General features: G+C 38.5%; 11 protein-coding genes, 1 long non-coding RNA gene and 1 pseudogene across 16 annotated transcripts; 11 read left to right on the top strand and 2 right to left on the bottom strand.

Moving 5' to 3' along the window:
* The first annotated feature begins 2,557 nt into the window (after positions 1-2,557).
* Positions 2,558-16,650, top strand: qtgal (queuosine-tRNA galactosyltransferase). 3 transcript variants are annotated; one of them, XM_084930691.1, is made up of 12 exons: positions 2,558-2,982; positions 4,018-4,134; positions 4,229-4,328; positions 5,447-5,511; positions 6,322-6,387; positions 7,231-7,326; positions 10,670-10,765; positions 11,942-12,066; positions 14,313-14,448; positions 14,572-14,640; positions 14,743-14,817; positions 16,329-16,650. In XM_084930691.1, exons 1-12 carry the CDS (start codon positions 2,761-2,763, stop codon positions 16,407-16,409), a joined length of 1,248 nt encoding a protein of 415 aa, XP_084786817.1. In that variant the 5' UTR covers positions 2,558-2,760; the 3' UTR covers positions 16,410-16,650. The 3 variants fall into 3 exon arrangements, 2 of the variants coding, with proteins under 2 accessions (XP_084786817.1, XP_084786818.1); XM_084930692.1 differs by lacking the exon at positions 6,322-6,387; XR_014800449.1 differs by lacking the exons at positions 14,572-14,640; positions 14,743-14,817; positions 16,329-16,650 and having other exon boundaries at positions 11,942-13,115; positions 14,313-14,396.
* A 7,594-nt stretch (positions 16,651-24,244) lies between these two features.
* Positions 24,245-29,497, top strand: LOC146385115 (meteorin-like protein). The gene is made up of 5 exons (XM_084930690.1): positions 24,245-24,640; positions 25,934-26,117; positions 26,203-26,428; positions 27,723-27,782; positions 28,645-29,497. Exons 1-5 carry the CDS (start codon positions 24,546-24,548, stop codon positions 28,959-28,961), a joined length of 882 nt encoding a protein of 293 aa, XP_084786816.1. The 5' UTR covers positions 24,245-24,545; the 3' UTR covers positions 28,962-29,497.
* A 3,595-nt stretch (positions 29,498-33,092) lies between these two features.
* Positions 33,093-44,486, top strand: LOC146385114 (polymeric immunoglobulin receptor-like). 2 transcript variants are annotated; one of them, XM_084930681.1, is made up of 8 exons: positions 33,093-33,177; positions 33,382-33,708; positions 34,270-34,590; positions 34,717-35,016; positions 35,563-35,622; positions 35,871-35,972; positions 36,061-36,137; positions 37,784-38,467. In XM_084930681.1, exons 1-8 carry the CDS (start codon positions 33,141-33,143, stop codon positions 37,946-37,948), a joined length of 1,389 nt encoding a protein of 462 aa, XP_084786807.1. In that variant the 5' UTR covers positions 33,093-33,140; the 3' UTR covers positions 37,949-38,467. The 2 variants fall into 2 exon arrangements, with proteins under 2 accessions (XP_084786807.1, XP_084786808.1); XM_084930682.1 differs by lacking the exons at positions 33,093-33,177; positions 33,382-33,708; positions 34,270-34,590; ... (3 more) ...; positions 36,061-36,137; positions 37,784-38,467 and adding exons at positions 39,764-39,800; positions 39,922-40,248; positions 40,538-40,858; ... (1 more) ...; positions 43,152-43,219; positions 44,131-44,486.
* Positions 44,487-46,035: 1,549 nt separating this feature from the next.
* LOC146385113 (uncharacterized) lies at positions 46,036-46,803 on the bottom strand (annotated as a pseudogene).
* Positions 46,804-47,469: 666 nt separating this feature from the next.
* On the top strand, positions 47,470-57,681 carry LOC146385112 (uncharacterized). The gene is made up of 11 exons (XM_084929917.1): positions 47,470-47,885; positions 48,075-48,404; positions 48,593-48,913; positions 49,046-49,582; positions 51,282-51,383; positions 51,472-51,548; positions 51,771-51,898; positions 55,381-55,490; positions 55,697-56,023; positions 56,326-56,646; positions 56,751-57,681. The coding sequence occupies exons 1-11, from the start codon at positions 47,765-47,767 to the stop codon at positions 57,068-57,070; spliced, it is 2,694 nt and encodes an 897-aa protein (XP_084786043.1). The 5' UTR covers positions 47,470-47,764; the 3' UTR covers positions 57,071-57,681.
* A 5,590-nt stretch (positions 57,682-63,271) lies between these two features.
* Positions 63,272-68,338, top strand: LOC146385111 (polymeric immunoglobulin receptor-like). The gene is made up of 8 exons (XM_084930686.1): positions 63,272-63,335; positions 63,525-63,851; positions 64,145-64,465; positions 64,571-64,870; positions 65,542-65,640; positions 65,951-66,052; positions 66,129-66,205; positions 67,742-68,338. The coding sequence occupies exons 1-8, from the start codon at positions 63,299-63,301 to the stop codon at positions 67,883-67,885; spliced, it is 1,407 nt and encodes a 468-aa protein (XP_084786812.1). The 5' UTR covers positions 63,272-63,298; the 3' UTR covers positions 67,886-68,338.
* A 1,945-nt stretch (positions 68,339-70,283) lies between these two features.
* Positions 70,284-76,237, top strand: LOC146385110 (polymeric immunoglobulin receptor-like). Its single transcript, XM_084930687.1, has 7 exons — positions 70,284-70,356; positions 70,490-70,816; positions 72,024-72,344; positions 72,465-72,761; positions 75,139-75,234; positions 75,329-75,396; positions 75,926-76,237. Exons 1-7 carry the CDS (start codon positions 70,320-70,322, stop codon positions 76,076-76,078), a joined length of 1,299 nt encoding a protein of 432 aa, XP_084786813.1. The 5' UTR covers positions 70,284-70,319; the 3' UTR covers positions 76,079-76,237.
* A 12,288-nt stretch (positions 76,238-88,525) lies between these two features.
* On the top strand, positions 88,526-94,094 carry LOC146385109 (polymeric immunoglobulin receptor-like). 2 transcript variants are annotated; one of them, XM_084930684.1, is made up of 8 exons: positions 88,526-88,598; positions 88,792-89,121; positions 89,834-90,154; positions 90,277-90,576; positions 90,975-91,112; positions 91,426-91,527; positions 91,620-91,696; positions 93,606-94,094. In XM_084930684.1, the coding sequence occupies exons 1-8, from the start codon at positions 88,562-88,564 to the stop codon at positions 93,765-93,767; spliced, it is 1,467 nt and encodes a 488-aa protein (XP_084786810.1). In that variant the 5' UTR covers positions 88,526-88,561; the 3' UTR covers positions 93,768-94,094. The 2 variants fall into 2 exon arrangements, with proteins under 2 accessions (XP_084786810.1, XP_084786809.1); XM_084930683.1 differs by having other exon boundaries at positions 88,562-88,598; positions 90,975-91,028; positions 91,420-91,527.
* A 2,573-nt stretch (positions 94,095-96,667) lies between these two features.
* Positions 96,668-101,403, top strand: LOC146385108 (polymeric immunoglobulin receptor-like). Its single transcript, XM_084929916.1, has 9 exons — positions 96,668-96,680; positions 96,853-97,179; positions 97,587-97,907; positions 97,993-98,313; positions 98,436-98,735; positions 99,146-99,298; positions 99,563-99,664; positions 99,757-99,833; positions 101,242-101,403. The coding sequence occupies exons 1-9, from the start codon at positions 96,668-96,670 to the stop codon at positions 101,401-101,403; spliced, it is 1,776 nt and encodes a 591-aa protein (XP_084786042.1).
* A 2,034-nt stretch (positions 101,404-103,437) lies between these two features.
* On the top strand, positions 103,438-106,048 carry LOC146385107 (uncharacterized). Its single transcript, XM_084930680.1, has 2 exons — positions 103,438-104,590; positions 105,484-106,048. The coding sequence occupies exons 1-2, from the start codon at positions 104,345-104,347 to the stop codon at positions 105,736-105,738; spliced, it is 501 nt and encodes a 166-aa protein (XP_084786806.1). The 5' UTR covers positions 103,438-104,344; the 3' UTR covers positions 105,739-106,048.
* A 2,210-nt stretch (positions 106,049-108,258) lies between these two features.
* LOC146385106 (uncharacterized) lies at positions 108,259-109,028 on the bottom strand. Its single transcript, XR_014800373.1, has 2 exons — positions 108,465-109,028; positions 108,259-108,365 (listed from the first exon to the last, which is right to left on the bottom strand). It is a non-coding gene; the product is annotated as an uncharacterized LOC146385106 (long non-coding RNA).
* A 9,386-nt stretch (positions 109,029-118,414) lies between these two features.
* On the top strand, positions 118,415-124,397 carry LOC146385105 (polymeric immunoglobulin receptor-like). Its single transcript, XM_084930685.1, has 7 exons — positions 118,415-118,502; positions 118,707-119,033; positions 119,322-119,642; positions 119,729-120,022; positions 122,257-122,301; positions 122,673-122,762; positions 122,858-124,397. Exons 1-7 carry the CDS (start codon positions 118,466-118,468, stop codon positions 122,896-122,898), a joined length of 1,155 nt encoding a protein of 384 aa, XP_084786811.1. The 5' UTR covers positions 118,415-118,465; the 3' UTR covers positions 122,899-124,397.
* Positions 124,398-128,291: 3,894 nt separating this feature from the next.
* LOC146385104 (polymeric immunoglobulin receptor-like) lies at positions 128,292-129,941 on the top strand. The gene is made up of 4 exons (XM_084930688.1): positions 128,292-128,412; positions 128,635-128,964; positions 129,153-129,473; positions 129,560-129,941. The coding sequence occupies exons 1-4, from the start codon at positions 128,376-128,378 to the stop codon at positions 129,892-129,894; spliced, it is 1,023 nt and encodes a 340-aa protein (XP_084786814.1). The 5' UTR covers positions 128,292-128,375; the 3' UTR covers positions 129,895-129,941.
* Positions 129,942-130,364: the final 423 nt, after the last annotated feature.

The following is a 130,364-nucleotide window of genomic DNA, read 5'->3' as shown; positions in this document are numbered from 1 at the left end:
GGAAAGTTATATTTCCATATTAAGGTTCCGCTATCATTAGATATTTTCCATTTATTACCCATTCATAATGGTATTTGTCAGCTTCCTATCTGCATGGCTCCTGTACAAGATCAATTAAAACAACTAAAAAGGCTTTCTTGCAAACTCTCAATAGGTCAAATATCTGGGTTTCCAAAAGTGAAACTAAATGAATCGAGAAAATCCAATCATGCCTGTACACCCAGAAACACTTGCACACTTCCCTTTCTCTTTAATGTCTGGCATTTCTGTCCAAACAAAATCAAGTGCAGTCTGATCACAGATCTAAACAGCTGCAGTCTCAACCTTCTCATACAGTAAATCAACTGGTGTGCACATTTGATATACAACATTGCCATATGGTGTTGATTTGGCGAAGGCAGGGGTGGGGGTAAACAGGCAGCAGTGAGTGATTGTGGGAACAGTTGCAAGTGTGAGTGAAGACTGTGTTCTAATGCAAAAGTACCGATTAGGTTCTTAGAGACCTTGTGGGCCTGCATTGCAAGGAAATAGATAAACTTCACTTCCAGCCAGTACATAACCTCTGCTTGAACCTCTAAGACTGAAATGTCTAAGTATTATAATTGTGTTTTAGTTAATCTTGCATGGCTCACTACGACTAGCTATCTCTATCAGTCAGAAATTAATATCTGCCTTGCTTCAAAACCTCCAGCGCAACAGTCTAGTGAAGATAAATGGATAGTTTGTAATTGAAGGACTCATGTTTCAAAACAATAGATTAAATAAGACTGATTACACATACAGGCACGCATCCATAAGAGCAAATGGTCATTGTCGCAGGTGTGGGCCAATGAATCTGTGCATTGAGTCTAAATGTTATCTAAATTCCACTTATCATACATTAAAAAAATAATTCCTGGTTTGTACCTCATCTGATGACACTAGCTGTTGTTCCTGGCCTGCAGTGAGGCAGCTGTCCAATTTAAAGGATCATTCAGAGTTATAGATTAAGCTAAGCCTGACTGAGATGTTACAGTAACATAGGAACAATTAGTCTCAGCACGTGCACATAAACACAGTGTGTATTCACTTAAAGCAGTTTTTTAAACGACATCCTGTCCATGCAATGCCCTGATTAAGGAGGACCGTGTGTGTGCAATAAAATTCAGAACTTCATTAAAAATTATCTCAGGACATTAACCAGAAGAGGAAGGCAGTTTATGTCTTCATAAAGTGGATAATATACAAGTTAAGCAGCTTGGTTCCTCTAGGCTTTTCTCTTTTTATTGTTCATGAATGGTTTTATCAGTGCACAAAAAGAACAAATGAGGATTATTTTGAGAATAACAAGGGGGTTTAGCAATCTATACAGTGGAAGTGAAGCTAATGTGTAACAGAGTTTAGATATCATGACTTCAGCATCACTAATTCCTACACACACAGACAATCTTCCTTCGTGATTCTGTTACTTTTGAAAATAAAAACTATGATATAAAACAATGGCCCATCCTGTTTTTCTGTCTGCTCACCAAGACAAACATCCCATGCTATGGCTGCCAACATTAACATGAAAAACACACTGATCACCCTATTCAACATGAGAGCTAAGAGCTGCACAGTTGTATGCCATCAGTGCTGAGTCTGACCAAACAACATAAAGAAGCCAGAACGACACACCCAGCTGTTTACTTTAGTGAGTTTTGGGATAAATCTTCTTCCATTTACTTGAAAATAAAATTTTAAGATACTAAGATACTACAAACAACGCATCGGTGACATTAGCAGAGTGTATGACTTAGTCTTTTATTGTGCCAAGAACAAATCAAGCATGGGGCACGGTTGTGCTTATGGAAGAACGTATTAAAACGATGATGAAATTTGTTTTATAAACATTTAAAGTCATTTTAATTACCTGATAATGTATGTATTATTAGTCGATTTAAAGGATTGGGTCCAGATAGATAGATAGATAGATAGATAGATAGATAGATTTCTGAACACCTCTGAACTAAATTAAAAACTGAATTTTTTAAAAATTTATTACTTTACTACTTTTTTACATCACTGTAGATAGATAGGTCGATCGATTAAAATAAGTAAATAACACAATAACCATAGATAACTATAATAACTATAAATAAACTTATTGTACGAGTCACTTATTTATTTATCCATTGTGATTTATTTTACTGTAGAATTTTAAGTAAGAGATTAGGCTTCTGTTTTGTAATTTTGCGCAATGGATTAATAACAATAATAAATATTAATGAAAAGGGGATATATATATATATATATATATATATATATATATATATATATATATATATATATAACAAGCACAGCAAAATATATCCCAATAATATCCCAATAGCTTGAATTAGAGAGTTTATTTAATAATTAAGCCTCATCCTACACTTTACCGGTGCCATGTTTTCAGAAACGCGGTATCTTCAAACAAACAGCAGCACACACGCTTCGTCTACGTCACCGCTATAGATGATTGACAGTGAACCGCAGCGAATCCGGTGTCTGTCCGTGTTTTGCATGAGCCAATGAGCGTCCGGGAGTCATTATTTGCGGAAGTTATTAAACTGCTAGCAACACTGTGGGTTTGAGCTACATCTTTAGGATAAATTGTCACGATGTCCGCTGTTAAAATTCACAGGAGACCTTTTAGGTGATGTTTGTAGTAGAAATGGGTCCACTTCATGTTGAGAAGTGTCCTAAAATGGCTTTGCTTTAATCCACGTGGATTTCGCGTGTCTGCCTGCCTTTCTGTACATGTACACACATTTGCAACCATTTCTTATAGCTTATATTCGATACCCTCGAGTTAGCGGTCGCTTGGCTACTTTTTATATTGGCCCCATGAAAAGTAGCGAGGACACGGAGCAGCAGGTCAGGGAGTCAGAGGTCGACATGAACCCGCCGAAGCGGCTACGCACCACGGAAACACTGACAGGAGGCAAAGAGCGGGAGGTGGAGAAGAGCACTGTGGATGTGGTGGGTGATGATGACTCAATTTAATGTCGATACTGACATTAAGGAGAGTAAAAGTTATAAAAAGTGATATGGCCAGTATTACCACCCTAAATAGTTTGTTTACTGAGCATACAGGCTTATCCTCGTCTCTATTTCGGTGGTGTGGCATTTACTTGCGGTTTTAATTTGTTAAGAGCAAACTAATAGAGCAACAGGCTTGACTTCTAGAGATACAGAGCTTGAAACGTAAATATTCGCTATAGTTATTTTAGGGAAACCATTACAGATCCTAATAATGAAAGTGGCATCTGTTGGGCTACACCAGTCAGCCACAGTATTTAAACAGTGGATGGACAGATGAATAAAATAACCACATATTACAGTGTAATGCACTCGGAAACATTGAGTGCTGGTATTTATGTGACTCTCACTTTGACACCCACACAAATGTTGTTGCAAACCAAGCACTCCCCAACATCAACGGCCTCCAATTCAGCACAGGGCACCTAATGACAAGATGGAAAAAGCAAAACAAAACTGTTCCATTAAAAATGAAAAAGTCCCTAAATTATTTGCCCAGTTTCTTACCCCATGAAGGATTGACATGAAGTCTGTAAAACAAGCCAGATTGATGGAGATCCCACCCCAGAAATCCAGGACCCACTGCCAAATTATCAGCACCAAGTACCACTGGATACCCCCACATGTCCCAAGTCTATACCTTAGTTGTGTCAGTTATTTTGGCAGCTGTAACAGGTTCAGTATAATATTAGACAGCTGCTTGATTGGTCTGAACCAAGTTGTGCCGAATATACTGGAAACATTGTACATATAGACACTGGCAATTTCAACTTACTTACTATATAGGAGTTTGACTTTGTTATTTCCATGCCCTTTTGATTAAAGAAGTGCTACAGTTGCAATTTTACTCATTTTCAAGATCACTTCCCTCCTGCACTTCCAGTTTATACCATCCTGCTTGATTGTTGCTTTTGTGGTTGCCAAAGCAGCAGTTGAACTGAGTGTAAACTTTCTATTTGTGTCTTCTTTGCTCAGAGTATTGTCATGCCAGTGTATAATGCATCATGCTGGCTGGATGAATGTCTGCAGGCCATATTGGTCCAAGATTTCACTGGATCCATGGAGCTGTCGGTGTTTGATGACGCAAGCACCGTAGGTTTTGTAGGCATATTTACACAAGTGAAAGAATACATTGTCTCATAGTTTGAGACATCACTTAACTCTTATGCATGTGCGTGTCTTTTAGGATGACTCGAAAAAAGTGGTGGAAGGTTGGAGGGAGAGGCTAGAGGCAAAGGGCATCTCAGTGGTGATCTCTGGTCACAACTCTGAACAACCTAAAGGAGGTCAGTAACTTTTGGGATATGATCAGCAGTCAGTCCACGCTCCCAATCAAATTATGTGACCTTTATTTTGTAGTTGAATGTGAAGGCCTTAATGCTAGTGGATGCTCATAATTCCCGTAACATCTTCCCAGTTGTTCCTATCACCATTTGTAGCAGCTAATGATATCAAATGAAAGCCATTGCTACATTCCCCAGAATAAACTATGTCTCTGGGGTGAGTACTGACAAGTTTCTGGGGAGAAATGGAAAGTATGTGAAAGAAGGGGGATTTATTTACATGTAAAATCAGTTTATATGAACATGGTTGACATAAAGACCAGCCATGCAGCCGCCCTTATGCTGAAACAACCAAAAACAAAGGCAAAAGTTCAACCAAACACAATCTCCAAAGAACAGTGAAAGCTACTGAGCTCATTAACAAGAAGGCAGCTTGAATGCTGCCAAATTGGCCTACTGGCAGTAAATGAGCCATTTCTAACAGTCTTTATACTCTGGGCCCAGCTGATCAGTAGTGGAATCAGCTGCACTGAATCTGCACATTCAGCATTTCACGAGGGTTACTGGGTTGAACAAAATGTTTCATTGAAATTGTGTCCAACAGGCTTTCAAGTACTTTTACTTTGTTTGGTGACTGTCAGAAGCGTTACACAGTTAGTAGCGAGGTCTGTATACAGCCCACTGTATTAAAACAAGCAGTTCAGACAATAAGTCAGTTTCCATTGGTGCAACAGCTTATCAGGGGCTGTTTAAGATCTGGTCCTTAAAATCTTCCACTCTGTGATGAGTGTTGGAGTTACTCTTGTGAATGCTTAATTAAGGAGAAGTGCAGAAATACAGTGCAACCTTTAAGAGACATTTTTTCCGTGACTGAAACAGGAACTGGTACTCCGCAGCAATTTATACTGATTTCAGATGGATGTGTTAAGTTCATGTCTCTTACTTATTTGTAGAATGTGCATTGTAACGTAGTGCAACACATTTCAATGCGCTACAATTTGCAGTACATTTGAAAGCCCTCAAGCTAGCAGAAATGTAGCAAGCACACATTTAACTGTCTCACAAAGACATATTTAAAACCGTAAGAACAAATAAGCATGAAATGTTCTTTTGTCTTTCAGTGGGATATGCAAAGAATAAGGCCATATGTCAGAGTCGTGGGCAATACTTGTGCTTTCAGGATGCGGTGGGTGTGACCGAGTGTGCTTCATATCTTTCATAACACATACCATAGTGTGTCCAAAATAATGAAATCATATCGGGGTGTTCAGTTATCCAGAAAATACATGCAAACACAGATCTCAGCAGTCAAGTTACCGACTGATGGGCTAAATGAGCTCCAAACATGAAAGAGAAGTTTAAGTTGGATTAGAATAGCTCTGTTTTTGACACAGTGCTTTGTAGCTGCTTATCTGAAACACTCATCTGACACACTCATCTGACACAGCCAAAAATGAAAGCTCCAAACATCTGACAACCTTCCAACCTCTGATCGCCTCTGGCTATATTTGCTCTTATCCTTCGGAGTCTCATCATATCAACTTGGCTGTTTTCTGCTAACTTTTCACAGAAAACACCCAGTGCCTATAAGATTGGTTTATCTGAAAGCAGTCAACTAGTTCTATTTATTCTTGTGACTCTTTTTCTGGTAATGCTGATATACTGATATATTTTACCCTCTTAAACTTTAAATACAGCCTTTATCTTAAACACGCTATGAAGATAAACTCTTGTTGTGTGCACATCAAGTTTTTTTTGCCTATTTTCTATCTATCATTGCAGTTAGACAGTCCCCTCCAAGATTATTAAAAAATAGTTTTTTATGTTAAAATGCTAAAATTGTCAAAACTAACAATAGAAAAGCCAACCTAAACCATTTTGACCAAGCTCTAATATAGTTCATTAAGTGCAAATGAAAAAGAATTGTGTGTATTGTGCATTTGTTGTCACGTGTTATTGGCTTAGACATTTAAAATAATTATTTTCTTAACTTTAGGATGACATTATGTTGCCCCAAAGAATTCGTCTGCAGTATGACGCGTCCGTCTTGCACAGAAACTCTGTAAGTTCTCTCTTAAGCGTTTGCTTAATCACTTCCTTCCCTGTCTTTTCTTCTCACTTCTCTTCCTCCTCCTCTCTACCTTTCCCTCTGACTATCACACTGTTAAAATGAAAACAACAACAACAAAAGAGATATTGTTTGTGAGAGTGAGCATGTGCATGCGTGCGCGTGCTGCTGTACAGTTGGCATGTAGAACAGAGTGAGTATCCGGTGTTGATGCTTTCTTTGACCTGGCAGGTCAGGGGTTATAGGTCATGTGTGTGTGGAAAATAAGGGCGACAGCATGGAGACAGCAGGCTTGCTGTCCTCCATAAACAGCCTGCCTGGTTCTGTTCCAACTGTAATTTTTTTGTAGTTGTAGGTGAAAAAATGGGACCCGTATTTTGTTTTTCAGTTTTCTATAATCTCTCTCTTTATGTAAGACCTTCTCTGATTCTGATGTAATTCTTTCTTTCCTTTTTTGCTTGAATATGTCTCATAGGAAACACGATATGAAGCAGTAGTTTGCATTATTTGGGTGAAATGTATTAGAACTTTTAGATGAATTATTAGTTATTCTGCCAATAATATTTTAGTTTTTTTATTATCTGAAATAAAAAAAATATGTTAAACAATTCTATTAAACTTCAAAATCAAGTTAATATTTCAAACACAGCCTTCAGTCTGAAGGATAATTACTCAAATCGTTGGAAGTTTGTGCAGCTCGATTTACAAAAAACAAACAAACACAGAAGCTCTTTGATACAGAATTTTGTCTAAAATGACTGAAAATGTTTTGGGTGGTTCTTGGAGTCAAATTTTTTATTTTACTCACAAAGTTGTGTATGTGTGTTTCCATGATAGCTGATTGGCTGCAGAGTCCAGCGGGTACCAGAAGGATCTACAGAGCGTTACACTCGCTGGATCAACACACTCAGTCAGGACCAGCTCATCACACAGGTAAATGAATGCAGCTTAGCGGAGCATGTTTTGATTGCCGACTAATGTGTTTTTGCATGCATATGTGAATGCGTGAGGTCACGTGACAGGCAGCTACTAGGTCAGTTTGAAACAGGATACATACCTGCTGTACGCAGTTTCCACGGAAATGTGTTTGTGGAGTGGAGAGAGGATGCTGCATCACTCCTGACCTCTCTGTCTATCACAATCCCAGCAGAGGAAACAGACCCCAGTGCCAGCTGTCTGCTGAGGGCAGCCTGTAGTGGAAGCTGGTAAAAGTTTTGAGCTTTGTGTAGAAAGCCTTGTGCAGCTACCAAATCATCATACACAAGCACTTTAGTTTTATTATACTGTAAAGCTGTCTGAAAAATTGAGTACATCCTTTTAAAAAAATAAGAAAAAATAAGAAAACAGGTAGCTCACTACTCAATAAACCTACAAGCTTCAAACTGTTTCTATGCTCCTTGTTATATTTCATACATTGACGGCATCTGCAGTCATGCCAAAGGACTCGTTATATATATAAACCCTGTGATTCAGTAGCTTGCAGAGCCACCTTTTTAAGCAATATCTTGAAGTAATTGGTTTCTGTATGACTTCATCGTTTTCTCACATCATTGTGGAGGAGTTTTGGTCCACTTGTCATTACAGCGTTGCTTCAGTTCATTGAGGTTTGTGGGCATTTGCTTATGCACGGCTCTCTTGAGGTCTTGCCACAGCATTTCAATCAAGCTGAGGTTGGGACTTTGACTGCGCCATTGCACCACGTTGCTTCTTCTTGGCTGCTGTGTTTGGGATCATTGTCCTGTTGCATGACACAGTTTGGGCCAAGCTTTAGCTGCTGGATGGATAGTCTTACATTTAGCTCTAGAATACTTTGGTATACAAAGAGTTTATGGTCTACTCAAGGTGCCCGCGCCCTGTGGTTGCAAAACAAGCCCAGGTCATCATCCCTCCACCAGGGTGCATGTCAGTAGGTATGAGATGTTTGTGCAGATATACTATATTAGGTTTTCATCAAATCTGACACTGTGCATTATGGACAAAATCTCCATTATTCTATTAGTATTGTGGACTCTTCTACCGTGCTCTTTTTAGAGGGATATAAGCCAAATAAGCCATGTTTGTTCAGTCTTTTTCTAATTGTCCTATGATGACAGTAACATATAAGTTGCAAATTCATTGGTAAAGGGCTCCATAAAGACATAAAAGGTAATAGTGTTAAACATTCTTGACCTAAGTGCTGACTACATTAATGGAATTATGATTTCTGTCATAGATGGGAAGCCATAAGGTAACCAGTGAATACACCCTGATAGATGCATAACAGATGCACAAGCTGTTGGCCCTGGCAGGAGGAACTATGAACTAATCATGAACCTTGCTAATCACTCAAAGCCATGAAAGCATTTGGTCACTTGACCAGCTTGGCTACGTTTTTGCTGTAATTTATGACTTTATGCTTGTACTCATAATCAAATATAGTGGGCAAGATTTGAGAGTTGTGTCCACTTGTGTTTGCCATACAAGCGCTCTAAATAGGCAAATTCCAATACTTATTCACACTATAAGTATTGGAACATTTTTTTAGAATTTCTTTGACGATGTGATCAAGTGAAAATATTTACATAAAACTTTGCATTTGAATACTTTACCCAGTGTGTTTTTAAAAAGTTACATTATTCACGAAGTAATAAAAAAAACAGTGATATAAAAGTAAAACCCCTGGAAGTATGTCTGTTTTTGAAAAGATGGAAGTCTGCTGTTTCTGACTTAACAAAACACGCTGTCACTAAGGATACAAGACAACCTGGACTGGCTCACTCTCCCTAACACACACACACACACACACACACACACACACACACACAAGGTCTGCATAACTCCTTAGCAGACATTCCAGGATATTTATATGATATTAAGTTTCATGGAGCATGAGAATGAGATCATACATTGATTCTGCAGGCTTAAAAGCTGCTCCTTTTCCTTTTCCTTCCCCTTCTCTTTCTTGACTATCTGCCTTTGCTTTTACTTTCTTGACAAAGAAACTGGACTTAACCGAGTTAAACTTTAAAATTTACATTGAGCACTGCTTCTTTTACTCTAACATTCATCTGTAGGGCATTAGATATGGTTGTCTAAAATGTTCTCTACCCCTCTGATTACTCACGTTCACCCTAATACTCTCAGTCTTTCCCAGAACTTGGTCTCTTATTCATGCTTTTGGCCACAGCTTACATCTGCAAAATGTTGCAATATTACTACAGAAAGGCAAAGAGATGCACGTAGGCGGACACACACACATGCACACACACTCATACGCTCTAGATTCTGTCCAGCTGTTCAACTGCCTGAATCCAGATGTTTTGCACAATTATTTTCATCTGTGATGCATTTCTGTTACGCAGTAGTATTTCCACTTCAACCATGAACAATCACACAAATACAAATGCATATACACACAGTGTGTAAGACAGAGTGATGTAGTTGGAGAGGGAAGTAGGACCACCTGAAATGACCTTTAGATTCAATATGCAAAAATATTACTGTTACAAAATACACACAGAGATGAGGAACAAGCAGGGGTGGGGAACTGAGAGGGGGCTGGGTGCTGGTGTAACAAATGAGTTGGGGGCCTGCATCTGTAAAAAGAGAAAGAAATATAGAGGACATAATACGATCCTGATGTATTAAAAGAGTTTTGCGGTCAGAGAAACGAGGAGAAGCCAAAACAAACTCATTAGTCAAAGAATCATATGTGAGAGGATGGAAATGTGTATCCTTCCCCTGCACACTTCAGGAAGCACACACACTGCTTTAAGAAAGCACATGTGGCTGCACTCTAACCTATTTTGTTTTCAGGAATAGAACTAAACTTCTCCTGAGTGCAGCTTGTTGCTTAAATACTATTGCGAAATTTTTCAGAGCCAGTAGCTTCAAAATCCATCCAGTAAAGTTCGCACAATGGGAAATAACAGAAATAGTATAAGAAAATAAAAACATAGTAATTAATAACCTTTATTTACTGAAAGTGGCACAAGAAAAAACTTTTTTTTAAATGTGTTGACGTTGCCTGTGCTCCTCCTGGCACCCTGTGAGCTAAAGGTAAAAACGTGTAAAAACAGATGCATTAGATACATTAATTCTTGAATAAAAATGTGCATGAAACCTTTTTCAAATGAATCTCAAGCACAGCAACACAAACAATTAATTTAAGTTGGACATTGTGTAGCTAATATGACACTGTATATTATCTCTTTATTAGGTTATTGACCAGAATATACTCCTACAGATCTGCCACAAACTGAAAATTTATGAAATTTGAACAGTTTGTCGGTTTCAGGTGTACACCTCCCATGGGCCCAGTGTTGTCATGCCAACATGGTTCTGCTCACGGGAATGGTATCAGAAAGTTGGGCCGTTTGATGAGGGAGGCAAGGTAAGCATTCCTATTCCTCAAACTGACTCTCTGAGGTGTTCACAAACCCACTTTGTTGCTCTTGTCGACTCACCAAATGTCAGAAATAATAGTGATCGGTCACCTCTATACACCTGACCAGTCACTTCTTGAATGTATGAATTGGTTGTGAATGTCAGAACGAATTACCCAGATGGAAAGGTGTGGAAACGGAGGAGTTTTCAGACACTGTTCGAGCAGCTGATAAGAACATCCTTTAAAGCATTCGACTTCTCACCCCTACTCATATCAGCTGTTTTCACACATGAAAACTAGGAAATTCTGTGAAAATCCAACTGAAACCTTGCCTGACGTTTTCCTTTCTCACATCTAGCACACTGCTAAAAAAAAATTGTTAAATGTTCTCACTATCAAAAATACATTTGATATCTGATATATAAGCCCAAATCCAAGAAAGCTGGGACGCTGTGGAAAATGCTAATAAAAACAGAAGGGAATGATTTGCAAATCCCGTAAATCCATATTTTATTCATTATAAAACATTGAAAATATATCATGTCATTTTACTGTTCCATGAAAAAGTGAGCATAACAACACAAAAGGTTAGGACAGGGTTTACGAAAGGCTTGAAAAGTAAGTGTTGCTAAAAAATCATGAAACTACAAACAGGACAGACAACACCCAGGACTGTTAACCAGCTGGAGTCTTATATCAGATAAGAGTGCAACACGTTAATCTCCCAAACATCCAGCAACTGGTCTACTCCTTATTTGTGGACTGTTGTTAAAAGAAGAAAGGAACCCTTAATGTTAGCATTTAAATGTTGCTATATTGGATTTTTGGAATCAGAATTTACAAGATTTAGACTAGAAGGTAGTGTGGCAAGTTATCAGCTAGCACTTCCAACATGGACTAGCAAACTGCATCCATACGCTGTATGGTTGGGATGCACAGACATAGATGAACAGACTAATGCAACAATTTCACTCCCCAAAGCGCAAGCACAGAGTTCTCAGATGGTCTTTATTTAGCCGCATACCAAGTCATCTTATTTGTCAGACAATTCAGTTTAAAAAGCACCAAATATTCAGGAGGTTCAGTTCAGTGACTCGGATTAGTGGAGGTAAGGCCTAGCTGCAGCTCCGTGTGTTTGGGCATATGTCATATCATACCGTAATTCTTCTTCTCTGTCTCCAGGGAGTCCCAGAGGATCTTCTCTTTTTTTACCAGAGTCTTCGTCATGGTGGGGGTCTGTTCCGGGTTGACCAGTGCCTGCTGATATATCGTTATCATGAGAAAGCAGCCACTCACTCCATAACTGAGTCAGTCCAACCATCATTCCTCTTCAGCTGCATTCACACACACATACTTGGACATGGTGTTGATCCTCCACCTACTCACAGCTGCCCACTGGCATCCCAGATTTTCTCAGAGCTCACACACAGATATACTCACACACATACACAGACACATGTTTTAGTAAGCTTGAGTTTGTGGAATTTCAGTCACTTTCCCAGCGTATGAATCAGGAATTTCTATGCGTTTTCTTCTCTCTGTGGAATGCTCAGTATCTGTCCAGTGGTGCTGGGAGGGAATCGGATTGCGTTGTGAACAGAAATGTTTGACATATTGCGTAGCGTTGTGTGTGTGCGCGTGCACGCGTGTGTGTGAGCACGTGTGCATTCCTGCTGTTGCCTGTGCATCAGCATGCAGTCTCTGCAGGTGTGTGGGTCTGTCTCTAAATCTAAAACACACCAAAGAAAAAGGTCTTTCCTGCCTTCTTCTCTACTCACACTGCCTAACCTTTCATCCCTTCTTTCCTGTTATCCCACCTTCCTTCCCTCTTTCCTTCCTTTCTCCCTTGCGTCTAACCAGTGCTCGTATATCTGCCCGTGTTGACGCACTCCTTCACCAATCATCCTCCTCTGTCTTCATCTATCATCTATTTTTGGAGATCTATTTCAAGCTAGACTGCCTTCCACTCTCCCCTACTTCTTATAACCCCTTCCCATGTACTGCCTACTTACTTCCTCTCTTTAGTGAAATGAAACCATTATCTTATTTTTGTCTATTTACGTCGATCTTGCTCATGCATGTAATTGTAGATGTGCTAAATGTGAGGTGTGAAGTCTTTTAAAAGATACTGCCAAACAGTAACTGAGTTGGGAGGCTTACTTACACAGAAATGCAGTGTTTGTAAATGAGATGAAAAGGTTTGTGTGTAGTTAATCTCTACCATATTGCTGCCCTGCCTTAGAATCAAAGCCTGTATAGAGAAGGCATAATAACCAAGGAATCTGGAGACCACCCGAGCTCCACGATGATGGTGGAATCGGGTTTGCTTGCCATATGAGGCCCAGTGCTTAAAAAAGTAAGAAGTTCACATCAAGAGATGAGAGTGAAGTACTTTCTGAGACTGTCTACTTGATTTCTCATTATTAGTGCCTTTGTTTTAAAATGTGAGTAGAAGGGGGTTAAGCTTGTAAACATAGACAGATTTAATCTTGAGGTTGTGTGTGTGTGTGTGTGTGTGTGTGTGTGTGTGTGTGTGTGTGTGTGTGTGTGAGAGAGAGAGAACCCTGTACACAGTTGTGCAGAGGTTACAGGAAGTCAAACTAATTTACATACATAAAAGTTTCCATCTACTTAAAGCAACAGATCACAACTTAATAAATGTAGTACTTGCCGCTTTGTAGAGGTATGACACCGAAAGGATGGTTTAAATTTGTAGTTTTAGCTTTCATTTGTATTCACTGATAATTTACAATAGAGCACAACTAAGTTAGGCTGTCTCAATCAGACCGGTTGTAAACAAACTGACCAACATTTCATCAGCTGCTTTTTTTCAATCAGTCATTGGAAGCTCTGTTTTGTACCCTTACACTTGCTCCTCCTCTAATCCCAGAGCTTTTGCAGTCAGTGTAAATGACGACTGCTCAACTTAAATCTAATTTTTGGGGAAGTGGATGAAGGGATTCAGATCTGGCGAGAAGGGTAGGTGATAAGAGAAGAGGGAAAAAAGTGGTTTTGGTGTATTTTGACTACAGCACATGTTACAGTTCACCAATGGTAAATATTCTTCCTCAGCCACTTTAAGGAGTTATAGTAGAAGTCTTTGTTTTTTTTTGTGGGAGATTAATTGAATCTAGGAAATTCAAATACACAACAAACATACTCGTAGAATCTTTTACTGAAAGCTGTTGTTTAGTCCTTAGCTCATAGCCTAAGAGCCAGCTCATGTCACTAGTAGTGACTCATAACGTGAAAGTTTGCTCATTTTGACTCAGTAGGTGATACTTGCTCTTTGAGCCCCAGTGTGAAATCGCAAGTACAAGTGGTCAGAGTGGGACTTCCAGAGAGAAATCTCTAAAAAACAAACAAAATACACCCAGCAACTGTTAAACGGGTTCAGAGGGGAGCTTCTCCCAAGACCTTCAGCTTCCTTGAAAGTGTTCAACCTGCTGCTTAGATTCAAGTGCTTCTTTCCCCACACTAAATAAAAAGAATCTCGGAGTTGTACCAGTAACAGTCTGATTAATTTAGACTTCTCTGGCCACTCTGTTCACAGAGAGACTATTTGGAAGCTGCGAGTAGACTTCCTGCAGGAGAGAGTTCTCAGCCAATGGGAGAGCTTCACCATATGGAACGCTGGTAAACAAGGCCGAAAGCTGTACCGATCGCTTAGCCCAGCCAATCAGAAGAAAGTATGTTGCCTTCAGATGGAAATAACCAGCCCAATCAACCTGCTTCCTGTGTCTCAGTAGATACAGATAATGAAAAAAGTTGTGAAATGCGTGTTTGAAATTAGTGTCATTCTGTTATTTTAGGTCAAGGCTTTCTGTGATGTGGATGAGAACAAGATCCAGAAAGGCTTCTATACATACGAGGAGTCCGAGGTGAGATCATATTTGTTACATTAAACAGGTCTCCAAGATGGCTTTATTCCAGTGATTTATTTATTTTTTATAAACCTCTCTCGTGTTCCCGTATCTTTCTAGGAAAGGCCTAAGCCAAAGATTCAAGTTCTGCATTACAAAAACGCCTCCGCTCCTTTCATCATCTGTGTCAAACTGGTGAGCAAAAAGCATGTTTGTGTGTTGTATGTTTGCTGTTTCTGACCATCTGTTCCTCAGGTCTGTAATCTATGTTAACAACATAATGATGAAGGGCGTGTGCCCACTGCACGACATAACACACACAAACACAGGAGAGGCTGTCAGGAAATGGGTAGAGACAGCAGCCTGATCTTTGATCACATGATGCTTGTACAAACATTACATGTTTTTGCCACTATTGTGTTTGCATATAACACATATCATGGTTTGCATTTTATGCTCCAGATCGTGGCAGTATACATAGGCTGTACCTAGAACAATGGCAGTTTTTTTTATTCATTGGTTTTCAGTATGTAATGACACACACATCCATTGTAGCAGTTAAATCACGTTATATCTATTTATCACACAGCCAAATTCAGATTCAAATCTATGGTGACCCCCACCCCACCCCACCTCAGGGGTCTACTAATTGCTCAATTATGGGAATTGGGAGAAGTAATCAGAGTCGGAGGAGATGGAGACCTGGACCCAATCATTCTCTCTCTTGTTCTCTATGACATCCACATAAACAAACACCTGGACTCAATCACACTGGGTTTACACCCAGGTGTCAAATATTTATTATCAGCAAATATATTGATTTCAACTTTTCTCAAAGACTCTGGTTCAACCTAAATTCCTTTAGTTTAGTCAAACATTTATTGTTGTATTTCTTTTGGCTTAAAGCCGAGGGAGTCTATCGTGTTTTTCTATCATTGGTCAAATTCCATAAGGACCTTTTAGCATTTTGTAATTCAAGTAGCTTCAAAAACAAGACTTCTGCAACTCCTCTTGGATCTGTTCAGGATTTTGAAAATTTGGCCCTTGATAGGAGATTTTGGTATTCACAAGAGACGGGATGTCCCAAAAAACTGTTGTTCAAATCAGGCATTCCTTCATATAAAGGAATGCCTGATTGAGTGGCAGAAAATCCTGCAGGAAAATTTGATATTCCAACATTAGCAACAGCTGCCTGCACTGGAAAACAAAAGAGAAAAAAAAGGGGCAAATCTATCAAAACCAGAGTGTCAAAGATGGTCTGATAAGTGCAATAAATGTGCTAATATCAGCATTTCAGAAACATTTCTACTGTATCAGCTTCAAAATGCACATCGAGCATGTCATTCTTTTCTTGCATAGTTAGTCTAACCTTACTTTCACATGCAATCAAAGGTAACAGCTAGCTATGTAAAAAGCTCAATGACACAGTGACACCCCCCCCCCACCCCCCCACCCCCAGTTTAAAGACAAAGCTGCAGGAAAAGGTTGTTTTCTCACTATTTATTTCCTTTTCCTTCTTGCTTGTTGCTGCTTTAAGTAAGAAATACCAAGTCAAAAGAATTCTGAAGTCCACAAACCCTGATGGCTGATTTCAGCCTTGAAAGAAAATGATGATGTTTGTTACATAAGTTGTGTTGTAGAAACTGTGGCCTGCCATGATGTTTTCTGTTAATGTTCTTTCTCTCGTGGCATCTTTTCATTCGTAGGACATGACTGGAGGCAACCTGGAGGAAAATCTAAATTCTTTGCAGCTGAAGGAAGGAATAGATTATTACCACTTCAACTGACTGTTCAGGGAGATGGGGAAGACTGGAGGAGACTTGCAGGTTAACAGGCAGTGGAATGTAGTTTCACTTTGATATATCGGCTAATAAAGTCACAACAGGATATCCCAGCTCTGACTTTTTCTGACCCTCTCCTTAAGCATAGCACAAAGGTTTGTAAGGCTAATTCCACATTTCTTGCTGAGTGATGAGTAAAGGTTGATACCAGACTCGTATATTACATAAAAGAAAATATAAAACCAAACCTTTGAGTCTCCTCATCTTTAGTACATACAAAAATGTACATAACAGGTCAAATGGAAACAAAACAGTTTAGTGTCTTACAAAGGTGCACATTATGTCTCTTTTTGTACAGATTAAATTAACCCCTAACCCATGACAGAGTCAGACCAGCTCTTCCTCAAAGACTATATATAAAACATGGAAGTGAAGTCAGAGCTTAAGTTCCTTTAACCTGCATTTTTTCTAATAGTCAGCAAAGTGTGACAACTCTGCTTGAAAAAAATCAGTTCTGTTATATTGCAGAGTTAAAAAAAGATGCTTTCTCTCTAAGACCACAGGATGGTGATAGCTGTGGTTGCAAAAACAGTTGGAGAAAAAGGCTTGACCGTTAGGGTTAGGGTTAACACTTTCCTGCTGACTTTATTGGCTCAGCCACTTGTTTTCGATCATATTGAAATAAAATTTTATGTGTTTTGTAAATCTTGGTAATAGTGTTTTTCAGAATAGAGGGTTATCTGTTGTATGAATCCCATTCTATGCTCATTGATTAACAAGTTGTCAGACAGTCATTAGCCAATGAGCTTATGATTTCACAGTAAGACCCGCCTTTCACAGTGCAATTTAAACCATTTCCAACAACGACGGAAATGTGAGGCCTTCAGAAACTGACGGGGGACACCACGGTAGCAATGTTTATACTGTTTGTGGTTTTTGGGGACAGATTTACTAAACAGGCCAAGGTGTGGTTATTTTATTGGTGATTTACAAAAAAGACACTGTTTTCTAAACACTGGAGCACTAAGTTCATTTCAATATCAAGCGCAAAAAATAAGACCTGCGCAATTATCAGTTACTGACATGTCGTAAACATTACTAAAATAGTTTGGATGCTTGATTTAAATATTCTCCTCCCTATATTTTGCGCCTTGAGAAAGGAACTCCCTGAAATACGTATGCAACAGGTTTAGCTGTGATAATACACTAAGCTAAGCTGACTGACTGCTGACCAGAGATGGGCAGTAACGCGTTACTTGTAACGCGTTACTGTAATCCGATTACTTTTTTCAAGTAACGAGTAAAGTAAGGGATTACTATTGCAAAAACGGTAATTAGATTACCGTTACTTTCCTGTAGGAACGCTGCGTTACTGCGTTACTAAAACCGTGATTTTTTTGCGAGAATGTCTCATGACAGTGACGTAAGCGAGTGCGACGTTTGTGACAACAGCTGTGTGCAGATCAACAATGGATAATATATCGAGTGCGGGAGAGAGATGAGCATGCGGCGTTTAAAGCGTGGAAGTACTGACCTTACTTTGAGTTTGATTCCATAAAAAGTGACAAAAACATTAACGTCCGTTGTGCGTGGGAAGAAAACTTCTTTTTACAGCGAAAAAAACCCCTAAACTTCCAAGCAATCACCGAGTGCGCGGATTCTTCCACTGACCGCTGCGGCACACCTGCACCAGGGTAAACCTCCGCCTACCCTGCTCCTGCTTTACAGGTGAAAATAGAGCAAAAGGACTGCTAGACCAAAGGACTTTATTTATTTTCTGTTGTGTTTTACTTGCATCTATTTGAAAGACTGAGTGTAAACACACAAAAAAAATTATTTTATGTGCTGGAATGTGCAGAAAATAGGTTTAAATATTAAACAAATTTCTTCCAGTCAGAGAATGTTGCATATAATTAATTTTTGCTTGATGCATAAAGTTAAAAGATTAAAACTGATAAAACAAGTTTTAAAAAGAGACTTTTCCATTTGATTACATTTTGTATGATGGATTATGTAGAAAAAGTAGAATTGGGCTGAAAGATCTATCGCTTTATCACCTATTCAGGTTGTAAATCGTGTTTTTAAAAAGTAACTAAGTAACTAAGTAATTAATTACTTTTGAAAATAAGTAATCAGTAAAGTAATGGGATTACTTTTTTGGGGAAGTAATCAGTAATTAGTTACTGATTACTTTTTTCAAGTAACTTGACCAACACTGCTGCTGACATGTTTATTATTTTTTAAAATTAAAAAGCGTGTGTATTTCCCAAAATGTTAAACTGACACTTTTAAAAGCAAAAAGTAATGATGAACTGAACCACAGCTGAAAGAGGCAGCACAAGGGAAGATATGAAATGATAGAAACAAGTGTGAAGATCTGAAACCCTTGTACTTTACAGATGACTGTTGTATATCATGCAAGAGGACATTGCCAGTGTTCGTTACTGAAGGAATAAAATGTCACTGTGTTTTCTAAGTCTGTGTGAAGCCAGTTCGATAATTGCCAACCTGTATTCTTGAACTTGTAACTGAAGTTAAAGGGAAGTGCAGTCATGACAGAAAGTACAATTTATAAAGGATGGGATGTTTTATGACCACATTTCTTAACAATTGTTCCCTGATGCAACTGTGTAAAATCAGATGCACGCACACATCTGTAAAGAATGTGCAAACACAGATTCAACTCACATTTGTTTCTCTTTCCCTGGGTCTCTTATGAAATCTAAAGAACAATAACCTCTTTAAGAGGGCACAATTTTGATACGTAAACACATAAAAAAAACATTTATGTTACCTCACAGAGTGGGGAGTTTTTCTGCCCAAAGGTAAACAGACCTATCCACACAAAATATCCCCCAGTGTTTGCTGGTTTGGCGTCGTGGTTTGCATTACTGTAAGTTTGGCCACAACAGTTTAAAGGGCAGCGATGGTTAAAAAAACGGTCGTCATCCCTACCAAAGTTTTATTTTCGCTACCTTTGTTATCATATGCACAAAGTGACACATAATCACTGCACCACATTAGTAGGTAGGATTGGATTTAGTGTTGGATAAATAGCAGGAATGAGTCAGGTTTGAGGTGAAAGCCCCTTGCCTCTGCCACCCACACCACACAGTGCTTTGTTTGGGCAGAGAAAAAAAGAATCACATCCACTTAGCCACTAGCTTCTATCTACACCCCCTCTTCCCTCTCTCCTTTAAACTCAAAAACTTAAAGGAACAGTACAACCAAAATCAGATTTACCCATTTTCCACCTCCACCCTGGAGTGCGTTTTATCCATCCAGAGTGTTGTTTTGATGTGAGTTGCCCCGTTTTGAAAAAGCAGGCTGTAGAAATGTCTGTCTTTGATATAATTGAGCTAAATTAATGGAGCTAAATGGCACATTTTAGTGTGCTGGGCAGATTGTTGTGTCCACACCAATGACCTAGGTGATTAAAAAAATCCCGTAACATAGAATGATTTTTGTAGGAATTATTTTCTTTCTACTGTCCATGTCCACCGAAAAAGGAGAGTCCAGCTAGCTGATATTACATCTCAGCTGAGTGTGGGACACCATTAATGCTTATGTCCTGCCGAGCTGTCGCCTACTTTTTGTAACAGGTGGATGTATGCTTTGTTCTGCAGATCGATAAACACAGCTGGTATAGTTTTTACAGTTTTGATCTCCATAAAAAAAGTGCCATTTAGTTCTTTTATATTCAAGAGAGGGGTCAATGCGTCTGTAGCTGATTTCTCCAAAACAGAGTGACTCACACCAAAGTAATGTAAAAAAAAAAAAAAAAAACCCAAAACAACAACAACAATGATTTGGAGGTGAATTTTCTCTTTAATCAACAAGGCTTTTCCAGAGAGAGACTTTGCATGTGATTTGGGGTTTTTTACATAAATGATTTGCTGTTTTGTTTAAGGTGGGGCATATTCGAAACGTAACATTTATCTGCTTCCGACTGCAACCCGTCATTCAAAGTATGTGCAGTCATAAAACTGTAATATTCTTTGGATGAATGAACACAAAATATTTGAGAACAAGCTGTTTAAGTAAGACCGCATCCTGTCTAAATAACGCACTTTTTAGCCAGTCTGCCCTCATGATGAAGCACTTGGTGGATGATCAGAGTGAGCTCTAATGGAGGATCTATGAAAGAGAGTAAACAGAGCTTTACTCAGTGTATACACTCTGGTGCTCTGCAGACATCAGACCTCATAATGCACACACACAAGCGGACCGAATGACCCCGACCCCGGAGCCTGCTTGCCCTCACTGGTCAAATAAATCTACGCGTGTGTAGAAGAAATATACACACGCATTCTTACACAGCTGCATGAGCTCTGGCAGTGCAGCTGATAAGAAAAAGAGATAAGAGAGTGGAGTGTTTGAATGAAGGGGGGTCACGGGTCAGAGACTGAGGGCTTTTTCATTCACCTGGAATGATACAGCATTCCTTTGTTTCGACATCTCCCTCCAGAAGAGGTTTTTGTGTCTGAAAAGGAGATGCACATGCTTGCTGTGTAAAATGCTGCACTATAAAGAGAAAGCACACTGACTATTTGCAATAATTACCATCTGTTTTACCATTGGAAGTGTTATGCAATAGCAGCGTATAATCAAATTAAAAGCAACTAACTGGGCGGTTCGATTTTTAATCGAATCTCTACGGAGCCACAAAAGGTCTTTGAACCTTATGATGAAGGCAAAGCAGCCTGTTTAACTATAAATACTTTAGCTCTTCATTTTCATTATTACAATGTCATGTTTTGTGGCAATTATAGGCCTAAGATAACAAAAACTGATACCTTTGTTAATTTTATCACCAAATAGGTCCTTTTCTACGATTCTTGAGCACCCACAGCACTTTATACAACATGCTTCATTCACCAATGCACCTTTTTTTCTATGTCTAAATTCTCTCTAACTCGAATGAACACTTCGGAGAGCAGCGTGGGGTTCAGTATCTTGCCCACGGATAGTTTGGGATGCAGACTGGAGCAGTCACAGATAAAACCACCATCCATCTGATCACTAAAAAACTTGCTGTAACTCCTGAGCTACAACCACCAGCAAAACAGAACTACTGTGAAGTGGAAGAAAAAAATATCTATTTGCATGTACATTCCTACTTTGAAATAGTAACTACAAAGCTGGTTGGGCTGGTCTGATTGGCCACACAGAAGCCCTTCCTTATGAGGTTTGCATGTTCTCGCTGTAGGTGTGTGGGGTTACATCAGGTACTCCAGCTTTCTCCCAGAGTTAAAAGACATGTTAGGTTAACTGGTTATTCTAATTTGGCCACTGATGTGAGGTATATGAAATGTTTCAAGTGTACAGAGTAAACCCCTTAACAAATGTATGGTCAAATGATCACCAAGGCCAGAAAATTGCTAGACATTTACAAGTCCTTAAAGCTAATAGCTGAAATTTAATTTTTACTCTGACATGTACCATTAAGCTCTCAGCATCATTAGCAGTGAAAGAAATCAGGCCACAAAATGTCAAATACTGATTTCCTCCATGATGTCTTTGGGATATGAAATCTATAGTCATGCAGTCTTGGACATGACTATCCAGAAATGGATAATCCTGTGCAAGACTATGCATTTCTGTGTATACATCCACAGTAGCTACTGGCATTAAGACACTGCAAAATTAATTGGATCGGGCACCAGGTGATAGGTGTAAACCAAGACAATTATGAAACATTTAAAAAATTTCAGAGTACCTCAGGTTACTGGCTGGTAATTAAACATTTACACTGCATTGAATGACTCGAGAAAGAAGAAAATTGTGTTTGTAGAAATTGTGTTTATTTATTTTTGATCGGTTGTAGTGGTGACAATTCTGCTCAACATATAAACAGTATAAGAAAACAAATCATTACAGTCTACAGCGAAGTAAATGCTCAGCCCAAAAAACATATTCCTCACTTTCACTGTCTCACTGTCTTCCTTTGTAGGGAAGCATGAAGTGGCGTTTCATTGGCGTGGGCTCAGTGTTCCTTCCTTTTATTCAACAGCTACTGTCAAGCTGCCACGCTCAGCTAGCTCGTACGTAAATTAGGATTTCTTAATAACAAAAACAAACCAAAAAAGACTGAGAGAAAGGAAGTAAAGGCCACAAAGGTTGTAATGGGAGATAGAGCAATTGTGTGTTTGGCTCAGTGAGGAAGAAAAGTGTAGACAGACGTGGCGTTCCTCCTGTCAGTCTGCTTGAGAAGAGCCAGGTGACTGCAGGGGAGAAGGTCAGAGGTTCTGCTGCTCTGTAAATACTTCACATGGTGCAGGAGCATCTGAGGTCAAACAGCACATCAGAAAGAGTCCTCTGTGGTGGTGACAGGATTAAACTCGAGAGTCCCTGTGTAGGCAGTGTCTACCCCTATTTCAAACCTAAGGAGAGATGCATTTTAAGGATAAGCACTTGTTTACTGATTCATTAACAACGATAATTATATTGTAATACTTTGTATAAGCCCTTTCTGAGAGCGTTTATTCACACAGTTGTTCACAAATCAATTCAAATACGAGTGCAAACATAATATGTGAGAGAAATATTTGTAAAGGCTTATAAGGAAACATCATACATATATAAATCCGCAAATACATTACCATGGTTACCTAAATCATTAAAGATCCCAACATTACCCTGGGAATCCCAACATAGAAATAACCGTAAACACTGCATCTAGACAGTGGCGCATGGAAATGATATGAACCTATTGTATATATAAGATTATTCTAAATTTGTGGTTTAGAATTGTCCAAATAATTTTTTTCACAGCCTTGTATTCCAAAATATTCATATTACAAAGGAGGGGTATTCTTTACTGTATTTTTTTTTTATTTAATTTAATGTCAGAAATCCAAGGAAAAAGGCATTTTTATTTATCAGTTTCACAGGGAGGCATTATGGAATGTGTGTGTGTGAGGGGGGGGTAGAGGAGTTTGTTACAGCATTTCTCGAAATGCGTCAGATTGCTCTGGCTGTCCGGGGGAATGTGACGAGTCAGTAACATGCTTGTCTTCTGACTGTTTTCTCACGGGAAAAACACCAAAGAGACAAACAGACGCTTAGAGCACGTATGTGACTGTTTTTTTTTCATGTCATTTTTTTTCTACAGGTTTGTATTTAGACTGAGGAAACCAAGCAGCAGGACTGTAATAGCAGCGGCGCAGGGACATTAGCCGCAGCTACTGCAAAAAGGGTTACAAAGAATAAAGTCACTCACGTGCGTCCTTGAATCGGGTTAAACGTCCTAAAACATGACAATAGAGGAAAAGCGCTGAAAGGCAAAGCATTGACTATTTCATATGTTTTAAGGGGGACGTTTGAGGGAGCTGCAAAAATCAGGCTGCTACTCCAGACCTGCATGCTGATCTAATTTTCACGCTGATAATATGATCCATGTGTTTATAAAGCCGGCATGCACACAACCACTCACATAAGCAGTTTGAAGAAGAATAAGGGACCTGTTGGACTTCGAGGAAGCGCAAAGGTGCTTACCATGGTAGAAATTACACATTAAACTTGTGTTTGCATATATATGAAAACACATGCAAACACAGGTTTAATGTGCCTCATATTCAACTTTTAATTCTGCTGCTCCACTGTCAGTGTCTGCTGTATTTTATCTATCAATTCTTCCGTGTCATACAAACTAACACGAGCGTTTATTCCCAGTTAGTGGGTTCAGTTTTATCTGTGCATAGCTGGCCAGTACGTTCGGTGTTCGGCTTGGAGCCCTGTCTCATACACATATCTTTCCGGTGTATCTGTGGGAGTGGTTTGGAGTCAGCGCTCGCGTGTCACTCAAGCGGAGTCAGCTGCTGGCACGCGCCCCCGCTGCCGCGAAGCGGTGCTCACAGAGCGAAAGTTTTTTTTTTTTTTTTTTGATTAGGCTCTGTTGTCTTGCTGTGGGCGCACTACTCCTTTTACAGACTTCTTGTCCTGATGCTTTCCAACCTCAGTCGCAACTTTTACCTCGGTTGATCCAGCAATGTAGCCCGCAGGCGTGCAGAGGAGTATTTTTGTGTGATATTTTAACTGGATACTTTTGTTTCGGGGGGTACAGAGCGCGCAGCTAGTTGGGCTGGTCTGGTGTTGTGTGGTTGTGCGGGATCCGGTGACCGCTGGGGCAGACAGGCCACCATGCTCCGGCCGTGGGCTGCGCACTGGGTCGCAGCTGTGCTGCTGTGTCGGGCGGTGGCACAGTACTCCAGCGATCAGTGTAGCTGGCGAGGAAGGTGAGGATGGAGACGAACAAAGGATTTGTGGTCATATCAGTTCAGGAGCAGATATCTTTTAATTTGTGAATGTCAGGCTGATAATCTTGAAGCATTGCGCCGTTTTAAGTGATGGCACGGACAACACATGGTTCATTCATATAGGCGTAGATTATTAAGGTTTTGTTAAAACAATCTTGTGACTTAATGTGCTGTTTACTTACCCCGTGTTTTTCACAAGTGATGAAAGAAAGAAAATTCAACCGTGTGTTAAAAGGATAAGTGTTTCTTTGAGCCAGTTCTGTTGTTACGCATGGTAATGAGTAGCATGAGTAGTTTTAGTAAGATTTAACTTTATGTTCAAGAGGAGCCCTCATGGCTCAGAGTAAAATAAGTGGAAGAAATGTCAGTGAAAACAGGAGATGTTTTGGAAGTGCTTGTGGTTATTGCTGAGAAATGTAATGACGTCACATTTCATTATTAATCCTTAATTCATTTACTGGATTTTCTTTTTTCTTTTTCTTTTTTAGCTCAGTCAATACTCTTGAAAAGGAAAGTGTCAATCTCAATATGACAAACAGATCATAAGAGTGATTTTCATTGGTTTATTTTGACAGTGTTCCTCTCTATAGTTTCTCTAAAAATGCTTCCTTTAAGATTTTATGTATGCATGATCACAGGAATGTCTCTAATCTAGCTCCTATCTTAAGTAAATACAGCCACATGGCGCCTTTGATCACTCCTCCAAGTCCCCAAGTCATAAAAAATGAAAGCCTGTTCTTTACACTCTGTGTTGTAAAGTTCATCAGCCTTAAACTTCTAACAACTTAATTAGTCCCTGATGCTGAGGTGGCTTATCAGCACAAGAGACAAGTGAGAGATTTGCTGGCAGACAGCTGCAGGAGTTCTCCTCATCGGTGTCTTAATCCCTTCTATATGTTTCTTTAACTTTGTTTGTCCAGCACGTTCGCACTCCCTTTCAACATGTAAATGAATCAGAACGGTAGCAATATTGAAATGTATTGACTTTTGTATAGTATTTTTTCTCTCTCTTATTTTTTTTACTAAATGTACCTGTATATTGTTTACATGTTTGAAATAAATTAACAAACAAACTAACAACATGTTACAGAAATTTCTACATCCACAAAAATGTTGTCTGGATTCTGTAGCCTAGGAGTACAATCTCTGTAGTACTGGTTAAAGGTTGATTTGATGATAATAGTCCTTTTATAATAGTATAAAAGGACTATTATAGTCCTTTTATACAGCCATATGTGATAAAAAAAAAAATCATCGTCTTTTTCTCTACAGCGGTTTGAGCCATGAGTCCCATCGCAGAGATGTGGAGCAGGTCTACCTTCGCTGCTCTCAGGGATCTCTAGAGTGGCTTTACCCCACAGGGGCCATCATTGTCAACCTGAGACCAAACATAGAGCCTTTACCAGGTCATATGTCAGGTCTCCATGTGTGCATTAAACCTCAAGTTTACTCCCAGGTAGAGTATGAGACCAATGTTGAGAAACAAGCCTTAGTGTATAATCAGGAGTTCTGAATGTGTCTGCTTGGCCCACCTTGTTCAGGGTTCTCATGTGTACCTGGAGCATGCAGGGGATCTGAGGCTGCTGCTGGCAGAAAAGGACCAGGCTCAGGGAACAGTGCATTGTTTCAGCCTGGCAGAGGGGGTGCTATTTGTGGAGGCTATCCCACAGGCAGACATCAGTCGGAGGATCACAGCTTTCCAGTATGAGCTGGTGCCCAGTCAGGGGCCAGCGATGCACATGTTCCCATACCTGCAACCTGGTTTAGGTAACAGCCTGCATTTTTTTATTTTTCATTATTTTGTGTTTTGCTCTTGTGTGACTGGTGAAATTCATTTTCTGGTAACTTGATGTAATGCTGAGTCATTTCCTCTTGATGCATGCTACTTTTCTTAGCTCTCGGTATTCAGTACTCAGTCCCAGTATTCAGTGTTACTGAACCTATTTCTCTATTTGCTCAAATATCAAGCTATAAAATCCAGAATATTTTAGATTGATTTCACATAACATTAAAAATTAATTGACTTTGTTGTAAGCAGGGACTATATAGAGAACAGTTCATTAATGATGCAATAATAACCTGATATGTCATCATGGATTCTGGTAAGCTCAGAATCCATGTTGAGCATTCTTGTGAGAAATGATATCTAAAATTTAAATAATGAGCAGACAGCAGTGACAATTTCCTAATTTTAAATGATACTTAAACACTGAAAAAGGACAAATATTCATTGTATTATGTAAACTCAAATAAATTCCCAGTGATTGCAGCTCAATTTTCACATGGTTTTGCAAATTGTCCACAATCTTTTGGTAACTTTGTAAAATGTTACTCATAGCTGGCAGTTTAGTAACGTGAAATGAGGCTGACAGACCAGAGCTGGAAAAACAAAAAGGTTTGGTAAGCATGAGGCCTCATTACTGTTTCACCCTTGTTCCTTCATCCCACCTTGAAGTAGCCCCTTTTCTGACACCCCACCCCCCTCACACACTTCCTCACTCCCACTCTTCCCTGTATCAGCCAGACATATAAAAACAAGCAAGCCAATCGAAAGGTCTCTCTAGGGTCAAGCACAAGGGTCAGCCAATCGTCTCCCAGCTGTCAATCAAGAGCAGATCTTCGCCACCCCCATTAGAACAGGAAAATTTGAGTAGCCCACCCATATGAGGGAAGTGGTGTTGAGAGGAACTGTGGTGGGTGGAGAGTCGCACTGGACTATCTTTATGAGAGCGAAGAAAGCCTTCCCAGTGAAACTTCCTGTCTGAGTGTGTGTGTCAGTGTGCCTTGGTGTTTTATAGCTGTTTTTATAGCTGGCAGGGTCAAGGGGTAATTCTCCAGCTATATCTCTTCCCTCACCTGCTGTATTCATTCACATGCTCTCTATACCTCTTTTGATGTCTGATATCTAAGAAAAACCCACCAAGACTTTGAGAGTGAAATAGATTAATGGGAAACTAGATTAGATAAAAATACACAAACTAAGGAAAAATGTTTGTCTTTTTTATAGTAGCTCTTTATTAAAGTGTTTTGTTTTGTTTTTTTGTCATATTTTCAATTTCAGTCGCCTGCAAGCCTTGTTCAGATGAAGAGGTCCTAATGGCTGTGTGTACTAGTGACTTTGGTAAATAAATATCCACATGCATACAGATTAAATAATTGATTTCACATTTTGCAAAATATACTTTGCTTATTACCTTTGAAAGGTTTGGAATTTAAGCCTTGGATTAGATTATTGCCATTCAAGAAACTAGAAAGAAAATGTCACACCAAAACTAAATTGGAATTATGTAGTGCAGTGTTCTTATGTTAAATTTATAGTACTGTGTTAAAATGACTCCATAGCTATAGCATAAAACTACACACACACACACACTATATATATATATATATATATATATATATATATATAGAAAGAGAGAGAGAGAGAGAGAGAGAGAGAGAGAGAGAGAGATATGCATAAAACCAACACGGCAAGCTGATCCGTACTTTCCCAGAAATGTAGGCACATGCAGCCCAGACTGCGACAGCTTTGATCAGTTTCCTAATCACATTGATTTGCTGCATAAACAAATCATATCAATTAGCACAAATGTACTCAGACATTAAACAAAATGTAATGGGGATGCAATTGTATCTCGCTTGCTCACAGTGTTAATTAATGCATTAGCCTGTGTTCTGCTAAGTAGTCTTGAGGCATTTTCTTGCTTTTATGAATCTGACAATCATGTATAGATTTAGTCTAAATGTTCTCTTCATTCTTCATCTTTTCATTAGAACATTTATAGTTTACAAAGTCAACAGAAAGACTCAGACTTGCACAGTAATATAACTCTGATATTAGCAGTACACCAGGGTAGGGAGGTTATGACAGCAGTTTTTTTTAAAAAAAAATGTTGAAAAAAGCTTTCATTGCTTTCTGAAGTTTATTTAATTTTAACCTGTTGATTTAATTTTCTTTTATTAAAACTGTTCCTTCTCTGTAGCTGGCAGTGGTGTCTTCCAAGGCGTCGCACCAGGTACTAACAAGCACTCCCTGGCGACAGTGACTCTGAGACGACTGTTTCACCAAAAGAGCAGGGTGTTTGCTTGGGGTGGAGCCAGAGGACGGAGTTGGAGTGGTCGTATCAATGTTCCTGCACAGTGCAGTGTGCGTCCTGGAGGGGACGAGTATCTTTTGACTGGCTCTGTCCATTTTGGAGAAGCCTGGCTTGGCTGTGCACCACGCTACAAAGACTTTCTAAAGCTGTACATCCAAGTACAAAATGCAGGAACAAACCCATGTCAAGTAGACACAAACTGAGAGATCTGTTCTCGGCTCTGATTTTAAACAAGGAGTGCTTCAGTCAGCGAAGAAAACGCGCAAAGGTTACAATTTGGAAGATGGGTCAATAAGGGACTGGAAGGAATCTTACAGATTTATTGTTTTCGTTACAGGCTATGTCTTAGAATCTTATCAGTTTTATGACATTTTAATAGCCAATGTGCTACTTAAACCGAAATGTCCCTTTGGCTTTATTTTGCTACTGCATATGTAAATATGTTTGTAAATCTGTGCATGAGTGACTGTGAGTGAAAGAAGGAACGAGAGGCTTAAATTTAAACTCGTGCCTACCTGGTTAACATTTTTATTCTCTTGATGATACTGCTCATTCTTGAAATGAAAGTTTGCTTTGTAAAAAGCTTTCTGTAAAATTTAGGAGTCTTCTGACAGAAGTGTATAGTACGCAGCTCTGTGAGTCTTTGTGTGTGTGTGCTGCTAATGAGTTCAAAGGGACTGTACATATTTACAGAAAATAAAGATATGTGTCGTTATCTCACCAAAAAGGTACACACTTGGCGTGTTTTTCAGGTTGTGAATGTGTTAGTATGACCTCTATGTCCTGATAGAGGGCCCCTGTTTATAATTTATTAACAAATCTGCCACTATTTGTCAGATACTGCACGGCACAAAGGGGCTTAGTGTGGCTGGCATGCGGATAATTGAAAACAACTGACAAGTGAAGTTTGTAGTAGGAACAGAAAGTGAAGGACCAAAAGTTACCAGGCTTTCCGTCCACCCACATGGATGCAAACAAAGACTTATTATCCACCTAACTAACCAAAAGAAAAAACTATTATGAGTGCTCAGTGACCATTAGCTGGCAGGAGAGCAGCAGTGCGTCAGTGCTGGCGTTGCTGCCCCTGTGGAGCTTTGATGAGCCACTGTTCTGGTTGGCATCTGCTTTCCCTGCACATGTATATGTGTGTGTGTGTGTGTGTGTGTGTTCACTACTGAGTGAGAGAAGTGGAAGCAATTATATTTTCCACCATAATAATCCGGGTAGCTCAGATACTAATGTGCTAATGTTTTTCTCTCAAATTTTCAAGTTTATACTAAACAAAACCTCTACAGTGTACAGCCCTAAAGGTACAGGATATTCATTGTATACTTAATGTAGGAGTAGTTTTGAATTGTAGCCTAATGGCAGGAGAAGCATGTCTGCCAAAATAAAAAGGGACTGCCAGATGGATTGATGGCTGAAACTACTAAGGCTTGATGGGCGGAGAGCTGAAAGACGAGGCGGATGTGTGAATGACCTTAGAGGCGTGTATGTGCACCTTTCCTGCTGCCTGCTGTCAACAGTCTCTCTCTGTGTGTGTGTGTGTGTGTCAGTTTGTGCGTGTGATGTTTTTGCTCTTTCCTCAGGAAGACCAAGAATGGATGGAATGTTCCCCTTTCACACACACACGTTTGTTTAACTATTGTTGTGAGGACACTTGTTAAGATAATGATTCCCCAGGCCCTTACCTCAGCTCATCACAACAGAATGCCTAAACATATTTCTAACCTTTATTATTAAACTACGTCTGCACCTTCAAACATCTCTTTGAAGATGTGTCTTAAAGTGATTACAGTCCAAAATGTCCTCAGTCTGAAATTTTCACTCAGCTCATAAAAATGGTTAGCCAAGCAAACAAATACCTCAGTTAATCCAAACATAAGGTTGGATTATTCTACTTTTATTTTTTTTTAAATTGCGATGGTGCCTGGCTCGGGTTTCTTTTTCTTTATTGGTGTCTTGTAAGCCTACATGCTGGGCATATTGCTTAATGCATGACACAGTAATAGAAGTAATTCATCCTCATTATCTTGGCCATTATACTGAAATACTATATACTGAAATCAACAAAGCTTTTAAACCTGTTGCTGAGCACTTCCACAAACACTTCAGCAACTTTATACTGCAGTTTTAGAAAGTTGGATGATTCACAAGAGCTACATGAAACAAAGAATGTTCAACACTGAAGGCTGAGATAATCTGACCTTTGATGGTGTGTACAGATAGTAAATTTTAAAGACTGGATTATTCAGGTTTAATGGAAACAATTGTGGGTTAAAATTTGTACAGCGTGACCTTTAAATATTCCAGTCTTTATGCATCTGTTCAACAACTGCTGAGAAACTAGAAGAAAAACACGACCAGAACTGGACTTCTTAACTGATCAAAAACTAAGTACAAGGACACAGAGTTGAAGTTGTCATCGATGGCTAGCTTAACATGCAGCTAATATACGATGTGTGCTGTAAGTGCTATTTGTCATAAGTGAGGATGGATCTGAGTGAAAAACTATGAGGAACTGAATACTAATATAATTTTTAAAATAATGGGATACTTTCATAAGATGTACATTCCATCTGGAAAGTACTCACAGTGTTTCACTTGTTCCACATTCTGTCATGTTACAGCAAAATCATTTTACCTCAGAAATTGCAACAACAGTTAACTTAAGGCACTTTATATTGTAAGGTAAAGACAAGTTATTTCATTATTATTATTACTGGGCAAGGTTTCCGAACTTTTTCCTCTGTACGAATGCTAATTTTTTTTCATCTTTTTGTTTAATCTATAAAACAAGGTTAATTTCTGTTATTTACTTTCAGTTAACATGTAGAGCCATATAGAGAGGCATCAACACATACCATTAAAGCTAAAGATAGAGACCTGAGAGGGTCAGCTCTATATAACAGTGTAGAACATCTTAACATACTAAGGTTCTGTGTGTGTTGCATAGGTGTGCTTGTCTTGGGTTGTAGTTTGAGAAGACCACAACACGCGCCCTGCGCACTGCCAACATGCACACAGGCTACACTGCAGAAACCCAACCCACAATAGCAAACACCCAATACCCCCTGGCAACCCATCTTGGCAATGGTCCAGCTTGCCTTGGCATCCTCGCTAATTCGGGACACACTTATCCTTCTGCATGGGGGTCTTAATGCTAACCTTTAACTGTGAGAGTGTGTGAGATATGGAAACAGTTTGTGCTGCAGTATGCAAGGGGCACAGCTGAGCGGTCAGCTGGAGTCCAGGGAATGGCTGAGCTCAGGGAAAATACACATGCATGCTTCCACCCACATACTGTATACTACCAGTGGCATTTTATAATGCACTGGTCAGGGTGGGGTCAGTGCTTTTTACATGGTGGCACAATATTTTAGGTTGTAAGTATGTCTGGTTTCTGAAGGAGAAGGCGGTGTGTGTGTGTGTGTGTGTGTGTGTGTGTGTGTGTGTTTAGAGACTGATGCACTTAATCTTTAAATATAGTATGGGAAAAAAACATCTTTAGTAAACAGAAGTAGATGCAGCGTGACATTTACTGAAATTCTTTTTTTGTGTTTCTATGACTGTGTTCCGCAGTGATCTTGACAAAATTATTGAGAAAAGGATGATCTAATGATTAACTTCTAACTATTACTATTATTAACTATTAACATTTTGAATGATATTTGTTAAAAGAAAGACAAAAACAAAATGAAGAAGGAAAGAAGGAATACTTCTGGAAAAAGAAGTAAATGTTTTTGATGCATATCAGTTAAAAATGACCTTTTATCGTCAAATTATCAAGATGTTTGAGAATGATAATAAATAATAAATAAATATTCTAATACCATATGGTTAGAGTGTTCATGATGATGACCCAAATTGATTTGCACTGGAAATCACAAAAATGAAAAACTATTCAAAGCCTTGTAAACAAATCCTGCAAACAATATAAATCCAGAGCTATTTTAACACAATGTAAAATTATTAATCAGTATTAATCAGGGAATATTAATCAGTCATGGTCCTGTTGTACATGAACCTTCTTATTATGATATTAGGTTGTACTGCCCCTCAGTGGCAGGAAAATAAAATTCTATTCTAAGTGTTAAATTTGTCAGCTGAACCGTTTTAGTTCAAAGGCACAATGTTCCCGCAATTCATCACAGAAGTCATTTTTTAGTACCAGTCTAATCCCTTTGAATTACATTAAAGAATGTCGAAAAATTTCTACATTTAAAAAAAAATGCAAATGAGCACGAGTTGAAAAACATTTGGATCTCAATGCAGAAGTGAAAGCTTCAGTACTGCCAATGACATGTAGTAGCTCAACCTGTGGGTGTCACATTTTCAGTACGTTTCCTGTCAGCTTTCTGTTTCTACGAAACAAAGCAAAGATGTGGATCCTTCACAACCTGCTGTTCACCATCTGCAGTAAGTTGTCTAAATAGCTACAAAAGTAAACAGATGAAGAGTACAAATTTAAGATTTAGATTTAAATGATTAAATCTTTTTTCTTTTGTAGTTAAGGTCAGAAAAACAGCTTTCATTAGGCTCGGGAATGTTATAGATGACTCTTGCTCTGACAAAATAAATAATTATATGTATTTTTTAAAATATATTTTCATGATTTTACAGTTGCTCTGAGGTGTGTGATCAGTGCAGTAGGGGTGATCCATGTGCCTGGATATGTGGGGAGTATGGTTAACATTTCCTGTTCCTATGATGAGGGTTACGAGTCTTATGAGAAGTACCTGTGTAAGAACGACTGTGGTGACAGTGATGTTCTTGTTACAACATCGGAATCATGGAAAAATAAATACAGGATCCATGATGACAAAACAGCACGAATCTTCACAACAACCATCTCTGATCTTCATTCTGCCGATGCTGGGAAATACTGGTGTGGTGTAACCAGAACTGGAAAAGATATCTACACTGAAGTCAAGCTTAAATTAGTACGAGGTAAATAACCACTCAGCTAATTTTAATCTGTCTGTCCGTCCTTGTCTGTCTGATCTTGTCTAATCTAATGCATCTGGACCTAATCCTTTTAATCAACAAATAATACATTAACATGTATTAACACATGTTAAAACATATTAACATAATACATTAATGATACATTAACATTAAAATGATTTTAAATGTTATTAATTATATATGTATATCTATATATATATATATATATATATATATATATATATATATAGATATATATATACATATACATATTATATTATATTATATTATATTTATATTATATATTATTTATAATAATTTTATATGTCACCTAACCACATGATGGTGAAAAAAAAGAGCAGCCTTGATCATTTATTTCCGCTGAAAATTATTGTGGTAATCTCAAGCTTGTGGGCGGTGAACTCTCAATAGAGATCAATGCCTATCTGAAAGCACAAATGCATGTGAAGCAAGAAAAAACCCACAAGAACCTGAATATAAAAATGTCATGCTGCTCTTCTGCGACTCTAACATGTCATTTGACACTGTTTATATTTTTGACAGACAGCTGCTGTGACACTGTGACCAAAGTTCAAAGTTATGAGGGATACTCTGAGTCTGTCAGTTGTCCGTATGAGTCTCAGTACCAGAACAGCCTGAAGTACATCTGCAGAGGAAATCGGCCCTCCACATGTCTGCAGCAGGCACTGATCACCTCTGACACCAAACAAAATGCACGATTCAGACTTGATGATGACAAAATGTTAGGAACATTCACAGTGACCATTAACAGCTTGGTCAAAAGTGATTCAGGATCATACCTTTGTGGTGTCCAAAGAAACTTGGACCTGGATGTTTTCTCTGCTGTTGAGCTGAAAGTCAAAGGTGAGAGGTCATAGTAATATCACTTTACACCAACTGAAAGACAGCTTACAGTACAGTTTTTTGCAAACACTTTTTAGGAAAGCTGAATAGTTTGTGATTTCACAATTTTGTCTTTCAATCTGACAGAGTGGTGCTGTGTCAAATCAACTCAAATAAATGGTACTGTAGGACATCCACTAATTTTGCAGTGTCCCTATCCTCCACAACATCGGGATAACAGGAAGTTTCTCTGTAAGGGAGACCATCGCAACAAATGCACAGACATGGTGACGAATCAAAGTAGATTTGCAATAGAAGATAATGGTTCTTCCAGCTCTTTCTCAGTGACGATCACAAAGATACAAGCAGATGATACTGGGACATACTGGTGTGGGTCAGACTCTCAGTGGAGCCATGGAAACTATACCAGGATTCAGCTTTCAGTCGGTGAGACGAATACTTGTGTACATGAAAATAACATGGTTAGAGCTGTAAGTTACACCCTATTCTCAGACCATTGTGTCAGTGTGTCTAGTCATCGTGTCATTTGTAGCGTGATGACTGAGGACACTCGTGTAAAACTAGGACTACTGAAAACCTCATTTACCGCTGCTTACTTACACTTTTTTGGTAGCTTAAATATAGACACAGCCTCGCAGAAGTACTTCTGATTGTGTACTTAGTTCTCCAAGCTAAAAGCTAAAACATTATTATTATACATAAACATATTATTATTCTAACTAATTATTCTATTTTCTAATGAAATATTACCAAAAATGAAAATATATATATTATGATTCAATGATGATTCAATTCATTCAATTCTCGAATGAGAAAAACATGCACCTATAACAGGGTGTTTTACTGTTTAAATTAGTTAAAGTCTAACTTTAGCTCAGTGAATACTTTCAGAAAGACTTAACTGACTGCTAGAGTTCTACTCACTCCTTTGTTTTTAAAAAAAAGTTGCTAAGAGCCTTGTTTCTCCAACAGTCTTTCAGCAGCAAACCGGCAATGGAGCTTCCACAGTGGAAAGACCAGCACAAATTTCAGGTAAACTTATGAAGGGTACAGTATATACAGTATGCATCTTTTAGTCTATAGTGCTGTTGATCAATGTTGTGAGATCAAATATTTTACCTCTCCATAAGCTATGGATACTTTTTGGAACTAGTTATAGTTTCATGGCAAAACAGAGAGTGTGTGACCCGTGGCCAACAGTAAATATCAATAAAAAGAAACATTATCACAAAGGATAATGTTTGAGGATGGTTTTTTTTACTGTTTCTGTTTCTTTTCAGATGCAGGACAATATGTGGTTTACGCTGTGTCTGCTGTGCTGCTGGTACTTATATGTGTCCTTGTGCTTATAGTTTATAAGTGCAAACGTCAGAAAATAAAAGGTATATTTTGGATTCATAGACATGCACAAATTTCATGAAATGTACATGCGAAAAGAGCATAACGACGTTTTATGCTGTGTGTGTTCAGGTAATGAAGCTGTCATGAACAGAAATACATCAAAGACAGGAGGTTTAGAGGAAGTACTGGGTACAGCAGAAAATGGCGTAAGACAACAGCAGACAACAAGTCTCACTATACCACAACTAACTGATTTTATTCTTAGCTGTGTTCAATACAGTACTTTGCAAAATACTTTCATGTAATTTTTAAAAAGTTCTCCAGGCTTTCTGAAGGTCATTCAAAGTTTTTCTTTGGGCATTAGTTCACACTCTTGTTTTTGTTTGTTTTTTTCCAATAAAAATAAAAGTAATGTTCATATCTCCACTTCTCCAAAGCTGTACAGCCCTACTATATCCTCCTCCTCCTGCATATGAACTGAAATCAGCTGATTGTAGCATGAGTGAGCAGGAAGAGCAAAGCATGTTTGTTTTGATGTTTTTTCCCCCACTCTATCAAACTGGTGCACATGTAACTGAAGAGCCTTTGTAACGCAAGTAACAACATAATATAACATAACATAACTGTAACTGTAAGGGAATTACAAGGTGTCCCACATCATAAACATTTCATCGTTTATGAGTTTTTATAATTTAACAGAGCAGAATTATGTCAAACTGATGTTTGACACCAGATGAAAGCACTGCTACTGCTATGCACAGCTTCATGGAGCCTATAGCACAGCTTCAGTCTTGTCATGTGACAGTGTTGGCGTTTAGTAAAGGTCACAGATCACCAAAATTGCAATTCAAATTATTTTAAGCAATTTCACTTGGAGAGCAAGAGGTTTGCAGGCATTGATAACTATGCCTTATAACCCTTACTATTCTGAGCATGATATCACTGAGATCCCTGGAGAAAGATTCTACAAAACAGGAGTTTGAACTTAAGGATGAACATAAGCAATAATTTAGGATTTGATCAAAATATTAAACTTAAATGTCTGTGTGACCACAAAAAACACATTTACATTTAACTCAAGAATTCAAACACTAATAATGTTCAACACTAATATAGGATCAAATAATTAAGTAATCACATTTAAAATCACCATAATTGCAACTGGTGTGAAAGTGATTTGATGACAAAACTTGATGCTCATCTTGAAATTGTGGGGATTTTATAGGATTACAACTGATTTGAATTACCGGTAGTTATCACAACAGCAAGCACGGAAGAAATAATCAGTTAAGATTTGAAAACATAAGAGAAAAAAGAGAAGTAGTCCCTTTGCTGGTTTTGCAGTTCTACAGTGTGAAATTAACCGCTGACTAAAAAAATTTATAGTAGTGGATTGTCTCATTGAGGTATTTGGGGGTAGCACGAAATGTTTTTGATGACAGACACTGGTCCACAGGCTACACTTAAGAGAGCTGCAGCTTTATACTTTCTATGATGTTGAGCTGAAAACATGTGGGAAGCATCCAGTTTTAGACTTTTTAACTTCTTTTCACCCTAAAACTTAGGTAAACTATGGAATTTATCTGCAGCAATATTTGAAACATTATTTGCCTTTAGTGTTCTATCAGAATTTAATTGTTGGTCAAACGTAATGTATTTTATACATATCTCTTACTATAATTCTTCATATTGTGAGTCTGGATAGATGTGGTTTCACTCATTAGTGGTGAAATCAGATCATAAGACAATCTTAGTTTGAAAGTGGTGCCAGAAAAAAATGTTGTTGTTTTTTTTTTAATGTTTGCTTTATAAATATAACACCGTCATGTGTTTTCCATTGGTCTCTGAATAGATTTATGGAAACGATGAAGTTGTGAGGTATTCAGAGAAGCAGACCTCCAAGAGTGCCTGTAACGACTATCATGATGCAGGTGAAGATGAACCAGACTATGAAAACTGCACACAATCTGAAGAAATCTACTGTAATGAAGATTTCCATAAAGCCAATAGAAGATGAGATTAATTACATCTGTGCGTACATTCAAAAACAGATTCAAAGTGTTTTGTTCACCAGGGCTTGTACTTAATATATGTTCCTTTGTTTTTTATTCTTTTGCTGTTTTCACTGCCTTAGCACACTAAACCTGTTCAGGTTAAGGTATTGCTTGCTGTTGACAGCATGATGTGGACTGTGTTTCTGAAACTGTGAGAAACCAACCAAAAATTAAATGTAATCATTGCATTTTTCATTTTATGATACTTTTTTCCCCATTGGTTTCAATTGAAGATTTCTGACGCAAGCAGTTACTGGATTCAATTTTACAGACAAAAGTAAACATTATTCATCAACATGTGTCACGTAACCATCATTTTGTTGTAATTTTTTAAAAATAAATGCTATATTTAATATTATAACTTCATGTGGCACCAAATAATTGGTTATGGGCATAAAGGGAACAATTATGATGGTATTTGAAATGATTAGATTTCCTTTTCCAGGGGACCATTTTGGACTTTCCAGACAGACAGAAATAAAGACGACAGAAAAACATGACTGTTGTTCCTCTTTTGTGATGAATCTTTCTATGAAAATTAGAAGTGACTGTAGTGGTAAGCATATTGCAAAGGAAACTTTTAAATATAAAAATAACAACACACTTCTCACGCTGGATCTGGATATGTCACCCACTTGCTTAAAGAGAAAATCAGCTAAAAGTTTTCTATGAACAAATCTGTTTTCATTTGTGCTCATTGCGTCACAATGGAAGGCAAATACAATTCCAAAGCACAATATGACAAGAGAACAGGGAACATTTAAGAAAATGTTGGCATACATGGGTGTTATCAGCTGCGCTACCAAGCTTAAACCAAGAAGGATGATAGTTGCTCTATTAGCATTATCTGACAGAACTAGTTAGCTGCTTTACCAAATATATGTGGAGTTTTTAGAACTGTGACTGTAGAAATTCTTGGTTTACTGACCAAATTTAACTAAAAATTTTTTTTTGATAATTGTTCTAATAATTGACATTTCTTGTGAAATTAGACCAACTTTTCAAGGACCCAGCTTTTTAACCTCCTGAGACCCGAACTCTTTCATGCCATGCATTTTTAATTTTTCTTTGCTATTTGGGCTGATTGGGACCTGATGAAAGTAAAAACAAAGAATTACCTGATTTTTGGGGGGGATTTTTGTTTCTGAGAAAAATGAGATCCACATATGAGGACATTCGTTTTAAATTTCAATAGAACAGTGGTAGTATAATCTCCTCGTAAGTGGATATCATGCCCTTGTAGAGGTTAATTTGTATTTTGGTCTAGACAACCCAAAAGGTGATGTCCGCATATGTGGACACCAGGTCCCAGGAGGCCCTTGGGCAAATTCAGCAGTTTTAGTTTTCTGGTTTGGCTACTGGTTGGATAAAGCAGCATTGTGGTGGTGTTAGTTTAAGTTCTAAGACTGTTGCTTCTGAACCATTAACATAATTAACAGATAATAAAATGCATGTTTGCTGTGCTTATGTGAATGCAACATTGATAATAAGATATAAAACTCAAGGGGCCTGTTTATCGAGTGATTTTAGTTTCAGTTCTTTAAGCACAGTTTCCTAAATACACTTAAATACTTACAGTTAACAATTTCAGTGCAAAACCTAACTTTAACAGTGTTATATTTCTTTCAACACTAGGAGGCATACGTCAGTTACAAATCTTAAAATGCCTCTAGAAGATGTCCAGTCACCTCTGTACTGATAGTCTAGCTCCACCCTGGCTTCCCTGTTGTGTGCGAGTCATTAGTGTCAAGTTTCTGTTTTGATTAACCAAAGCAAAGATGTGGATCCTTCAAAACCTGCTGTTCACCCTTTGTAGTAAGTAGTTTAAATAGCTACAGAAGAATAACAAATCTGTTATTGGGAATGTTATTATACATGATTTTCGACATGACAAAACAAATAATTATTACATTTTTATACTGTCTTTACTTTACAGTTGCTCTGAGGTGTGTGATCAGTGCAGTAGGGGTGATCCATGTGACTGGATATATGGGGAGTGAGGTTAACGTTTCCTGCTCCTATGGCCAGGGTTATGAGTCTTATGAGAAGTATCTGTGTAAGAACGACTGTGGTAACGGTGATGTGCTTATTAAAACATCAGAATCAAGGAAAAATAAATATGTTATCCATGATGACAAAACAGCACGAATCTTCACAACGACCATCTTTGATCTTCGTTCTGTGGATGCTGGGAAATACTGGTGTGGGGTGAGCAAATTTGGAAAAGATATCTACACTGAAGTCGAGCTGAAATTAATGCCAGGTAAATACAGTCTTCTCAAAATGTATTTTATAATGAAGTAAAATAATTAAGATGATGTTAAAGATAATCAAGTTTGTGTTTCCAGTGATTACAAGGTGACATAAAATTAAAATATAATGTGTAAAGGATTATTTCCTTTATCTTTTTGACAGACAGCTGCTGTGACACTGATTAAATCACACAAAGTCTGGGTCTCAGGCAATTTTGTTGCAGCAAGCTAAATATAAAACATCCTCGCTCTATTCTGTGGCTGTACCACATTTTCTGATTCCGTTTATATTTTTGACAGACAGCTGCTGTGACAATATGACCAAGCTTGAAAGCTATGAGGGATATTCTGAGTCTATCCGTTGTCCGTACGAGTCTCAGTACCAGAACAACCTGAAGTACATCTGCAGAGGAAATCAGCGCTCCACATGTCGTCAGCAGGCACTAATCACCTCTCATAGCAGACAACATGGACGATTCAGACTCGATGATGACAAAATCTCAGGAAAATTTACAGTGACCATTAACAATTTGACCAAAAGTGATTCAGGGTCATACCTCTGTGGTGTCCAAAGAAGCTCGGACCTGGATGTTTTCTCTGCTGTTGAGCTGGAAGTCAAAGGTGAGAGGTCATAATTATATGTCATTAATTCAGCCAAAATAAAACACTGTTTTCTGTAAAAGTCTCTTTAATAAAGTTGAATGTGATTCTTAAATACTTGGAGGAAAGTACATGAAGATTCAGCTGTCAGTAGTTAAGTTGAACAGTTGTGTATATGACAGCAAAATTAATGTCTTTGTTTGCACCCAACTTGTTAACCATGGACCGCAGTTTTTAATTCAATTGTCTGACATGATGAAATAGTACAGAAGCCAACTGGTTTCACACTAAATGCAAGAAATCTGCCAAAAATGGAACTGCTGAGAACACTGCGTAATAAGGTAGACACATCACTTCCCACAGTATGCATCCATGTTGACAGGGCCTCTTCTAGACTCTCAGTGATTATATTTTTTTTCACAGATTATAAAGTAGTTTTTGACTTTCTTTCATATAAAACTGATGATGAAAGTACTATTGACCTACAAGTTCTTTAACAGCTTTTATATCTATCTATCCACCCACCCATCTATATCTCTATCTTTATATAAGCATAACTAAGCATATCTTGCTTTATCCACCACAGCCCCTAACACAATTTTTAATAGTGTATTTAGTGCTAAAAGCTAACCCCAGGTGTTTATATAGGGGGTTATCATTTATACAACAGAAGACAAAAAGATATGCACTACCTTTTTTATACTTTCTATGTTATATATGTCTTTTTTTTTCTCTTTATGCCAGTGAAATACTTTGAAATTCACATAGGCTATATGAGGCTTTATGAGTAACAGAAAGAGTGAGTGTCGGAGCCACAATCCACAATGAAACACAGAGCATCCGGGAAATCCTGAGACAAGCTGCTCCAAGAATGCATCAGGAAGCTGAATACAGATGATGATGAGCCACAGAAGGAGGAACTGTCATGGATGACCAAACCACATGGGATGCACCATCAACAGATAGAGGAAGTGGCTGATATCAGGACATCCTACCAAAAAGGCTGGCTTAAAGGAAAACACAAGAGACTCTGAACAAGGAGCAGAAGACCACAACTAAGATAAATCAGAATCCCACCAGAGCACGACATCAAGAAGAAGGAGGACAAGATAACTGTGAAGTACCAGGGGCTGAAGGAACAAGTAGACCAGTGAAAGCAGGTAAAATCCAAAGTGATCCAGTGGTAATTGTACAACAGCTTCAAGCACAGCTTAATAAACGTCGCAGCAAGTCTCAGTTTCATCTGTGAAAGGAAGACTTTGAGCTACAGGTTTGACAGGATGAGTTGCAGCAAGAAAGCCATTGCTAAGAGTAAGACAAAGAGGCTTGTCTGGGCCATGAAACACCGCCATTGGACTACTGAATACTGGAAGGAGGTATTATGGACTGAGGAATCTAAATTAGAAATCTTCAGTTCATCGCGCAGGATTTTTGTATGCTGTCAAGAAGGCGAAAGGATGGTTCCACAATGTGAGAGGCACCCTGAACCAAAACTGCTACCACAGCATTCTGCAGCACCATGCAATACCCTCTGGTATGCATCTATTTCAGAGTGCAATCAGACATTAAACTGCATAATTTTTTTATAAAAAACTGGAAAAATTGGGGTGTTCTAAAACTTCTAAAACTGAGCCGTAGTGTATATATAACATTTGTAAAAGAAATTTCTGATGTTTTGGATGGGTTTGGAGCAGAGATAAGTGTCTGGTTTGAACAAATATGTGAATGAATCCATCCCAACTTAAAATTTTCTGTGATCTCTTTTTCAGACCATTCTCTATAAACCCTAGAGGTAGTGTTTTCCGACTGACCCCTCAGGCTCCAACAGTCATAAAATGTTCAACTGAGCACTGAGTTTCTGACATGTGATTGGCTTATTAGACTTATATCTTCATGAGCAGTTGAACAAGTGTCCCTTACAGAGAGGCTGACAAGTGCATATTGGTCTGTTGATGTGGTTCATGGTTACAATGTGGGTAATTCCCCTGGGATTAAACACAAGTAAAGTCAATATGCTCGTAAGTGTCAAAACAGCTGTGTAAGTGTGCACCTGTGATCAACAGTTGTGCTGAAATTCCAATAACTGAAAAGGAACTTTCTATTCTGTTTTTAATTGGTTTCTATTTTTCAGAAGCGGTGCACTACACAGTTTACGCTGTTGTCCCTGTGGTTTTACTAATATGTGTCCTCGTTATTATTTATAAGTACAAATGTTACAACGTGAGAGGTATGCTACCGTTTATATTTACACACATATTCACACTCAAATGTGCATGCAGAAAGAGCTGAAAAATTTCTTAAACTGTATTTTCAGCAACTGAAGCTGTCATGAGCAGAAATACACCCAAAGCAGATGATGTGATAGATGCAGAAGAAGGTGGAGTAAGTCCAAAGCCTATATGTGTATAATACACACACACACACACACACACACACACACACACACACACACACACACACACACACACACACACGAATATTGATTAAACTGAGACATTGACCAGCTAACTGGTTATCAGTCTAGTTTGGTTTGGATTTAAACTTGTTATCTCAGGGATGCCTGTGGACAGAAGGAGTTTTTAAAACTAAAAATGATTTAGTGATGAAAAGAAACGTTATAGAGTGGTATCGACTGCTGTGATGTTTAAAACAGAAAAGTGAAAAATTTAAGAGAAGAGCTCACTCAGCCGGTTTTATGCTTCTTTAGCATAATGTGACATTAACTTCAAATTAATGGATTTTATAGTCGTGCTATGATGTGTGGAAGTCATCCAGTTTTAGAACTTGTAGCTACTTTAACCTCTTAAAACCCAAACTCTTCCACGACATGCATTTTTAATTTCTCCTTGATATTTGGGCATGTTGAGGCCCAATTAATGTAAAAACAAAGAATTACCAGATTTTTTTAACCTTTTTTTTTTTTTAAAGAAAAATAAGAGCCACATATGAGGATATTTGTTTAAAATTTTGATAGAACAGTAGCAGTATAATGTCCTCGTAAGTAGAAATCAGGCCCATGTTGAGCAAAATTGAGTATTTTGGTCTAAATAACCCAAAATGTGATGTCCACATATGTGGACGCCAGGTCCTAGGAGGTTAAATCAGCTTCTGTGGTTCGGTCAGTATCTGTCATATGTAAAACATCTGCATTTAAAACATTTTTATTATATTTCTTGTAATAAAAGTAGTCACTACATATATTATTTGAGCCTATGTATCCTCATATACTGCAACCAGGGTCTCTGCAGCATATGTGGTTCCCTAGCCTCTAACTATCTTTGTTGATTCTTTAGATTTATGGAAATCAAGAATTTGTGGTGACCTTCAAACAGCAAAGCGCCTTGAACCACTTTGATGATCCAGGCGGAGATGAACCAGATTACGAAAACGTTACAACTGAAGAACGCTACTGCAATGAAAATTACCATAAAGCTCACAGAAGATAAATATGTACATATGTGCTTAAACTGTGGGTCTCAATTGTATGCAGATCCTGTTTGAATCATCCTTAACACGAGGTGCTCACCAAAGTACCGCTGTTGTTCAACATTGTCACTGTCTTACGATCCCTACTTCATTATTATCATGAAAAACATCCTGTGAATATTTATAGATTAAATTACAGATAAAAGCAAACGGGCTGTGTCAGTCAGAGGGAACATGTTTTGCAGGTGGGTTTTACTGCTTATCCTTAAAGTATAATGTACTGATAAGACTTCTGTATTTTAACTAAAATAGTGAATGAATACTTTTTTTTCAACCAAGCAAGTGTGAATATTTTTTTCACTGATGGACATCATGTCATGGTCCATGGTCCGCCTTTTTTATTTTGGGTTTCCTCATGGTTTTTACACTGTAGTGTGTTTTTCTCACTGTGTCTAGCTCCCTAGCCCTTTTGTATTTTCTGAGTCCAGTTTTAGGTTTTGTAATGTGGCTTCCCTGTGTTTTTCCTGTTTTACTTTGATAGTCCCTGTTCTGTGTGTTGTGTGTCTGGTTTTGCTCCCCCTTGTCTTGTCAGCCCTGATTTGACCCAGCTGTGTTTCCCTCCTGTCTCTTATCCCCTGATTGCTCCCTCTGTGTATTTTAGGCCGGTGTTTCTCTGTGTCAGTGTTGCATCGTTAATGTCTGCTCACCCTCATTCCCCACTGTGTTTTCCGTCTGCCAATTTAGTTTGGTCACTTTACCAGTTTTGCTAGTTTTCAAAGTTTGTTGAAGAAAACCGTCCATTGAGCAGTTTAAGAGTTAAGAGTTTTCACTAAACCTATTTTCTGAAACTGGTCTCTGGGCAGGCATTTAAGCCGTCCAACCATTTATGACTTTTAGTAAACTGAAAGTGAAATTAAAAAAAGGAAAAAGCAAAACTCTTCCAGTATTGCTGCTTAGTGTGTCACACTGAGCCCTCTGCTGGCACTGTTTCAGTGTAACACTGAATACAGTAATTATGCTGCAGTATTCGAAATAAGCATCACTCATTCATATTGAATGTGTAAAAAATGTAAATGACTGTAGTGGTAAGCATTTCAGGGTATCCAGATATTAAAATTGAAATAAAATTATATCACAGTGTCTTTGCATAAATTCTGGATGGTTCAACATGCTGTTTAAAGGCTACAGGAACAGTTTCCTAAGAACAAACCTACTGTGGTCTGTCTTTGTGATTGTTATTTTGATAGACAGGGTCATGCAATCACTCATGAAATGATCTCATCCAAATTTTTTTCTTCTTTTTTAAAGTTTTTTTTTTTTTTAACATATGCAATATTTGATATCTAACTCCTCACAGCATCCTCCATAATAATCAGCTAGCTCACACCCTTCACAATGAATCCAACTCCTATTCTTCAGCTCCACACTCTGAGAGAAAAGCTCTCACTCCTTGCAGTTGCACAACTCCATGTTTTTCTTTAGCTGCTGAGTATCTTGTTCTTGTGTCTGAGTCATAACTGGCCTCCCCCATTTTCTGAGGCTGAGTCAATGCTGGTTCCTCAGACACAGGGTGGTTAAACACAGAATTTCATGTAATGTTTTGACAGCAAAGCCTAGCAATACTTCTTTCACCACTAGATGGCATATATCAACTATTTTATTAATTTTAAAATTCTTTTATGAGAAGGGCCACCCAAGAATGCTCCATCCCTGCTGTTCTGACAGTCTGTCTTTGCATTTGGCTTTAACATTTGCATGACATAAAAATACCTCTAATGTGAGTGGGCGTTAAGGTGTCTGGGAAGGGATCTCAAAACTGGATGGCAGACAGTTGGTGTCGTAAACCACCGCCTCTGTTCAAAGATGGTCGCTCACAGTGGACATAAATTGCTTCTTTTACTCCTCTTTCAAACCATCTGTCTTCTCTGTCCAAAATGTGAACACTGGCATCCTCGAAAGAGTGACCTTTGTCCTTTAGATGCAGATGGACCGCCAAGTCTTGTCCCATGGAGGTGGCTCTTCTATGTTGTGCCATATGTTTATGAAGTGGCTGTTTGGTCTCTTCAATGTAGAGGTCTGGGCATTCCTCGCTATATTATACAGCATACACCACATTATTAAGTTTGTGTTTAGGAGTTTTGTCTTTGGGCTGAACCAGTTTCTGTCTGAGTGTGTTGCTGGGTCTGAAGTAAACTGGGATGTCGTGCTTGGAGAAGACTCTCGTGAGTTTTTCTGATACACAGGCCACATAGGGGATGACAATGTTGTTGTGTTTGTCTTTCTTATCCTCCCTAGATGGTGTCTGATCTTCTTTCCTGTGCATCTTTGCTGACTTGATGAAAGCCCAATTAGCATAACCGCATGTTTTGAGAGCTTCCTTTACATGTGTGTGTTCCTTCTCTTTCTCTTCAGGCTTTCCAAGCTCCTTAGACTGTTGTTTATAATACAACAACAGTATAATCTTACATGTCAGTAGACGGAGCTGGCTGTCATCCCAGAAGTTAAAGTCTAAGTGTCGAAGCAAACTGTCGCACTGTCATGTTTTGGCAAAAAGCAGACCCAAAGAGCAGATTCAAATAATGTCTGGCAGGTTTAAAGTGTTTCTGTTTAAGGAATGACTTGTTTGTGGTTTGAAGGCAGTTTGTGGTAGAATTCACCATCATTACAAACTGGCATATGGGAACTCTGTTAGAGAGGAGACAAAGGATTAATTGGAGTTCATGATGAAGACAGTGATTAATAGTCTTACTTTTGTTAGGAGTGAGAGGAGCCTTGGAGGTAGGTATTGCACAGGTAAGTCCTTCCTATGAGAGATTACAGAAAGCTGGTGTTAGAGCTGGTAAGTAGAACTGAAGGTTTCCACAGGCAACAGGTTTCCAGATATTCAAGGGTTCTGTGATGGTGTGGAGCAGGTAACTAGGAGAAGTAAGACAAGACTGGGTTAGAACAAGCAGGTACTTGCAAGTAACAGGTAACAGAGATGGCCTAATAGTCACCACATACCAACAACAATCTAGAAGATAACTGTTGCAACTTCCAGCTTGATATACTCCACGACTAGGCAAGTATAGGAAGGATGGTTTCATTTGAGAAACTCCACCCAGGGGCGGAGCAGCAGAGAGAAGCCAGCCCAGAAACTCCACCTGAGTTTTAAAGGCAAGGAGAAGTTAACATAAGAACATATTTCCAGCCTGCCAGCTGCCCTACAACACTCTCAAATCAAATGGAAAAAATGGCACTGCAGCGCATCCACAAACTTTGGAGTGTCCTCAACCATACATAATGTATGTATGTGTGTGTGTGTCTCTTGTTTACTTAAGAGCTGTGAGAACTAGTATGCTTGTGCACTATGAAATTATTTTAATATTTGTCAATCATTTGACAATAAAACAAAAAGAAGCAAAAGGTTGCATATGTACTGTATGTGCAATATAAATGATCTAAATGTAAGAGTTTAAAAAATGTTGTCTAAATGCAGAAGTTAAAGGCTTCAACACTGCCATGACATGCAGGAACTCAAACTGCTGTGGTCATACTTTTAGTACATTTCCGTTTAGGTTTCTATTTTTACGAAGCAAAGCAGAGATGTGGAGCTTTCAAAATCTGCTGTTCACCATCTGTGGTAAGTTGTTTAGATGAGTAAATAAATAAACAGACCAAAAGTAGATTTAGATTAAATATAAAAATCTGTTTTTCCAGTAAGGGGCAGAGTACCACACCTTGTCCATCGTGTATACAGCACTAACATTGCTACTGTGAATGCTAACATAACAAATTAAACAATGAAATATGTGTTATACTTTCTTTGCAGTTGCTCTGAGATGTGTGATGAGTGCAGAAGGGGTAATCCATGTAACTGGATATGTGGGGAGTATGGTTAACGTTTCCTGCTCCTATAATCAGGGTTACGAGTCTTATGAGAAGTATCTATGTAAGAATGACTGTGGCAGCAATGATGACGTTCTTATTACAACATCAAATCCCGTGAAAAGCAAATACAGGATCAATGATGACAAAACAGCACGAATCTTCACAACGAGCATCTCTGATCTTAAATCTGAGGACGCTGGGAAATACTGGTGTGGAGTGACCAGAACAGGAAAAGATATCTACACTGAAGTCAAGCTGAAATTAGTACAAGGTAAATAAAGTCTTCTCCAAACGTGAACACACACAGTCACACACACACAAACATACACTTTATAATTGGTTCAACTGTATTCGTTGTTGTTGTTTTTTTTAAGATCTCAATCAGTAAGCTAAATATAAATCATCATATCTGTTCTGTGGCTGTAACACATTTACTAATGCCATCTGCATTTTCAACAGACAGCTGCTGTGACACTGTGACCAAAGTTCAAAGTTATGAGGGATACTCTGAGTCTGTCAGTTGTCCGTATGAGTCTCAGTACCAGAACAGCCTGAAGTACATCTGCAGAGGAAATCGGCCCTCCACATGTCTGCAGCAGGCACTGATCACCTCTGACACCAAACAAAATGCACGATTCAGACTTGATGATGACAAAGTGTCAGGAACATTCACAGTGAACATTAGCAGCTTGACCCAAAGTGATTCAGGATCATACCTCTGTGGTGTCCAAAGAAACTCTGACCTGGATGTTTTCTCTGCTGTTGAGCTGAAAGTCAAAGGTGAGAGGTCATAGAAATATCTTATTACATCAGCAGAAAGAAAACAGTTTCTTGTAAAGAAGAAAAGAAAAACGTCTTTAAGAAAGTTTAATATTTTTTGAATCGTAAATAGTTTTTCTTTCCATCTGACAGAGTGGTGCTGTGTTAAGTCAACTAAAATAAATGGTACTGTAGGACATCCACTAATTTTGCAGTGTCCCTATCCTCCACAACATCGGGATAACAGGAAGTTCCTCTGTAAGGGAGACCATCGCAACAAATGCACAGACATGGTGGCGAGTCAAAGTAGATTCGCACTACAAGATAATGGTTCTTCCAGCTCTTTCTCAGTGACGATCACAAAGATGAAAGGAGATGATGCTGGGACATACTGGTGTGGGTCAGACTCACAGTGGAAAGTTGGAAACTACACCAAGATTCATCTTTCAGTTGGTGAGATGAATGTGTCTTGTGTACATGAAAATAAAATGGTTAGAGCTGTAAGTTACACCCTTTTCTCAGCCTATCGTATCAATGTTTCATGTCATCATGTCATCTGCAGTATGATGACTGAGTACACAGGTGTAAAAATAGGACTGTTGAAAACCTCATTTACCACTGCTTACTTACATTTTTGGTGGCTTCAATATAGACACAGCCTCTTCCAGCCTCGCAGAGCTAATAGATGTTAAAGGAAATAATCATACGATGAACTAATTATTATTATTCTAACAAAATATTCTTTTTTCTCATGAAATATTACTATTTGCCTATGTACATATGTAAATATATATATATATATGAGAAAGACATGCACTGCAACAACTTTGACAACTTTGAATCACCTTGTTGTTGAATTGTGCTATACAAATAAACTTGCCTTGCCTTGCCTTGCCTTGCAACAGCTGACATGACCAGTCAAAGCAGATTCACACTACAAGATAATGTTTCTTCCTGCTCTTTCTCTGTGATGTTCTGTGATGTTCACAAATAGTCACTAATGAACATGTTTAGATGAAAATAAAAATAAATAGTTGTAAGTTACATCCTTTTTTCAGTCCACATAGACTGTGGATGGTGGTTTAGTTATTTGTGGTGAAGCAGTACAGAAAACTGCATACCCAATTTTTCACACGAAGCACTGAAGAAAGCAGAACTAAAGGGTTGAGCAGTGTTGCTGACTTATAGGTCTTCCAACCTCCCAGAAGTCATATTTAGCCATAATACTGAAATACCATTTGAAGTTTTTGATATTTATTTATTTATTTATTTCTTATCTAATCCTATCTGCTGAAACAAGACTTATGTACAGCCACTTTAGTGCAATTTCTGATTGTGTACTTTGTGCTGTGAGCTAAATGCTAATGCTGAATATTAAAAGAAATTTTTAGAGTGCATACAATGCAGAAGAAAAAGAAGAAATAAATATTTCTAATCTGTGTATATAATTAGCTATTTTTTCAATGAAAGTGAAACTTTTAAAAAAATTGTCTCATAAGACAAATATTAGATTTACATATGAACAAGTAAACATGTCAAAATGAGAAAAATCAAAGTAGAACCACTTTTTATATGTAAAACAGATTACGAGACATACACTGTAATTTTGATAAGACTTCAATTTAAATTTAAAATTTAAATCATTGTCAGTGTCACCATATGTTTCTTGAATAAGCCATAGATGGTGAATATTCCACATGACTCATGGCATTCAGTGGACACTGACACTGAGGGGCACCTCAATGACAACTACATATACATTTAATTTTGTGTAATATACTAGGATATTTCTAATTAGTGCTATTTAGAATAGAATAGAATAGAATAGAATAGCCCTTGTCATTGTACATGTGTAGCGATCTTTTTGCATTTATTAGAGCTATTTTGTTATATTTTGTAACTTTGTATTATTTTGTTTAATTTAGTTACAGTTAAAGTTCTTACTGTCTTGTGATAACTGTGACCACATAATTTCCTCTAAGATTAATGCAATATTGTGATTCTGCTTCTTGTATTAAAATAAAGTCGCTAATGGCAGTAAGAGTATTGTTCTCCAACAGTCTTTCTCCAGCACACCAGCACTGTACCTTCCACAGTCGAAATGCCTGGAAAAACTTCATCACAAATTACCGGTAAACCTGTTAAAGATGTCTTTCAGTATGAACTGCTGTTGTACCTACTCCAAAAGTAATGTTTAATTTTTGGAATGGAGTGAATGTAAGTCATTCAAAATGATCCTGAGAGTCAAAAACAGCTGTAGGTGAGCACACCAGAAATAAAATAATTATGATAAAATGTAAAAATATTGATAAAAAGAAAATATGAGCCCACAGTTCTGCATGTATGTACTTGAAAGTGTAATGTTTCTGTTTTGTTTCCTGCTTTTCAGATGTAGGACACTATGTGGGTTACACTGTTCCTCCCCTGCTGCTGCTACTGATATGCGTCTTTGCAGTTATAGTTTATAAGTGCAAACATCAGAAAGCAAAAGGTACATTTTGGATTCACTGGCATGCAAAAATGTACTCAAATGTGCATACGTAAAGAGCATAACCATGTTTTACGCTTTGTGTTTTCAGAAGATGAAACTGTCATGAACAGAAATGCACAGAACGAAGACGCTTTAGAGGAAGTGATGCGTGTGGCAGAAAATAACGTAAGAAAACTAAAGTTCAAAGACTTAATAGTGTGCTGTATCTATAACAAGCCTTATTATACCAAACTGGGCAACACAACTAACTGTACATATTATTTATTAATACAATTTGCACTTTTCTCTTACATTTTACTGTTTTTAATTTTTACTTTCTTTATTTTTATCACTGTTATTCCAAACAAGGTCCATAACATCATCATGTGTTGTTCATTGTTTGAATAGATTTATGAAAGTCAAGAATTTGTGATATACTCAAATAAGGAGACGTCCGAACTGCAGAGTGCCGGTAATGACTGTGAAGATTTAGGTGAAGATGAACCAGACTTAGAGAATGTCACAAGAAATCTACTGTAATGGAAATATCCATAATGCCAATTGAAGATAAACAGTGTGTGCATTTGAGGTCAGTCTTTGGCTCTCACCTGTATGGAGATCATCCTGTTTAATTTGTCTTTAACATTAACAGTTACACAGCTAATCTTTTCTGAAACTGTGGGAGACCTCAAATGCAAATGACTAACATCAATGTAACGTAAATTAATCTGCAAATTAAAATAACATTTTAGTCATTCTTGTCTGTTTTTGCCCCATTTAAACATAAACAGTCACAAGTCAAGTTATTTTTATGATACGTTTATATTTGTTGCAATTAAACATTTCTGACAAAGGCAGTTAATTGATATGATTTTACAGATAAAAGGAAATACAGTGTTTATTCTAATTCCATACATTGGATGGAACCATCCGATGTATGTAACAGTGTAGCAGTTTTCACCCATGACGTACTTACATCGATATAAATAAATAAGCATATCTATGAAAATATTTCAACAGTGGAACTTTAGTGTAATCACAGTACTGTCATGCAAATCTTGGATTTATAATTAGTTTTAGTCTTTTTTTATATTATTGGTTTAAATTTTTGCACTTTTATAGTGTAATGCTGTGCGCCTGTGGCTTTAACTTTGTTGTTAACTCTGTACTATTTATATTCTTTATCCTGCGACTGTAATATAATAATTTTCCTTGTTAAATCAATCAAGGGTATTAAACTTAAAAGCCCTGCTTATGTGAAGGCTGTGCAAACTTCTTTCACCACTAGGTGGCATATGTCAGCTACTTTTTGGGGAAAATGTATCTGAATATCAGGAACAGGACCACACCTCCACACATGCTCCATCCGGGTCTCTGTCTATAAATGACCCCCTCCCAGCACTACAAGCTGTTTATTCTTTTTTAATTCATTCACTTATCATTAGTACATGGGGATCTGCCCGGCCTGAGTCACCACTGCAGCCTCAACTCTGCTCAAGCCATCTGCTACTAAAAATGAGGGTCTGGTCCCTGCTAGTGAAACAAATGTTAAAATGCCTTTGAAGGAAGAGCCAGAGGTGGCATAAGTACAGACATTCTGCACTTAAGTAGAAATACAGGTACTAGTCTTTAGAATACTCCAGTAAAGGTTGCAGCACTGATTCAACTTCTTTACTCGAGTATAAGTGAAAAGTACAGGCTCTGAAATGTACTCAAAGTAAAAAAGTAAAACGTTGTTCTTTAGAGGATGTTTCTACCAGCTATGTTTGTACAAACCTTGATGAACTTTGTGCTGTATTAAAATAATAAAGACAGTAAAATGTTATTACATGAATAAAATTGGAAGTTTTAAGGGAATTTGGGGTAAAGGAAGTGAAACTGTAAATGTTCCATTGGTGACCCTTCCAGTAAATCCGCCCAGCATTAAGGCAATGAACCTTTTAACTAAGGCTGACAAACAAGAAATGGTGAAAGAGAAAACTGAGAAACAACAATAACAACAGTGAGAAGGAGCCACCCTACTTGTGACCAGCCAAAAATTGCACAGTCAGAACGATGGTTCCTCCATTCACTTCTTTAATTTTTTAGCAAAGATGTTTACCAGACTTAAGTTATTGACTTTGTTCTAACACCTGTTTTTGAGGCCGCAAAGCTACGTTCTGTAGAGTCAAGGTGGAAAACTGAGGAGCAGGGAAAGAGAAAACTGGCAAAGCAGCATGCCACCGGCAGTCTGTCCAGGTTCTGCCACAAGCCATTAAAACAAATGCCCCATGTTCATACAGGGTTAAGTGGTGTAACAGGGAACTCTAGTTCTTGTCCGGTCAAAGTTTTTTCCCTGCGTCAGGAAGATGGGATGGCTCGTCAGATGATTTGACTTTTCATAAAACTGAGAAGAAGAGTTTGGTAGCTGAAAAGTGATGGGTCTTTTGAATGTCACAATTGTTAGTATTTTTATTATCATGATCAATATTGTAGTTTTATTTATTGATTAGTGTTATGTATTCAGTTTGGTACATTTTGAAAGTGTTAAGGTTTATATGGCAGCATGGACAAAGCAACTCTGGGGGCCAGCTAGGACACAAGTGGCACGGGACCTGCTAGCACGGTCTCTCGCGGCTCGGACACGTAGGCTCAGGTGGTGTTGCATCCTCACGCCCAGGTGCTGACGCGGAACTGGAGGTGGTGGTGAAGACCCATGCAGGGATGTTAACTGTAGATAGTCACAGTTTAACATGGGCAGCTTCCTCCTGCTTCCTATAACAAAACATTGTCACATTATTTTGTGCAAAATAAGCAAACTTGTCATTGTAGAGCACGTGGCGCTGATCAGTGTCTTTACGGCTCTCTCTCTTTCTCTTTTACCAAACCCAACTTTCCATTGAGCCAGTGGTATCAGAAGGAAAATGTCAACTTGTGATTTATGTCACAGAAAAAACTGAGGTTCAAGCCAAACAGCTGTAAATATTTTGAATCTGCATGGTTCCAACCATCTGTTCTCTTCTGATGATCCAGTTCGGGGTTGTGTGTGTGTGTCTGTGTGTCTGTGGCAATTTAGAATCACCAGTTCACCTAACCCAACTAATTGCATGTCTCTGACCTGTGGGAGGAAGCCAGAGTACCCGAAGAATACTCATCAGGACACAGGGTTAACAGGCAAACTTCACACAGAAAGCCCCCTGTCAGATAACAAGGACCTTCTACCTGTGAGGTAACAGTGCTAACCACTGTGCCACGATGCTGCCCTGAGCTTCGTATGGCTTGCACGTTTATCTTAAGATTATATGGTCACTTATATTTTTTCATATCCTCTGCCTACATTGTGTCCACACAATAAACTCTTTGGCATTGTACAAGAAATTGTCATAGCAATGCTCGTGGCGTATGTGGTGAGATCCTGTTAACCACACTAATGCTTGTAAGTGGGCAAAGAAAGTCTCTTGTCATGCTCAAGAGAAATGCAGAAAAAGGAGTTTCACATTTGCAGTTTATGCAGATACATAGGTGTCAATAACATCTGATAGCAATGCGAAATATGCTGATACAAAAAAATTGTTAATAAAGTTTATTTTTAAAGAAGGCCTGTACCACAATGCAGGATTATGGCTCATACAGGTAACTTTGGTGTTACATGGGTTTTGTATACTACGGAGGTGTAAATTGCCATGGTAACTAATACTCAAAGCCTTTTGAGCAAATCCTGTATACTATTCAAATCTGGGCCAATTTTAATGCAATGAAAAATTTGTGAATATTGATCAATCATTGTCCTGGTTTATCATATTAGATTGTAGTGCCTCTATGTGACAGGATAACAAAACCCTGCGTTAAATTTAACAACTGAATTAAAAATACATTTTCAGATTAAACCACAAACATGATGCACACACTCAGTTAATCAGAGAAAAGCCTTTTCTTCCTTACCGGCTTAACAATTTTCACATAAAAAAAGAGTAAAGAGTATAAAAGAACGTGACCTAAATGCAGAAGTTAAAGGTTTTGGCATTGCCATGACATTCAGGAAATCAAACTGTGGGTGTGACATTTTCAGAATATTTCTTGTCAGGTTTCTATTTCTACAAAGCAAAGCAAAGATGGGGATCCTTCAAAACCTGCTATTCACCATCTGCAGTAAGTTGTTTAAATGAGTAGATAGTAAACACATGAAGACCAAATGTAGATGTAGATTAATCTGTAAATATGTTTCGGTAGTGCAGAGCAGAACACAATGCCTTCTGTTGATCTCAGCCCTTTGTTTATGCAGCAGTAACAATGCTATTATAAATGTTGATGTGACAAAATAAACAATATTTTTTTATACTGTCTTTTCTTTGCAGTTGCTCTGAGATGTGTGACCAGTGCAGAAGAGGTGATCCATGTGACTGGATATGTGGGGAGAGAGGTTAACGTTTCCTGCTCCTATGATGAGGGTTACGAGTCTTATGAGAAGTATCTGTGTAAGAACGACTGTGGTGACAGTGATGTTCTTATTACAACATCGGAATCATGGAAAAACAAATACAGGATCCATGATGACAAAACAGCACGAATCTTCACAACAACCATCTCTGATCTTCATTCTACGGATGCTGGGAAATACTGGTGTGGAGTGACCAGAAGTGGAAAAGATATTTACACTGAAGTCAAGGTGAAGTTAGTGCAAGGTGAATAAAATAATTCTTCTCAAAATGTAGTTATTTGAATTCAAGTCAAAATCATATATAAGAGACATTTGTGACTGTAAAGGGTAAAATGTGACAACAGATAAAAACGTAACTGGCAAAAGATTATTTATTTTTTCTGTTGTAAATATGACCTGATAATACTGATGCGATAGATGGTTCAGTTTGGTTGATTTTTTCTTAACATCCCATACAGAAAATCTTGTTGCAGCAACCTAAATATAATCATCATATCTGTTCTGTGGCTGTAACACATTTTCTGATGCCGTCTGCATTTTTGACAGACAGCTGCTGTGACACTGTGACCAAAGTTCAAAGTTATGAGGGATACTCTGAGTCCATTGTTTGTCCATATGAGTCTCAGTACCAGAACAACCCGAAGTACATCTGCAGAGGAAATCGGCCCTCCACATGTCTGCAGCAGGCACTAATCACCTCTGACAACAAACAAAATGGACGATTCAGACTTGACGATGACAAAGTGTCAGGAACATTCACAGTAAACATTAGCAGTTTGACTCATAATGATTCAGGGTCATACCTGTGTGGTGTCCAAAGAAACTCTGACCTGGATGTTTTCTCTGCTGTTGAGCTGAAGGTCAAAGGTGAGAGGTTAGAATAATATTTAATTAAATAAGCTGAAAGGAAACACTTTCCTCTAAAAGAGTCTTTAATAAATTTGAATATTTTTCTCTTTCACTCTCCACAGAGTGGTGCTGTGTCAAGTCAATTAAAATAAAAGGTACTGTAGGACAGCCTCTATCTTTGCAGTGCCCTTATCCTCCACAACATCGGGACAAAGGGAAGTTCCTCTGCAAGGGAGAGCAGCTCAACAGCTGCAAAGACATAACCAGTCAAAGCAGGTTCAAACTTGAAGGTAATGGTTCTTTCAGCTCTTTCTCTGTGGTGATCACAAAGCTAGAAGAAGCAGATGCTGGGACATACTGGTGTGGGTCAGACTCAGAGAGGAGGCCTGGAAACTACACCAAGATTCAGCTTTCAGTTGGTGAGATGAAAACATTTAAATGAAAATAAAATCAACAGAATTACATCTTTTTCTCAGTCCACATTAACTGTTTAAACATAGTCTGTGCATGCTGGTTCAATTGTTTGTGGTGTGAATTATTAGAAAACTGCCAACTAAACTGGAGGACTTCGATCGATTTTCTTTACTTTTTGTTCTTTTTTTGTTTTTTCTGTTTGTTTGTTTGTTTGTTTTGATCGCCCTTTTTGTTACTTTCCACTGTCTTGGTTGTGTGTTTTGTTTTATTTTTGTTGTTCTGGTTTGTTTTGGGGTTTTTTGTTTGCTTGTTTGCTTTCCCCCTTTCTTGATGACAAAACTGTAAAAAGGAAGCAACGTCAGCCTATGGTTCGATTTGTAATTGTTATTCGTGCTTCACAATAAAAATATTTGAAGAGAATTTAAAAAAAACAAAAAACAAAAAAAAACCCTGCCCCCCTGTTTCATGTGAAGCTGGCTTCTTGCTGGATTCAGTAGAGACACAGCCTCCCAGAAGTCCTATTTAGCCATATTATTGAAATACCAATGCCTAATGTGGCAGTAACAAGCAATGTGACAACCAACCCCGGTCTAATGTACATAAAAACAAGTAAACATTATGTAAAAATGATTAAAAATAAAAACAGGATCACTTTTATATGTAAAATACAGTATGAAACACAGGGGTAATTTGTGAAAAGTGTCAGAGTGACCCAAAATAACTGCAGCTCTACGGTTCTGATGGGGATGGCTGTCAGGACACTGAAACTATTCACACAACTGAAATAAGATTGATGTATTAAAATAAAGTTGCTAAGAGTATTTTTCTCCAACAGTCTTTCTCCAGCACACCAGCACTCTACCTTCTGCAGTGGAAACGCTTGGAAAAATGTCAACACAAATTCCCAGTAATCCTATTAAAAGTACAGTATATACAATAAGTATCTTTCAGTGTGTACTTCTGACGATCAGTGTTGTGAGTTATGGTTATTTTTTGGAAAGTAGTGAATGTAAGTCATACCAAAATGATCCCGAGTGTCACAACTGCTGTGGGTGTGCGCACTAGTAAACCACAAAAAGTATCCCCTAAGCTCACAGTTCTCTTGTGTGTCCCTGAAAGTGTGAATGTTTCAGGGTGTTTATATTTTTACTCCGTTCTGTTTTTTCTTTCTGCTTTTCAGATGCAAGACACTATGTGGTTTACACTGTTCCTCCCCTGCTGCTGCTACTGATGTGTGTTTTTGCAGTTATAGTTCATAAGTGCAAACATCAGAAAGTAAAAGGTATATTTTGCATTCACAGGCATGCAAAAATGTACTTAAATGTCCATGGAAAAAGAGGATAACCATGTTTTATGCTTTGTGTTTTCAGAAGATGAAGTTGTCATGAACAAAAATGCACAGAACGAAGACGCTTTAGAGGAAGTGACAGATGCAGCAAAAAATAACGTAAGAAAACTAAAGTTCAAAACCTTAAGAGTGTCCTCTATTTATAACAAGCCTTATTATAAACAAATGGAATAACGCAACAAATTTATTTTATTGTTAGCTGCGATCAGTGCAGTACTGTGCAAAAGTCTTGAGCCACCCCGCAACTTCTGTGTATTTTGCTTCCCAACCAGTGTTGGTCAAGTTACTTGAAAAAAGTAATCAGTAACTAATTACTGGTTACTTCCCCAAAAAAGTAATCCCGTTACTTTACTGATTACTTATTTTCAAAAGGAACTAATTAATTAATTACTTAGTTACTTTTTAAAAACACAATTTACAACCTGAATAGGTGATAAAGCGATAGATCTTTCAGCCCAATTCTACTTTTTCTACATAATCCATCATACAAAATGTAATCAAATGGAAAAGTCTCTTTTTAAAACTTGTTTTATTAGTTTTAATCTTTTAACTTTATGCATCAAGCAAAAATTTAATTATATGCAACATTCTCTGACTGGAAGTAATTTGTTTAACATTTAAACCTATTTTCTGCACATTCCAGCACATAAAATAAAATATTTTTTTGTGTTTACACTCACTCTTTCAAATAGATGCAAGTAAAACGCAGCAGAAAATAAATAAAATCAATAAAATCAAAGACTCAGCGGTCCTGTTGCTCTATTTTCACCTGTAAAGCAGGAGTGGGGCAGGCGAAGTTTTGCCCTGGTGCAGGTGTGCCGCAGCGGTCAGTGGAAGAATCCGCGTGTTTCTCTGTGAATTTCCCATTACGTCGTAGCGCACTCGGTGGTTGCTTTGAAGTTTAGGGGTTTTTTTTTCGCTGTTAAAAGAAGTTTTCTTCCCACTCACAAGGACACTAATGTTTTTGTCACTTTTTATGGAATCAAACTCAAAGTAAGGTCAGTACTTCCACGCTTTAAACGCTGCACGCTCATACTCTCTCCCGCACTCGTTATATTATCCATTGTTGATCTGCACACAGCTGTTGTCACGAACGTCGCACTCGCTTACGTCACTGTCATGAGACATTCTCGAAAAAAAATCACGGTTTTAGTAACGCAGTAACGCAGCGTGCTTCCGGGAAAGTAACGGTAATCTAATTACCATTTTTGCAATAGTAATCCCTTACTTTACTCGTTACTTGGAAAAAGTAATTGGATTACAGTAACATGTTACTGCCCATCTCTGTTCCCAAGTATCCAGAATTTTGTCATTTTTTAAAGTGCTCCAGAATTATTTTTGAACACTGGCTGCTTAGTTATTTTCAGTCCGGTTTTTGTGCCTGAGTATTTCAAGAAGAAGAACCTGTTTGTTGAGCCCCCTTGACCCATTTGCTGCTTAAAAGGCCTCACAAAACATTTTTTTATGTTTAAGCCAAGAACTCACAATGAATTTCAATGTTCAACACAAACGTAGTATAAAATGATGAAGTAATAAAATTTCAAATCGTCATCATTACTATCACATCATAGTATTACGTAATGTATTTGTAACCATTATTGAAAACAATGAATCAGAAGCAGGCAATAACTGTTAACATTTATCACGGATAGTGATTGGATTATAATAAACTTTGGTGCTCACCTTGAAATTGGAGGAACTGTATGAGCCAGAGGTGTTCAAAATGTTGGATTACTGTGTGTCAGTTAATGCACACACAGATACACCACATAGACTTTTATTATAATTCCGCTGAAGTCTTCATATTGAGTGTGCATAGATGTGGTTTTACTGTTGTATTCACTGCTGTAGATGACAAGACAATAATCTTAATTTGACAGTGGTGCTAACGTAGGAAAGATATAAACAACACATGATGATCTGTTGTTCATTGGTCTCTGAATAGATTTATGGAAATCAAGAAGTTGTGATGTGTAAGGAGGAGACGTCCAGACAACAGAGATGAACCAAACTATGAAAACAGAAGAAATCTACCTGAATAAAAATGTCCATGAAGCCAGTAACAGATAAACAGAACATCCATTTGGGGTCAAACAGTGGATCTCACCTGTATAGAGATTATCCTGTTTAATTTTTCTTTAATGCCAAGAAATCTTAGAGTAATCAGCTTTCTCACGGACTCTGTGTTACCATGTGAAATAACTGCTTTTTATGCATATATAGCTTCACTTCTTACTCCTTTGCTGTTGTCTCTATTCTCATGTTTATTGCTTAGCGTTAACAACATAATCTGCACTGATTTTCTCATACCGTGAAAAGCCTCAAATGTCAAATGTAAACATGAGTGTCAAGTGAATAAATCAGCAAAGAAAAATGAAACTTGGTTGTTTTGCCCTATTTTACCATAAACTGCCACATTTTCAGAGTCTGTGATTTCCAGGTAATTGACTTGAAACAGAGCAAGTAAAAATTACTTCCTTGTGACTGTCAGCAAAACAAAAGAGATGGTCGTTGACTTCAGGATGGAAAAAAACAGCGACTAAAGCCACTACAGGTACTTGCACGGTTACCTGAACAGTAATACTGTGTAAAACAAGGGGATAAGCCCAACTCTGCTTTCTAATGAAACTCTACTTCTCCGTCTTACAGTTATATTATCAACCTATTACCCGGGGCAACTGTGCTCACTAGCCGACTGTACAGGTTGTCAAGACCTGAAAGAGAAGTAATGGAAAAGTACATTAGTGATTCCCTTGCTGCTGAAATCATCTTTGTCCATCTTTGATTAAACTTGTCTCTGCCCAGTAAAAGTTACCCTAGAACATGAACATGCTGGAAGACATGGAAAACACTGTGAATGTTTTCCATGTCTCCCAGCTAAAACCTGTTCTGACCACTCCGTTGGCTCCTGACCTTTTATTACATGTATAAGAGGCCCTGACCTGCCTTTTCCTTATGCTCAGATTTTGGCTGGAAAATTCCCTCACACAGAATGGTGAGCTGGCCTTGTGTGGAATGAGCCAGAGGATTGGAAATTTTTTGGAGTGTGTGGAAAGCCTTTGGTGAGATTGTGCTGTTACTACTGTTTTGACCCTTTTGGAGTTCTGTCTATTTCCCTGTAAATAGATGCATTGCCTTTGACTTGGAGTCCTGTGTTTGAATCCTGCTTGCACCTTGGTCCCTTGACATTTGGATAATGTAACTTTTTCCACTTTCTCACGATAATATCCCCAATATGTGCCTGTAGTACATGAACTTTTTTTCTTTATTTTGGTGCTGTATCACAAAAATGTTTTATTTCCTTGTGGGATCAATAAAGTATCACAAGATATCACCACTTTAAAAGTACTGATTATGTGAAGTGTGTGAGTACTTCTTTCACCACTAAGTGGCACAAGTCTTCCATTTTAAAATTTTTAAACCGCTTTCATCGGAAGACCAACTAATAATGTCCACTGCCCTCTGTGATGATAGTCTAGGCTTTCCTACTGTGTGTGTAATATTCTAACAATAGTTCATTTTAAGTTTCTGTTTTGATGAACAGAAACCAAGATGTGGAGACTTCCTGCTGATCACACTCTGCAAGAAGTTGTTCAAATGGCTTAAGAAGTAGAGAAGAAGAGAGATGAAAATGAAAAATAAATGTAGATTACGTACATAAATCTATGTGTTTTAGAAGAAAAGAGCAGAAAAAAAGCTCCTTCGCCTATGATCACGGTTATGAGTCTTGCATAGAGAAGCATCTATGCAAATGATTGTGATGACAAGTATGCTTGTAATGCAGTATCGTAATCAAGGGGACGGACACAAGCCTTCACAGTATTTTTTATTGCTTAGAATTAATTGTCTGCATTGAAATTGTGCAAAACCACAAATTAAATTAAATTAAAGTAGCAACATAAGTATAAAGTGAGCAAAGTAGCAAAACCAAATTCTGAGCACACCTTCTGTTTGACAAAGAGAAGAATAATTGTGACTCTAAACACTGTGACCTCACTCCTGTATAGTAATTTTTTAAGTTTCTGGGATATTCAGTCCCTGTGCCAGCTAGCTTATCCACCACTAAAACATCCACTCAGTCCATCATGTCAACACAGCAACCAGCACCTTAGCAGTCTGAGCTTGAGCCAGTGGGTCCGGTTCCACCAGGATGTGTTGGACCCAGAGGAGCCAGCACCTGGTTTTCCTAGGCACCTAGAACCACCTCAAGGCTTCCATGTTGCAGGATGCCAAGTCTCTTTGATGGCAGGCTTTGAAGGCTTTCTCTTTTGCCAGCCATCTCTGTCACTGGTCTCCAGATCTACTTTGTCTGTCCCACTGGCCTCGTGGCTGGCCTCCAGACTTCCTTTGTCTGCAGCAACTGGTCTCACCCCTGAGTTTTGCACTGCGGCCTGGGCAGCCTCTTCTAGTTGCCGCGCTGGCCTCCTGAACATTTTGTATTGTAGGACTGAGTATTTCTTGCTGTTTTATTGTGCTTCAATCATAAGTCAGTCCTGCCACTGCACCATGGTAACTTGTGCTCTTAACCTTGAAAGTGAATCTTGCACATAAATCCAAAATGATTTTAACACAATCTAACATTAGGGAATATTTGTTCAGTTACTGTCCCTCAGTCGAAGGAAAATAAAATGCTATGTTACATTTATCAACTTCATAGGAACTGTTTTTAGTGTAAACCTCAGAATAATGCTCACACAAATAATTCACCAGAAAAAAGTCAGTTTATTTACTACCAGTCTAGTCAGTCTAAATGACAAGAGTTTCCACATTAAAAATGCAATTGTGCAAGGATTAGGAAAAATTGCTCAAAATGCAGAAGTGAAAGTCTTCTGCATCTATAACCTCTATGGGCGTCATTTATTCACAGGATTTCCTCTTAAGTTTTTATTTCTATGAAGCAAAGCAAAGATGTGGAGCTTTCAAAACCTGCTGTTGACCATCTGCAGTGAGTTATTTTAATGAGTACATTAGTAAAAAGATGAAGACTAAAGATAAATCTAGACTAATTGTGTACTTAAATACTACTCCTGATTTTTTATTTTCTTTACGGAGCAGTAACAATCCTAGCTTGAATGCCTAAATGGAAAAAAACCCAAAAAAAAACAATGATCTTTATATTTTCTTTACTTTACAGTTGCTCTGAGGTGTGTGACCAGTGCGGAAGAGGTGATCCATGTGACTGGATATGTGGGGAGTATAGTTAAAGTTTCCTGTTCCTATGATGAAGGTTATGAGTCTTATGAGAAGTACTTGTGTAAGAACGACTGTGGTGACAGTGATGTTCTTATTACAACATCGGAATCATGGAAAAATAAATACAGGATCAATGATGACAAAACAGCACGAATCTTCACAACAACCATCTCTGATCTTCATTCTACGGATGCTGGGAAATACTGGTGTGGAGTGACCAGAACTGGAAAAGATATCTACACTGAAGTTGAGCTGAAATTAGTGCCAGGTAAACAAGGACTTCCAAAAAATGAATTATAGTTGAGTAAAATTCATATATAGAAGATGTTCATGATTGTAGAGCTTAAAGGTGAGAACAGATAAAATGTAACTGGTAAACGATTACTTGACTTTACTTAATTTTATTTATATAGTGCTAGGTCACAAAAACCAGTCTCCTCAAGGCGCTTTACATTGTATAGTAAAGACATTATGTCTTTATGACATTCCTACAGTTTAACTAATTGTCTCTATTCTATTCTCTATTCTTTTCTTTTCTGATGCTCTTTACCTTCTTGACAGACAGATGCTGTGACACTGTGACCACAGTCCAAAGTTATGAGGGATACCCTGAGTCCATCAGTTGTCCATATGACTCTCAGTATCAGAACAACTTCAAGTACATCTGCAGAGGAAACCAGCCCTCCACATGTCTGCAGCAGGCACTAATCACCTCTAACAACAGAGAAAATGGACGATTCAGACTTGATGATGAAAAAATGTTAAGAAAGTTTACAGTGGCCATTAGCAATTTGACTCAAAGTGATTCAGGGTCATACCTCTGTGGTGTCCAAAGAAACTCTGACCTGGATGTTTTCTCTGCTGTTGAGCTGAAGGTCAAAGGTGTGAGGTTATAATTACATAATTACACTAACAAAAAGGAAACAATTTCTTCTAAAAGGCTCTTTAAGAAACTCTTTAAATTATTTGTCTCTTTCAATGTAACAGAGTGGTGCTGCGTCAAGTCAACTAAAGTAACAGGTACTGCAGGGCATCCATTAACTCTGCAGTGCCCTTATCCTTCACAAAATCACAATAACAGGAAGTTCCTCTGTAAAGGAGACCACCGCAACAGCTGCAGAGACATGGCGATGAGTGAAAGCAGACTCGCACTACGAGATGATATTTATTCCAGCTCTTTCTCAGTGACGTTCACAAAGATACAAGCGGATGATGCTGGGACATACTGGTGTGGGTCAGACTCACAATGGAGAGTTGGAAACCATGTTAAGATTCAGCTGTCAGTTGGTGAGATGAATACTTGTGTACACAAAAATAAAATGGCCAGAGCTGTAAGTAACATCCTTTTTTGCAGCCCGGTGTGTAAATATAGACTGTGGATGGTGGTTCAGTTTTTTTGTAGTGCCAAACATAGAACAAGAGGTTGGTGCAGTCCAGCAACTTACCACAACCAGAGTGAACTACTTTTTAGAAGTCATATTTTTACCCTAACACCAAACTATCATTTGAAGTTTTTAATCTTTATGCAGCTTATTTGTTAAAATTTTCTAAGATTATCTGGTTAATAAAGGTTTACAAACACTCCAATACCATTTCTGATTCTGTACTTAGTTATATGCGCTAAAAGTGAATGCTGGATGTTATTAAAGGTAATTATTAAAGTTCATAGAGTAGAGAGGAAAAAAAACAGGAAAACCAAATATTTATATTCTGTATTTAAATCATTTTAATCAGTGTTCCACCAAACTATATATCTAAATATAAAACCATAGATGTTAAGTGGTCTACTGACTATTTTAATGTATAAATTGACAAACAAAGAATCTGATTTCAGGTAAGTGAATAGTTTAAGAGTGAAAGCCAATCTGAATCTCTCAGAAACTGTTCACTCAATTTAAAATAGATTATTGTATTATGATGAAGTTTCTAAGAACATTGAAAGTCTTTTTCTTCAACAGTGTCTCCACAGCACACCAGCACTGTACCTTCCACAATGGAAATTCCAGGAAAAACTACAACACACAATAAAACTACAACTCAAAATAGACCTAATAAAGGTACAGTGTATACAATGTGTCTTTTAGTGTGTGCTGTACTGTTGATCAGTTATGTGAGATAGCTTATGGAGAGATAACATACTTTATGGTTACAATTGGAAATAGTTATAGTTTTTTGAGTACAGTTTCAGCAAATCCCCTGGGAGTGAATGTAGACCATGGTAAAATGAGTGTCAAAACAGCTGAGGGTCTATGTTTTATTAATAGATATAAAAAGAAAACTACCATCTGAGCCCACAGTTCAACTTGTCTTAGTGTAAAAAGGAAGTCTGTACTTTTACTGGGTTCTGTTTTGGTTTCTGCTTTTCAGATGCAGGACGGTATGTGGTTTATGCTGTGCCTGCTGTGCTGCTGCTACTGATATGTGCCCTCGTGGTTACAGTTTATCAATGCAAACATCAGAAAGTTAAAGGTATATTTTATGGGCAAATGTACTCAAATGTGCATGCAAAAAGAACACAACCATGTTTTATGCTGTGTGTTTTCAGATGGTAAAGCGGTCATGAACAGAAATGCAGAGAACGAAGAAGGTTTAGAGGAAGTGACGGCTGGCACAGAAAATAACGTAAGGAAACTAAAGTCCAAAGCCTTAATAGTGTGCTCTATCTATAACAAGTCTCACTATATACAGACAAGCAATGTTTTATTTTTCTTAAATGAGTTCAGTACAGTACTGTGCAAACATCTTGAGCTATCCCTCATTTCTTGTAATTTTTGAAAGTTCTTCGGGCTTTCTGAATCTTAAAAGTCCTTAAAAAATCTTCCTCAGACACTGGCTGCTTTTTCCCTCTTTCTCAGTCCAATCCTTTTATCTGACCATTTTCACAGTAAATGTTTTTAATATTATCGTTAAGCCACCTAACATTGACCCGTGAATCATAGAAGCATAAAAAATGCATCAAACTCATGGGGTGAGCCTGTCAAGAAGTCATTCTTAATCGAAGGAAACAGAAAAGGCAGAGGTATGCCAAATTATCCAAGAACTGGACTGACAATTAGTGACTATAAGTCTTATGGGATGATAAATTTTATAAGAAAATTATGAATGTGTTTCAAACTGTCATCAGTAGGTGCAGGGGAGGTACAGAGAGATGTACAACAGTACTCTCTGTCGTTGTTTGGGGCTGAATTCAAACAAGTGGTCTTTGGGATCTTATTAACATTGATGGAATTATGAACACAGAAAATCACCATCAGATTTTGATCTACCGTTCAATACCATCTGGAAATAATTCTGACAACAGGTCATTTGTCAGCATGATAATGATCCCAATCCCAACAATGATCAGGTAGAGTTTCACGATATACCAAATCAGCTTTTATTATTCATGGTTTTTGTTATTTTACAGATAGCAAACTGATGTTTGAATCTTTCATTCAGATTCATCCACAGTGTTACTATTCAGTACTAATATATGATAAAATGAGGAAGTTATCACATTCAAAATCACCATCATCACTTAAACACTTTTCTATCTGTTCTTCATTACCATAAAGAAACCGCGTGATAGTGATTAGATGACACAAAACTTAGATGCTTAGATGGCAGGAATTCTCAAAATGTACGATGGCTGAGTGTCAATTAACCCACATAGACAGATTGGACAAACTTAGTAAGTGAGTAAGCAAACAACCAGTAATCAGTAATACTTAACAGTTTTAGGGAGATATAATTAGCTAAGATGTTAAAACAGAAGAGGAAAAAAAGAGAAGTTCTCCCTTGGTTGGTTTTGCACTTCTGTAGCGTGAAATTAACTGTTGACTAAAGAAATTTATGTTAGCGCATTCGCTCATTGAGGTATTTGGGGGTAGCATGAAATGTTATTGAGGACAGCCACTGGCCCACAGGCTACACTTAGAGAGCCACACTTACACGTTACACTTTCTATGTGGTTTAGCTTAGCTTATAACGTGTGAAAAGCATCTAATTTGAGATTTTTAAAATTCTTTTGACCTTAAAACTAAACTATGTAATTTATTTGCAGCAATATTTGAAGCGTCATCTGTTTTTGTAATTTTTCTATCAGAATTCAAATTGTTAAAAAATGTTTGCTTTATAAAATGACATAACATCATGTGCTGTTCATTGGTCTCTGAATAGATCTACGGAAATGAAGAAGTTGTGAGGTACAAACAACAGAGTGCCTGTAACAACTATGACGATGCAGGTGAAGATGAACCAGACTATGAAAACTTCACAACATCTGAAGAAGTTTACTGTAATGAAAATTTCCACAGAAGATAAACAGAGTATGCATTTCAGGTCAAAATGTGGGTTTCACCTATATAGATTTTAACTTGTTTGATTTCTCTTTAACTGTTGAACAACAAATTTTAATGTACAGCCTTCTCTTTGTCACACTGAAAAGCTCTTTATGCGTGTGTAGCTTGACTTGTTTTTATAGCTTAATTTTTATTGTTTAGTGTTTTTTCTGAAGTTGTGGAAAAACTCAAACTAAATTACTAACATGAGAGCAAAGTAAATAAATAAGCAAGGAAAATGAAATCTAATGTTGTTTCATATAGTAATAAGTTCAACAATATGTTTAACTGTTTCTGCCTTATTTGAGCTGCGGCATTGTTACATTCTGGTCATTCAAAGTATTTGGATTTAAATAGAGCAGTAAAACGTAAAAGGTTACAGTTTGGAGTTTTCATTTTATGATGCTTTTTTCTGTTTGTTGCAAATGGAGCTGGATAATGGATACAATTGTACAGAAAAAAAAAGCAAACAATCAGTGTGCAATTCCTCATAAGATGTCATATAACCATCCAATGAGTGCAAAAGAGTAGTAGGTTTTTTTCCTTCAGACAAGCCAGAAAACACTTCAAAAAACAGTTTTAGTGTCACTGCTTAGTGTGTCACACTGAGCCCTCTGCTGGTGCTGTTTTAGCTTAACACCAAATACAGTAATTGTGTTGCAGAAATTGAGACAAGATTTCAGATTGCATAACTTGTTAACAGGTATTAAGATTCGTGCATATTTATTGAAAAACTTTAGTTTTTATGTTTTGATATTCTTAGAAATGCCATACTTAATGTTATAACCTTTTTTAATCACTAATTACAGTTAAACACACTAAACATAGGATTTGATGGATCACATCAAATAATAGGTTATGGACCTCTTAGTAAGAGCAAAAATAACTTCTTTTTTTTTCATATAACAAGCTGGCATATATTCTTGCGTGAACATTTTGGACTTTCCAGACAGAAACAAACATGACAAAAATAAACATGTTCCTCTTTTTCGATAAATCTTTCCATGAAATTCGGAAATGGCAGTCGTGGTAAGCACATCACAAGGGAGACTGAATACTTTAAAATGTAAAAATAAAAGCACAGTTTTCACGCTACATTCAGATGTGTCAAGTTGCTAAAGTGGAAAGTCACCTAAAATTTATCAATGAACAAATCTGTTGTGGTTTGTGCTCACTGCATAAAAACAGAAAGCTAAATATATTCCAAATGGATGCAGTATGACAGGCAGACACTGATATTAATCTATCTGAGAGGGACTGAATAATCTCTGTATTCATGAAAATGTTGATCACATGTGTAATATTCAGTCATACACACTGACTTAAGCTATCAGCCAATGCTATCACCCATGCAGATCAAACTCACACCTGTTGCTACACAACAGACGAATAAAATAGTAGAATTTTACTCACCAAAACTTAAGCACAGACTTCCTAAACAACTGTGCTACATAAAAGGCACCAACACCAAAAACACAGTCAAGACATCTGTTTTGGTGTCACCACACCTGTCACACCCATCAACTCTAAGCCTCAGTGGTATTCAGTGTGTGTTTGTGTGTGCGTGAGAGGGAGAGAGAAAGAAATGGATTGATGTATTTTTCAACTACTTATACTTAAGAAGTTACTTTATCAATAATAGAAAAATAAACGAATAGTCTGTCAATCTCTACTTAATAATTCTGAAACATATGAAAACTGTTAACAGCCAGTTTTATTTTTTCTTTCCAAGCTATTGCGACAAAATGGCTTAAGAGGCTTCATTGTATGGGTTTACTTGACTCAGTAATTGACAGTTTGTGTTTACGGGTATGTTAAGAAAGTTCGCAACATTGGTGCGTTGTAAAGTGCTGCACCGAAGTTCACAGTTGCAGCATTTATTTTTGTATTTTCATAACTTTAAACTTAAAACTGATCAATTTTACTACATTAGTATCATCTGATAGGACTAGTTAGCTGCTTTACCAAATACAGGGACAGTTGTATTTGTACAAATTCCTGGCTTATTGACCAAACAGTAACTAAGAAATTAATTAAAAGAGAACAAAAATCAGCAGATAAGTTTTTAATTACAAAAGAAAAATGCTGCTTTTATATTAATGAATAAGTTATAATAATACGATGTAACACTCAGAGCTTTTAGTCAGTGATGTTAGTTTTGATTATATAAGCAAAGTTTTATAAATACATTTAAATATTTTTATTTAGCACAAGACTTTAAACTGAACAGTGCTGTTTATGAGACGTGTTCACCATAAGGTGGCACATGTCAGCCATTTTACACATTTTAAAATACCCAGCCACCTAATAATGTGTAGTCCCCTCTGTGCTGATAGGCTTCCCCTCTGCATGCAAAATATTTCTTAGTATTAAGAGTACTTCCTGTCAAGTTTCTGTTTTGATGAGCCAAAGCGAAGATGTGGAGACTTCGAAACCTGCTCTTCACCCTCTGCAGTAAGTTGTTTAAAGAGCTAAAAAAAAAATAACACACCCTTTATTGGACTTAGGAATTGTATTATTATTAATGAATGTTGACGTGAAAAAATAAACAATTATATAATTTTTTTATAATTTCTTTACTTTACAGTTGCTCTGGGATGTGTGACCAGTGCAGGAGGGGTGATACTTGTGACTGGATATGTGGGGGGGAAGGTAAATGTTTCCTGCACTTATGGTCACGGTTATGAGTCTTATGAGAAGTACCTGTGTAAGGATGTCTGTGGTGACAATGATGTTCTTATTACAACATCACAACAAAAAAAAACCAAATACTCAGCCTGTGATGACAAAAAGGCACGAACCTTCACAGTGACCGTCTCTGATCTTACATCTGAGGACGCTGGGAAATACTGGTGTGGAGTGACCAGAACGGGACAAGATATCTACACTGAAGTGAAGCTGAAATTAGCACCAGGTAAATAAAGCATTCCAAATTTGTAGTCAAGACAAAAATCACATATAAAAGACATATATACATACATATAAATGTGCAGTAAATCAAAACATAACTGGTAAAGGATTACAGTGGTCCCTCGCTATAACGCGGTTCACCTTTCATGGCCTCGCTGTTTCACTGATTTTTTTTGTGCAATTTTGCATGCTTGTTTTTTGGGGGGATTTTTTTACAGCGCATTGTGTTCTGCGCCCTGATCGGCTGTAGACCATTGTCAATCAGCCTCCTCCACGCCGTGTCTCCTGCACAGTACAGAATGTGTCCAGCTTGTCAAATTTACATAAATCTTCGATCCCTAGCAGTGTGACTCTGAAGTGCTGTACTGTATATTTGTAAGTTTTCTCCCCCACAAACACAACAATGTCGATGAAATGTTTTGCACAGTCAAAGGGACCTACGGTAGCACCTAAAAGGCAGAGGAAGATGCTAACCATCGTACAAAAAGTTGGACTTCTGGACATGCTAAAGAAGTTAGAAGTTACCGTATTTTTTGGACCAGAAGGCTCATTAAGTGAAACAAAACAGTCAGATAAGTCAAACTTTACTCAACTCACTCTTCTTGCTTCCTCTACTCCCTGCCATTGATTAATTAATGTTGCATTCTCTGGCAGCTGCTCTATTCTCATGTTCTGGACCTGAAAACAGGGTTTGATCTTTGGTTTCATTCTATAATACTGGACTTATTTTTCTATGAAGGTTTGAAGTTTGAGAGTGTTTAAACAGGAGAGAAAAGTGTGAAAATGTTCATGCCTGTCTTAGAAAACTGTCTAAAGTGTGGTTTTACAGCCTTAAAACATCTATAATAATTGTAAAAAATAAAGCTGGCTACTTTGCGGATTTAAGCTATTGCGGGTTATTTTTAGAACGCAACTCCCGTGATAAACGAGGGACCACTGGACTTGCTTTTATAACATGGCTGCACATGACATATGACAGCCTGGATCGATCTTTATTAAGATCCCATAAAGGGAATGAACTGCACATATAAATAGGAAACAGTAATAACCACACATAAAACAAATGGATAGGGCGATGGCCGGGTGCACAAATGTCTGTGAAGGAAAGTTATTACAATAAACATACAATAAACAATAGGCTCAATATGAAATATTAAACCTCTACTCTGTGGTTATAACACATTTTCTACTGCAATTTATGTTTTTGACAGACAGCTGCTGTAACACTGTGACCAAAATCCAAAGTTATGAGGGATATTCAGAGGACATCATTTGTTCGTATGAGCCTCGGTACCAGAACTACCTCAAGTACATCTGCAGAGGAAAGCGGCCCTCCACATGTCTGCAACAGGCACTAATCACCTCTGACAACAAACAAAATGGTAGAATCAAATTTAATGATGATAAGAGGTCAGGAAAATTCACAATGACCATAACCAGTTTGGCCCAAAGTGATTCAGGAACATACCTCTGTGGTGTCCAAAAAAACTCTGACCTGGATGTTTTCTCTGCTGTTGAACTGAACGTCAAAGGTGAGAGGTCATAGTCATATCTCATATGTCATTGTTTTGTTTTTGTTTTTTTTAAAGGACTCTTTTATATGGTTTGATATTTGATCATCCTTGAATAATTTTTGTTTTCCAATCTGACAGAGTGGTGCTGTGTCAAGTCAAAAACAGCAAGTGGGACTGCAGGATATCCACTAACATTTCAGTGCCCTTATCCTTCACAACATCATGATAATAGCAAGTTTCTCTGCAAAGGAGACCACCGCAACAATTGTACAAATGTGACGAGTCAAAGCAGGTTCACAGTGCAAGATGATGGTTTTTCCCACTTTTTCTTGGTGATGATCACAGAGCTGGAAACAGCTGATGCTGGGACATACTGGTGTGGGTCAGACTCACAGTGGAGAGTTGAAAACTACACTAAGGTTGAGCTGTCAGTGGGTAAGGTGAACAACCATTTACATGACAGCAAAATTAATATAGCTGAAAGTTCCATCTTTGTTTGGACCCCACTAAACATGGGACTGTGGTTTATGGTTTAGTTGTCTGACATGATCAAATAGTTGCAAAACCAGCAGCACTGTGCGTCACACAATTTGCAAGCAATCTGCCAAAATTAGGACTACTGAGAACACCGCTTACTTATACTTAGACATATCACTTCCCAAATCTTTTGCTGGCTTCAGTGTGTGTGTGTGTGTGCATGTGTTAAATTTTCTCTTTTTTCAGACGATTCTCTATTTCCCCTAAAAATGGCTATGACTCTCCAAAAACCATGACATTGGTCACTTAAATCACACCTTTGCACTTACACATTTTGATGCTCAGATTTAACTTCAGCTGGTTGTCTTACCTATACTCACATGTCTAAAAGCACTGAGTTGCTGTTATGTGACTACAACAAAAATTTAGTTATTTTTAGGGGATGTGTGTAGTTTCATGGTTACAATGTAGCTAATTCCTCTGGGATTAAACATAAGCCAAGTCAATCCGGTCTTTAAGTGATGACGTAATGAACCCTGTTTCCAGGACCAAACTACTCTGCATTTATTAAGGCTGTTTTTTTAAACATGTTTTAATGCTTTGTATCTTGTTATAGTTAATCTGAATAAGCCCCTAAAAAAAGGTAGTGATCACTGTCGGCCTCTCTCATTTTTTATTACTACTATTCATTTTAGAGCTTTTAGCTTTAAAATTTAAAAGCTCTGAAGCTCTCCCTGAAAAGCCTTTAGTTAATCCAAAATGCTGCAGCAAGGGTACTGACAGGGACTAGAAAGAGAGAGCATATTTCTCCTATATTGGCTTCCCTTCATTGTCTCCCTGTTAAATCCAGAACTGAATTCAAAATCCTGCCCCTCTAATACAAGGTTTTAAATAATCAGGCCCCATCTTATCGTAATGACCTTATAGTACCATATCACCCTATTAGAGCACTTCGCTCTCGCACTGCAGGCTTACTTGTTGTTCCTAGAGTATTTAAAAGTAGAATGGGAGGGAGACCCTTCAGTTTACAGGCCCCTCTTCTGTGGAACCAGCTTCCAGTTTGGATTTGGGAGACAGACACTATTTCTACTTATATATAGTTAGGGCTTGATCAGGTGACCCTGAATCCTCCCTTAATTATGCTAAAATAGATGTAGGCTGCTGGGGGATTTCCATGATGCATTGAGCGTTTACTTTTCAGTCACCTTTCTCACTCAACATAGACCTCTCTGCTGATTCACACTTGTTATTAATCTCTGTCTCTCTTCCACAGCATGTCTTTATCCTGTCTTCCTCCTCTCACCCCAACCGGTGGCAGCAGATGCCCCCCCCCCCTTAGCCTGGTTCTGCTGGAGGTTTCTTCCTGTTAAAAGGGAGTTTTTCCTTCCCACTGTCGCCAAAGTGCTCATAAGGGGTCATATGATTGTTGGTTTTTTTCTTTGTATCTATTATTGTAGGGTCTACCTTACAATATAAAGCGCCTTGAGGCGACTGTTGTTGTGATTTGGCGCTATATAAATGAAATTGAATTAAGCTCTTATACCTTACCTTACGATGTAACTACAGCCCAGCCCATGCAGCAGTATATTAATGACTAACCTCATACTGTGGATGGATTATCTCAGTTGTTCTCCTGACTGAAGTTTGGTCCGTTTACAGCATCCTGCCATGTGATTGCATTTGTCCCTAACCATTGGGAACCCTCATGCTAACGGTTACCGAATGGAAAAAAGTTAGCGTTAATCCTCCAGCTTCACTGTGCTACTGTGTTTATATTATGCTAACCATAGCTGTGTAGCTAGCCACCACGTAGCACATCATTATATACCAGCTAACCTAACTTCAGTAACCCTACAAACATCACTACGGTTTAATTTTTTGTCTTCATTTATAATGGAAGTGATAGCAGAGCTGTACGTTTTAAATCCCTCGGTCAGAGCATTATATATTATGCTTGGGTGGAAACTAGCGAGCTAAATCCCTGCTAACTTCAAACTCCATATAACTTCATAAATTGTGTTTTTATGAATGCCTGGACGTTAAACTGAATTGTTACACCTGGTAGAGCAGCCACACTGATCATTTTATTAAAGATGGAAGAATTTAGACAGTTATTAACTCTCAGTGATGTCCCGGTGTTCCTTAAACCTTGTGACCTGAAGCAGAGTTTGGACCCGGAAACCACTAATAGAATCAGACTTAAAGACTGGATATGCTCTTAAGTGTCAAAACAGCTGTGGAAGTGTGCACCTGTGATCAACAGTTATGTTAAAATACATATTACTTTAATTAAAAAAGGAACTTTCTATTGTGTTCTGCTGTTTCTGTTTTTCAGAAGCGGTGCACTACGCTGTTTACGCTGTTGTCCCTGTGGTTTTACTAATATGTGTCCTAGTTATTATTTATAAGTACAAATGTTACAACGTGAGAGGTATGCTATAGTTTATATTTACACACATATTCCGACAAAATACTCAAATGTGCATGCAGAAAGAGCTTAAAAAAATCTTACACTGACTTTTCAGAAACTGAAGCTGTCATGAACAGAAATACACCGAAAGCAGAAGATGTGATAGATGCAGAAGAAGGCGAAGTAAGTCCAAAGCATGAATATATATATACACACACACACACACACACACACACACACACGTGTTTTATAGAGTGGCACAACTTAAATTTTTTGAATGTTATATTTTATATTCTTGTCACAGTGAACACAGTAGCAAGCTGATGTTTGAATAGCTAAAACTGGAATTGGAAATTGTGTTCATTTCTTTGAAAATATGTCTGAAATCTTTAAGCAGTCTGAACTTTAGAACAAGATTATTGGTATTAAACTGAGACATCGACCAGCTAACTGGTTATTAGTCTAATTTGGTTTGGACTAATAAACTTGTTGTGGGAGTCATGGGAGTCATCCAGTTTTACAATTTGTAACTTCTGTGGTTCAGTCAATATTTGTCATATGTAAAACATCTGCATTTAAAATATTTTTATTATAATTGTTGTAATAAAAGTAGACATTATTATATGAGCCTGTGTATAACCATATACAGCAACCAGATTCTCTGCAGCTTGTGTGGTTCCTTAGTCTCTGATTATTTTCGTTGATTCTTTAGATTTATGAAAATCAAGAATTTGTGGTGACTTTCAAACAGCAAAGCGCCTTGAACCACTTTGATGATCCAGTGGGAGATGAACCAGATTACAAAAACTTCACAACTGAAGAACTCTACTGCAATGAAAATTACCATAAAGCTAACAAAAGATAAATATGTACATGTACTTAAACTGTGGGTCTTAAGTGAATACAGATTATCCTGTTTGATTCATCTTTAACACGAGATTCACAGCAATGTACCGCTGTTGCTCAACATTTTCACTGTCTTGTGATCCAGACTTCTTTATTATTGTTTACACAAAAAAATACTCTGTGCATATTTATTGATTAAAAAATAGAATTACATGTTTGTTTGTTTTTTGATTGATTTAAATAAGCAAGTAAGAATAGTGTTGTTGTTTTTGTCCCCCCCCCCCCAACACACACACACACACATAAACTCCTTTGCCTTATGAAACAATAAAATACAGAGTGTGAACATATTTCAACATGACATGTAGTGTAATGTGACATGTATATTTAGTGATTTGGGTCAGTTTTAGACTTTCAGGTGGGCTTTTAGTTAGTCCCCTTTTTGTGTTGGATTATGTGCCAGGCTGATAAGCTGATAATAAATCTGTCACGTTAAGGTGATCGCACTCTACTATGTGACTGCATGAATGAGGAAATACAGACAGCTGCTTCAGGTGAAGCAGGAGGGCAGGAGTCATAGAGAGTCAAGAGTCTGTTACCCCAATAACTGAATCAGAGTTATTGAAATAACAGATTCTTTCTGTAATTGAAAACCCTCATCTCTGGGTTAACAAACTCAGAATTTGCACTACATTGTCTTTCTAAAACAGCTCTCTGGTCAGCGATTCAAACCAGACTACCTGTTTCTAATTTCCAGTAAACTGAAAGTTAGTTTACTGAAAGTAAGAGTTGAAAAAAGGAAAACACTCCTTTCAGTGTCACTCATTATCTCACACTGAGCCCTCTGCTGGAGATATTTCAGTGTAACACTGAATTCTGCTGGAGTTTTTCAAATAAATATGTTGGACAAACGATGAGAATGCATCCACTACTAATGGGTATTAATACATTTATAAATGCAGGGTTGTAAATCTTTAGTTCATATATTACTTGATTTTTTATTTTTGTGTCATCAAATATTTGACTTTAACAAGCTTTTCATAATAACTAATGATCTGACAGGATTGTGTGTGTGTGTGCTTTCCCCTTGGTCTTTGTTAGTTTGTCTGCGTGTCATCATTCTTATTTGTCCAGCTTTTTTTTTGCATATTTGTTTTTCCCTTCTGTTCTGCTCGTTCCAGATTTTTGTTTTTCTTGCACTTTAGTTGAACATTTTCTTGATCTGCACAGAGAGAACAATGATTTAAAAATGCATTCTTATGATTCTGTAGGGAGTGTCTTCAGGATAAGGTCATCTGATTGTTGGAGTTTTCTCTTTATTATAGTATTTATTGAAAATTTAAATGTAATTAAGAAATTATCAAACAAAAAGGGATCTCAGGTTTCTGTACTACACGTCAGAACAAAATCCAAAGTGTCATTAAAGGATTAAAGTGGTGGGTGTGTTGTAACAGTGGTAGTAGTAAATTAAAAGCAATTTTGAGTCTGTTTTTTTCAGCATCTACATCAATGTTCAAATAAGCCACTATGATAATTTTATCTCAACTAAAGGCTAAAGCACATAAAAAGTCTGCAGATATAAATTCTCTCTGTCATGGCTCTCACCATGGTTTTCTAAAACCTTAGAAATTTCTTTCTAATCCTTTCCAGACTTATGGATGTCAGTTACTGTGTTTCTAACTGTTTCATTAGAATGAGAATTAAAATTCCAATAAAGTCAAAAGAATTAAACGGACTTCACATCTGCGGTGATCTATACATTTACTCTCATTTTTATTACTAATATCTGCTCTGCTTTTAAAACATTGTGAAAAAACTAAATTATATTTTTAAATATTTCACAAAAATGTAGCAGCAGATTTTATTTTTTATATTTACTTTTATATTAATGAATGAGTAATAATAATAACATCTAAAACTCCCATGGGTCATGTTTCTGCTCTGAAAGATTGAACTTACAATTCTTTGAGTACAGTTTCCTAAATATACTTAAATACTTTTACTCACCCTTTTACTGCAAAACTTTTAATTATATGCTGTGCTGTTTATGCAAAGCTTCTAAAAACGTCTTTCACCACTAGATGGCATGTCTCAGCTATTTTATAAATATAAAAAAAAACAATGTTTTTATTGGAGGGGCCATCTAAGAATGGGCCATCCCCTCTGTGGTTATAGTTAAGCTATGACTTGGGTTTCACATTGCTATGACATGAAATAGCCCGTAATTCTTGCATAATTTTTTTCAGTACTGAAAATATTTTTCCCTCTGATCTCCATATCTTCATTCTATGGATGCTGGAAATTAGTTTTTTCTTTATTCAGTTTAAATAAATCGGCAAAATTCAATTTTACATAGAAAGTGAGCAATTCATGAAGACTAAAGTTGAAATTAAAAAATTCACTTTCACTAAAAATGTATATAAATTCCCCTCTTGCCCCTGCAGATGGTCTATCCTTCAAACTTGAATCCTCTACTAGAGGCCTGGGAGCTTGAGTGTCCTGCGCAATGTCTTTGTCCTGGAACTGCACTCTTCTGGACAAAGATCTCTTATGTTGTTCCTGGGATCTGCTGGAGCCACTCACCTCGCTTGGGGGTAACTGCACCGAGTGCTTTAATTACCACTGTGAACACTGTTAACTTCACCCACCACATGTTCTCGAGCACAGGATCTTAGCTTGGCCATTCTCCACCACCCTAGGTGGTGTCCGAGCTAAGATCCTGTGGGACTTCCAGATACAGTTGGACAATATGGTGGCGGCTAACCAACCGGATATAGTGGTGGTAGACAAGCAGAAGAAGACGTCCGTAGTGATAGATGTAGAGATATTGAATGATAGCAACATCAGGTAGAAGGAACACGAAAAGCTTGAGAAGTACTAAGGGCTCAGAGAAGAGCTGGAAATGATGTGGAGGGTGAAGGTAACGGTGGTCCCAGTTGTAATCGGAGCACTAGGTGCAGTGACTCCCAAGCTAGGCAAGTGGCTCCAGCAGATCCCAGGAATAACATCCGAGATCTCTGTCCACAAGACCACAGTCCTTGGAACAGCTAAGATACTGCGCAGGACCCTCCAGCTCCCAGGCCTCTGGTAGAGGACCCGAGCTTAAAGGATAGACTGCCCGCAGGTGTGAAATCAGCTGGATAGCATAGTGATGACACTACACGCTTTCAGGTCGGTTCAATTCCCGACCACTGCATCTGTATTCATTAGGGGGTATAGGCTATAATAGGATGCTAACAGAGAAACTGTGGTACTGCATGAGGAAATCAGGAATGGCAGAGAAGTATGTGCACATGGTTGAAGACGTGTGAGGACAGTGAAACAGTGGTGGGGTTTGCAGTAGCAGTGACATTGGGAGTGGTATCACATTAGCGGTTGGCTCTGAGCCCCGTCTTGTTTGCAATGGTGATGAACAGGATGACAGATGAGGTCAGGCAGGAATATCTGTGGACTAAGATGTTTGCAGATGACTTTGTGAGTCATCTGCAGGGAGCCAACGGAAGACAGTCTGCAAAAGTCAAGGCAGGCTCCCGAAAAAAGACAAATGAAAGACAGTCGAAGCAAAACAGGATGTGTGTGAAAACAAGAGTGAGAGAGTTGTAACAGTGAAGCTGCAAGGACCAGAGGTAGTGTGGGTAGATGAATTTAAATACCTGCAATCAACCATCCAAAGCAAAGGACAGTCCACAGGAGAGGTGACAGGGAGAGTTCAGACAGGGTCGAATTGGGGGACATGAATGTTAGTGATATGATACATGCAAACAACTATAGACATCATGTAAATGCCAGTGCAGTTTCTCACTTTTCACAGCATTACAATATCATTAAAGCAACAACACATTTACCACTATACTAGCACCATATCTGTGTTCTGTGATCTGACATTTGATAAACAATAACGAAACTGCCTAGCATTCACACTTAGCATTTCAGCTCGGCTTTCAATACCATCATCCCAGACATTCTTATAACCAAGCTGGTAAACTTGGACTTCTCCCCCCCGCCACATGTGCATGGATCAAAAACTTTCTCACAAGCCGTTCACAATCAGTCAAGGTTGTGATCATCCACCCTGTCAATCAGCACTGGCTCACCTCAGAGATGTGTGCTGACTCCACTCCTATACACCATCTGCAGTGACTGCACCCCCTCACATCCCTGCAACACCATCATCAAATTGGAAAAAGGTTCAGATCCATCAGGTGCAAAACCAATAGACTAAAAACAGCTTCTTCGTGTGGGCTGTCAGAACTCTTAATGCAAAATAAGAGTGTGAACAGACTTCTTCCATACAACCAAATACAACACTGCTATTGATTAACAATGTTGCTGCCATCCCATGTGCCATTTCTGTCTTTCCTTGTTCTGTGCAATATTTTGGTCTTTGTGCAGTCTTCTTGTCTCAGTGGAATTACCATTCCCATCCGAAATGACCATAGCCCCCCACCCTTATTCATTTATTATATTATATAACTGCCCTTCTATACAGCCCCACAATGTTACTGTTTCAATGTTTCTACATATACATCATGCATATAGTTTACTCACATATATATATGTATATACACATATTTATTGCTTTTTCTTTTTTTTTTAATATTGTTTGCTTTACTTTTGCACCTTTGTGGTCCTGCTATCCAATTTCACTGTGCAAGAAACTGCACAAAGTTTTAAGTTCTAAGATGTACCCAAAATAAGAGTTCTGCCAACTGCAACACATTTTGCTGCTAACTGCAACACATTTGCTGCCAACTGCAACACATTTGCTGCCAACTGCAACACATTTCCTGCAAATTGCAACACATTTTGCATTTATGCTTGACTTTATGCTATGCTTCCTCTGGAACTCTGCCATATTATAATCACTCTTTTATATATTCTGCTGCGTTTTGTAGCTTTTTTTTTATCTTGTATTTTGCCTATTTGTTAGATTATCTAGGTTTATCTGGAAATGCAAATTTACACCATGCTACTAGCATGATATGCATGTAATAGTGCATCATTTCTGAAAAAATTCAGACTTGACAGTAAAATTCAAATAAGTTATGGAACACCTTGTCTTTGTAGTTTCTGGTATTGCTGGGTCAACTTAGGTTTGTCAGAAAGATGCTATGAGTCAAGCCTATGATTTGACCGGGTCAAGGTTTGATCAGATTTTCAGAGAGCCAAGGCAATTATAAAAGACCACCTCCACCCTAACCACCACCTCTTCAACATCCTGCCCTCTGGAAAAAGGTTCAGATCAATCAGGTGCAAAACCAATAGACTAAAAAACAGCTTCTTCGTGTGGGCTGTCAGAACTCTTAATGCAAACTAAGACTATGTTCACACTACAAGTCTTAATAATAATAATAATAATAATAATAATAATAATAATAATAATAGATTGCATTTATACCATGATCGGATATGGGTTGCATAGGGTCAGAAAAGTCGGATTTGATGCGCTTTCACCTGCAGTGTGAACGTAGCCTAAAAGTGTTCTACATATACATCATGTATATAGTTTACTCATATATATATATATATATATATATAAAAAACAAACACCCATCTCGCCCCTGCGGGCGGTTTATCCTTCAAGCTCGGGTCCTCTACCAGAGGCCTGGGAGCTTGAGGGTCCTGCGCAGTATCTTAGCTGTTCCTAGGACTGCGCTCTTCTGGACAGAGATCTCCGATGTTGTTCCCGGGATCTGCTGGAGCCACTCGCCTAGCTTGGGAGTCACCGCACCTAGTGCTCCGATTACCACGGGGACCACCGTCACCTTCACCCTCCACATCCTCTCGAGCTCTTCTCTGAGCCCTTGGTATTTCTCCAGCTTCTCGTGTTCCTTCTTCCTGATATTGCTGTCATTCGGAACCGCTACATCGATCACTACGGCCGTCTTCTTCTGTTTGTCTACCACCACTATGTCCGGTTGGTTAGCCACCACCATTTTGTCCGTCTGTATCTGGAAGTCCCACAGGATCTTAGCTCGGTCATTCTCCACCACCCTTGGGGGCATCTCCCATTTTGACCTCGGGACTTCCAGGTTATACTCGGCACAGATGTTCCTGTACACTATGCCAGCCACTTGGTTATGGCGTTCCATGTATGCCTTGCCTGCTAGCATCTTGCACCCTGCTGTTATGTGCTGGATTGTCTCTGGAGCATCTTTACACAGCCTGCACCTGGGGTCTTGCCTGGTGTGATAGACCCCAGCCTCTATGGATCTTGTACTCAGAGCTTGTTCTTGTGCTGCCATGATTAGTGCCTCTGTGCTGTCTTTCAGTCCAGCTTTGTCCAGCCACTGGTAGGATTTCTGGATGTCAGCCACCTCCTCTATTTGCCGGTGGTACATACCGTGCAGGGCCCTGTCCTTCCATGATGGTTCCTCGTCTCCCTCCTCTTTCTTGGGTTTCTGCTGCCTGAGGTATTCACTGAGCACTCGGTCAGTTGGGGCCATCTTCCCAATGTATTCTTGGATGTTCGTTGTCTCATCCTGGACTGTGGTGCTGACACTCACCAGTCCCCGGCCCCCTTCCTTCCGCTTAGCGTACAGCCTCAGGGTGCTGGACTTGGGGTGAAACCCTCCATGCATGGTAAGGAGCTTTCTTGTCTTTATGTCAGTGGCTTCTATCTCCTCCTTTGGCCAGCCTATTACCCCAGCAGGGTACCTGATCACGGGCAGGGCGTAGGTGTTGATGGCCCGGATCTTGTTCTTACCGTTCAGTTGACTCCTCAGGACTTGCCTGACCCTCTGCAGGTACTTGGTGGTTGCAGCCTTTCTAGCGGCCTCTTCATGGTTCCCATTCGCCTGCGGGATCCCCAGGTACTTGTAACTGTCCTCTATGTCTGCCATGTTGCCTTCTGGTAGTTCAATCCCCTCAGTTCTGACTACCTTCCCTCTCTTCGTTACCATTCGACTACACTTCTCCAGTCCGAACGACATTCCAATGTCATTGCTGTATAGCCTGGTAGTGTGGATCAGTGAATCGATGTCTCGTTCACTCTTGGCATACAGCTTGATGTCATCCATGTACAGGAGGTGGCTGACAACTGCTCCATTCCGTAGTCGGTATCCGTAGCCAGTCTTGTTAATGATCTCACTGAGGGGGTTCAGGCCTATGCAGAACAGCAGTGGGGACAGAGCATCTCCTTGGTAGATCCCGCACTTGATGGTGACTTGTGCTATGGGCTTGGAGTTGGCCTCTAGTGTTGTACGCCACATCCCCATTGAGTTCCTGATGAAGGCTCTTAGGGTCCTGTTGATCTTGTACAATTCTAAGCATTCCAGGATCCAGCTGTGGGGCATTGAGTCATAGGCCTTCTTGTAATCAATCCAGGCAGTGCACAGGTTGGTCAGTCTGGTCTTGCAGTCTCGGCTGACTGTTCTGTCTACCAGTAGCTGGTGTTTTGCACCTCTGGTATTCTTGCCAATCCCTTTCTGTGCCCCACTCATGTATTGACCCATGTGCCTGTTCATCTTAGCCGATATGATGCCTGACAGGAGCTTCCATGTAGTACTGAGGCAGGTTATTGGTCGGTAGTTGGATGGGACCGGTCCCTTCTTGGGGTCCTTGGGGATCAGGACCGTTCGACCTTCGGTTAGCCATATATATATATATATATATATACATATATATATATACACATATACATATATATATATATATATATATATATATATATATATATATATATATATATATATACACATATACATATATATATATATATACACATATATATATATATATATATATATATATACACATATATATATATACACATATATATATATATATATATATACACACATATATATATATATATATATATATATATATATATATATATATATATATATATATATATATATATACATATATGTGTATATATATATATATATATATATATACACATTCCCATCCGAAATGACCATAGCCCCCCACCCTATATATATATATATACATATAGCTTTTTCTTTTTGTATATTGTTTGCTTTACTTTTGCACCTTTGTGGTCCTGCTACCCAATTTTGCTGTGCAAGAAAGTGCACAATGGCAATAAAAGTTCTAAGTTTTAAGTTCTAAGATGTACCCAAAATAAGGCTACGTCCACACTAGTGCGTTTCTGTTTTAAAACACATAGTTTTCTCTCCGTTTTGGCCTCCCGTCCACACTGAGACGGCGTTTTCCTCAAGGAAAAACGCAACGTTTTGAAAACACTCCCGAAAACGCATACATTTCAAAACGATGACGCACTTTAGTCATGTGATGTAGTCATGTGACCAATTAAACAAAGATAGCGGAGTGCATTATACAGTAGTTGTTTTGATTGCTCTCAATTTTGACAGACCTAAAAAAGATTAATATCAGTTTGTACATGCTCCAGATAGTTTTTCTTCCAATTTTTTAATTCTCACTCGCTTTTGAGCATGCGCAGTACTGAACGTAAGCGTTTTCGGCTGTTTCAATGTGGACGCACAACTCTGTGAAAACGACTGAAAACACTAGTGTGGATGCGGAGCGTTTTCAGACAAAAACGCTGTTTTCAAATCTACGTCCACACGTACCCGGGTATTTTTGAAAACGCAGATTTTTCTATGCGTTTGCACCTTTCGTTCAATTCAATTCAATTCAATTTTATTTATATAGCGCCAAATCACAACAAAAGTCGCCTCAAGGCGCTTCATAGATACAGAGAAAAACCCAACAATCATATGACCCCCTATGAGCAAGCACTTTGGCGACAGTGGGAAGGAAAAACTCCCTTTTAACAGGAAGAAACCTCCGGCAGAACCAGGCTCAGGGAGGGGCGGCCATCTGCTGCGACCGGTTGGGGTGAGAGAAGGAAGACAGGATAAAAGACATGCTGTGGAAGAGAGACAGAGGTTAATAACAGATATGATTCAATGCAGAGAGGTCTATTAATACATAGTGAGTGAGAAAGGTGACTGGAAAGGAAAAACTCAATGCATCTTGGGAATCCCCCGGCAGCCTACGTCTATTGCAGCATAACTAAGGGAGGATTCAGGGTCACCTGGTCCAGCCCTAACTATATGCTTTAGCAAAAAGGAAAGTTTTAAGCCTAATCTTAAAAGTAGAGATAGTTTCTGTCTCCCGAATCCAAACTGGAAGCTGGTTCCACAGAAGAGGGGCCTGAAAACTGAAGGCTCTGCCTCCCATTCTACTTTTAAATACTCTAGGAACAACAAGTAGGCCTGCAGAGCGAGAGCGAAGTGCTCTAATAGGGTGATATGGTACTACAAGGTCATTAAGATAAGATGGGGCCTGATTATTTAAGACCTTGTATGTGAGGAGCAGGATTTTGAATTCAATTCTGGATTTAACAGGAAGCCAATGAAGGGAAGCCAAAACAGGAGAAATATGCTCTCTCCTTCTAGTCCCTGTCAGTACTCTTGCTGCAGCATTTTGGATTAGCTGAAGGCTTTTCAGTGAGTTTTTTGGACATCCTAATAATAATGAATTACAGTAGTCCAGCCTGGAAGTAATAAATGCATGAACTAGTTTTTCAGCGTCACTCTGAGACAGGATATTTCTAATTTTAGAGATGTTGCGCAAATGGAAGAAAGCAGTCTTACATATTTGTTTAATATGTGCGTTGAAGGACATGTCCTGGTCAAAAATGACTCCAAGGTTCCTCACAGCGTTACTGGAGGCCAAGGTAATGCCATCCAGAGTATGAATCTGGTTAGATACCATATTTCTAAGATTTTCAGGGCCGAGTACAATAACCTCAGTTTTATCTGAATTAAGAAGCAGAAAGTTAGCGGCCATCCAGGTCTTTATGTCTTTAAGACATTCCTGCAGTTTAACTAATTGGTGTGTGTTATCTGGCTTCATGGACAGATAGAGCTGGGTGTCATCTGCATAGCAGTGAAAATGTATGCTATGTCTTCTAATGATGCTGCCTAAGGGAAGCATGTATAATGTAAACAGAATTGGTCCTAGCACTGAACCCTGTGGAACTCCATAATTAACCTCAGTGTGTGAAGAGGACTCTCCATTTACATGCACAAACTGGAGTCTATTAGATAGATATGATACAAACCACTGCAGTGCAGTACCTGTAATACCTACAGCATGTTCTAATCGTCCACACGTAAACTGCGTTTTCAGTCACTGAAAACGGAGATTTTTAAAAACGCCTGCCAGGGTGGATATTTGATCTCTGATGTGTTTAAATGCTTACATATACACACACAGTTACTGTCCCTTCACACAGGACTCCTTTCTGCTCCTATGCGCCTATGTTTACGCTTTCCCACCCAGGCTTCTAGACTTCTGATTGGCCAACATTTCTACACGGTTAGGAATATATCGCCACCTGTTGCTTTGGCATGTTCCTAGCAGTGTTTTCCTTCATTTTTGCGTTTACTTGTGAACGGGATTTTTTTTAAAAACAAAAACGGAAAATCTCCGTTTTCAAAAATACCCGTGTACGTGTGGATGTAGCCTAAGAGTCCTGAGAGCAAAATGTGTTGCTGCTATCAGAAAGATGCTATGAGTCAAGCCTATGATTTGACCAAGTCAAGGTTCGATCAGATTTCCAGATAAGCACAGTGTGAGTGCAGGTCAGCAGGGAAGTGGTTATTTTCATGCTCAGGTGTGAAATAAGGTAGCAGGACATAGTGTGAGTACGGCCTTGAAGTCATATACTGTTACACACAATTTGGAGAATGATCCTGCAGATATATAACATGTTTATCTTGTGTGTCTCATTAATTTTAATCCTGCAGCTAGGATAGCTAGGAAACAACTATTATAATACAGGTTAAAGGCATCCAGCTCATTTGGGGGAAGACAGAGACATTCCCAGCCAGTCAAGACATAATGTCTCCAGTGAATCTTGGGTGTGCTCTGGGGCCTCCATCCTATAGGACAAGCCCAAAACAATTTGCCTAGAAGGCGTCCTTTAGGCATCCTAACCACATGCCCCAAATACCTCATCTAATAAGGCATGGAGGAGCAGTGGCTCTTCTCCAAATCCCTCTCAAATGAGCAAACTCCTCACCCTTTCTCTAAAGGAGAGCCCATCCACCCTTTAAAGAAAACTAATCTGCATTCCTTGTGTCTAAAACACATACAAAAGTAGATTGAACATAAATTGAACATAAATTGGCAGCTTTGCTTTTACATTCAACTATCTGGTTACCACAACAGATATGTACAATGTCCGCCCTCCTCTTTCTATCTCACGCTCCTCCTCCGCTTGGGCCAGTAACTCGTCCCTGACTCGGAAAGAGCACTCCACCCTTTTCCAGCAAAAATGTGTATGTGTAAGATGCAACCTCCATCTTGGAAGTTCTGATTCTCATTCCTGCTTCACGCTGCTCCAGTGCAAGGAGGTCATGACCTAATGAATCCAACAGAACCACATCATCTACAGAAAGCAAAGATGAAATCCTGAGGCCACCTCTGTGAATCACCACCTTATAACATCGGAGGGGTTTGTGTTTTCCAGTGATTATAAGAGATGTGTTGTCTCTCAATATGCTCAAGGTAGGTTCTCCCAAGGCAAACCGGTCCTGGGCAAAAGACCAGACAAATTCTGACAACCCCTATGACAACAACACAAAAAAACAAAACAAATCAAAGGTCCATTTCATTTCCATTTCCCTGACTTCTGGCATTTGGCCTGCATTCCTGTCATGGCTGGTGATGACCACAGCTTGTCATTAAGCGTTCAGACTAATTTCCCCAGGCAATTGGAGGTCAGCAATTTGGTTTCTAGCAGGTTGGACCCCAGAAAACAGTTTTTCTCTCTGTTGTTACAAGCCGACCCTGCTGCTGTCTTGTTGTTATCTTGTTGCTGTTTTGTTGACTTGCATTGTTTGGTTATTCTTTGTGGTTTACAGTGTCTTGTGCTGCCTTGTTTCGTGTTAACTTTTTGTTTTATTTTAATCGTGCCGCATGTGTGTGCGTGCGTGCTTGTGTGTGTGCACTCCTTTTTTTGTTTTGTTTTTTTGTATATTATTTACAGAGTTGTTACTTGTTCCTTATTGCTTCATTTATATGTTTATTTTGCTCTGTCTTGTGAATAATGGGCCTGTGTGCCTTTGTAACTGTTAAAACATTTGCACTGACTAATGCAATATTTCCTGAAGTGTAACTCCACCCCTGGTGGTGTAATCAGTACCATTTAGTTAGAAAATATATGTGTCAGCGTAAAAATGGCAAGAAAATAAAATGCTATATTAAATTTACCAACTAAATTACTAGGAACTCTTTTTAGTTTAAACATCAGAATGATGGGTACGCTCAATTCATCATAAAAAAAAAAACCAATTTCTTCAGTACCAGTCTCATAAATTTTAATGACTTTAAAGATATAATTTCTATATTGAAAATACAAATATGCAAAATTAAATGAATTGTGATCTAAATGCAGAAGTAAAAGGCTTAAACATTACCTAGATGTGAATATATAAACTGTGGGTGTCACATTTTCAGTTTATTTCCTGTCAAGTTTCTACTTCTACGAAGCAAAGCAAAGATGTGGAGCCTTCAAAACCTGCTGTTTACCATCTGTAGTAAGTTGTTTTAATGACTAAATAAGTAAATAGATGACGATTAAAGGTAAATCTAGATTAAACGTATAAATATTTATTTGCAGTGCCACACCTTTTGTTGATTTTGGTATTTTCATTAGTAATAGCAATGCTAGTATGAGTGCTGAAATGACAAAATAAATGAAATATTTTTTATACCGTCTTTTCTTTACAGTTGCTCTGAGATGTGTGCCTAGTGCAGTAGGGGTGAACCATGTGACTGGGTATATGGGGAGTAAGGTTGAAATTTCCTGCTCCTATGATGAAGGTTACGAGTCTTATGAGAAGTATCTGTGTAAGAACGATTGTGGCAGTGATGATGATGTTCTTATTAAAACATCTGAATCATGGAAAAACAAATACAGGATCAATGATGACAAAACAGCACGAATCGTCACAGCAACCATCTATGATCTTCGTTCCATGGATGCTGGGAAATACTGGTGTGGAGTGAGCAGAAATTGGAAAGATATCTACACTGAAGTTGAGCTGGAATTGGTACCAGGTAAATAAACCTTTCCCAAAATTGAATTATATGTTGAATTCAGGTAAAATCATACGTATAAACCCGTTGTTATTGTATAGGTTACAATGTAACAACAGACAAAAACATAACTGATAAAACATTACTTAAATTAAATGCTATAAATATGGCCTGCACCTCAGTTTTAGCCATTATGTTTCAGTTTAGTTCAGGGTTTCTTAAGATCCATTACATATAATCTTGTTGCAGCAAGCTAAATAAATAAAACATCATATCTCTATTCTATGGTTGTAGCGTGTCTTGTGATGCTATTTATCTTTTTGACAGACAGCTGCTGTAACAGTGTGACAAAAATTGAAAGTTATGCAGGATATTCAGTGTCCTTCAGTTGTCCGTATGAGTCCCAGTACCAGAACAACCTGAAGTACATCTGCAGAGGAAACCGGCCCTCCATGTGTCTGCATCAGGAACTAATCACCTCTAAAAAAAAAAAAATTGGACGATTCAGACTTGATGATGACAATATGTTAACACAATTCACAACAAAGATTAGCAGTTTGACCCGAAGTGATTCAGGGCGTTACCTTTGTGGTATCCAAAGAAACTCTGACCTGCATCTTTTCTCTGCTTTTGAGCTGAAAGTTAAAGGTGAGCATTCATAGTAACATCTCATTATATCAGCTGACAGAAAACACTGCTTTCTGTAAAATTAATACATTTGTCTTTTTGACAGACCACTGCTGTGATACTGTGACCAATATTGAAAGTTATGAGGGATACTCTGAGTCCATCAATTGTCCTTATGAGAATCAGTACCAGAACAGCCTGAAGTACATCTGCAGAGGAAACCAGCCCTCCACATGTTTGCAGCGGGCGCTAATAACCTCTAACAACAAACAAAATGGACGATTCAGTCTTAATGATGTAAAAATGTCAAGGATATTCACAGTGACAATTAGCAGCTTGACTCAAAGTGATTCAGGGCATTACCTTTGTGGTGTTCAAACAAACTCTGACCATGATGTTTTCTCTGCTGTCGAGCTACGAGTCAAAGGTGAGAGGTCATAGTAATATCTTATTATACCAACCAGAACAAAACAGCTTCTTCGAAAAGACTCTTTAAAAAAGTTGAATATTTTATGAGTCTTTAATAGTTTTTCTCTTTCAATCTGACAGAGTGGTGCTGTGTCACGTCAACTGAAATAACAGGTACTGTGGGACAGCCACTAACTCTGCAGTGCCCTTATCCTTCACAACATCGGGATAACAGGAAGTTCCTCTGTAAGGGAGACCACCGCAACAGCTGCAGAGACATGGTGACGAGTAAAAGCAGATTCGCACTACAAGGCGGTATTTATTCCAGCGCTTTCTCAGTGACGATCACGAAGTTAGAAGAAGAAGATGCTGGGACATACTGGTGTGGGTCAGACTCACAGTGGAGAGTTGGAAACTACACCAAGATTCAGCTGTCAGTCGGTGAGATGAACACATTTAAATGAAGGAAAAATGGACAGAGCTATGAGTTACTACTATTTAAGCATACACTACGGCTGGTGATTCAGTTATTTCTAGTGTGATAGAATTATAACAACTCTGCCTTCATAGTGTTTCACACAAAGCACATAATATATGCCAAACAGAACTAGAGGCCAGTTTTTTGTGGGTTTTTTTTTTTTTACATCTTCTTTACTGGCTGGTTTTTCTACATTAATTAAGTAATTAATTAATTAACAGTCTAATTTCAGTTGTGTGAATAGTTTAAGATTCTTGGGGTATCAGTCAGGACCCTCTGCACTAGTTATTCTACTAAAATGTGATTCTTGTGTTAAAATAAAGTTTCTAAGAGAACTAAGAGGGGTTTTTTTCTCCAACAGTCTTTCTGCAGCATACCAGCACTGTACCTTCTACAGTAAAAACTCCTGGAAAAACTGTACCTCCTACAGTAGAAAATCTTGTAAAAACTCAAACTTCTACAATGAAAACTCTTGGAAAAGCTCAAACACAAACTCCTGGTCAACCTGTTAAAGGTACAGTATATACAATATGTGTTTTTCAGTTCATTAATGTTGTGAGGTCAAGTATGTTATCACTCCATAAGCTTTGGTTACTTTTCTTTTTTCATGGCTACAGTTACAGTAAGTCCCTTGGGGTGAATGTACATCACACCAAAATGACCCTAAGTGCAAAAACAGCTATGGTTGTGTGCACCAGTAGTCAACAGCTGCAACTATTAATAAAATATAATCTAAACCCACAGTTCTGCTAAGTGTCTTTAAGAAAACCATAAAAAGGAAGTTTGTATTTTTACTGCATTCTGCTTTTCAGATTCAGCACTTTATGTTCCTTTCACCGTTCCCCCTGTGCTGCTGCTATTGATAGGCATCTTTGTGGTTGTAGTTTACAAGTGGAAACATTACAAAGTAAAAGGTATATTTTACATTCATACACATGGAGAAAGTCATCCACTCAAATGTGCATGCAAAAAGAGCATAATCGTGTTTTCTGCTGTGTGTTTTCAGAAGATGAAGCCACTGTGGACAGAAATGCACCCAAGGCAGAAGGTTTAGAGGAAGTGATTGGTGCAATGGAAAATGATGTAAGAAAACTAAAGTACAAATTGTGTCATATCTATAACATGTCTCACCATAAACGTACAGGATAACGCAAAAAACTAATTGATTCTTAGTTGTGTTTAATACAATACAGTGCAAAAGTCTCGAGTCATTAATAATTTATGTTTTGTTTAAAAACGCCCAGACTTGTAATTTTTTTAAATTGCCCTTAAGCCACAGTTCTCCAGGAATTCTGAAGGTCTTTCAGAGTTATTCATCGGGTGTGGGGTTTTTTTTCCATTCAGTTTCAGTCCGGTCCTTGTGTCTGACCTACTCTAACTCAAGATGTTTGGTTCTGAAGCAAAGTATTGAACAGAGGCATTGATAACTGTCAGTCCATTTTGTTTATGGGTTTTCTCTCTAACCTCATTAATCTTGAGAGCATTATATCTCAGAGATCCCTGGAGGAAATTACCTACAAAAACGTCAGAATCTTAGCTAAATGCTCACAAAACCGTTCAACAACCACCAAACACAGTCAAGACAGCAAAAGATGTAAACACAAAGCACGGATTATTCAACATACACGGATATGCTTTTAAGTGCTGAAAGCAGACATCTCACAGATTCCGAAACTGTAACTGTCCAACCAAAATTCACTGAAGCAGCAGCAAAAGACCAAAACTACACTTCACATTTGGCAAAACATTGTAATGAATTCCCTGTAACTTTTGGTATGTTTCTTCAACCACGATAGAATCGCACTTGCTGCAGAGCTCTCTGTGTACTTCGAGAACAGTTTCCCATCAAAAGTCTCTATTTTCTGCCTTTTCCCTTGCTTATTACACACCAATCTACTGTTATGTACAATGTTGTCGGTTGCGGATTTTTAATTATTTTAATTAAATGACCCCTGACAAAGTCTTATTTCTGCTATTCAATGCTGAAGAAATTTAAACTTTCACAGATTAGGCCAAATTCTGCCAAACTACAAAACCTTCAGCTATGTCCCTAATAAAACCTCTGTAACTCTGATATTGCTGAGGTGAAGCAGAGCAATCTTCGCCCAGGTAATGTCCATATATTGATTCGTGGGTTCCTTCAGTTTTTAATCTACTGCAGCATATTTTTAGCAGGTTATATGCTATAAAAAACCAGGCCTGGAAAAACTTCTGTATATTTTTTTAGTTTTCTTTTGATACCAAGATTGTTTACAGAGTTTGTATTTGCAGAGAAATGGTCAATTCACCATTGAAATGTGATTTTTTAAACAGAAACCTCAGAAACATTCCTGGGGCTTAACAGACTAACTCAAGAATAAAAAACTCTAATTATGTGAATAGTCAACCAATATACTGGAAAAACCTTTAAAGTTAAAGACAAATTAAAATCAGTGAGTACTGACATATCATATGCCATAAAACTTTTCTAACCATTTCTCAATACCGTAAATCAAGAACAAGTGAAGCCACTTTTAGTTAGTCATTTAAACTGATTTAAATCAGTGACTGCAACACTGGGTAGTGACTGAAAGAATGAGATCACAAGTAAATGTGGCGGAAAATGAAGTCTTGCTGCCTTCTCCTTTAGAGGTATGTGCGGAGTTCAGTAATTCGAGTTGGGCTCGGAGCAATCCTGCTACACCTCAACAATGAAAAATGTCTGGCACCATGCAACTTATTTGCACTAATTTCAATTCAGTTTATTATAAAACAAAATCACAAAAGTAGTCACACCTCAAGGCACTTGAGTAAATGTAAGTTGAGATATATAAGCTTGCCTGTGTGTGTGTAATCATGAGCGTATAGCTATTGTTATACTCATTGGTGGAAACTTGCATTAAAAAGTCAACTTTAGTTTGAATGCAGGAAAAATACTTTTTAAAATCTTTGCTTCATGATAGATTCCAAAATACATAACTAACATTGTGTGTGTTAATTGGTGTCTGAATAGATTTATGGAAACCAAGAAGTTGTGATGTACTCGAAGAATCAGACATCCAAACAACAGAGTGCCTGTGCCAAATATGAAGATGAAGAACAAGACTATGAAAACTTCACAATATTTGAAGACATCTACTGTAATGAAAATTTCCACAAAGCCAATAGAAAATAAACAGTCTAAGGAGCTTGGAAAGAAACACGTCTGGACTTTAGAGAATTCCACCAATTGCTCTTAGAACTGAAGAAGCTTCTCGGATGAGAGATAAAACATGTTCAAGAAACTTCCAGATGCTTTTCTTTCCAGCTCCTTAGACTGCGATGACCTGGATGCACCTTCACAGACATAAAATAAACAGTGTTAATTTGAGGTCAAATCGTTGGTCTTACCTGTATAGAGATTAATCTACTTGACTGATCATTAACAGTTACACAACAAATCTTAACATACAGTGATCCAGACGTCTTATTTTCTCAGTGAAACTTTGTTGTGTTTTCTGTTTTATCATCACTTCTTACTCTTTTGCTATTAGCTTTAACTTTTCTTGCTTAGTGTTAACAGCAATCTGCAGTCTTTTCATGAAATTGAACTCAAATGCAAACGACTAACACAAGTGCAAAGTAAATAAATAAGCAAAGCAAAATGAATTCCAATGTTGGACCATTTAGTAATAAGTTTTATAGCACAGTCATTTTTAAATCTTTTGTTTATTTTTGCCCTATTTTAACACAAATTGCCACATTGTCAGAGTCCTTCAGTTCCAGATATTTGGGCAGAAATCGAGCAGTGAAATGTTGAGAAGTTATGTTTACTAATTGCAATTTTGATGTAATTTTTCTTTCTGTTTGTTGCAACTGAAAATTACCAGGTGCAGTGCTTTTATTAACTGAATTATATTCATGGTAATGCTGTATTTAGCTTAAATTTATAATAACATTTATATTTGTATTATTATTTTACATTTATTATTACTTCATATCATTAGTTGACATAAATTAGCCTTTTGCCTTAGTAAACAAGAGCATAGCACTATATTCCCGAGATATGTAAAGTAAAAATAAAATGCACCAAAAGAAAAGGAACAGAAAAATCCACAAAACTCTTGACCTGATCAGTTACTCAAACTAATCCAACCTTTTCGGATTTGTAGAGAATTTGTTGCTGCTTGACTAACATCATGAACTTTATTTTTTTCCACCTCCTCTGAAGAAAATTAAACTTTGTTTTCCAAAAGTTACAAGTTCAGTGTCACTTGTTAATGTGTCACTGTGAGCACTCTGCTGGTGCTATTTTATCACTTCAAATACCCTCTTCTCTTGGATATTAGCATATATCACTGGTGAGACTGCTTAAATCTATTTGTGAGTGAAGAAGTAATCTCTGAATTTGTGGAAATGTTGACACTAGTTGTTGTAGCATTCAGTCCTTCACTCTGACAAGTTATCAGCCAACATTAACGAGTTTGCTCAGCATACTACATCCCAAAACTGCAAGGTTGCAGCTCACAGTCACACCTACCTGCTAATCACAGAGTAAAAAATGTTTAATTTTACTCACCAGACCTTGAGTACAGACATCTTGTACTAGTTGTGCTACATAGCAAAATGTGCTGAAGAGGTCTGTTTTGGAAGAAACAGCTGATGAATTGTCAAAAAAAAAAAAGTCAGAAAAAATATGTAGAAAAGTTACCAAAAGTTACTTTCTGTGTGGAGTTTGAATGCTGTTTCCCACCTTGTATGGGTTCTCTCTGGATTCTTCCCACAGTTCAAAGACACGCTACGGTTTACCCTGCCTTTTGGCCTAAGACATCTAGGATACATTCCAGACCCTGAACTGGATAAGAAAATGGATGGATGGATTTTTTCCCCTAGTTATTTAAAGACTATGGCACTACATGGTGAGGAGCTAATGAGCTTTAAACTATGTAAACTGGCAAACTCTGATAACACTATTGGAAATTTTTATGAAAAATAAATAAACAATAACAATAATGAACCTGATCCTGGCTAGATATAGTTCAGCTCACTTCAACACACAGCTTGAGCTCTTGAACCAGTCTCTAGGAGAGGGCCTGGATTCTGTTCAAATCTGGAGTTGCCCTTTGTGAGAGGTGGCAGGCAACAGCTGACAGTTCAGAATACCCAGACCTCTTGAATTTACTTTGTGTGGGGACTCTGTCATCTTACAAGGAGACTTTAACTGCTCCAGTACAAGGAGGTCATAACCTAATGAATCCAACAGACCGACATCATCTACACAAAGCAAAGATGAAACCCTCAGGCCATCTCTGTGAGTCGCCACCTTATCACATCAGAGGGATTTGTGTTTTCCAGTTATTACAAGAGATGTGCTGTCTGGAGCAATTTGGCCAAGGTAGGCCCTCCCAAGGCAAACAGACATAGGGGTTGTCACAGGGGTTGTCAGACAAATACTGACAACCCCTATAACAAAAATAAAAAAATGGCCCATTTAACCTGGCCAAGCTTAGCCCAAAGAAAGCTCCATGGATTCACCCTCTGCCCACAGGAGGGGTTTAGGGTCCGGTGCAGTGTGGATCGGGTGGAAGTCCGGGGCAGAGGTCCTGGCCCTCTGATTCCACGGCTTCCAGCAACACTTTCGAACCAGGCAAACAACAGTCTCGAACAAGGCATGCCCCATCAGTAGCATCCCTTGATTTCCACATTCTGGTTGGTAGACACACATGTACACAGGCCAGATTCAGCCACTCTAAGAACATGTTTTTCTCTGATTAGTTATTCACCCTTTCCCTAGCTTTCTAATCAGAGGTTCCTTATAAGGAGCAGCTGTTAGGCCTACGCTGCTGCTGTCTTGTTGCTTGGTTATTCTTTGTGGTTTCCGGTGTCTTGTGCCGCCTTGTGTGTGTGTGTGTGTGTGTGTTTAGCTAAATGCAGAAGTAAAAAGCTTAATAATTGCCAAGATGTGGATATTTCAAACTGTGGGTGTCACATTTTGACTTTATTTCCTGTCAGGTTTCCAAGCAAAGATGTGGAGCCTTCAGAATCTCCTGTTAACCATCTGCAGTAAGTTGTTTAAATAAGTACATAAGTAAAAAGATGGCGATTAAAGGTAAATCTAGATTAAATGTGTAAATATTTTTTGCAGTGCAGAGCTGAATGCCACGCCTTCTGTTCATTTTGGTATTTTAATTATATAGCAATAGCATTGCTAATATGAATGCCGAGATGACAAAATAAATAAATATTAAATAAATATATGTTATCCTGTCTTTTCTTTACAGTTGCTCTGATATGTGTGACCAGTGCAGTGGGGGTGATCCATGTGACTGGATATCTGGGGAGTGAGGTTAAAATTTCCTGCTCTTATGGTCCGGGTTATCAATCTTATCAAAAGTATCTGTGTAGGAACGACTGTGGTAGTGGCGATGTTCTTATTACAACATCAAACCCAGTGAAAAACAAATACAGGATCCATGATGACAAAACGGCACGAATCTTCACAACGACCATCTCTGATCTTCATTCCATGGATGCTGGGAAATACTGGTGTGGAGTGAGCAGAACAGGAAAAGATATCTACACTGAAGTCAAGCTGAAATTAGTACAAGGTAAATAAACACATGGACAAACTGAATTTAAAAAAGAAAGTTAAATCTACTGCTTTCACCTGCTATTTCTGCTATAGAATCAACATACTATTAAAGGAAAATGAAGACATACCAAAAATTAATTATTTGTTGAATTCAAGTGAAATTTGTGTATATAAACCATGTGTTACTGTAAAGGTTACAAGGTAACAACACATAAAAACATGACTGATAAAACATTACTTGCGTTTACTGCTAAAAATATGACCTACTGATGCACCGCGGTTTTAGTCATTATAAATGTTTCAGTTGGTTAAGATTTTCTTAAGATCATTACAATCTTGTTGCAGCAAGCTAAATAAATAAAACATCATATCTCTATTCTATGGTTGTAGCGTGTCTTGTGATGCTATTTATCTTTTTGACAGACAGCTGCTGTAACAGTGTGACAAAAATTGAAAGTTATGCAGGATATTCAGTGTCCTTCAGTTGTCCGTATGAGTCCCAGTACCAGAACAACCTGAAGTACATCTGCAGAGGAACCCAGCCCTCCACATGTTTGCAACAGGCACTAATCACCTCTTACAACAAACAAAATGGACGATTCAGACTTAATGATGAAAATATGTCAACAAAATTCACAACAAAGATTAGCAGTTTGACCCAAAGTGATTCAGGGCGTTACCTTTGTGGTATCCAAAGAAACTCTGACCTGCATCTTTTCTCTGCTTTTGAGCTGAAAGTTAAAGGTGAGCGGTCATAGTAACATCTCATTATATCAGCTGACAGAAAACACTGCTTTCTGTAAAATTAATAAAATTATCTTTTTGACAGACCACTGCTGTGATACTGTGACCAATATTGAAAGTTATGAGGGATACTCTGAGTCCATCAATTGTCCTTACGAAAGTCAGTACCAGAACAACCTGAAGTACATCTGCAGAGGAAACCAGCCCTCCACATGTCTGCAGCGGGCGCTAATCACCTCTAATAACAAACAAAATGGACGATTCAGTCTTAATGATGTAAAAATGTCAAGAATATTCACAGTGACAATTAGCAGCTTGACTCAAAGTGATTCAGGGCATTACCTTTGTGGTGTTCAAACAAACTCTGACCATGATGTTTTCTCTGCTGTTGAGCTAAGAGTCAAAGGTGAGAGGTCATAGTAATATCTCATTATACCAACCAGAACAAAACAGTTTCTTCGAAAAGACTCTTTAAAAAAGTTGAATATTTTATGAGTCTTTAATAGTTTTTCTCTTTCAATCTGACAGAGTGGTGCTGTGTCACGTCAACTGAAATAACAGGTACTGTGGGACAGCCACTAACTCTGCAGTGCCCTTATCCTTCACAACATCGGGATAACAGGAAGTTCCTCTGTAAGGGAGACCACCGCAACAGCTGCAGAGACATGGTGATGAGTGAAAGCAGATTCGCACTACAAGCCGATATTTATTCCAGCTCTTTCTCAGTGACGATCACAAAGCTAGAAGAAGCAGATGCTGGGACATACTGGTGTGGGTCAGACTCACAGTGGAGAGTTGGAAACTATGTTAAGATTCAGCTGTCAGTCGGTGAGATGAACACATTTAAATGAAGGAAAAATGGACAGAGCTATAAGTTACATGCTTTTTTTAAACTGCTTTTAAAGCATACACTGCGGCTGGTGATTCAGTTGTTTGTAGTGTGATAGAGTTATGACAACTCTGCCCTCATAGTGTTTCACACAAGGCACATAATATATGCCAAACAGAACTAGAGGCCAGTTTTTGTTTAACCTTCTTTACTGCCTGGTTTGCTACATAAATGAATAAATAAATAAAATAATTAATTAATGATCTAATTGATCTCATTTCAGTTGTATGACTAGTTTGAGATTCTTGGGGTATCAGTCAGGACCCTCTGCACTAGTCATTCTACTAAAATGTGATTCTTGTGTTAAAGTAACATTTCTAAGAACTAAGAGGGTTTTTTTCTCCAACAGTCTTTCTGCAGCATACCAGCACTGTACCTTCTACAGTAAAAACTCCTGGAAAAACTGTACCTCCAACAGTGGAAAATCTTGTAAAAACTATAACTTCTACAATGAAAGCTCTTGGAAAAACTCAAAAACAAACTCCTAGTCAACCTATTAAAGGTACAGTATATACAATACTGGTTTTTCAGTACCCCTGGGATTTAATGTTTTGAGATCAAGTATGTTGTCACTCCGTAAGCTATGGTTACCTTTACTTTTTCATTGCTACGTGCAAAAACAGCTATGGGTGTGTGCACCAGTAGTCAACAGCTGTAACTATTAATACAAATGTAATCGAAACCCACAGTTCTGCTATGTGTCCTTAGATGCATAAAAAGGAAGTTTTTATTTTTAGTGCATTCTGTTTTGGTTTCTCTTTTTCAGATTCAACACTTTATGTTCTTTTTGCCGTTCCCCCTGTTCTGCTGCTATTGATAGGCATCCTTGTGGTTATAGTTTACAAGTGGAAACATCACAAAGTAAAAGGTATATTTTACATTCATACACATGCAGAAAGTCATCCACTCAAATGTGCATGCAAAAAGAGCATAACCATGTTTTCTGCTGTGTGTTTTCAGAAGATGAAACCACAGTGGACAGAAATGCACCCAAGGCAGACGGTTTAGAGGAAGTGATGGGTGCAATGGAAAGTAATGTAAGAAAACTAAAGTACAAAGTGTGTTATATCTATAACATGTCTCACCATAAACATATTGGATTATGCAAAAAACTATTCTTGTGTTTAATACAATACAGTGCAAAAGTCTCAAGTCATTTATAATTTATGTTTTGTTTAAAAAGGCCCAGACTTGTAATTTTTCTAAATTGGTATGTTGCTTCAACCACGATAGAATCACACTTGCTGCAGAGCTCTCTGTGTACTTTGAGAACAGTTTCCCATCAAAAGTCTCTATTTTCTGCCTTTTTGCTTGCTTATTACACACCATTTTTAATTATTTTTCTCCAAAAATGACCTCTGACAAAGCCTTATTTCTGCTATTCAATGCTGAAGAAATTTCTGCTATTCAATGCTGAAGAAATTTAAACTTTCACAGATTAGGCCAAATTCTGCCAAACTACAAAACCTTCAGCTATGTCCCTAATAAAACCTCTGTAACTCTGATATTGCTGAGGTGAAGCAATATCAGAGTTATCTACCTGAGCAAAAGATTGCTCAGCAATCTTCGCCCAGGTAATGTCCATATATTGATTCGTGGGTTCCTTCAGTTTATAATCTACTGCAGCATATTTTTAGCGGGTTATATGCTATAAAAGACCAGGCCAGGAAAAACTTCTGTATATTTTTTAGCTTTCTTTTGATACCAAGATTGTTTACAGAGTTTGTATTTGCAGAGAAATGGTCAATTCACCATTGGAATGTGATTTTTAAACAGGAACCTCAGAAACATTCCTGGGGCTTAACAGACTAACTCAAGAATAAAAAACTCTAATTATGTGAATAGTCAACCAATATACTGGAAAAACCTTTAAAGTTAAAGACAAATTAAAATCAGTGAGCACTGACATATCATATGCCATAAAACTTTTCTCAGTACCGTAAATCAAGAACAAGTGAAGCCACTTTTAGTTAGTCATTTAAACTGATTTAAATCAGTGACTGCAACACTGGGTAGTGACTGAAAGAATGAGATCACAAGTAAATGTGGCGGAAAATGAAGTCTTGCTGCCTTCTCCTTTAGAGGTATGTGCGGAGTTCAGTAATTCGAGTTGGGCTCGGAGCAATCCTGCTACACCTCAACAATGAAAAATGTCTGGCACCATGCAACTTATTTGCACTAATTTCAATTCAGTTTATTATAAAACAAAATCACAAAAGTAGTCACACCTCAAGGCACTTGAGTAAATGTAAGTTGAGATGCATAAGCTTGCCTGTGTGTGTGTAATCATGAGCGTATAGCCATTGTTATACTCATTGGTGGAAACTTGCATTAAAAAGTCAACTTTAGTTTGAATGCAGGAAAAATACTTTTTAAAATCTTTGCTTCATGATAGATTCCAAAATACATAACTAACATTGTGTGTGTTAATTGGTGTCTGAATAGATTTATGGAAACCAAGAAGTTGTGATGTACTCGAAGAAGCAGACCTCCAAACAACAGAGTGCCTGTGCCCAATATGAAGATGAAGAACAAGACTATGAAAACTTCCCAATATTTGAAGACATCTACTGTAATGAAAATTTCCACAAAGCCAATAGAAAATAAACAGTCTAAGGAGCTTGGAAAGAAACACGTCTGGACTTTAGAGAATTCCACCAATTGCTCCTAGAACTGAAGAAGCTTCTCGGATGAGAGATAAAACATGTTCAAGAAATTTCCAGATGCTTTTCTTTCCAGCTCCTTAGACTGCGATGACCTGGATGCACCTTCACAGACATAAAATAAACAGAGTGTTAATTTGAGGTCAAACCGTTGGTCTTACCTGTATAGAGATTAATCTACTTGACTGATCATTAACAGTTACACAACAAATCTTAACATACAGTGATCCAGACGTCTTATTTTCTCAGTGAAACTTTGTTGTGTTTTCTGTTTTATCATCACTTCTTACTCTTTTGCTATTAGCTTTAACTTTTATTGCTTAGTGTTAACAGCAATCTGCAGTCTTTTCATGAAATTGAACTCAAATGCAAACGACTAACACAAGTGCAAAGTAAATAAATAAGCAAAGCAAAATGAATTCCAATGTTGGACCATTTAGTAATAAGTTTTATAGCACAGTCATTTTTAAATCTTTTGTTCATTTTTGCCCTATTTTAACACAAATTGCCACATTGTCAGAGTCCTTCAGTTCCAAATATTTGGGCAGAAATCAAGCAGTGAAATGTTGAGAAGTTATGTTTACTAATTGCAATTTTGATGTAATTTTTCTTTCTGTTTGTTGCAACTGAAAATTACCAGGTGCAGTGCTTTTATTAACAGAATTATATTCATGGTAATGCTGTATTTAGCTTAAATTTATAATAACATTATTATATTTTTATTATTATTGTACATTTATTATTACTTCATATCATTAGTTGACATAAATTAGCCTTTTGCCTTAGTAAACAAGAGCATAGCACTATATTCCCGAGATATGTAAAGTAAAAATAAAATGCACCGAAAGAAAAGGAACAGAAAAATACACAAAACTCTTGACCTGATCAGTTTGTAACGTTGGGTTGTGTTGCGTGGTTGAGAGGAGGCGGCAAAACACCTAGCAGGCTAGTCGGAAGAACACACACCTACGCTGGTATCGGTAATCCACGGTGGTTCTTTAATACGCCTTCTTCAACAACCATATAAAAGCCCGGCTGAACAGCTGCGGCTCAACAACATAACGCCCAGCGTTCATACAACCCAAGCGTTGCAAACAAAACAAAAAAAAGGTCTGGAGAAGAAAACATAAATCCGTCCCTCATTAAGCACAAGCGTGCAGGCACGTGTCCTCGTAATCTCAGAGAGAGAGAGAGCAGTGGCACAAACTGATGACACCATCAACCCTCGACTTGGGTGTCTTAAAGAGACACCACACCATTGTGACTGTTACATATTCCCCCCGGGTTAAACAAAGGTTGTCCTCAGCCGGACCCAGGTGACCCTCCTCCCGCTACCCCCTTTCACTACACATAGCTACTTTAGGTAGTAAGCAGGTTGTGGAGGAATTGTTACACACCCGTACAGCATTGGTACAGTCCAGACTTAACCAGCCTCCATACATGGTCAGCAGGATAAGAAGTTAAAACCAAAACAGGGAAATGTACAGTGCAATATTGACAAACTGGCATACATGACAGTGTGCCACATGGTGAATGTCCATTTAAATAAATGTTAGAGAAAGAAAATAAACTTAGGATAGCCAGGACAATTACAGAATGAAATTCCCTTTTTCTTTCATTGTGTTTCTTCTTTTTCCTCAAAAACAGTAACAGTAAGCTTAAGTTTTCTACAGTACTTTCTGGTACTGTTGTCACATATTATAAACCAAGTTTAGTTGTAGTTTGTTTTCGTTGTGCTGACTTTTTACAGTCGCTTAGAATAACTGGTACTGCGTACTAGCTAGCATGACAGAGTTTATATACTGCTGGGCGGGTGCTATGAAGTTACTGATAGTAAATTTTATTTTATGCTTAAGGTTAGTTTCTCAAACTCCTCAGTCTTAACAAATTGTGCCAATCCTTACATGTTGCACCAGGCTGATTTATCATCAAAAGTGGAGAAGTCTGTGACAGAGGAGACAGAAGAGCAGGAGAGAGAGATGGAGCAAGAGAGAGAAATAAAAGAGCAGGAGAGAGAGATGGAGATGGAGAGATGACTTTATGTCATCCATGAGGGATGCATTTGACATATGTTTCACATATTATAGCCCAACAAGTTACTTATAGCAATTTAAATACGAGCAATCAGTTTTTGGCAAATACCGGAAATCAGTTTTTGGCAGACAATCACTTTTTGGCACAACACCGGCTATTGCAGTTAATAATACAACAGCTTCTTGCCATTTTTTGTGTTTCTTTTTATCGCTGTGTAACTGAGTTCAATTGAAAGCCTGCATGCGCTAGTACCGCTTGCCACAAGTTCCCAGAATCCTTTGCGGTTTTACCCCTGAATGACGTCACATTTTTGGTGGGCCGGTCTCTAGTCAAAATGCCCGGGCCGATTTTTTGTCCCAGTCCAGCCCTGGTTTGTTGTGACCCTTTCAGATTCTTCTCTGCTTCCTGCAGCATTGATACAGACGCCACATTAAACACAGTCCAGGTGTCTTCCTGTGCTTACCTGATGAGAGCTCTGCTGCATTCAAGGCCCGTGGTATATCTTCAGCCCTGTGTCAGATACAGATGAGGTGTTCACTGTAAATTGGACGTTTTGTTACTTTGAGTTTAGAATTTTAATTTAAACAACAAGTTTGGCTTCCAGCAATGTAATTGAGATAAATTATTGATATATAACGGTGTGTTCACACCGAACGCGATGGACGCGAACAAAACGCCCCAAACGCCCCTAATTTGACGCGTGCACATTCGCGCCTCAACGCGTGTCCAAGAAAAATCCATAGCGTGAACCGGAAATGTGGGAGGAATGTGGGAGGAAGTTGTGCCAGACCGGTATATTTGCAAGATGGCAGCTGTCGAGCTAGCGCTTGAAGAGAGAGTCTCCCTTCTCTATGTACTGTGGAGAGCAGAGCAGCGGCGTAAAAGACGTCCTCGCCGTACCTGGGTCCATCAGGTCCTCCAGAGGCGTGAGCAGTTTGGTGAGTTTCACCATTTGCTCCAGGAGCTGCGCCTGGATGACGGCCGATTCCAGCGATATCACCGGCCAGTTTGAGGACCTGCTTTCCCTCGTCGGTCCCAGCATCGCCCGCCTAGACACCAATTACAGGCGCTCAATCCCACCTGTCCATCTGCCTGAGGTTAGTAAAAGTATTTAATACGGTAGTCCTTTATTGATACCTGTGCTAATATATGCTAAACCATCCATTTATACACTGCTAACATGGATGTGCTATGCTAACAGTGAATGCTCTCGGTGTTTACTGATAGCAAACTGTGGTACGGAGACGACTGTTTATAATATTTCTAGTGATACTCAGAAGCTCTCATCAAGTCCCGATTTAATTCGATTTATGCTGTTATCAGTGTTTGCAATGATAGCATGGCTGTGGTGTCACATCAATGTATGCGCTCGGTGTTTGCTGATATCAAACTGTAGCATTAGGACCACTGAGTTAACCCTTTGTAGTGATACTCACTCCTTTTTATTTAGACCTGGTTTAATTCTGGGATAGTTGAATATTTGTATATAATCCCTGCAGCTGTCAGACTCTATAACAGGGGTCACCAGCCTTTATTAAAACAGAGTTAGATAAAACTGAACAGTTTGGTTCATCTTTAGTTACATGGTTCTATCTTGATAAGCTATGTCTTATCACAGATTCATTTTTCAAAAATATTAATGATTTAAGCAAGGAAAGGGCTACATGTCAACATACAACTCTTTATTTCTATTAATGTCTTGCTTCATTCCTACCTGATTGACATGTTTAGGAATTATGAGTGATTGGCACACTGTAGTGGCAAAAGTTGCTACCAATCAAATTATGATATGTTAAAGTTAAAACAAAACACAACTGTTTTAGATATTATCTAATATACATTTTGTAATTATCCTTATAATTACAAAATTTTTTATGTAAGATTTATGTTTTGTGATTTAAATCTGACATCACAAAAGTATTTTGGAATTTGAATAATGTATTTTGTAACTGCAGTACACATAATACTAATTTTGAACAATTTTGTCCAGGTTCCTTGTCACCGGGGACTCCTTCACGACCAAGCGTTCAGTTACAGAGTCAGTGTGTCCACGGTGAGCCAGATCACCCGCCAGGTAGCGACGGCCATCTGGGAACTGTGTAGTGGACGACTCCATGGCTGTGCCTTCACCTGGAGACTGGCGGTCCATCACAGGGGGATTCCAGGAGCGCTGGAACTTCCCACTCTGCTGTGGATCTCTGGATGGGAAGCACGTCCAGACAAAGGCACCCCATATATCATATAGGAGACACACACATTGATATACACTAAATATTTATTTCATTTCTTTTTTTGTGGTTCCCAAATTTATGCACCTGCTTGATTTTGTTTAAACAATTATTGCACACTTTTTTTTTAAATCCAGTAAACTTCTTTTCACTTCTCAAATATCACTGTGTGTCTCCTGTATGATATATTTAACTGACATTTTTTATTGTAACAACCAACGATTTATACAGGAAAATAATGTCTATTAACAATGTTGCCCAAACTTTTGCATCCCACTGTATTAGTATATTTTGTCATTAGTATAATATGAAATAAATTCTACATGTGTCAAGTCGTGTGCCAACATTTGCTGTGTAGTAGAGCTGAGACATTAGTCATTATAAAAATTTATTTGAAATAATATTAAAATTCTCAAACAGAAAAACATTAAACATAAATCTATAAAATGTAAGTATTTACAGAGAGACAGGAATAAAAAGGACCCAGCTGCTCTCCAGAGCAGGAACAAGGCTGAGGAGGAAATGCTCCATTGGAGACTGGTGTGGCCTCTTCAGGGACACCAGGATGGCCAGCTCCACCGCCGATGGACCGTCCTGGGACCCGTCCCTCATCTGCCTCGGAGCCGTCCTCCTCTGTGGGCCTGTAAAACAGCACAAAACACAAAGAAATGAGAAGGCTGCTGCTAGATTTTAATTTCAACATTGAGAAAAAAAACAGGATATAATTAGATTGGTTGTAGATATTTAGTAAAGGTGATCACAAGGCAATCCCACTGACTAAAAAGGTATCAGTGCTTGCTGTACATACCTGTGGGTGCAGCAGCAGGAGCTCAGGGACTGGGGAGCCAGGAGAAGCAACAGGGGATGCTCTGCTGCAGAATCAGTTGGCTCTATCAATACAGTATTAAATGTTAACATGTTGAATATAATCAGAGAAAGTATATACAGTGGTCCCTCATTTATTGCAGCAGGGGTTCTCAGAATAACTAGCCCCTGGCCACGCACTTTATACACTGTTTTCCCCACACACATGAACATTGGTCACAGTTCTCACAATTGATTCTCAAAGTGCAAACCTTTGTAGATTGCAAAACGTAAAAGTATTATTATGCCGCGGTTTGTCTTCATCTGCCTGCCACTTTCGTGCGCCTTTTTCCCTCGCGGTGCAGGTGTTTATTTCCGAATGAGGCTCATAGTTATGGGTATTTTTGTGCTGTTTTTTCTATTGGACGTGATGGTTATCAAAACCAAACATGATAAATTTGGCAAGCGCAGGAGACACCACACGGAGGAGATTTGTCAATCAGGCTGCAGAATGCAATGCTGTACTGTGCAAAAAAAAAGAAAAGAAAAAGAAAATCAGCGAAAAAGCGAAGCAGTGACGGATGAACAGCGGGACCACTGTGTGCTGTTTATTAATAAACAAAATATATTCCTATATGACAACATGCATAAAAGCAGAACGGTATTTGTACGTCAGTCGGTAGACGCGTAACACGCGTATGCACAAAATGCAACACAAAAACTCACGCGCGTGGTTTTTTTCGCGAGTCAAACGCTCCAAACGCGCTAGACTGACGCACGTTTCAGGCATTTTGGCGTTTTCGCGACGCAAATCTGCTTCCGAATTTTCGCGGGAGCCGCGATCGCGGGTCATCGCGCTTTTCCATTGACTTTACATGTAAACCTGACGCTCTATTCGCGTCCATCGCATTCGGTGTGAACACACCGTTATTGTCATATTCTCTGTTCAGCACTTCTCTGTCCTGTGGCAGCTCTCGTTCGGTTCACATTGATTCATTTCTTTTAGTTTTGTCGGCTGAATTATGAGTAAAGTTCATAAATACACAATTTTTCCAGATTCTTTCATAAACATGAGCTAAATGTAGCTAAATGTAGCTACAATTTAGCTACAATGTAGCTACATTTAGCTACAATGTAGCTACAATGTAGCTAAATGTAGTTACATTGTAGCTGAATGTAGTTACATTGTAGCTAAATGTAGCTACATTGTAGCTAAATGTAGCTACATCGTAGCTGAATGTAGTTACATCGTAGCTAAATGTAGCTACATTGTAGCTAAATGTAGCAACAATGTAGCTAAATGTAGCTACATTGTAGCTAAATGTAGTTACATTGTAGCTACAATGTAGCTACATTCAGCTACATTGTAGCTACAATGTAGCTACATTTAGCTACAGGCCCGCCCACTTTTGGAAGTGGGTGGGCCTGTCTGTGATTGACAGGTCTCCGCCCCTGGTTTATTATTCAGACAGTTCACTGAGCTCAGATCAGCTAAGCTCATTTTCTCAGGTCAAGTCTGTCAAATCAGCGATCCTGGTAAAACTCCTGAGACCCACCTGAGCTCTTCAAATGTATGTAAAAGTATAAAAAACTGCCTCCACCTGTGAGACTCTGTTAAACTATCAGATCTGACATATTTCAGGACGCAGCTTTTAACTCTGAGAGGAAAGTAACTGAGTTCATGACAAATACCATGTAAGTCAGCGAGTACAAACAGCTGCTCTGCTTTAGGATCAGATTTTAAAGCCTTTATTCAAATATTTCATTCCACAATCTGTGAAAGTGAAAGTGTGCATGCTCCTTGTTTCCTCAGTTATTCCCAACAGGACGAACGGAAAGGCTGATGAAAAACAGGAAATACAAGCGAGTGAATTTTTATCTGAATTATGCTGAAGCTCCCTAATAATGATCAGTGCTAGCACCTGCACAGCACACTCACCTGTCCACCGTGTTTACCTGCAGCTCACAGGAACCAGGTGGAGTTCATGTCTGCACCAGGTCGGCCATCACATCGTACAGTTTATTTATTAAGGTTTCAGTGTTTCTGCTGAAACCGGCGTCAGAGCGTGGGCTCATCAGCGCGGCGTACAGAGGCTGAGAAGTCCTGAAGTCCCGCCTATCAGGAGACCGTTGTGCCGACTCGCTGTCGAGGCCTAACCTGCGCTGAAGACGGTCGCGTTCAAGACCAGGCATCAACAAAATCACCTACTGACCAATCAGATCGCTCCGAGTGCAGGTGTAAAAAGCTGTTTTGTTGGTCCAAAAGCATCAATAACATCAAACGCAGCATCTGTTTGTCGACGTCATGTTAACCTGTGAGGTGAGCAGATCTGTGTCGGTTCACTGAGCTGAGAAACTTGGAGCATCTGTTTGATACTAGCTCCTCCTGCTCAGAGGAAGAGCTTCCCAGAACTAGAACTTGCTCTTCCTGGACTTCCTGGTTCCTGATGTTGAACAAAAAATTGAAACCTTTTCTGAGTTTGTTGCATAGCTGGACTGGCCATCGGGCATACCGGGCATTTGCCCGGTGGGCCGCTGGCGATTTTTTGTTTTTATGGGCCGATCAATTTTTTTTTCTTTTTTTTTTTTTTTTTTTTTTTTGGAAGGGTATAAATAATGAAAGGTGTTGGATTGGCCAATTGGTCATGATCGAATCTGGGCTGGACCAATTACAGCCGAGGAGGTCGGATGCACCCTCCCCCTTGTTTAGCAATCTTATAGACGAACTAAAGAAAATGGAGGACAAAAAAAGGAAAGGAGGTGCAGAAAAAATTAGGGCCAAAAAGAAACAAGCCCTTCAGGCAGACGCTGCCAAATGTGTAAAAATAACTTAATTGTTTGGCGGTAGCTATGGCAAAGCTTCCACAGATTTAGCAACATCAGCAAGTGGTGGAGGCCAGCAGATGGATAAGCGAAAGGGGAGGCAAGAGGAGGAGAGACCCGAGGCGGCCGCCGGTCATAGTGGCAGAGGAACTGAACTTCAGGACAACAGTCACGTTACAACAGTAACCAACATGAAATACATAAGAAAAAATGCAAATTCAGGAACTATGGCAAAGCTGCATCGAACCCACGCCCAGGAAACGCAGGTCCCCGCACATCCAATGGAGCCACGACGAAGAGGCCAAACAGAGAACGGCACCACAGTCCACAAACAGCGCTGGAGCGGCTCCAGTCGTTGCCACGGAAATGCACCGCCACGACCCTTTGATCCTCCCGATGTCCGCGTCCAGGCCAGCCTGGTCCGTTCCCGCGAAACACGGCAGACATCCACTTCGCCGCGTCATACCTTTTTATGTAACAATCATCATCTGCTCGAAGATACTGCACACTGAGGTCCAAGAGAAGATGTTCGGGCGCCATTTTGTAACGTTGGGTTGTGTTGCGTGGTTGAGAGGAGGCGGCAAAACACCTAGCAGGCTAGTCGGAAGAACACACACCTACGCTGGTATCGGTAATCCACGGTGGTTCTTTAATACGCCTTCTTCAACAACCATATAAAAGCCCGGCTGAACGGCTGCGGCTCAACAACATAACGCCCAGCGTTCATACAACCCAAGCGTTGCAAACAAAACAAAAAAAAGGTCTGGAGAAGAAAACATAAATCCGTCCCTCGTTAAGCACAAGCGTGCAGGCACGTGTCCTCATAATCCCAGAGAGAGAGAGAGCAGTGGCACAAACTGATGACACCATCAACCCTTGACTTGGGTATCTTAAAGAGACACCACACCATTGTGACTGTTACAAGTTACTCAAACTAATCCAACCATTTCGGATTTGTAGAGAATTTGTTGCTGCTTGACTAACATCATGAACTTTATTTTTTTCCACCTCCTCTGAAGAAAATTAAACATTTTTTTCAAAAGTTACACTTTCAGTGTCACTTGTTAATGTGTCACAGTGAGCACTCTGCTGGTGCTATTTTATCACTTCAAATACCCTCTTCTCTTGGATATTAGCATATATCACTGGTGAGACTGCTTAAATCTATTTGTGAGTGAAGAAGTAATCTCTGAATTTGTGGAAATGTTGACACTAGTTGTTGTAGCATTCAGTCCTTCACTCTGACAAGTTATCAGCCAACATTAACGAGTTTGCTCAGCATACTACATCCCAAAACTGCAAGGTTGCAGCTCACAGTCACACCTACCTGCTAATCACAGAGTAAAAAATGTTTAATTTTACTCACCAGACCTTGAGTACAGACATCTTGTACTAGTTGTGCTACATAGCAAAATGTGCTGAAGAGGTCTGTTTTGGTATGCAAATGGAAGAAACAGCTGATGAATTGTCAAAAAAAAGTCAGAAAAAATATGTAGAAAAGTTACCAAAAGTTACTTTCTGTGTGGAGTTTGAATGCTGTTTCCCACCTTGTATGGGTTCTCTCTGGATTCTTCCCACAGTTCAAAGACACGCTACGGTTTACCCTGCCTTTTGGCCTATGACATCTAGGATACATTCCAGACCCTGAACTGGATAAGAAAATGGATGGATGGATTTTTTCCCCTAGTTATTTAAAGACTATGGCACTACATGGTGAGGAGCTAATGAGCTTTAAACTATGTAAACTGGCAAACTCTGATAACACTATTGGAAATCTTTATAAAGACCTCCAAGATGGCGCCAGTGTTCACGGCAAGCCGTCTCCTCCGTATTTGTTTGTTGTTTATTGTCCTTCTTTCTATGTGCTGCTCTGATGTCTCCACGTTACTTGTCTATGATCGCCAAACTCTTTTGAATCTCCGGCCTTTGGACTACCAGACACAAGATTTTAAATGGAGATCTGACAATCCTCCTCCGCTTTCGAAGGACTTTCCTGATCACCTCCGCCACTTACCATCTACCTTCTCTCAAAGGAAATGTTCACGGAGACGGGGTAAACGTGGCGGCATCCGTGTTCGTATCAAGGCCCTTTTAAAGTCCTATGTTGCAATAAATGATCGCTATTCTACAAACATTTTGTCATCTATTTCTGCCCTCCGAGACCATGCTAACTTCAAACTTTTCTGTCATCGCTGGATTCGCCCTGTTGGACCTTATGGTTACCTGGACCTCCCAGCTGATCTTCCACCCGGTCGGTGCTGGGTGCGGTCCTCCAGAGGAGGTGCGAATCTCGGCAACCTTCGCCTGCTGCGGCGTTCTCCTACCAGTAACAGTGTGACCACTCTCCGTATGGCCTTATTAAATACAAGGTCACTGACGAATAAGACTTTTATTTTAAATGACCTTATTCTATCGTCGGGACTGGATTTCTTATTCCTGACGGAAACTTGGCTTCGCCCCGGCGAACTTTTTCCCTTCTCGGAGCTGCTCCCACCTGACTATGCTTTTATTAGCTCACCCCGGACCACTGGAAGAGGTGGAGGGCTAGCTTCAGTTTTTAAAAACAAACTTCGATGTCGGCAGCTGCCACCTGTTCTGTACCGCAGTTTCGAGGTGCAGTTATTGGAAGTGAACTGCATCCCCTCCATCCTCTGTGCTGTGGTGTATCGTCCCCCGAAACTTATTAAGGATTTTCTTCCAGAATTTGCTGATCTACTGGGGAGCCTAGTGCCACGTTATGACCGTATATTAATTGTTGGTGACTTCAACATTCATGTTTGCTGTGAGGACAGTTCGCTAGCTAAGGATTTCCTCGCTCTTATTAGCACCCTCAATTTCACCCAGTGGGTAAGTGAACCAACTCACACTAAAGGTCATATACTTGATTTGGTACTATCTTATGGTCTGGATATTTGCATCACGGACATAGAGGACTCTGGGATTTCAGATCACTTTCCGGTTTTGTTTAATACTGTAGCGAGCGCTGTGGACTTGAACAGTGATGGTCCTGTGCGGCAATCGCGCACGATTAACTCCCAGTCAATCGCCCACTTCATTGATGCTTTCCTTGACTCTCCCCTCTCTGATGCTAACTGTAATGGGGTTTTATCAGCGGATGAGCTTGCTAACCTCTTTTATACTACATGCGCTGACATCCTTAACTCTGTGGCACCTCTGAGAATTAAACGTGCCAAATCCTCACAACCCTGGCTAAATGATACTACTCGCGCCCTTAGGCGTGAATGTCATCGTGCTGAAAGAAAATGGAGGAAAGACAAACTCCACGTCTCTCTGGACATCCTCCATAATTGTCTATCTAAGTATCAAAAGTCTGTTAAAGCTGCCAAATCTGCCTTTTTGTCTAGCATTATTATGACTAATAGCCACAACCCCCGAGCACTTTTTAATACTTTTAATTCTGTGATAAACCCTCGCACTACCACTTACAGGGATGCTTCCCCTGCTCTTTGTGATAAATTCTTAAAGTATTTCTCTGATAAAATCTCAGCTCTAAGGGCTTCTCATCCATCTCATCCATCATCAGTTTTAGACCCAGTTCCAGCCTCTGAATGCTTGACTGTCTTTCAACAGTTTGAGCCAGTGTCTTATTCTGCTTTAAAAGATATAATTGATCATCTCAAAATCTCTGGTTCCCCGCATGATATTCTTCCTTCTCGTTTCTTTAAGGAAGCTTTACATGTTATTGGTCCTTGTATCTTATCTCTGCTGAATGCATCATTGTCATCAGGTTGTGTACCGTCTGTCTTTAAGCATGCTGTTGTGCAACCTATTATGAAAAAGAAAAATCTTGACCTAATTGGTCTCACCAACTACAGGCCGATCTCTAAACTCCCTTTTATTTCCAAAATATTGGAAAAGGTAGTTCTAAAACAACTACAGGCCTTTTTAGATGCAAATGGTATTAATGAAAAGTTTCAGTCTGGTTTTAAACCTCGCCACAGCACAGAGACAGCCTTACATAGAGTTTTTAATGATCTTCTTTTAACTGTCGATTCTGGATATTCTGTGGTCTTAGTTTTACTTGACTTGTCTGCTGCTTTTGACACGGTTAACCACAACATTCTTCTATCAAGACTGGAACATGTTGTTGGTCTCAAAGGTACGGTTTTATCTTGGTTTAAATCCTATCTCTCAGAGAGGTCGTTCTCTGTTGCTATGGGGCAACACTCCTCGGCTTCTGTCCCTATTTATTGTGGTGTGCCTCAAGGGTCCGTGCTCGGTCCTGCTCTTTTCTCTTTGTACATGTTGCCCTTGGGATTAATTTTTAGTAAATACAACATCTCCTTTCACTGTTATGCCGATGATATCCAGATTTATTTACCTTTGAAATCCGATGTGACTGCTTCTTTGCAACCTCTGTTCAACTGTTTGCATGAAGTTAAAATTTGGTTATCACATAATTTTCTTACATTGAACGAGAATAAGACCGAAATCATAGTCTTTGGTAGTCACACTCCGCTAGACCAGTTAGCTGATGCCCTAGGCCCTCTCGCTAGCCATCTTTCGTCCACTGTAAGAAACCTCGGAGTGTTCCTGGATGGCTCTTTTAAACTCGAGAAACAGGTGTCCACTGTGGTAAAAAACAGCTTTTACCAGTTGCGTCAGATTTCCAAAGCAAAGCCGTTCCTTCCTTTAAAGGACCTTGAAAAGCTTATTCACGCATTTATTACATCCAGATTGGACTACTGTAACTCCCTCTACTCGGGCCTCCAACACTCCTCTCTTTGCCGGCTCCAGTTAATTCAAAATGCAGCTGCGCGTCTTTTAACAGGTACAAGAATTCATGAACACATAACTCCAATTTTAGCCAAATTACATTGGCTCCCTGTTAAATATCGTATAGATTTTAAAATTCTTTTGTTCAATTTTAATATTTTGAATAATTTAGCGCCCAGTTATCTTTCTGATTTACTCCATTCATACAATCCCAACAGGGCACTTAGATCGTCCAACCATAGGCTCCTAGCACAACCTAGGACTCGAATGAAGTCGAGAGGCGACTGGGCCTTTGCATCCGTGGCACCCAGACTCTGGAATAACCTCCCCGTTCATATTCGCACTGCCGAGTCTATCCAGTCTTTTAAATTACGTCTTAAAACTTATTTTTTTACTTTGGCTTTTGATTCTGTCTAGTTGGCTGTTTTAGCTTGTTGCGTTGTTACCTATTGTTTGTTGTCCTCTTTTATTGTTTGTTTTAACTGTCTCATGTTTTTATTGACTGTGAAGCACTATGGTCAACACTGTTGTTTTAATATGTGCTATATAAATAAATTTTGATTTGATTTGATTTTGATTTATGAAAAATAAATAAATAAATAAACAATAACAATAATGAACCTAATCCTGGCTAGATATAGTTCAGCTCACTTCAACACACAGCTTGAGCTCTTGAACCAGTCTCTAGGAGAGGGCCTGGATTCTGTTCAAATCTGGAGTTGCCCTTTGTGAGAGGTGGCAGGCAACAGCTGACAGTTCAGAATACCCAGACCTCTTGAATTTACTTCGTGTGGGGACTCTGTCATCTTCAGTGTTGGGTAAGTTACTTTAAATTAGTAACTTAGTTACATTACTAGTTACTTCCATCAAAAGTAACTCAGTTACTTCAAGTTACTCGTTACTTTCAAAGTAACTAGTTACTAGGGAAAGTAACTTTGGTTTTACTCAGACTTCTCTTGTTAATGTGTTGCTAACTGGATACCCAGCAAGAGTGCCAGTCTTCTAGCTTGCTTACTTGCCACAAGTGCACTGTGCCACCTACCAAAGGAAAAAATAATGTGCATATTTCTACGAGAGAAATCCCACGCCTGGACCGTCGTTGACCGCCGCCATGATTCTAGCCTCGTCATGTGCGCTTTTTACATCCAACACAAAAACTGCAGTCGTGGTGCTTTCGATTGTACTCAGAACTCAGAAATTCTGCCATCCGAATAGGAAGATGTAGGTAACACCAGGCTGCAGATGAGCTGCATACAGGGTAGGGCTGCCACAAATGATTATTTTGATAGTCGACTAGTCACCGATTATTTTTGCGATTAGTCGACTAATCAGATCATGCATCCATTGGACGTACAATGTACAGCTTATTGCACCAGCATGCATCTGCTCTTATATAACTATAATTAGCTTACAGCTTTAAGTGTTTAAACTAAAAATAAAGACAAGATGACAGTTTATTAAATTTAATGAAGTTTGCAGATTGTTTCGGTGAAGTTTAATAAACTCCTTGCTATCTAAAATATATCATATTTTATATAATATATATCTGGCACTTCTGATAATCAGTTGTCTGCTTGACTTTTATTCAGCTGTGTAAAAACTATAACTTTAATCTCAGCCAAACCGATTTACTCAGGAACAAATAAAACACTAAAAAAAGCCAAACAATATAATTTTTAAGTTATCTAAGTGACTTATATATAATGTTTAACCTGAGTAGCGAAAGACAGCGGTGGGTTTGAAAACGATTTGCCAGGAGTCCGGTGTTCTCACGGGCTCTAGTGAGCCTTGCCCCCGGCTAGCTATCGAGCTAGTGGGTAACAGACGTCTCCGAAAACGTCGGAGCGCTTTTGAAAATATGTGGTGTCTTGATAAACTGAGCAGGTATTTGATGTTTACACAGCTACATTCTCGCCTGAAAATATGTTAAACGTTTATTTTGTGACCCAGAAAGAATAATAAGAGTAATATTAAAACTAACTAGCTGCCGCCATTGTTGACAACTGAGCAGGACGCTATGGATTCTGGGATACAGCTTCTTCTTCTTCTTCTGGGTTTAACGGCAGCTGGCATCCTTGTACATGCAGTGCTGCCATCTTCTGTTTCAGTCCGTTATTACACTCTTAAATCCTGCTACTTATTCCTGCATCTTTTGGGATCTTACAAAGCCTCAAACGAGGCGTCGACTATTAAATTAGTCGTCGACGATTTTAATAGTCGACGTAATCGTGACTAGTCGACTAATCGTGGCAGCCCTAATACAGGGCTGGACTGGGACAAAAAATCGGCCCGGGCATTTTGACTAGAGACCGGCCCGCCATTATAGCAAATATCATAAAGCCTTTGAATGAAAACAAACACTGTTGTGACAGTGATGTACACTGTCTTGATGGTATATATGTATCAATCTATCAATCGTTTGTTGTAAGACTCAGATAATTATTTATTAAAAGCTAGACATTTGAAATGAGAATAAGAAAGTATTTCTTTGTGCCCCCCTTTCCCTGTTAATGCCCTACCTGGCCCCCTGGCAACACTTTGCTACACAGTTACCAGCTGTCAGCTACATAGAAAAGGATCCTGGTGTTATTTATCTCTCAGAAACAGTTCATAACTTCCCTTCAACTCATTCATGTCACCTAAAAGGTAAACCTGTTTCTCCATCACCTGTTCAGCTCTGATGATTCAGTAAGGACATCTGGTTTCATCTGGTTTCCCACTCACCAGATATACAAAACGATATCATGACCAGCAGGTTTACAGCTGTGGCTCCAGCAAACATCAGCTGATACTAGAAATTAATATTAAATAAATTCTAACAACAGCTGATCAAACGTGCTGCTGTTGTTTAACGCGACATCCGGTGGTTTCCTCTTTCTGGCGCAAAGTGGACGATAAATAAACAAGAGGGAAAAGCCGATCAGCTGATCATTGATCAGTTTCATGATTAAAGTAGCAACAGGAGAGGGAGGGGAGAGAATGAGAGAAGAAGAGGCAGCTGTGCAGCAAAGACAAAGAATAACTCCAGCTTTGTGTCTTTTTCATTGTAGCTGAAGTCCGGGACAAACTGTTCCTTTTCACCTAAATACGAAACGCGTAATAATTTCTCTGAATATGAGACTATTCCGTTTTTTGGGGAACGGTTGGCAACTCTAATAATTAACCGTATGAACAAAATAAAGTTCAACATCATTAACATCATAGCACCCACCCAGCTGTATAGAAACCCCGTCATGCTAGCTAGCACGCAGTACGAAAAAATCAGCACAACGAAAATAAACTCCAACTAAACTTGGTTTATATCTGACCCAGATAGACTGCAGGTCATAACGTCTTACCTGAAGTTCAGTTCACCTGACACTCGGACGGGCGGCCGCTTCGGGTCTCTCCTCCTCCTGCGTCCCCTTTCTCTCATCCACCTGCTGGCTTCCACCACTTGCTAATGTTACTGAATCTGTGGAAGCTCCGCGATAGCCACCACACGAAGTAACGAATAACGAGCCTATCTAAATCCCAGTAACGAGTAACGCGTTCCTGATTTTGGCATAATAACTAGTTACCGTGCTCGTTACCACAATAATAACGTAGTTACTGTAACGCGTTACTTAATAACGCGTTAGTCCCAACACTGGTCATCTTACAAGGAGACTTTAACTCTCACATGAACAATTAAGAAAACCTGGAGGGGCATGAAAGAGACAGACTCCCTGATCTAAACCTGAGCAGTGTGCTGTTATTGGACTTCTGTGCAATAAATAAAAGTTAGCTGAAACCACATTTTTCCTATAACTAATTTCATGCTCAAACATAAGAGAGTCCACAAGTGCATGTGGAACGAGTAAAACCTAGGCTGCAAGTCGACCTGAATTTACAAAACTTTGGAATACAAGGTATGTTTTTTGTTTTTTTACAGAGAGTTTTGCAGATAAGAAGCTTGCCTTAAAAAATAAATGCACTGAAAAGGAGACAAATGGAAGTGAGTAGAGGCAAGAGAGAACGCGTGAATGACAATGAGACAGGTGTAATGGTCACTTTTAAGATTGTTTTCTGAATATTAACAAACCAGGAAATTAATGAACTGAGAACACAGCACAATAATCTTCAAACACAAATGTTTCCCAGATATACAAAATTATTTTCATGCAACTGTAACTGTTTCACTTTTTTTAACAGTGATGTTTATGTAAAACTTTTGAATACTTCCTCTACCATAAGAGGATATATGTCAGCCGTTTCAAAAATGACTGCTAATTTTAGGGAAAGCCCAAGTAAGAATGCACTACCTCCTCTGTGTTAAAGGTCAAACTCCACCCCTCCTTTCAAACTCCTGTGGCAAGAAGGGACTCCTATTGTGTGCATAATATTGTGTGCAACGCAAAGATGTGGAGCCTTCAAAACCTGCTTTTCATCCTCTGCAGTAAGTCCTTTAAATGAGTAAATATATAAAGATTAACAACAGATGTAGTTTGAATGGTACGTTTTACTTTTTTAGTATTGAGGAGCTGTATGACACACCCGGTATTGTTCTTGGTAATGTCTTTATACAACGATAGCATTGCTATCACGACAGCTGACATGACAAAATTTAAATTTTTTTGTTGTTTTCACATTATCTTTCTAGTTTCTCTGAGATGTGTGACCAGTGCAGTAGGGGTGCTCAATGTCACTGGATATCTGAGAAGAGAGGTTAACATTTCCTGCTCTTATGATCCGGGTTATGAATCATATGAGAAGTACCTCTGTAAGAACAGTTGTGGCAGGGGTGATGTTCTTATTACAACAACAAACCCAGTGAAATATAAATACATGATCCATGATGACAAAATAGCACGAATCTTCACAACGACCATCTCTGATCTTCTTTCCATGGATGCCGGGAAATACTGGTGTGTTGTGAAAAGATTTTTGAAAGATATCTACACTGAAGTCGAGCTGAAATTAGTAAAAGGTAAACAAAAACTTGGTCAAATTCTGTTGCACACTGAAAGCGAGTTACGGCGAGTTACAGGGATTCAGATAGTTTCTGTTTGTTCAGCATTATCTGTTTCTCTGCTGTAAAATTTAAACCACTATATGAGCATCAAATGATGGAAAACAGTCACAAGTTTAGAAATGTAAACTTCCTCAATGAGTTGAATATAATAATAAATAATAATAAAAATGGAATCCTTAAGTTTTATATACAGCTGTTTAATGGGTGTAACATGTCTTCTGATGCTTTTACCCCTGTTGACAGACCGCTGCTGTGATACTGTGACCAAAATTCTGAATTATCAGGGATATTCAGAATCCATTAATTGTCCGTATGAGCGTCAGTACCAGAACAGCCTGAAGTACATCTGCAGAGGAAACCGGCCCTCCACATGTCTTCAGCAGGCACTAATCACCTCTTACAACAAGGAAAATGGACGATTCAGACTTGATGATGATAAAATGTTAAAAGAATTTACAGTGAACATCACCAGTTTGAGCCAAGAGGATTCAGGGTATTACCTTTGTGGTGTCCAAAGAAACTCTGACTTGGATGTTTTCTCTGCAGTTCTGTTGGAAGTTGAAGGTGAGCAGTCAAAGCTACTGTGTATTTAATTACATCAGTTGAATATTTGATAATTCTGAAATAATCTTTTTCTTTCATTTATACAGAGTTCTGCTGTGTCAAATCAACTAAAATAAATGGTACTGTGGGGCAGCCACTAACTTTGCAGTGTCCTTATTCTCCACAACACCGGGATAACAGGAAGTTCCTCTGTAAGGGAGACCAGCACAACAGCTGCATGGACATGACCAATCAAAGCAGGTTCACTGTCCATGATAATGTTTCTTCCAGCTCTTTCTTGGTGATGATTGCAGAGCTGGAAGCAGCTGACGCTGGGACATACTGGTGTGGGTCAGATTCACAGTGGAAAGTTGGAAACTACACCAAGATGGAGCTGTCGGGTGAGTTGGACACTTTTATATGGGATAATGTATGAATAGATTTGTATGCTATGTTCTTACTTGAGATCAGTTCAGTTGTCGAACCACAAAAACACAACTACTGAGAGCCTCACTTACCGCTGCTGGTAAATCACTCTGAAATAATAATTGTTGGAACAGGTATTCACTGCCACTTGTGAATTAAATTCAAAATCAGTGCTAAGAACTCAGCAACCACGCATGCAAGAAGTCATCTGTTTGCAGATTCACGCAGTTGCAGGTAACTCTGCTTTTGAAGCTGAATTCTGGCTTCTCCAATCAGCTAGCTTTATATAGTTTGAAGAGTGGAGGCCAAAGTATGAGGGATCCTAGTGTGAATGGTCACTTTTAAAGTAGTGACGCCACAGACTCTGTGATGTACTGATTAAGGTTACTGTTCTAAAAAAAAAAGTTACACTATGGCAGCAACATAAGCGCTATTTTAAACCATATTTGTTTACAATTACAGAAAATTAGTTTTGCTGAATTAACTATTAACACTTATATTGTTTGCTCTTTAGCAGTCAATTCCTATTCCATATGTTCAAAATTGTAAGTCATTTTTGCTAGTCGTTCATGTCTTTATACAATGAAAAGGCCATCAGTGCACTTTTTTGCCTTTTAATAGCCTTATTTCTTCATCATTTATAAACTCTCATAACATCTTGAGAACAAGCAACAGCTACATTATATTTTTTGGGCAGAAAAGCATCTTTAAACTCCATAAACACTCTGAATGTCACACTCGGCGTAGAATTTATTTTTGAACAATTTTTTGTTTCAATATCTGACGATTGATGTAATGAGGAGTAAAACTGTGGAATTTTAAATATATATACACTGAAAAACATAAAATTGGGTGGTTGTCACATTTACAAAAGTCTACCTTGTAATAATTTCATGTTTCTATGGTGAACGTAATTAAATCATGTAGGATCTGTTTGAAATTCAGCAACTTAATTTGTTCTTGTTGAGATGACATGATAGGATCTAGTAAGAGTGGTTAGTTGCCTGGACTCACGAAATTCACAAGATCACACAAGATTTCAAACTGCAGGAAAATCACTGGAGTTATGAAAGAAAGAAAACTACACACACACCACGTGTATGCTATCGCTATTTATTATGGTTTAACCTGTCCAGGACAATAATGTACAGAAAATTCTGCATCAAGCCTTGTAATTCATAGCTTTCCTACTTTTGTTAAGCCTCAATTGACAGCTTGTGGCATGATGGTTAGTGCTGTTTCCTCAAGCAAGAAGGTTCTGGGTTCAAATCCACAATCTTGCTAGTGTGCAGTTGGTTCCCTCTGGGTATTCTGGTTTCCTCCCACAGTTAAAAGTCATGCAGTTATTAGAGATAGATTAATTGGTGATTCTAAATAATCCATAAGCGTGAATGTGAGTGCAAATGATTGCTTGTCTCCATGTGATAGAGTAGCAAGCTCTCCAGAGTGTACCCTGCCTCTTACCCTATCACTTCCGGGTTATGGCCCAGCCCCCCTGCAATCCAGATAAAGGAAGATAGAAGTTGTTGTAAACCCATTAAATTTTTATGTTAACCAGACTCTAGACTTTGTTGAACATTATGTAATATGAAGACAACATGTAGTATTTAAGTGACCAAGTGAAAATTAATGAATGGGGTAAAAGTTATTGAATAGTGTTGGAATAAAGTGACAAAATTGTGAAGGATTAAAAAATTCCAAAAGCCCAACCTACTTCATCTAAACATGTGTCAGTCATGTTTTATCAACACAATATGCACAGGTTTATTGAATATGAATAAGTTGTGTTGAAAACTGTGTCAACTTTGAGGGTCATATCACTGTGTACTGTACACTTCTCTTTGCTACAGTATCAGGAAAACAATTGTGAAGGACTTTTTGGCACCATGAAATCTAGAACAAAATCTTTGCTCTCAGCATCTAGGAGTATAGCAAGGGACCAAAGACGGTATTGCTGGTTGTGTTGCAACAGTAGTGCTGATCTAGACAGTGGTTGTGCCTTTTTCCTATATTTTAATTTTTAGTTAGATTCAGTTGACTGGAACAACAGTTTGGGATTCTTGTAGGATTCAAAATATCCCTTCAGTCGTGCCATGTTGGCATCAACATCATAGGCTGAAACATAGAACAGAGCAATCCCACAGATGTGTGAGTTGCCGTGGTCATTTTTTTAATGTCATTGTTGAAATAAAGTTGCTTTCTCCTACAGTTTTTCTGCAGCACACTCTGGGAACTCTGGAAACAAATAACCCAGGTAAAGCTGAAGATACAGTATATGTGTCTGTTAGTTAGCTGCTAAATGCTATGACAACAGTAATAGCAAAATAAGTACATTTCCACACTATAATTAGGGTTAACATGTGGTTTTGATTGCATGCTGGGCCTTTAATTCAAGCTAATGTAAAAAAAAAAAATCTAATTCAAATTAAAAATCAAATAGGTATGGATGTGTGCATCAATGCAACAGTTAAGTTAAAATACACATAACTTTTAATAAAAAGATAATGAAACCATTATGTAAACTAAGCCCACAGTTCTGCTGTTATGCCTGTGAAAATTGAATGCTTTGGAAAATGCTTGCTTTAAAAATGCTTTTACAGTGTTCTGTTTTATTTTTTTTTTCAGCACTCTATGTGGTTTACATTGTAACCCCTGTGCTCCTACTGATGTGTGTCCTGTTTATTCTTTATAAGTACAGATGTTCCACAGTTAAAGGTATCATTTACATTCATATACACAGAGAGATCCTTACATTCAAATATGGAAAAGCATGCAAAAAAGTGTAACCAAATCTAATGCTCTGTTTTTAGGTGATGAAGCCACAAGCAGAAATACCCAAAATAAGCTATAGAGCTCAGAGGAAGCGATGGGGGCAGCAGAAAGTGGAGTAAGAGAAGTTTAAAGCCTTAATAGAGTTTTGTTTCTTTAATACACTTAATTATAAATATAGGGCATAAAATAAATGACTGATTTTTATTTTTAGTTGCGTTTAATATGTAAAGTTTATTTGTAATGTAGCACAACTGGAATTTCATGAAGTCTCCCATTTGGAGTCATTGCGCATACATTTTTATTTTTGATGCTGAGAAAATAGCAAAGTGATGTATGAATGTTGATGAAGTCCACACTATAGCATGGGTTCAGTCTCGTTCTGTGACAGTGGGCAAACAGCTGAAAGTCACAAAGGTCAAGAAAATTGCAATTGGAAACTTAGTCATTTTCTTGAATTATGTATTCAAGAAAATGACTTATGTACAAGAGAAGTGCTCCCCTGGCCTTGTTTAAGTTCTATGTGGGTTTCTGACATTAATTGTTGATGAATGAGTATATCATAGTGCAGTCTTTTATTGTGACACATAGGGGAGGCTATCGGCCAGCAGCCTGCACTTACACTAGAGAACCATGGATTCATAATTTATGTGCTGCTGTTTTGATAATTTGAGTCTTTGTGTGTTAGATTCTCTATTTAAAGAAGTATCAACTGTTTGTACTTTATTCAGTTTTCTTTAAATATATTACAAGTCTGGAGAGACATACGTGTATACTACATCTTCCCTCAGTAGTGGAGGTATACAACCAATGCAATGACATACAATGACAAAAATTCTACACTGGCTGTAGTGCTACAATAGAACATTCAAAAATGTTTCCATAAAATCCCAAGTGTCTGTAATACATGTCACTCATAGTTCTGTTTATTGTGTTGTTGTTGTTGTTTTTTAATGGAACTCAAGAAGCTGAGATGACTGGTAGCCACTATGAGGATAACGGTGGAGATGAAGTATCTATCAAAACTTTACCAGAAAAAACAAAAATCTACCGTGATACAAAATTTCAGCAGAAGACTGTTTTGTTTTTTTGCTTGATTTTCATAACAAAATCTGCTGTTTTTATAAAATTGTAGAAAAACCAGAATATAAATTATCAATATGAGTGTAAAGAGAATTAATAAGCAAAGCAAAAAAAAAAAGTGCATGGAATTCATTTTAAGCTTAACAGTAGAATTATTTTTGTTTAGCTTAGTATTATATTTTACTGATGCATTCAAAGAAAAAAGAAAGAAAATAAAACACATGTCCACAAAACTGTTTAACTGGTCAGTTTTTCAAAGCACCTCCAGCCCGTTGCAGACGGACATCCTTCAGAGGAGCCAGGAAATTAAACTTCCTTCCTTAACTTTCAATGTCACTGCTATTGTGTAGCAGTGAATACAGTTATTGTGGTGGAGTATTTAAATAAGTGTATTGGAAAAGAATCCTGTTACTCATGAACTGTTATCAGATTCTCTTCATGTGTGTTAATTTTAAAAGCTAACTTTATAAAATTAATAATAATAACTCCCATTTTAGAGATAGAACATAAATTGCTATTTAGATAGTAAGTTGTTTACACACAGTAAGTTGTGTGTGTGTGTGTGTGTGTGTGTGTGTGTGTGTGTGTGTGTGTGTGTGTGTGTGTGTGTGTGTGCAGTCTCCTGGAGAAGCGGGGTAAAGGTAGCTGAGGTAGTGTGTCAGAGAGGAGGATGCTGGAAAAAAAACTCCTCAGCTTCGGGGACAGTCCATCTCACCGTCTCACCTCATGCATTCATTTTATTCACTGTGTCACTTTCTGCCTATTTGCACTGTGATAGCTTAGCTGGTGTAAAGTGAATCCTGTGACTTTATTTTTAATTGCACTGACTATATAAAAGGCACACCAATTTCCTTTTGGATTAAAAAGGTTCTTATCAAATATTTGATTTACTCTGCTTCTTAAGTGTGTGAATTCAGTAGTTTTACAATAAATTTGATAAGGATTATGAGAAGTACCTTGAGAGAAGTACCTGTGTAAGAATCACTGTGGCAGTGATTATGATTTTATTATAACAGCAAATCTAGTGAAAAACAAATATGCAATTCATCATAACGTAACAGTGTGAATCTTCACAACTCCCACCCCTGATCTTCATTCTACCGATGCTTGGAAATACTGGTGTGGGGTGACCAGAGCTTTGAAAACTATCTACACTGAAATAAAGCTGAAATTGGTACCAGGTAAATAAAAGCGTAGTAAAATTCAATTGTACATTGAAAGTGAGTAAAATGAATAAATACATATGTTGGTTCAGTTGGCTGGAGTGTGATCAGAAGAAAATGACATATTCATTGTTTAACACTAAGCACAGAATAGGAGCTAAAATGTACAAGAGAAGCAAAATGAGTTGTTGGTCTCTGTTGACCTTCTTTCATAAGGTTATTTGTGTTGTTGCTTATGTTACACACACTGTTCTATGTGATGTCTTCAAATGTCCACTATGTTAATGAATTAGGAAGAAACAGAACTTGATGCATTAAACTACAATTATCATCATATTCATGTTATTCTTTGAATACACAGATACGCATATCTTTGAATAACAAAACAGCTTGTAAATGGGGGAAATTCTAGTATCCTGAATGCTCCCAAATCAAGGGTTCATTTTTTCCTCTATTATGGGGCAATTTACTTTGTAAATTAAAAAAAAAATGTGAATAACATCATGTTTACAACCGTAATATGCAGCATATATATATATATATATATATATATATATATACATATATACACAAATATTGCCAGCTTTCAACTCTTAATTGCTTGCATTTGGGTAATGTGCAAAGATCATTGGGATTATTAATGGGAATCATGACAGTTGCATCACGACAAAGAATGTCTCTCTGTAAACATGTTTACTAACTGAATAGGAGAGCGACCATGCTGCTGTTGACCTGTGACATTACTCTGAACAGAATGCAAGATTTCATGTTTATACAGTAAAGTTAATAACTTCATTAAAACTGTGAAATTATTTTTCAGTTTTGCAAGAAAACCGATGTGTGAGACAGAGTGAGAGGTGTGTGAATCTCTGACTCTGGGTGTGATGGCAGCCCTAACTTCAAACAACACACATGTTAGACAGATGGAGACCCTCAGTTTCAAGAAGTGTGAACCTAAATTTCTATGTGAGGCTGTATCTTGTATGTGCTTATATTTCCCTATTTAGTTATGGTTATTGTTAAATAGTGTATAATTTGATAGTTTCTTATTTGTAATGCCTCATGTTTAGTTTACTTCCCCTCCTGGTTCACCGTCTAAAATTACTGTTATCTTCTTGTGTCCACTTTCCCTAGTGACCTTGACCTGCTTGTCCTTTGTCTTTGTTTTCCCAGTGTTATTAATGTCCTCTCTGTGTTTCCAGCCAGTTTTAGATCCTGTTTACTCTTCTATTTATGGATTTTTTAACACCCAAAATGAAGGCTCATTTGCATTAGATTTCCATGTGTCTGTATTTGGGTTCTAAACTCTGCAGTGTACATTAGCATTTTATGTAACCTGGACACTGATTCCTGTCTAATGGCCCTGCAAGGCTTCAATATAAAGAGAAGCTGTCTTGTTGGATATGAAACATTTCTTCAATCTTTACCTGCTGGATCAATATCACTGTAGAAACAGAACTGACTGATTCCAGAGACATATGAGTTTGACCATTTAAAGAGTAGCAGTGGGTTTAGCATGTGATAGCTGTTGGTTTGTCGCAAACTGCCTCAGGCTGAAGGTGTTTAAGTATTCCATAGATTTAGTCACATAGGCTAGAGGCAATTTTCCACAGCCTTTAACTCTAAACCATAATGGTATCCAAATAGAAGAAATGTGGGATGAATTACAAAAAAGGACAACTGTTATGAGAGAAATGATATAGGCAAAATGACAAATCACTCAAAAACATCCTCTGAAAAATAACAGGGTTTGTCATATAAACAACATAACATCTCAACAAACAGAACAGCAAATCAACACAAAGCAAAGGGACCCTGGGGTGTAGAGCCTTACGCATATGTATATGTGGAAGACAAAGTGCCAGAGAGGAAAAAAAGAGGAAAAAAGAGAAAAGAAAACAGAGGAAAAGAAAAAAAGCTGAAAAAAGATTGACAGAGTAAGAAAGAGCGAGAGCCCTCCTGTTGACTGAGGATCCTTGTACCTTTCCTCCTCCATGAAGTACAACCCATGAATCACATAACTTTCTGGGCATTCTACCCAGACCTTATCATCCACCTTAGTTACAGTCATCTTTGACAGGTTTATGACCAAGGTTATGCCAGCCTTACATACGTGTGTAGGACGTAATTAATTCTACTTGACAAGTTTTTATTAAAAATGGCTTACAATGCCAAAATAAACCATAAATCTAACTAGTTAGGCATTTTTACAACTTTGAACATTTTGTGGTGTCAATTTTATTATTATAAATTATGGCTCTTTTGAGACATAATTTATAACAGTGCCAGTGCTATTAACAGTGCCATTTATTGTGTGTCTTGTGCATTTGTCCTGTCTTCCTCCTCTCACCCCAACCAGTCGCAGTAGGTGGCTGCCTGAATCTGGTTCTACAGAAGGTTTCTTCCTGTTAAAAGGAAGGTTTTCCTTCCTACTATCTGCAAGTGCTTACTCATAGTCTCAGTCTGTCTGCTCTTCCTGGACTACAGCTTGACATTCAACACCATAATGCCAAACTGGACCACCCTCAGATTCTCCCTGTGAAATTCTCCTGGATCAAAGACTTGCTCACCAACTGGCATCAATCAGTCCGATTCAGTGTGCTCTCCTACTGCCTGGGTGTTTGGCACGCAGGGGCCACAACTGAGAACAGGAAGGCACCAGGGGTGGCTGCCCTCTGCCACCCCTGGAGGCCATCACCAACTCCTCCTGTCTCAGGAAAACCAGGACCATCACAGGTGACCCCTTGCAACCTGCATACCACCTGTTTGACCCCCTGCCCTCTGGTTGGAGCTTCAGGTAAATCAGGTCCTACACCTCCAGCTTCTTTGTGCAGCACGCATATGTCAATCAGCATGCAGCCTGTTTCAGTTGCTCCTGCTTTTTTCTTCATACTTTAACTTTTATTAATTTTTGTCTCTGTCTTTTACTTAGAAATAGAGTGGTAGTTTGTTTTAATAGCTTTCTCTTTAAAAAGGGATTCCTGCTGTCTACTATTTATTTTTTATTCCGGCAGGTGTGGAACACACACACAATTTCATTGTACATGTACAATGACAATACAGGGCTATTCTATTCTATTCTATTCTATGCTATGCTATTATGGAAAGCTTGTGAAAACTTCTTTAACCACTAGATGGCATATGTCAGCTATTTCAGAAACCCAACTAAGAATGCTCCATCTGTGTTGATGGTCCAGCTCTACCCCTCCCTTCACATTGCTATGGCATTAAATAACGCCTATTGTTCCCATCATTTTTTTTAAACCTGAGAAAATTTCCTGTCAAGACTCTATTTGGACAAACTAAAGCAAAGATGAGGAGACTTCAAAACCTGCTGTTCACCTTTTGCAGTAAGTTGTTTAAACTGGTAAATAACTAAAATATAAAGATCAAAGGCTGATGTAGACCAAGTAGTACATCTATCTCTTCTAGTAATTTAGAAGAACAGTAGGCCAAACGCTTTTTCAGTCTTGGTAATTTCATTATACAGCACTAACATTGTTAGTATGAAATCTCGCATGATGACCACAAAGAAAATACACACACAAAAACGTTTCACATTCTTTTTCCAGTTGCTCTGAGGTGTGTGACCAGTGCAGAAGAGGTGATCCATGTAACTGGATATGTGGGGAGTGCGGTTAAAGTTTCCTGTTCCTATGATCAGGGTTATGAGTCTTATGAGAAGTACCTGTGTAAGAATGACTGTGGCAGCAATGATGATGTTCTTATTACAACATCGGAATCAAGGAAAAACAAATACAGGATCCATGATGACAAAACAGTACAAATCTTCACAACAACCATCTCTGATCTTCGTTCTGCGGATGCTGGAAAATACTGGTGTGGGGTGACCAGAACTGGAAAAGATATTTACACTGAAGTCGAGCTGAAATTAGTAAAAGGTAAACAAAGACTTCTTTTGCACACTGAAAGTGAGTTACAGTTAAAGATAAGGAATTTCCATCAAATGATGGAAAACAGTCACAAGTTTAGAAATGTAAACTTGAGTTGAATATGAAATCCTTAAGTTTTATATACAGCTGTTTAATGGGTGTAACATGTCTTCTGATGCTTTTACCCCTGTTGACAGACCGCTGCTGTGATACTGTGACCAAAATTCTGAATTATCAGGGATATTCAGTATCCATTAGTTGTCCGTATGAGCGTCAGTACCAGAACAGCCTGAAGTACATCTGCAGAGGAAACCGGCCCTCCACATGTCTTCAGCAGGCACTAATCACCTCTGACAACAAGGAAAATGGACGATTCAGACTTGATGATGATAAAATGTTAAAAAAATTTACAGTGAACATCACCAGTTTGAGCCAAGAGGATTCAGGGTATTGCCTTTGTGGTGTCCAAAGAAACTCTGACTTGGATGTTTTCTCTGCAGTTCTGTTGGAAGTTGAGGGTGAGCAGTCAAAGCTACAGTGTATTTAATTACATCAGTTGAATATCTGATGATTCTGGAATAACCTTTTTCTTTCATTCATACAGAGTTCTGCTGTGTCAAATCAACTAAAATAAATGGTACTGTGGGGCATCCACTAACTTTGCAGTGCATTTATCCTTCACAACACCGAGATAACAGGAAGTTCCTCTGTAAAGGAGACCACCACAACAACTGCACAGATATGCTAAAGAATCAAACCAGATTCACACTACAAGATGCTTCTTCCAGCACTTTCATTGTGATAATCTCAAAGCTGGAAACAGCTGATGCTGGGACATACTGGTGTGGGTCAGACTCAGAGTGGAGAGTTGGAAACTACACCAAGATTCAGTTGTCAGGTATATTAAACACTTTTGTACACACTATGATAATACAATAAATGTGTTTGTAGGATATGTGTTTGTTTGAGCTCCATTATGGAAACAGAGTAGGTGATCATTCATTTGTCTGAGGTTTGATCTAATAAAAACGGTTAGTCCAGTGCTCCCCACCCAAAAAATAAAATAAATAAATAAACAAACAAAAAAAAACAACAACAACTGAGCCTTACTTAGTACTGCTGGTAAATCACTACCAAAACTTTTTGCTGCCTCTTACTCAACACACATATATATATATATATATATATATCCATAGGTCCCTCATCATGAATAGGATGAGGGACCTATGGACCTATGGACTGCACTCCACGAGCGTCTGGCAGCACAAATGAACCAGCTACTAGTTAACGAGAGACACCCGGAATGGCTAACCGAAGGTCGAACGGTCCTGATCCCCAAGGACCCCAAGAAGGGACCGGTCCCATCCAACTACCGACCAATAACCTGCCTCAGTACTACATGGAAGCTC

This window comes from Perissodus microlepis, chromosome 6 (genome assembly GCF_051167445.1).
Source record: "Perissodus microlepis isolate ML-2025 ecotype Zambia chromosome 6, ASM5116744v1, whole genome shotgun sequence".
NCBI lineage: Eukaryota > Metazoa > Chordata > Actinopteri > Cichliformes > Cichlidae > Perissodus > Perissodus microlepis.
The sequence above is the reverse complement of the archived record's forward strand: the minus strand, read 5'-3'. Positions and strand labels throughout refer to the sequence as shown.

Bases quoted from the DNA above. Each gene is read 5' to 3' on its own strand.
- LOC146385115 (XM_084930690.1), top strand. From the start codon at position 24,546: ATGCTCCGGCCGTGGGCTGCGCACTGGGTCGCAGCTGTGCTGCTGTGT. The intron at 26,429-27,722 runs GTAACAGCCTGC...TTTCAATTTCAG, and splicing joins ATACCTGCAACCTGGTTTAG to TCGCCTGCAAGCCTTGTTCA. The intron at 27,783-28,644 runs GTAAATAAATAT...CCTTCTCTGTAG, and splicing joins TGTGTGTACTAGTGACTTTG to CTGGCAGTGGTGTCTTCCAA.
- LOC146385109 (XM_084930684.1), top strand. From the start codon at position 88,562: ATGTGGAGCCTTCAAAACCTGCTGTTTACCATCTGTA. The intron at 90,155-90,276 runs GTGAGAGGTCAT...TCAATCTGACAG, and splicing joins TGTCGAGCTACGAGTCAAAG to AGTGGTGCTGTGTCACGTCA. The intron at 91,528-91,619 runs GTATATTTTACA...GTGTGTTTTCAG, and splicing joins GAAACATTACAAAGTAAAAG to AAGATGAAGCCACTGTGGAC.
- LOC146385114 (XM_084930681.1), top strand. From the start codon at position 33,141: ATGTGGATCCTTCACAACCTGCTGTTCACCATCTGCA. The intron at 33,178-33,381 runs GTAAGTTGTCTA...ATGATTTTACAG, and splicing joins CCTGCTGTTCACCATCTGCA to TTGCTCTGAGGTGTGTGATC. The intron at 35,623-35,870 runs GTAAACTTATGA...GTTTCTTTTCAG, and splicing joins AAGACCAGCACAAATTTCAG to ATGCAGGACAATATGTGGTT.
- LOC146385112 (XM_084929917.1), top strand. From the start codon at position 47,765: ATGACATGCAGGAACTCAAACTGCTGTGGTCATACTTTTAGTACATTT. The intron at 48,914-49,045 runs GTGAGAGGTCAT...TCCATCTGACAG, and splicing joins TGTTGAGCTGAAAGTCAAAG to AGTGGTGCTGTGTTAAGTCA. The intron at 51,549-51,770 runs GTAAGAAAACTA...TTGTTTGAATAG, and splicing joins TGCGTGTGGCAGAAAATAAC to ATTTATGAAAGTCAAGAATT.
- LOC146385111 (XM_084930686.1), top strand. From the start codon at position 63,299: ATGTGGAGCTTTCAAAACCTGCTGTTGACCATCTGCA. The intron at 65,641-65,950 runs GTACAGTGTATA...TCTGCTTTTCAG, and splicing joins TCAAAATAGACCTAATAAAG to ATGCAGGACGGTATGTGGTT. The intron at 66,053-66,128 runs GTATATTTTATG...GTGTGTTTTCAG, and splicing joins CAAACATCAGAAAGTTAAAG to ATGGTAAAGCGGTCATGAAC.
- LOC146385108 (XM_084929916.1), top strand. The intron at 98,736-99,145 runs GTGAGATGAACA...TTTCTCCAACAG, and splicing joins TAAGATTCAGCTGTCAGTCG to TCTTTCTGCAGCATACCAGC. The intron at 99,834-101,241 runs GTAAGAAAACTA...GTGTCTGAATAG, and splicing joins TGGGTGCAATGGAAAGTAAT to ATTTATGGAAACCAAGAAGT.
- LOC146385105 (XM_084930685.1), top strand. From the start codon at position 118,466: ATGTGGAGCCTTCAAAACCTGCTTTTCATCCTCTGCA. The intron at 119,643-119,728 runs GTGAGCAGTCAA...TCATTTATACAG, and splicing joins AGTTCTGTTGGAAGTTGAAG to AGTTCTGCTGTGTCAAATCA. The intron at 120,023-122,256 runs GTGAGTTGGACA...TTTCTCCTACAG, and splicing joins CACCAAGATGGAGCTGTCGG to TTTTTCTGCAGCACACTCTG.
- qtgal (XM_084930691.1), top strand. From the start codon at position 2,761: ATGTACACACATTTGCAACCATTTCTTATAGCTTATATTCGATACCCT. The intron at 2,983-4,017 runs GTGGGTGATGAT...TTCTTTGCTCAG, and splicing joins AGAAGAGCACTGTGGATGTG to AGTATTGTCATGCCAGTGTA. The intron at 4,329-5,446 runs GTCAGTAACTTT...TTTGTCTTTCAG, and splicing joins CTCTGAACAACCTAAAGGAG to TGGGATATGCAAAGAATAAG.
- LOC146385107 (XM_084930680.1), top strand. From the start codon at position 104,345: ATGTACTGTGGAGAGCAGAGCAGCGGCGTAAAAGACGTCCTCGCCGTA. The intron at 104,591-105,483 runs GTTAGTAAAAGT...AATTTTGTCCAG, and splicing joins CACCTGTCCATCTGCCTGAG to GTTCCTTGTCACCGGGGACT.
- LOC146385110 (XM_084930687.1), top strand. From the start codon at position 70,320: ATGTGGAGACTTCGAAACCTGCTCTTCACCCTCTGCA. The intron at 70,357-70,489 runs GTAAGTTGTTTA...TTTACTTTACAG, and splicing joins CCTGCTCTTCACCCTCTGCA to TTGCTCTGGGATGTGTGACC. The intron at 72,345-72,464 runs GTGAGAGGTCAT...CCAATCTGACAG, and splicing joins TGTTGAACTGAACGTCAAAG to AGTGGTGCTGTGTCAAGTCA.
- LOC146385104 (XM_084930688.1), top strand. From the start codon at position 128,376: ATGAGGAGACTTCAAAACCTGCTGTTCACCTTTTGCA. The intron at 128,965-129,152 runs GTAAACAAAGAC...CCCTGTTGACAG, and splicing joins CGAGCTGAAATTAGTAAAAG to ACCGCTGCTGTGATACTGTG. The intron at 129,474-129,559 runs GTGAGCAGTCAA...TCATTCATACAG, and splicing joins AGTTCTGTTGGAAGTTGAGG to AGTTCTGCTGTGTCAAATCA.